This window comes from Saccoglossus kowalevskii, chromosome 8 (assembly GCF_978046115.1).
Source record: "Saccoglossus kowalevskii chromosome 8, keSacKowa6.1, whole genome shotgun sequence".
In the NCBI taxonomy this organism is placed as follows: domain Eukaryota; kingdom Metazoa; phylum Hemichordata; class Enteropneusta; family Harrimaniidae; genus Saccoglossus; species Saccoglossus kowalevskii.
The window spans coordinates 33,924,087-34,042,720 of NC_140648.1; the positions used below are offsets into that span (position 1 = coordinate 33,924,087).

The 118,634-nt window shown below is 33.6% G+C and overlaps 4 protein-coding genes across 7 annotated transcripts; 2 read left to right on the forward strand and 2 right to left on the reverse strand.

Moving 5' to 3' along the window:
* Positions 1 to 424: 424 nt before the first annotated feature.
* LOC100313586 (cytohesin-like protein) lies at positions 425 to 17,437 on the reverse strand. 2 transcript variants are annotated; one of them, NM_001168053.1, is given in 14 exon segments: positions 425 to 3,168; positions 3,679 to 3,748; positions 3,899 to 3,980; positions 4,842 to 4,919; positions 5,027 to 5,103; positions 9,340 to 9,451; positions 9,613 to 9,761; positions 11,398 to 11,510; positions 11,918 to 11,998; positions 12,080 to 12,198; positions 12,359 to 12,425; positions 14,295 to 14,359; positions 14,972 to 15,045; positions 17,275 to 17,420. In NM_001168053.1, coding segments are annotated over 14 exon segments (1,215 nt in total). In that variant the 5' UTR covers positions 17,330 to 17,420; the 3' UTR covers positions 425 to 3,095.
* Positions 17,438 to 17,665: 228 nt separating this feature from the next.
* On the forward strand, positions 17,666 to 40,738 carry LOC100376341 (WD repeat-containing protein 13-like). 2 transcript variants are annotated; one of them, XM_085502519.1, is made up of 12 exons: positions 17,666 to 17,781; positions 21,323 to 21,378; positions 24,408 to 24,496; positions 29,903 to 29,954; positions 31,446 to 31,582; positions 36,190 to 36,272; positions 36,516 to 36,656; positions 36,952 to 37,118; positions 38,108 to 38,430; positions 39,089 to 39,207; positions 39,507 to 39,655; positions 40,193 to 40,738. In XM_085502519.1, exons 1-12 carry the CDS (start codon positions 17,703 to 17,705, stop codon positions 40,232 to 40,234), a joined length of 1,437 nt encoding a protein of 478 aa, XP_085358645.1. In that variant the 5' UTR covers positions 17,666 to 17,702; the 3' UTR covers positions 40,235 to 40,738. The 2 variants fall into 2 exon arrangements, with proteins under 2 accessions (XP_085358645.1, XP_085358647.1); XM_085502521.1 differs by having other exon boundaries at positions 29,906 to 29,954.
* A 1,401-nt stretch (positions 40,739 to 42,139) lies between these two features.
* LOC100376948 (gamma-glutamyl hydrolase-like) lies at positions 42,140 to 50,461 on the reverse strand. Its single transcript, XM_085502522.1, has 8 exons — positions 50,039 to 50,461; positions 47,997 to 48,159; positions 47,554 to 47,638; positions 46,871 to 47,009; positions 45,571 to 45,677; positions 43,451 to 43,544; positions 43,159 to 43,296; positions 42,140 to 42,779 (listed from the first exon to the last, which is right to left on the reverse strand). The coding sequence occupies exons 1-8, from the start codon at positions 50,160 to 50,162 to the stop codon at positions 42,655 to 42,657; spliced, it is 975 nt and encodes a 324-aa protein (XP_085358648.1). The 5' UTR covers positions 50,163 to 50,461; the 3' UTR covers positions 42,140 to 42,654.
* On the forward strand, positions 50,402 to 118,406 carry LOC100377098 (FAD-dependent oxidoreductase domain-containing protein 2-like). Of its 2 annotated transcripts, none has more exons than XM_085502518.1 (11): positions 50,402 to 50,458; positions 95,430 to 95,790; positions 96,698 to 96,889; positions 102,388 to 102,639; positions 109,139 to 109,390; positions 109,994 to 110,163; positions 110,683 to 110,848; positions 112,343 to 112,470; positions 113,114 to 113,224; positions 114,674 to 114,779; positions 115,110 to 118,406. In XM_085502518.1, exons 2-11 carry the CDS (start codon positions 95,468 to 95,470, stop codon positions 115,321 to 115,323), a joined length of 1,914 nt encoding a protein of 637 aa, XP_085358644.1. In that variant the 5' UTR covers positions 50,402 to 50,458; positions 95,430 to 95,467; the 3' UTR covers positions 115,324 to 118,406. The 2 variants fall into 2 exon arrangements, with proteins under 2 accessions (XP_085358644.1, XP_085358643.1); XM_085502517.1 differs by lacking the exon at positions 50,402 to 50,458 and adding an exon at positions 68,388 to 68,577.
* Positions 118,407 to 118,634: the final 228 nt, after the last annotated feature.

Here is a 118,634-nt window from a genome sequence, read left to right on the forward strand (position 1 = left end):
AAACAACATAAACAATAGTGTCACATGATTCTTTGGTGCAATCCATGGGAAAGAGCAGTTCCCCTTTAACAAATTATGCAACTTAATACGGAAGGGGTTCTAAGCGAATTTTCAAACACCCAAATTCAGTGTGTAGCCGAGAGTGAGGGAAAAATCAGATTTGGACGATGCAAATATCAGTTAGAAGTGGCAGTCAAAAACTTACAAAAAACTCACAGGATTACTGAATGTGACTTTATAAATATCATAAGCATATATTGTTGCTGAAAATACATGAACCCAATATAAATTGTGAAAATCAAATGATTTAGGTCTACATTCAATATGGCTGTCCTGATAAATGGCCACTGCGGCATGATCAAATTTTACACTCGTTCAACAACTTGAAACTAGTTGGATAAGTTACAAACAAGACATGCGTGAGCTGATTTAATAAAGATTTATTCATATTTACTACAAATATGAAAATTTACATATTCATTTCAAGCACATCACCTCAAACGCATCAAGGGTCTGAACATTTATCTGGTGGCTGCAAATTTGTTGTATAAACCTAACCAGCAATATCGCCAGCTAATTGGCTGATAATACAGGAACAAAGTATATTTGCAGACAATGTTACTTGCAACACAGCTGCAGTGTCAGCTACCGGTAATTAGCTGCCAACATTCCTGGTTAGGTGGACGAAACAAATTCGTAACCACAGTAAAATGTATTGTCAGCAAAATTTAGTTGAAAGCCCTTTCAATTTTGAATAATTTGACCAAAAATCAAATCAGAAAGTTAGAATGTTTAGGAGTTAGTGATTCTGGTGCGTGTATTGGACTAATTTTAATGAAAATTACTATTCATTGAATATTAATTTTGTAATATAGTCCATCTTTGATTGTTGAACCGAGAATCTCACAAGCAACTCAGTGACTTGACGACACCCAAAGATGCTAAAAACTATCACAACCAGGGCTATGGTACTGCTTGATGTTGTTTGGTTTATAGCACACAGTAAATAGGATAGTTAGGGCATTTATTTACACATATTACTCAAAATGTCAAAGGCTTTAAAAAAAAAGTTTACTAACAATACAAATTTAAGTGAAATGCAGTATAGGATTTCCTGATTGTTTTTTAATTATGAAACTCAATTGTATGCATGTTGCAATCCAAAATGACCACCAAAGTTAAGTCGAGAGGGATTCCCATAGGAATTGTTTCCATGGACAAAGAATTTGTAGTGCTTTACCACCATCTTGCTGACATATTTTTCCCATTTTAGCTAACCAAATTCTACACTAGTTAGACGCATCCTCAACACGAAAAAGCACAACTAGTGTGTTCTGGCAAAATATACATTGTTTAAGTGCAATTTGAGAAAATCAAATTAAAATATTTTGTATTTGTAAGTTAATACTGGCAATGTTTTATCTGCACATATTGTGGACATCATACACTGTATATACAAATGTTCTATGGCTTTATCGTGTAGAGATACACTGAATATTTGACTTCCTGAAAGCACTACATTCATTAGGCAGCGCAAGTAAATTTTATGTACTGTAAAAGGGTTAATTATTCACTGGGTTGTAATTTTGCTTATTTCGCTGTCTGGAAAATGCGCTAAAGTAAAACCCAGTGAATATGTAAAATTTAGCATAGAACACATTATCTAAATAATAAAACCATGAATTTAAAACCCACTGAATATGCATGAAATGGTAAATCAGTGAAATTTAAACCCAGTGAAAATTAGTCATTTTACAGTATATAAATACATTTACCATGCACTGTATACGTTGTACAACCCTATATCAAAAACAATACACAATGATAAGTTTCATGAACTACCAAAAACTACTATTGTTTCAGGAAATAAACAGTCTGTTTTCATCCTGTAGCGTCACTATAAATAGACCTCAATTCAGTACTGCGATTTGATGATATGCCATTTTCGAAGACACTTTCCTGTTTGGCACCACCTATGAATACACCTATAAATAGATACTATTGTAGTTGATAATTAATTAATATAATAATAAAACATAAAAGTTTATTTTAAAGAGTGAAAAAAATATATAAGGCTCCAGGAACCAGCCCAGAATTTTATTGTATGTTCAATATCAAAAGAAATTGACTTGACAATGATAAGAACATAGATATGAAAACAATATATAACTATGGATATGAAAGCAGTATAGTAGCCTGATTGCAAACAAACTTGTCTCTTGGTATAACAATGACTAGATACAAGCGGTTAACAATTTAGTTAAGTTACACATTAGTATGTAACACATTAATATGTTGTCTGACATGGTTCGTGACACATTAGCATTGAACCTTTGCTGACAGATTAACTTTGATGCAAAGAAGTCTGTTGGGGACACCATAATATCAATCACCAACAATGTCATGCTAATTTGTATTAACAGGTTTTAAAAAATATCTTAATTTAAAAATAAAGGAAAGATTGAATAAGTCACCAGTTTAACAAAAAGACTTTCCAGCATAGACGTTTCAAAATGTTAAGATTTGAAACGCTGATTAAATACTTGCAGCATGTATAAGAGCAGATTGTGAGAGTCGTATTTTATCTGTACTAGTGAAGTAACAAGTTGATTTTTAATCATTTTATTTACCTTTCAATATTGGGTTACATGGTAAAATTCCTAAGATAATTTTATTTATATCCAGTAAAACGCATAGTATGAATTTTAATGATAAATCTAATGTCATGATTTGTATATGTTGTCATGCTCCACGAACCATGTACTGAAAATATTTTTGTGACCACACATATATATTACACATCAAGGGGATCTGAGGAAAATGTCATTCTCAATGTCATACTGTCTACATGTTATCAGTTATATTGAGCAGAATCTAATAAAATTGTTAACCTCTTTTGCAACAAAATGCACACATAGTTGTGTTGAGATTTCAAATGCTTTCAATGACGACTGAATGTATGTTTCAGTTTGTTTTCATTCCAGTTCAGAAGAATTATAGTCTTTGTTTAATATAATAATATGGTTGTTTTGACTGAATATAGACTTTATAATAAAACCTTACATAATTGTTATGATCTAAATGTTGAAAACATGTTACACTTTATGAGTTGCTTTTTTCTTTCTTGCTACCAACATGTTGTAGAATGGATCTTGACTGATACTGGCTCTGAAAATAAAAACGTGTATTATATTAAAACAACTTGTGTTGAATTGGTGTAGACCCTAAATATTTATAGTTAGATAGGCACCAAATAAGTCACTTGGCTTGTGCAAATTTCAGCATTCAAAAAAGTAATGTGGGTAAATTTGGTGATCAACTTGTTCAGTTGTTTCTATAGCAACCAAGAGGTGGCCCATTAGAAATTCAAGGTGGCAGAATTAAAATTACAAATCTATTTCTTATAATATAACATAACACACACATATGGAATAACAAAAATTACAGCGAGGTCATCATTGAAGAGGAAAAAAATATTTTGCAGAGTTTATCTACCATCATCCCCCAAAATTTCTAATAGTCCATCTCTAACTATGAACAAATTCAGTACTATTAGTATCCAAGCAATCTTGTACAACTAATCTCAATGAATCACTACATCCAACTGTTTCTTATGCAACTCAAAACTTGTAAAATTAAACCGACAAAAAGGCACAACTACAAATACAGTTCATTTACCTGATACTCTTGGTCCAATCATCCCTCTCATCCGCGGAGGCCGCAGACATTCTATAAATTTGATGGCGTCCTACAAACAAAATGGATAATTAAAATGGGTTCAGCTGAATTGACAAACATCATCAGATGTGACAGCTGCATTGCATTCCATAGTATGTAGTAAGAATGATAATTAGGAAGACACATGCCTTATTTCAATATTTCATTCTATGTGACTCACCTTCTACAACTTTTCCTTCAGCATCTGTTTTACAAGCTTTGATAACACTGTTTCCATCTGATGAGAACAGCTCAAAACAAAACTGAAAGAACAAATACATGTAGGCTTGTTTCTTTGACTTTAATAAGGACGTAAAAGACTTAATATGTCAAAGATTTCCTGATTCTCTAGCATTCGTTTGGAAAATTGTTTGCAAGTGACATTTCGTGTCGCTAAACCCCAGAGAAATTTTCACTGCTAAAAAATCTCATGATTTTCACGGATTCATGTCAATTTGTCTCTCACGAAATTAAAGCAATATACAGAACTGTAAATTTAATGCAGTTGTATTTTTTATATCAGAAAGGTCACTACAATGAGATTACAGTGAAATTTCCTGGAAACCAATTAAACTTCCAGTTTCATTAATCCTAAAATACTATTCCGGAAAAGCAAACAAGGTTTATTTTATTTTAAATTCAGGCCAACAAAATTTCTGGTGGTCTTAAAGTTGCTTGTGATGTACCGATAAGATTGTATTGTAAAAGCATTAATTTTCACTGCAATGTAGTTTCCTTATATATTTTTAAATTCACATGTTTTCCAGCGAAACAATGACTTCCATTCTAATTTTGCATGGATTTAATTTAGCGAATTTAAGTTATAGAGAAATTAAAACCAAATGAAAAATTAATGTTTATAATAATGAAACTTTATTTGGCCATCTTTGATTTTGCCAAAAATAAAATAAGTACTCTGTACCACATGAAAATTCAATAAAATACCCATGAATAACTGGGCTACAGGTAACCTACAATAATTTGACTTATCAAGAGTTCCGATTTAGTGAAATCAGACAAAACGTTTACAACAACCCCTAGAGGTATTGTAATGGTGGTTCTTGTGCCAATACTACAAAGTGTACAGATCACCATTAGGACTGATAGTTAGAAAGTTCACTTACTGGTTTTTTACTTTCTTTGATATCATTATCTTTGACATTGAGATTTTCTAATGGAATGATGCCTCTGGGTTCCTTATCCTATTAACAAATCACATCTTATTTGTAAGTGGCTAAAATTGAAAATATATCTTAAAAAAATATCTTAGAAATGAGAATAAGAGTTAAATTGTGTAATAAATACTTACTGTTGTATATTCAAAATAATAAAGACAGTTATCTGTCAGAATAAACCACCTTCTTTTCCAGTTTTTATATCTACCTCCTGTGAAATAAAGTGAAGGGCTGTTTAGAAATACATTCAGTTTATTTAAGTTCTTGTCTAAATATTGTTTGAGGTTAAAACAATGATAATTCTAGTGTTTTATACTGTAAATCGCTGTAATTTCTCAAGAAAAATCATGGTGAATTTCGTGAGACAATGAAAATCACAAAATTTTAGAGCAGTGAAAATTTCTACAGATATACTTATCACGTAGTATAGATTACTCGCGCAAAAATGTTTCCATAAAATTATCAAATCAAATCTAAATACAAAGTTTTAGACATTACTGGCATCAATTGTTGTGTCTAATAGCATCTATAGATGCATAAAATCAGGGCATGGAAATAATTTAAATTTTGTCATCAGTAAGAATTACATGTTTTCAAGCTCGGGAAAGTTTTTTTTTTATATAGTAGAGGGCCACACTTTATCAATTAATATTGCTCCTTGGCATATAGTGTTGCTAAGAATAGGAACAGAGTATAGTAGAGCCGTATTAGATGGCAACTGCAATCAATCTGTGAGCATCTGAATCTATATGCAATAGTATATTAAAAAAGTTATGAATTAGCATAGAGTTCTAATTTGGCATATTTGTATAAAACTAGTAGTGCTTACACATTAACAGACCAATGCTAATTTGGCGTGTGTTGTACATAATTATTGATTTGATGGAATATATCAAAACGTCTCGGTTGTCATGCAGCACATTCAAATTTGTATGTAACTAATGCATTCTATATATTTTGACTCGTATCAGACAAGCACGAAAACTTCGGCATTTTAACATAGAATAGAATTTTATTTATTGCAGCATATGATATTTATGCAGATATCATTGGATAGAACCGATGGCAGCATTTCATCGTCAAGTAAACAATCCACAACAGCAGAATACTACTCTGAAGCAAGTAGACATGTAATACAGTCAGAGATTAAAAGATTAATGCACTGTAGAAAACTCAATCACACGTTATTTTTTATACACCACATTAGAAGAACAATAAACACCTTAGTAGAGAGTAAAAAAGTAACACAAGATAATTAGTATACATGTAGAATAACTATAACAAACTGTGGTAGCCGATTGTTAGGTTTGTAAGCCGATCGCTACAAAGCAAGGTTCTTCAACATAAACCCGAACAAATTTTGTTGAGGAGATAACCCTTATTGAAAAGTTTAAATATACTTTTTGATTTTCATTTTGATAATAATGAGCTACAATCAGCTGATAAATTGTTTTATATCATATTCTCCTCAATCTTCCAAAAGTTGTTGACACTGAACTTGTTTCTCATTATACAGTTTTGTCATCAGCTAAAAAGGCAGCATATCACTATGTGTATAAGCTACTGATTCAAATTTGACTACACTTTCCTTTATAAATTATAATTAAAGAAAAATACATGCACAACCACATGCAGCATTGCTACACAGATGCCATATCTAGGTGGGTAGGTAACTTACGTCCTGATAAATGCATTAAAGTTGCCAGAGTGCCAGTGTAAAGTTTAGAAAAAAAGAAGCAGAACATAAGAAGAATAATAAATATTTAGTCAGCATTGTAATTATTGTTATATTGTGCACAGCAATTATAACTAGCTTGTACAGTTTAGTTTGTGCCATGAGTTCAAATAACAAAACAATCAATGATATGTAGACATTAATAATTATGTTGAGCTAAAACCTAAGGATGATAAGACACCGCTACAAGCATAGTATACAAAATACTCAATAAAAGATATTGTTCAAAGTCTGAAATTATATTTTGATGTACTGTAGTTGCTGTCAGTAGTGACAGCTGTGTGTTAATGGTTGACCCAATTCTGATTTACTGTTTCACCGCCAAATTATGGACATCAAAACAGAAAACATTGCCAGCTATTAACATCTCTCCCCAGTACCGTAAAATCTGTATTAGAAGCCACATTCCTAATAGAAGTCACACTCATACTCTTTGAACAAATGAGGATAAAAAAATTCATCATTCGTCATTATGTGTAGAAGCCATACCCCCTCTATTGCTTTGTACCATTTTTTTTTATAAACTGCAGCTTCGAACACAGATTTTGCAGTAGTAGTTGGGATATGATAAAGTTATAAATCATTATCAACAGGAGATGTCAAACTAATACTGAAGGACATTATGAAAAATGCAATTTTTTTTCAGTTTATTTCAACCAGTCTGAAAAAACATATCCAACATATGTACTAACATAATGCTAGTATTGGTAAAAAGAATTTGCAATTGGTAATGATGATTTGATCAAACCAGTTCTTATCATCTTGAGACATGTGAAGCAAACCAGTAAGATAGATGCCTAAAATGAATTGTATGAATGATATCCAGTGTCTTATCATCAAAATAAACTGCATATAAGCTGTGTGAAAACAAACAGTCATTTTCTATGATACATGAGCAAATAACTGTTCTATTCTATCTGTAGCACATGCACTTTAATATGTAAATGATTATGTATAGACACAAATAAATCACATTTCAATAATCCAGCATACAATAAATTTGGTTTTTATTTATTCGTCTCTATAGAACAAATATGGTAGTTAAAATTGAATACAAATGCATAATAGAATTCTAGTCAATCATACTATCTCAGATTAATGTGAGATACATGTATTTAATTGAAGTATGCATGTAAATGAGTTACTACAAGAACTTTAACAGTATATGTAACATGTACATGTATGTGCATTACATATGTGAACACTGGTACTGTGACAACTTTAACATCATATAGTGAATGGGTTAGAAAATTAAATGCACAAGAGGGTGCTGAGTTGAGAACACATAAATTAACACATGTACATATAAAGTGGAGCTATGTTTGTTAGTGTGTAACAATGAAAAGTTATTTCACACATAGCCATTTCAAGAGCAAATTGTTCAATCCACTGCAACAAACATTACAAAGAGTATAGTTTTTGAAGACATTCTTCTCTCATTATGCTGCCAGCACAATTATTGCATATTAAAAGTGGTTTTCCAAACAGTGTCTGGATTGCAGGAACTTTATCACTAAGGCAATTTGGTTTTACACATGATAATAATAGTTTGTTAATAATAATTTCGTTTTTTTGGTTAAGAGGAAAATACAACTTTATATTCTTTTCGTACTTCATAGTGTTAAAACCTTTAAATAGAACAAGTTTAACCCAAAATTTAGTGCAAATAATTTCATATTTTGTAAAAATTTCCTTACCATTTTGGATTATGAAGATATTGCTTTTTAGTTTTGGATCAATAGGTTTGTTGTAAATTTATATCAATATTTCATGTGGAAATGAGCAGACTATACAAAATCAGTTTGCAGATGGCGTTCAAAAGCTGACAATGGCGCTGACAAAGCTGACAAATATTATAATTGTTATTCAACTACAATGTAGATTAGCCTACTTGTACATGATTCTATTATTATACATACAATGCAGACACTGTTTTGATATTTACTACAATGTATAACCAGAATAATTTGATTCAAGTCCATGGCTGACCTCTTACACAGAATACAACATTGAATTAATTAAAAACATGAAATCACATACATGTATGCAAATGATGAATGCTGAAAATAAAACCCAGGGACGATGCATAAACACAGAGCTTGTTGAAAACAGTGATGTAATCCTATACATACATATGTACATGTATGATCAACATCATTTTTCAATTGAGAATGCAAATCCTTCAAAATACTGGTCAGAAATATTTTTCTAGTCAAGATAACATATCTATGATAAAGTGACAAATTTTTGGCATTACCGATAAAACCTTGTTATACAAAACTTTTCTCTGATTTCAGGTTTAATTTTGAATCAAACAGAATATGATATGATTTTTTTTATCAGGAATTTCAAATATTTGGTCAGCAATAGCAAAATTTTTTAACCAGTAAAGAAAGCAGACAATAGGGATGAAAGTTGATGGAATGAGAGATTTATGAAGTTGGCATACCTGCATTAATATCAAATGCATTAAGATACGTGTATGAAGTGTGTGGTGCCGGAAAAATGTTTGAGATCTACATGTACATGTATGACGGCACAGAATGATGTATCGTAATTTCTCTATTAATAGCATATGCTCTTGAGTATTTGACAGAAATTGTTAATTGATCCAGTATACAATCAAATTTTTTTGTGTGCGCTTCTAATACAGGAAATAGAGTACATCATTAAAGCCACTGTATGATGTGTATGAAGATCGCATACAATTACCTTGTTTTAGGAGCCATCCTTCTTTATCTGGATTAAAGAATGTATGTGTCAAATCATTCCCATCGTCATCAGGTATTTTGAACGGCTCCTTCTTTATACTATCATACAAGCTCTGCAAAGCCAATAAATAACAAGCAATATTATACAACTAGCATAACAGGATTGCATTCACCTGAGTAATACGAGTATATATCTTCACTGTATTGTCTCCATGCATACATTGTAGCATTCTGATGATCACTACACGATGAACCTAGTTGTCAGTTGACTTACCTCAAGTAATTCTCTCGGTAGATCACCACCGTCATTAATACCTCTATTCATTGATATAAACCTCTCCACAGATGGTTTATCTCTCACACTAGGGTTATGTAGACTAGTGTTTAACATTATTATAGCAAATGATAACACATAGCATGTATCTAAAAATAAAAACAAAAAACATTACAGTTCCACATGGCGAATCAAAACAAACAAAACAGACAGTGTTTGTATTCTTGCATGCATAGAAACTTGCAGATTCTAGACATACGACTCGACTCTAAATCCTTTCAAACTCTGAACACATTGACCAACAGGCCATGCATGGCACAGTCCCCGATAGTTATCAAATTTAAGATATATAGTTTTGTTTATAATAATATAGCTGGAATATAACCATGTCAGGAATATGATTTTTTTAACATTAAAATGATTGACATTTGTATCTGATCGTCAAACAAGTACTTGTCCCTGGAACAGCATTCAAAATCAGCCATTTTGAATACATGTATATATATAACATGATGTATAAAGAATATATAAAATTTGAATATAATCAGTCAAAGCATTTAAGACATATGGCTCTAGAAGCCCAATCATTAAAACAAAATGGCTGCCAGTCAGCCATTTTGAATCCAATCTGAAAAATAAAATGACGTGCATCAAGGTCCTATAATGCCTAATGTATATACCAAGTTTGAACAAAATCCATCTGTAAACGGCCGCGAAATGCTTGATTTTGATGATTTTTAGCACTGCGTCCAAACAGGGACTACTGTAAAATCTGTATTAAAAGCTGCGGCTTCTATTAAAATGGTACAATGCAACAGAGGAGATACAGCTTCTATTAGAGCATCTACACATATGCGACCTGGTAAATTTTTGGGTCTCAATTGTTCAAAAAGAATGGGTGCGGCTTCTATTGGGGATGCGGCTTCTAATACAGATTTTACGGTAATAATGGTCATCATAATCTAACTTGACCATCTTGCGACCCTAGGCCCCAAGACATTCAATTACTTGAACAGGATTTTTGCAACAAACATTTTTGTGCTAGTTTTTGTACATTTTGTTTATTTTTCTATTACTGTAAAATACTTTATTTTCACTTGGAATTAATTTTCGCTATTTTCACTAAAGGAATGATTCAAGGAAAATTAAATCCAGCGAATATACCTTTTTTCCTATATTTTACATTCAACTCGTCAAAAATCAGTGAAAATAAATTCCATAAAAAACACCCAAAAAGTTTTTTAAGCTGAAATTAATTCCAGCTAAAATAAAGTATTTTTAAATACTGTATTATATTGTTAATTTTAGACCAAAGCGACATAATTGCCCATTTGCTACTGGTCTTTATAATCATTTTTTTTTTTTTTGTAAAGACAAAATTAATGGATTCAATTTGGCTTTCAAAGGGTTCTTCAAGCGTGATGTGATGTGGCTACAGATCCTTAAATCATATAGATGAATCACTGGAAAGATTTTCCTAACCCCCCACATAAACCCTAACCCCTAGCCCTCAATGTAACTGTATATACACCTCTGGAAATAAATATACATGTCTTGGAGAGGGACATGTATGTATAATTAAATTGGGGAAGGGTACAGGAGGGGCAAGGTTAGTATTAAAGTTATGGTTGAGGAGACCCTAAGAAACTCTTACCACATCACCATAGAAAATTTCAACTACAGGTCATACACCATGTCTATAGACAAGGATTTAGATGGCCAATAAAACATGGTTTAAAATGGTTTTAAGACCAGTTGTAGTGACCATAGCATACAAGTTATTACCTTCATTAGTGAACACCCCTGGATTACTCTCACAATATCTCTTGGCAAACGCTTCCATCATTCGGTCTATTTTCTGTGCTTCCCCTGGTAATCGGAAACTCCATAAAAATTGTCTACAAAGATAACATACAAACTGTTGACAGTGGAAAGGAAACAAGTAGAGAATTGTGCAAGTTTATACAGAATATGTATATGTACTCTAAACTGTTTTTGTGATAACTTGTTGGTATTCATGAGGATAACAATTTGCAATTGTCACTGTGACCTGATGTTTTAATGATACTAGTTTTTTGTAAATATGCTGTACATTAATAAGCTGCTTGTCCCTTTGACACAATCGTTATTGCACAGTACTGTGACACACATACTTGTCTGTTGAACAACTCGATAGTAACATTTGCATTGAATCATGAATTAACATAAGTATGTGTGGCCTACACATACCCTGCATGTCAATATTACTAACAGAAATTTTTCTGTACCTAGATGACAATTTTGTTGAACAGAAAATTTCACATACCTGAGTGCCTGCACCAATATCATATCAGCAAACTCATGAAGATATACAAAGGATTGTAGTACTTTTATGTTGAAATCATTACTGTAAAATAGTAGGGTCATTAGTGCTGTGCATATAAAATTATATAAACAATCAATTATAAATATTAATGTGTGTACTTACAACTCTCCAAGATAGTTACCGATGGCAGTTTTATTGAGTCCTTCACCTTTGTACAGAAACTGCGCAACTTCTTCAGGTGTGTTTTTCAATAATCCATTGTCTATCATATACTCTATGCCCTGTAGACAAAAATCAAAATGTGACACCATGACAATAGATGCATACGCCTATCCCTTCAGAAAACTTAAATGTAATATTGAGCCAAAATACCCTTTGTGGCAACAAATGTGTTGTATACAAATTAACGACTATTGTCTACGATGTGATTTTGACACATACCTTTTTCGGGTCCATGCCGAATTTTCGAGTGGCAGCGATTATCTTTTTAGTTCTACTATCAGTTTTGCTGTAGAAAAAAAAAAAGAATTGTCACAACTATATTGAACATTGCATGCACATATCAAGTAATGTTGTACCTAGAACTTTTTAAGAGGTTATTGATGTTAATTATTTCTATAACAAAGTAAATATGCAAATGAAATACTATTAAGATGCAAAACAGCCACCATGCTTGGATAATAAAGTGGAAAGAACACTTGTATCAAGTAAATAGATTTGCACATCTTATATTCTCTTCTCTAACAATTTTAATTAGTGCTGTGAAAATACTGTAAATGGAAAACATTTTTTTGGGATTTTTGTATTTAAATTTATATTATTTAAATTTGAAAACTAACAAAACATAAGTAGGCAGCAACAACATCAAATTAAACCTGATAATTTAAATTCCAGAGATTGGCTCACACACATCATATCCATGTGTTTAAAATAGACTATGTAAATTATAGACTCCTCAAGAGTATTTCTACACTGCAATGACTGACATAGGTTGTGAATACCAATTATGTTGGTGAATTTATCATATTCCAAACTTCTCAAGATCCTACATAATGTGTAAAATTGAATGTAAAACAAGACAACAGCCAAGTGTTCCAGTGTTTCAATTACTGCTCACTTGTACGCCTGGCACGGGTAACTATTCAGCCGGGCTAGAGAAAATTTCAAGTCACTAGCCCTGTGGTTGGGAAGATTTTTTGAGAAAATAAATAAAATAGTACTTTTTACGCAACATGTCTATGATTGTTGTCAAATTAATGTACCTAGAGGTCTGATGCGATCATTTGACACGTGCAACATGTAAAACAAGTATAAACAACAACAATACATGAATGATGCATGATTTGAAATTTCACACTATACGCGATTTCAGTGAACTCTCACAATATGCAAGAAACAATTGAAAGTACGTAAATCAAATATTGAAAACATAAGCAGGACCGATAGACTTTTAGCAGGGCAGGCAAGTTTTTAAAGTTACTGTCTTGTTGTTTGGTAAATGAATGGTCAAAACATTGCACAGGAACTTAAAAAGCAGAAGTTTTCGGGTACTATTTTCACATTGGAGAATATGTGATACACATTTGATAGTCAATTTTGATGAAGTAAGGGTATCTGAATGCCATGTTCCATCTAGAAGATTGGTATTTTGACATTGAAAACAAAAAAATTTAAACTCAAAATCAAATGATGTTGAGTTTTTGTAGCAACGCTTGGAATGTGCCTATCACACATTATGCAAGACCTTGTGGAAGTACGAAAAATTATCTATTATTTTTGTATTTCCTATACAATGTATGTACGTCTCTCTTATGTGGCAGCTGAGGTTGTTGACAACAAACAAACTAACAATCACCTTGTTCACATGTGCTAACAAACATGGCTAGATTGCTTTGTAAATACTCCTCCTAAGCTAAACCTAAAATCTGCATACATTACATCGCAGTGGTTACACCTCTTTATGCCCTATTCACTTACCATTGTGTCACTGTTAGAAAATGTTGTTTAAACATTTATTCATACATCTCGATACAGAGAGTAGCCCAGGCCAATAGAAGAAGAATAATTATTCAAAAGTAGGTTAAAATCAACTCTGGGTTATTTCACCTTAACCATTTACCATGCATTATATCAACATTCCTTTAAATTCACCCTAAATTCCATCAGGACTTTTTTTTTTTCAACTTACCAACTGATTGGTCCATTTATGGTGATATTACTAGTACTACTACAAACAGACCTTGCAACAAAAAGTATTACTAACACTCAAAGCTGGGCATTTACACAATATATATGATAAAATGATAATGTAAAAGTTGATTTTCATTAACGCAATGCCACACAGCCACAACACAATGTGATTTGTTACACTACTTACCTATCATCTATTTCATCCATCTTCACCAATTCACAATCAACATCTGCTATCTCACATTTTAATTGCTGACAGTAAAACAAGACATACAATAACTGATTAATAAACATAGGTTAACAAGTCAGGTCATCTATGTACACATACATCTACAATGTGTATGTAAATTTACAGAGTCTTTTTTAATCCTTTGAGCACCAGATTGGTACAACATTTTGCTTGTTTTTTTTCTATATTTCTTTTTTTTTTTAATTTCAATCAAATGAACAAAATTTTCTATTGGCCACAAGTCTCAGTAAAAATTTTGGAGATAAAAGTCAACTGTGATACTCAAAGGGTCAATTTGAATGCCATCATTATGGTATATGTATTTTTCTATTTGTTTATTCCAGAGAAAAAAAACATTGCCCAATGGCAGCATGACATGTTGAAGACTACGAAAAAATTACAACTACTGGTATGCAGGTTTATTTTGTGGAAAGTGACATAAGTTGACTCTAGCATTCAAAGGGTTACCGGTAATACGAGTAAAAAATCTCTACATGTTTGGGATGTTATTTTTCACAGTCAAAACTATTCTGATGTCTGAGATTGCAATCAAATTATCATTTGAATATTATTGGCAGAAAAATCTAAATTCTGAAGATGCAAAACCAGTGAGACTAGCTGAGTGAAACACTAACCTGAATTTCTGACAATAACTTTTCTTTCCTGATTCGTATGTCAGCCAGCAAAGCCTCTTCTTCAGGAGTTAAATCTGAGAAGAGTACATTTCATTTTTTGACTTGGCTACACCAGATACAAACATGTATGTAAATGAAAGTGATCCTCTGTGTCAGTTGTAATCCTCACAATACACAGACAATCTTGAACCAGTTGTTATAGGGATTCAATTTAACAAATACATGTAAACACAGGGATTGCGTTAACCCCATATTTTGCTTCCCGGACTCCAATTATTGAAGAGGGTCCCAGTTTTTCAGGCAAGCTCGGGTCCAATCTCTAATAAAGTTATAAAGGGTCAAATTTGAATTTCTTAAAATTTTGTAAGTGGGACTCGTCTTGCCGAGACACAAGCGCAAACCCTGGTAAACATATCTAAAATGTTATTGTATACATGTATCTAGTACCGGTACAAGCTGAATAGTTTTCAAGAAAACAAATAATTAATTGTAAATTAACAATTCTAATTAAATATAGCCATAAGTTCAAAATATGCACTATATTTACACTGGGGAAATCAGAAATGAAGTATCTTATTTACTTTAATGCATCTTCAATAATAGTTGTGTTCACGTTACACGAAGTACGGGCTAAGATTTAAGCTGATTTAGGCTTATCTAGCATATTTGCATTTCGGCTAGACCCAATTGCGTCCACGCACAGGGAGAGCCAGTCGTTAGTACGGGCTAAGGGGCGCGACCAGTTGGTGACCTTTGGCAAGCCGCTATTTACGAACAAAAAATGGATGACACGCGCGAGGTTCTATTTCTGCTGCCGGCATGTTTCGTTCTAATTTTGAAATGACGTGCACAGGAACGCGAGAGAAGACGGACCCAACTTATTTGGATGCACAGAAACAGTATACAACGGGCGTAACAGAATACAGAGTTTTATTAATGCATGTCGTAGACAGCGAACCAAATTTATTTTGTCTACAATTGGAGCTGCTGATTTTGTTACAGTTTGCTTTGATAGATTACGTATCCAATAAATTCAGTATGTCATGGCTATGGAATTACAAACAGATAGGTATACCATTATGCATATGGACTATTCATGCTTTAATCTCCCCAGGACTCAAGAATCATATTCTGTTATGGCTAAAAATCCATGTTTTGATGATTCTGATTTAAAAGGTCAAATAGCATTCATGAACAAATCTGTCATTTTCAATCAAATTGCAAATAATAATAAAAAAACAGCATGCATTTTAGATCGTCTGCTGTAAGCAAATTTTGCACTGAAAAATGTTATTATTTCATTTATGAAAAAAATACATTAATACAAAATGGGAAAGAGTTCCTTTTGTACCACTACCCATACACATACTCTACAGCACTTTCCCAATTTAATTGTATATGCCCCTCCTAAGGACACATATAATTATCTAGTGGGGTGGGGCATATTGAATTGGAGGGAGCTTGGGATTAGGGGGTGGGGGTACAAAAGGAACTCTTCCCAAAAGACAGATCCAGAGCACACAGCAACATAGACAAAATGTTATTATTCTGCATTTGGGTAACAAAACATTGGCCTTCAAGTATACAAGGTAAATTCATCACATGAATTTAACTAGTTACCTACAATTCAACATACATGCATATAAAAAAATGTATTGGTAAAAATTTAGGGTAAATTGAATACTAAGGTGGGGTTGGCATAATTCTGCAAATAAGTATAAAATAAACAAAACCCAATTCAGTGAGCATGCCAGTATGTAATCTTAACACCATATCAGATTATAGATGTATCTGGTTTTCATCAAATAACTGTTTATATAAGATCAAATTACTCAACAAAACTCACTTTCTCCTTGACTGCAACATATTTGATTACCCATGGAGTCCAAAGCATCCATAAACAACAATGCCTGACTATAAAACCATACAATTCAGTGACAGTGCACGAAATGTGTAGTCGGTCTGTCATAAATGCGCAGATGTCTAATTATAAAAAAAACTTTTCACATTCAGTGGCCCTATTATTATGCAAATTAATTATTTCACTAATTGACAGCGAAAATGGTAATAATGCTGGGGGTCAAACTTTAGCAGACAAATCAAAACCATACTGAGGGCAACAAAGACGAGGTTCAGAAAGGTACGCTTTCCTGTAGCCATTCCTACACAGGAAGTCAAAATTACATAGAACGTACAACAGTCTAGTACGGAGAAAAAAACACAAGACTTCCTCCTAAAAAGGAGGTAAATTTTTTGTAATTTTAACATGTGTGTAGCCTTTTTCAAAAAAAAAAAATGTTTACCTGTATTACTTTCACCCCCAGTGGGTATGGTGACATTGAGTGTTCCCATCGTCATCTGGTCAAGTCAGTAAATAGTATCCTTCAAAGCAATCGAAAAAAAAATCACTATTTCCGCAATTTCAGAGTTAGTTAGATTTTCTCTCTCCTCAGCTTCTTCGCTTTGAGACTGAAGTAATCCTATAATTACAAGTACACATACTATCTTTAAATAATCGGAAGTGGTAATCGTTACAACTTAAAATGCCTGATATTTTAATCTGCTATTTCTGAAATTATATATAATATATGTGGCATAAATATAAAAGATACCAATTTAACAATTGACTGCTTGAATATATTTTATTCTTATATCGAAAATAAGTACTACGAATGAACAATCATGAAATGCGCCCTCACGCGTTCACTGTTTACACAACACAAGAAAAACGATGGCTGCGGTTTGGCAGCAAGTTCTGGCTGTTGATGCCAGATACAATGCATACAGGTCTCCCAATAATCCACAATTTCGTAAGTACAATATGAGTATAACACCGTTATAGTTATATGCTTGATTGTGTTGAGTTATATTTGTGACCACCCACCAGGTGCTAGCTGTCTTCGTAAAGGGTCTTGGTTGGTTAATGCATGGAGGTCATACAGTCAGTCTGGGCACAGGGACCTGACGATCTATATGACTGCTGAGATCCACATAGAAAAATAAAACAATGTCTATTGAGATGCAGAAAGCTACTTTAATTTCGACAAAATTTGGCCTAAAAATTATGAAATGATTATTGCGACGTCCCCCTGTAATAACTTTATTACACAACTGCACCATCGGTGGGTGCTGTATGGTAAGGATACAGATCAGAAAACACAAATATACAAAAAACAACAAAAGTTTCAAAATTACAAACAAAACAAAGGGTATATATAAAATCAAAGACATTATTGTCTTTGATAAAATACGTATTACAATTAGGTTTTATAAATTGTGTTTTTTAAGTATTTTGCAAGTGCAGTGGCTGTGCTACTTTTTATAATGCATGTGAATATTAAATTTCGGTTTAGCTGTACTACACATTTCCAATTCACAGTCTTCTGAGTGGGTATTTCTTTCTTGAGTGAAGAAGCAACAGTCAACAGTGTTGCATTTTTTACACAATCTGCAATTTATTGCCTCAATTCTTGGAAATTTTCTCCTGTCCAATTCTATTTCCAAATTATGGTCACTAAGTCTAAACTTGGTATCCATTCTTCTCAAATTGAAGTCCTGAATTTCTGTTAAATATCCTTCAAATTCATATTCCATTTGAAACAAATTATACGTTCTTAGTTTGTTTCCTGAATTTCTGTTTTTTGGGACATGACTAAGTTGCTGATACCATGTTTGCATATATTTATTTTTTAATTTTTCTTCCAACAATTTTGTTAATTCAGCGATGTTTCCCACATTATATATTTTATTTACTTCAGATAAGTCAGCATGTCCAAGAATTGTTTTAACATGTTTTATCCAGCTTGAGTTTGAAGACACTGTTTCTTTAAGTGCACTTTTTAGAATATGATTTTCAGGTAGCAAAGACAATCTGTGCCAATATTTAATTAGCGATAAAGTTGCCTTAATCCTTATAGGAATTCTACCAATTTCGCCTCTTATACCAATCAATGGTGTTACTTTACTAACACCTAAAATAAACCTGTAAAAGTGGTTGCATGCTTGCTCCAAGTAATTGTTTTCATTTGTAATTTCATTGGCCCAAATCTCTGACCCATATAACAAAATTGGAGAGATGAGTTGATCAAAAAGTTTAAGGGTTAGTTTTGTAGAGATCATTTTATGATTTAGTATAGTGTGACGTATACTAAATAAAGCTTTCCTAGCTTTATTTTTTTGGTTTGACTGATTTATTTTAAATTTACCATTTGGTGTGAAAATGGTTCCTAAATAACAAAACTCCTTAACAGATGTTATCTCTTGATTATTTATTTTGAAATTCATATTTTTTATTAAACAATTACTGTTGTTAAATATCATCACTTTAGTTTTTCTAACATTAACATTTAGGTACATGTACCATTTTGTACAATAATCATTTAGTTTGTTCAGACAGTTTTGTAGATCGTCCGTGGACTCTGAAATATTTGCCAGCTCATCCGCATACTGAATGCAATTTAGGGGAAAAGTGTCAATCATGATTGGTTTATCTACATTCCCACCGAATATACGAGGGAGGTCATTCATGAAAATGTTAAAAAGCGTTGGTGAGATGTTGCACCCTTGTTTGATTCCACTTGTTGGATGAAATCCCTTCGTGATACCACTATTTAGCTTTACTTTATATTCTTGATCAGTGTCAAGTGTTGCCATTTATGCCAGTTTTTTGTAGTTTTAGAGAAAAAGCATCTCTTGAGTCACTGTCAAATGCTTTTCTTAAGTCTACGAAACAGCTGTATACTCTTTTACACTTAGCACAAGTTTCTTTTTTTCCATACAGTGTTTTTTCCACTGCTGTCTTTAAAGGAAAGATTGCATCACTTGTGTGTCTGTTTTTTCAAAATCCGATTTGTACCTCATTCATTAATTTGTTTTACTCCAAGTGGTTTGTCAATCTGAGATTCATAATGCCTATGAATAAATTTGATAAACAGCTGGATATAGCAATTGTTCTGTAATTGGCTGGGTTCGATCTGTCACCTGATTTGTGTAGTGGTACTAAGATGGTTTTAACATTTCATTTGAAATAGTCTTCAGCTGATTTTTTATAAGGAAAATAATAAACTACACATTTACAATAAATACAAATCAGATTATGAATTTAAACCAAACCTGAAAAAAAAATAATAAGTGTAACCAAATTTAGAATTTCAGCACATAAATTACCAATTGAAAAATTAAGATACCAAAAAATACCCTCAGAGCAAAGATTTTGCACACTGTGTTCTGATCAGTCTGTTGGTGATGAAATGCATGCTCTTTTTGACTGTAAACTGGATGAAATTGTAAAGGCATGTAGCAACTTTTGCAATACTCTATCATTATTCAATGATAATATTTTAAAATTGCCAAAAGAAGATATGTTTGTGCATATTGTGCCATTCCAGTTTATATCTGCACCCCCCTGTTGATGAGCTTGTGTGTTTACTTCATACAGGGTATAATTTCCATGGGTGTATAAGTCATACAAAGTTTTATTTCCAAATTACCATTCACCATACAGTAATGGAAATCCAAAACTATAGTTCCTACTTATGGTGTTGATGAGTTCCATTGTGCCACCATACAGAGTAGGATTTCCATATATAACTCTCATCATATGCTAATTTACCAAGTTCAAAATTTTATATTTGATGATGGAAATCCAAACTATCGGTAGTCCTGATTCACTCATATGTGCCACCATCCTTATCTTATTTCAGTAATAACTATTTCGTACTGGCCCAATTTTTTTACCATATACAGTCAGAATTCCAAGTTTTTTTAGTCATACTGTTGAAAATCCAACCTCATCAACCAGTATGTGGCAAGATAAACTAGGCCATATTTTATTTAGTAGCCATAACTGCCTGGATTTCCAGGATTTTTGTCCGATCTGTTCCATGCAACTATAACGGACGCTTGGCCTGATGCATAGAATCTTTGCACAGGGACACGCATACTTACCTGTTTCAAAAGTGAACTCTTTTGTTTCATAACGTCACTGCATATCATGAATAAGTATAGCAATGGATATGCCGCAGTATTGACCAGTCGTGGTAATTTCGCATCAGACCCCTACATGTATTTGAGAAAGAAAATTATAAAAATTGCCACTGCTGGGCCAGTTTAGCTGAAGCCCTGAATAGAGAGTTACAAGAAGGGAGAAATGTTGATAATAAACAGGTCTGGTGTAACTGAGATAATTTAGCATATTCAAATACCCCGGTAAGTGCTTTGCATCTTGGAAACCATTGATTACTGGCCATTCAGGGAAAATCAGTGTTTATTCCATGATGTTTCAGTGGTCCCACATTTAACACAGTTATGTAGGCATGTATACTATTATTAAAATGAAAATACATTATATAGGTACACTCTACATCAGAAGACGAAGTCAGCTGCTCAGAGAAAATGCTAAAGTAGAGGTGAGTGCCCTTTCATATGCTTACATTTTTATTATGTTCAATTAAACCACCTGGTATTTAGTTTTAAATAGTACCGGTAGCAACTTATTAGTCCCTGTTCGGACGCAGTCCAAAAACAGTGACTTATGGATTGACCCTTGTGCGTCCTTGTGTATTTGCATCCGGACTTGTATCTTAGACATGCCTGGACCAATCACATTCAAACTTCACACATACATAATATTATACATATGCACATCATTTTGTTTCACGATCTGATTCATGATGGCCAATTGTTGGCCATTTTTGTACTAAAAAATCATCAAAATCAAGCATTTATAGATTTTGTTCAAACTTGGTATACATACTTTAGACATTATTTTTCAGATCAGATTTAAAATGGCCGACTGGTGGCCATTTTGTTTTAATGAATGTATTTCCATGACCATATCTCTGCCATGCTTTGAATGATTATGTTAAAATTTTATATATTCATTATACATCGTGGCATAGATATATTGGTTTTACTATCTGATTCAAAATGGCCAAATGGCAGCCATTTTTATGCTAAAAATCATCAAAAATCAAGCATTTCTGGCATTCCAGAATGGGATCTTGGCATTATGAATGTATTTTGTTCAAACTTGGTGCATTTATTAGACATTATGGGTTCCTGATGCACCTCATTTTATTTTTCAGATCGGATTCAAAATGGCTGACTAGCAAGCATTTTGTTTTAGTAAATGTGCTTCTCAGCCCATATCTGACATGCTTTGACTGATTATGTTCAAATTTTATATATTCATAATCATTATACATCATATTATAGTTATATAGATGCATTCAAAATGGCTGACTGGTGGTCATTTTGTTTTAATTATAATGCTGTTTCAGAGCAATATTTCTCAGTATGAACAAGTTCTCGTTTGATGATCAGATGCAAGATGTCATTCATTTTAATGTTAAAAAATCACCATAATCAAGCATCAACTTCTGGATCCATATCTCTGACATGTTCATGTTTGAACTACATGTATATTATTATAAACAAAACTATATATCTTAAATTTGATAACTAACAGGGACTGTGCCATGCATGGCCTGTTTTTAATATACTTGTGGACGTTGAAGGTTATTTTCAAACTTGGTACATACATTGAACATAATAGTACCTTGGTGCATGTCATATCGTTCTTGAGATATAATTCAAATGCTGTTCCAGAGACATACACAAATACATTTGTTGCATGATCCAATTGAAGATGAACGAATAATGCCCAGGAAGGAAACTTGAATTGGAACTCAGTAGGCATGCTGCAACACAAAATTGCATATTATGGATGGTTTTCAAACAGATAGTCATCTCTATTCACGTATATCATATTGGATTGTCCATCATCGTCTGTCTGCCCATTGTCATCCGTTCGTCCATCGTCTTTCAACAATTGCATTTTCAATGTCTTTTTGAAAACCACCAGCTGAATTCTTGATTCACAAATAATTGTCAGATGCGATGGGATTCTATTTGCGCATACACGACCTACCTAGCAGCAAGCATGGGTAGGACAAAATTAAAAATGACATGTAGTCAGTGGCATATTTGAAATAGTTTTTTAAAGATAGTGAAGTGAGTGTGGGTGGGTACAAACGAGAACAGCTAGAAGAATTATTTAAGACAGCTGCAAAACATGAATTTCCAGTTGAAAGGATGATTTTTTCAAATAGAACATGGTACATGTACATGTGTGTTTAGCATGCATGTTAGACCTCAAGTCAAGCAATATGCACAAACACTTGAACAATAAACACGCAAACGCTGTAATTTCAGGAATTGGGAATTGCTTTGATACTTGGTATGTAGGTTCCTTCAGTACACGACATGTGTGATGACATCTTCAATTCTCTATTTTTGGCAAATATTTCTGTCATTTTTGGTAAAAAATGCTATTTTTGAAAAATACCAGCTCAGCTGCTTTGATACCTGGTATCAAATTGTGCTGGCAGTTTTCAAGAAGGAGTCTTTCGGGTGTGCCTCACTTGACTTGGCTACCACAATGCTCAAACTTGTAGGACAGGGAAGCTATTTAGAACGTCATGTTGCTTGTTGTACTTGGAATTGGTTATTTTTAGCTGGCAAAATTAAGTATTAATTTATGCCAGGTATAGTTGATTCGCTGCTACAGTAATTCTCTGTCCCACTTTGAAGAAAAAATCCCTTCATATAAATTGAGTTAAATAAAATCTTGTGAGAGATTTACAACTTCTACACGTATATAATATAATTTCATGACTATATTATTCAATTGAAAATATTTAAAAAGGTCAAATGAATTTGAAGACATCGACCATTTTTAAACGCTGTTCTGAAAGCGAGCGTAGCTCTTTTGATCTTGTGTGGATTCGTATAACGCAATGTATATTGCCATCACTTTTGACCTGCTATAAATCGATATTTAGTATAGTAAGTAAGAAAGCTAGCAACCGAATAAAGAAGTAAAAATAATTTAATAACACTGTCTTTTCTGATTATTGAACAATTCCAACGGTTTCAAAACTCTATGTAGTTTCTAAATACACAATTTTTCAGCATACACAATTGCGACAGTGTTGTAAATGCCACTTTTTAACATATTCCGTGAATGAAAAAGGTTTTGTTATTACATGTAGTCCAATTCACCAACATTGGTTATTACAAATTAACATGTTATTAGTACTGTTATTCAAAATATATAATGTAAAATGAGTCCCGCCTTTGTATCTATTGAAAAAAAAAGTAGTTTTCAATAGCAGAGAAATGATTGTTATATGGGGAGCATCAAAATGTAATTTTTAACAGAATCTTATACAAATTAAGAGTGGTATCAACCTATGTTCATTGCAGCCAACAATTTTGCCAGCGTGGAGATGGCTAAGCCAACTTTTGTTTGCAAATATTATTATTATTAATATTTCATTCATTGCATAATGGAGACTAGTATCATGGCAAATACTTGTTTACTGTAAATCAGAAACAAATAATGAAATGTTGAAAAATCATTATTTCTATATAGCATGATCCTCTTGTTCGGAGACAATATTTGAAAGTACGAAGTCAGTTATTATCACAGAGATATGGTACACCTTCTGTGTCTGATCAAAAGTAAGTTTTTAATGAAAGAGTCACATAACTAGAATACAATGTACATATTTGCAATATTTCGAAATGGAACTACTTTAATGTCAGAACTCAGAGGAGGAATTTGTGAACAGTACGAAGTAGAATTTGTGAACAGTACGTAGTAGAATTTGTGAACAGTACGAAGTAGAATTTGTGAACAGTACGAAGTAGAATTTGTGAACAGTACGAAGTAGAATTTGTGAACAGTACGAGGTGGAATTTGTGAACAGTACAAGGTGGAATTTGTGAACAGTATGATGTGGAATTTGTGAACAGTATGAAGTAGAATTTGTGAACAGTACGAGGTGGAATTTGTGAACAGTATGATGTGGAATTTGTGAACAGTATGAAGTAGAATTTGTGAACAGTACGAGGTGGAATTTGTGAACAGTACAAGGTGGAATTTGTGAACAGTACGAGGTGGAATTTGTGAACAGTACGAGGTGGAATTTGTGAACAGTACGAGATGGAATTTGTGAACAGTACGAGGTGGAATTTGTGAACAGTACGAGGTGGAATTTGTGAACAGTACAAGGTGGAATTTGTGAACAGTACGAGATGGAATTTGTGAACAGTACGAGATGGAATTTGTGAACAGTACGAGATGGAATTTGTGAACAGTACAAGGTGGAATTTGTGAACAGTACGAGGTAGAATTTGTGAACAGTACAAGGTGGAATTTGTGAACAGTACGAGGTGGAATTTGTGAACAGTATGAGGTGGAATTTGTGAACAGTACGAGGTAGAATTTGTGAACAGTATGAGGTGGAATTTGTGAACAGTATGAGGTGGAATTTGTGAACAGTACGAGATGGAATTTGTGAACAGTACCGGTACGAAGTAGAATTTGTGAACAGTATGAGATGGAATTTGTGAACAGTACAAGGTGGAATTTGTGAACAGTATGAGGTGGAATTTGTGAACAGTATGAGGTGGAATTTGTGAACAGTACAAGGTGGAATTTGTGAACAGTATGAGGTGGAATTTGTGAACAGTACAAGGTGGAATTTGTGAACAGTACGAGGTGGAATTTGTGAACAGTACGAGATGGAATTTGTGAACAGTACGAGATGGAATTTGTGAACAGTACGAGATGGAATTTGTGAACAGTACAAGGTGGAATTTGTGAACAGTAGGAGGTAGAATTTGTGAACAGTAGGAGGTAGAATTTGTGAACAGTATGAGGTGGAATTTGTGAACAGTGTGATGTGGAATTTGTGAACAGTATGAAGTAGAATTTGTGAACAGTACGAGGTGGAATTTGTGAACAGTACGAGGTGGAATTTGTGAATAGTACGAGGTGGAATTTGTGAACAGTACGAGGTGGAATTTGTGAACAGTACGAGGTGGAATTTGTGAACAGTACGAGGTGGAATTTGTGAACAGTACGAGATGGAATTTGTGAACAGTACAAGGTGGAATTTGTGAACAGTACGAGGTGGAATTTGTGAAAAGTACGAGATGGAATTTGTGAACAGTACGAGATGGAATTTGTGAACAGTACGAGATGGAATTTGTGAACAGTACAAGGTGGAATTTGTGAACAGTAGGAGGTAGAATTTGTGAACAGTATGAGGTGGAATTTGTGAACAGTGTGATGTGGAATTTGTGAACAGTATGAAGTAGAATTTGTGAACAGTACGAGGTGGAATTTGTGAACAGTACGAGGTGGAATTTGTGAACAGTACGAGGTGGAATTTGTGAACAGTATGAGGTGGAATTTGTGAACAGTACGAGGTGGAATTTGTGAACAGTACGAGGTGGAATTTGTGAACAGTACGAGGTGGAATTTGTGAATAGTACGAGGTGGAATTTGTGAACAGTATGAGGTGGAATTTGTGAACAGTACGAGGTGGAATTTGTGAACAGTACGAGGTGGAATTTGTGAACAGTACGAGGTGGAATTTGTGAACAGTACAAGATGGAATTTGTGAACAGTACGAGATGGAATTTGTGAACAGTACGAGATGGAATTTGTGAACAGTACAAGGTGGAATTTGTGAACAGTAGGAGGTAGAATTTGTGAACAGTATGAGGTGGAATTTGTGAACAGTGTGATGTGGAATTTGTGAACAGTATGAAGTAGAATTTGTGAACAGTACGAGGTGGAATTTGTGAACAGTACGAGGTGGAATTTGTGAATAGTACGAGGTGGAATTTGTGAACAGTATGAGGTGGAATTTGTGAACAGTACGAGATGGAATTTGTGAACAGTACGAGATGGAATTTGTGAACAGTACGAGATGGAATTTGTGAACAGTACAAGGTGGAATTTGTGAACAGTAGGAGGTAGAATTTGTGAACAGTATGAGGTGGAATTTGTGAACAGTGTGATGTGGAATTTGTGAACAGTATGAAGTAGAATTTGTGAACAGTACGAGGTGGAATTTGTGAACAGTACGAGGTGGAATTTGTGAACAGTACGAGGTGGAATTTGTGAACAGTATGAGGTGGAATTTGTGAACAGTACGAGGTGGAATTTGTGAACAGTACGAGGTGGAATTTGTGAATAGTACGAGGTGGAATTTGTGAACAGTATGAGGTGGAATTTGTGAACAGTACGAGGTGGAATTTGTGAACAGTACGAGGTGGAATTTGTGAACAGTACGAGGTGGAATTTGTGAACAGTACGAGGTGGAATTTGTGAACAGTCCGAGATGGAATTTGTGAACAGTACAAGGTGGAATTTGTGAACAGTACGAGGTGGAATTTGTGAAAAGTACGAGATGGAATTTGTGAACAGTACGAGATGGAATTTGTGAACAGTACGAGATGGAATTTGTGAACAGTACGAGATGGAATTTGTGAACAGTACAAGGTGGAATTTGTGAACAGTAGGAGGTAGAATTTGTGAACAGTATGAGGTGGAATTTGTGAACAGTGTGATGTGGAATTTGTGAACAGTATGAAGTAGAATTTGTGAACAGTACGAGGTGGAATTTGTGAACAGTACGAGGTGGAATTTGTGAACAGTACGAGGTGGAATTTGTGAACAGTACGAGGTGGAATTTGTGAACAGTACGAGGTGGAATTTGTGAACAGTACGAGGTGGAATTTGTGAACAGTACGAGGTGGAATTTGTGAACAGTACGAGGTGGAATTTGTGAACAGTACGAGGTGGAATTTGTGAACAGTACGAGGTGGAATTTGTGAACAGTACGAGGTGGAATTTGTGAACAGTGTGATGTGGAATTTGTGAACAGTATGAAGTAGAATTTGTGAACAGTACGAGGTGGAATTTGTGAACAGTACGAGGTGGAATTTGTGAACAGTACGAGGTGGAATTTGTGAACAGTACGAGGTGGAATTTGTGAACAGTACGAGGTGGAATTTGTGAACAGTACGAGGTGGAATTTGTGAACAGTACGAGGTGGAATTTGTGAACAGTACGAGGTGGAATTTGTGAACAGTACGAGATGGAATTTGTGAACAGTACGAGATGGAATTTGTGAACAGTACGAGGTGGAATTTGTGAACAGTACGAGGTAGAATTTGTGAACAGTACAAGGTGGAATTTGTGAACAGTACGAGGTGGAATTTGTGAACAGTACGAGGTAGAATTTGTGAACAGTATGAGGTGGAATTTGTGAACAGTATGAGGTGGAATTTGTGAACAGTATGAGGTGGAATTTGTGAACAGTATGAGGTGGAATTTGTGAACAGTACGAGGTGGAATTTGTGAACAGTATGAGGTGGAATTTGTGAACAGTACGAGGTAGAATTTGTGAACAGTATGAGGTGGAATTTGTGAACAGTACGAGGTGGAATTTGTGAACAGTACGAGATGGAATTTGTGAACAGTACGAGATGGAATTTGTGAACAGTACGAGATGGAATTTGTGAACAGTACAAGGTGGAATTTGTGAATAGTACGAGGTAGAATTTGTGAACAGTACAAGGTGGAATTTGTGAACAGTACGAGGTAGAATTTGTGAACAGTATGAGGTGGAATTTGTGAACAGTACGAGGTAGAATTTGTGAACAGTATGAGGTGGAATTTGTGAACAGTATGAGGTGGAATTTGTGAACAGTATGAGATGGAATTTGTGAACAGTACAAGATGGAATTTGTGAACAGTACGAGGGAGAATTTGTGAACAGTACAAGATGGAATTTGAACAGTACAAGATGGAATTTGTGAACAGTACGAAGTAGAATTTGTGAACAGTACGAGGTGGAATTTGTGAACAGTACAAGGTGGAATTTGTGAACAGTACGAAGTAGAATTTGTGAACAGTACGAGGTGGAATTTGTGAACAGTACAAGATGGAATTTGTGAACAGTACGAAGTAGAATTTGTGAACAGTACAAGATGGAATTTGTGAACAGTACGAGGGAGAATTTGTGAACAGTACAAGATGGAATTTGAACAGTACAAGATGGAATTTGTGAACAGTACGAAGTAGAATTTGTGAACAGTACAAGATGGAATTTGTGAACAGTACAAGATGGAATTTGAACAGTACAAGATGGAATTTGTGAACAGTACGAAGTAGAATTTGTGAACAGTATGAGGTAGAATTTGAGAACAGTACGAGGTGGAATTTGTGAACAGTACGAGGTAGAATTTGTGAACAGTATAAGGTGGAATTGTAAATAGTACAAGGTGGAGTTCGTGAACAGTACGAGGTAGGATTAGTGAATGGTCAGACATGGGATTCATGAAGAGTATGTCTGTGAACAATTCAGTTTATGGTATAATCAGTGAAAATTAGTGAGCAATGCATGAAGAGATTCATGTAGAGTACAAGTAAAGATTTTATGATATAATTTGTCAACCACTGTTGATGATCTAAGATCATATTCATGTACATACTACTTGTATGAGGGTATTGCAAGGATGCTAATAAGTATGACACAGTATTGACCAATGTGCAGCAGAGGACAATGTGACTACAAACTGCCTAAAGTGCATACATTGCAGCACCATTGTAATAACCTTATTATTATACACCTTCCCAATCCAACTGTTTGGCACACAGAGCCCAAAACTGAGCAAATTGATAACAATTATTGGAACTTTTTTCTTTTTTGCTGTTTTAAAAAAATGTCAGCCATCTTGGAAATACCGCAATACCTAATATGGTAGCATGCAGATAATTTGTGCAATATCACAAAATTATTGCATGCTGTAACTTGTAGTGATAACAGATGACAGATGTATAAGAAATATAGATGATATGCATACATTTTTCTAACCATATTTCTGTAGATATTCAATGATACATTATATTAATGCATGTACATATAGTGACTAAATATAGATGGGAATATGTATATTAACCAGCACAAATATTGTGTCTATTAATATGAATAAAATGACCTACATTTGAATAAATTATCACTATGATTCATTTATGTCATTCTATTTTAACTTCATTTTCCATAGCAGTTTCCGAAGTCGCAATGCAAGTGTACGAGGGAGTAGACAGACATTAGAGGTAAGTTTTTACTGAAGGTATTTGTGGGAGAAACTCAGGAATATAAGAGCTCTGATTGGTGTGGAGTGCTAGTAAGGTTCATTGACATGTGAGCAATGTCAGACAAACTGCTGGATTATTGCCTATACGTAAGCATACAATAAATGTAATTCCCCCTTGTCTTTTGGGTTCTATCCATTCCTTGATGGGTTTGTTGGTGCTAAGACAAAACTATTCTGTAAAAAGCTGTGTTTGCACTCATTTCTGAACATCCTATATTTGGGGTTAACCACGTCAGTGACATTTAACACAAATTATTGAAGACACTTAAATGCTTTCCTTTGTTCACATTGGATGTGGTAACAACATAGAGAGTGACAGAGTTAGAGTCATGTCACTGGATGCAAGTGTCCACGCAAAATGTGGCAATGTGTTATTTTGAGCAGATAATACTGTAATAAAATGCATTCACTAATTTTAATTTTCGCTCAATAAAATCCTCTAAATAGAATCTACATGACTTATTGTTTTCTTAACAAATTCATAAAACTAATAAAAACACAGTGAATTTGCTCAAAACATCAAAATAGTAAAATTAATTGTCAGTGAAAATAAATGGTGTTACAGTATGAGTTTATTATGAGACTACGAAAAGTAAAGCAATACAGGATCATCTCAACCTTAACATTGGTAAATGTGATAACCTGCTTTGGCATACTTTAGTATAATAATCTCATATATGTTACATAACCACATAATGGCTGGCATAAATCAGACATTTGAATATCTCCATTTTGGATTTATTTTAATTACATTTTTTACAACGCATCAAAAGTAATTATAAATTTTACTATTTTGACCAAAAACAACAAATTCTCTGCAATCATGAGTTCAGATATAACATTTCTTAAAAAAAAAAGCAAAGTACATAGAAAAATGTTTATGTTTCAGACAGCAACCTACATATCGAACACAGTCCAGTCTATAATAAATTAAAATAGAAATTAAGATTAATGTGAATATTTTTTCTTGTGATGTTCAAAGTGTTGTGTCAATTAAACATTACTAACAGTAACTTTAATACTGTTACAAGAAAAAGGTGATTTTGCCAGATTTTTTAGTTGAGTTTACTTTGCTTTGTTTGCCTGTGTACTTGGCATAATTCACTGTGTACAGTATCAGCGAATCAGAAATCTCGCCACATTTTATTAAACCATTGTGTATCTACATTTGTTTGTGTTTTACTGATAAATTTATATAAAAAATTAGATCTGTAGGTTGCTTAAACTCAGTATATCATTCTTTGTTGACATGCATATGTAATTATAGTGCATCATATGCATTTCACAGGCACACTTTGCCTGGTTTTGTCAATATACTTGTATACTTGTATAATGATATGTATGTGACTTGTGTACATTTAGTTTAGTGCTATTTATGCTGGAATTATTTAAGAACTAATACAATACAGTATGTTTATAATACTAGGTACAAATTTTTATGTTTTTTTAGAGTTTTGATGACCTGCAGACTGGTGACTTCAGAACGCACAGAAGATATCATAGTGGTAGTTCCTATAAGTACCATCCATCAGTGGAAGAAATCCCAGTTGATGGTGTTGTACCAACAAAGATGGCAGAGGCTAGCAGGTACACTTGTGCACTTGATATACTATAAATAAGTATTCACTAATTCATTTAATTTTGCTATTTTCGCTGACAAGTACGTGAAATTAAGTGTCAGTGAAAATAAATGGTTTTTCAGTAGTTACATATATAGGGAGAATATGAACACAGCCTCCTGAATGAAAACTTGATCTGACTTAGATGTCCTACATTACTGAAACTTTTACTTCTTTTTGCAAGGTATTTTGCCTTAGGGAACTGATCATTACCACCCAGCCGGTTTCCTGTGAGTTTGACTCGGTTTACCGTACCGGTCGTTGCTTTACCGTACCGGTCGTTGCTTTACCGTACCGGTCGTTGCTTTACCGTACCGGTCGTTGCTTTACCGTACCGACCGTTGCGTTACCGTACCGGCCGGACAATTACCGTACTGATAGGACCAATACCGACTATTTATCACCTTCGATTAATGATTGCATGGTAAACAAAGCCCCGGTAACTGATCGGCGCCCTGCCGGTAACCGTGAGTCATGCATGAATTAATTGGGCATTTTGCAAACAATAAGAATTTTTTTTTACCCACCCATTGAAAGTGAATAATTTGAAAAGGACATGACTTGTACAACAGAGTGTTACGTCCCAGTCGACTAGAGGACTCGATGGGTTAATTATTTGTTTATATTTGTCAGTAGCTCACACAGTGGAAAGAAAGTCGGACAACCGTCGAAATACAAATAAATAAATTAAATAAAAAAGTCTTTCTGAAATTTCATGTTTTTTTTTTCAATATATGTGTGTTATTCACATATTCATGATCGCCTGTAACGCTATAAAACGACAGTCCTACATCGTAGCTTACCCACGACGTTGAATAAAACGTCTCAACCTGTCGCATGAATTCGATGATACTTGCATAATGTGTCAGCGTGACTCGCTTGGCCGAGCTCACATGTATTTAAATTCGGGCTTGGGCGTTCGAAAATCTGTTTTGATACTTTGTTGACAATAACACGCGCAACGTGTGCACGTAGTCCAGATAAAATTCAAGTGCGTAAAACGGAATTTGACCTTGCTCTAGGTCAACATTTTTCTATTGCTTTTCGACCTCATTTTGTGAGTTTGCTTATGGAATTGTCCAAACATATTTACCCGATATTTACACACCCCCTCCAACAATCCCCAATGTAACTTTATTCATGGAACTATAAGGGGTTTATTATAACAAAACAGAGTGTGCAAGTGTGCCGGTATATCTCTTTTTGGAACATGTGATTGGCCCTGAAAAGGGCTGTTTGGTTTGGGGCAGAATACGATTTAGACTGGAAAGGTCGGGACTTTTTTTTGTTTTACAAAAAAAATATAATTACAGCCAATACAAAGTCAGCTTGGACATTCAGTTGTGAGACATAACAAAATAAACGGTGCCAGCGATAGATTTTGCGAATGAAAGAACAAACTAAACGCAATCAAAGGCGCCGACCACTCGCGTTGGAAATAAACTAATAAAACGCGTTGCGTTTTGAAAAATGAAAACAAAATTACGTCTGCACTGTGCATTTTTAACAATAACCAAAACCATTAGGTTACATGCCAAAACTACCGACTCAGGATTCATCATACACAAATATAGCCACTTTCATGGAACTGTTATTTTTGTAACCCACTTTGTCGGCTCAGTTGATTTGGGAGCACTGATCCCAATTTAAAAAAAATAAAAATATCGTATAAAATAAAGACGCAGTTCCGTCTGTAGTCATATCCAACAGTTCACATGGACGTACTGGGAGCTCCATGGTCTCAAAAAAATCATGTGTAGCATTATCACGCGCAACTTGAATGTAAATATTATGCAATAATAATGGTAAAGTTTAATCTCTGACAAATAAAAAGACGCAACAAATTGACCTGGTGGTGTATTTGACCTCGAAAGCTACTGCATAGGAAACATGAACAAAATGATTTATAAACTGACTATAACTACAAACTAAACAAATTCTACTCAAATTAATTCTACAGTTTTGCTTTCTCAGGCGATCCTGTGCATAAAACTGAAATTTAAACAGGTCGGCATTTTACCGGTAAACCGGAAAATCAATGCATAAATTAACTTGTCAGAAGTGTGAATTGCCTCCTGCCAGTACGGTAACGGCCTTGCCGGTACGGCTAATGACCTTCGGGTACGGTAAAGCAGCGGCCGGTACGGTAAAGCAGCGGCCGGTACGGTAAAGCAGCGGCCGGTACGGTAAAGCAGCGGCCGGTACGGTAAAGAAACGCATGCCGCAGGAGACTTACAGGAAACCGGCTTGGTGGTAATGATCAGTTCCCTTAAATAAATAAAATTTAGAACCATATTCTCATTCCCCTCCACTTTCTGAAAATGTGTACAACCATATTCTCATACACCTCAGCTTCCTGAAAATATGTACAACAATATTCTCATACACCTCGGCTTCCTGAAAATATGTACAGTCGTATTCTCATACACCACAACTTCCTGAAAATATGAACAACAATATTCTCATACACCTTAGCTTCCTGAAAATATGTACAGCCATATTCTCATACACCTTAGCTTCCTGAAAATATGTACAGCCATATTCTCATACACCTCGACTTCCTGAAAATATGTACAACCATATTCTTATACACCTTGGCTTCCTGAAAATATGTACAGCCATATTCTTATACACCTCAGCTTCCTGAAAATATGTACAGCCATATTCTCATACACCTCAGCTTCCTGAAAATATGTACAACCATATTCTTATAAACCTCGGCTTCCTGAAAATATGTACAGCCATATTCTCATACACCTCGGCTTCCTGAAAATATGTACAACCATATTCTTATACACCTCAGCTTCCTGAAAATATGTACAGGCATATTCTCATATACCTCAACTTCATGAAAATATGTACAGCCATATTCTCATACACCTCGGCTTCCAGAAAATATGTACAGCCATATTCTCATACACCTCGACTTCCTGAAAATATGTACAACCATATTCTCATACACCTCGACTTCCTGAAAATATGTACAGCCATATTCTCATACACCTCGACTTCCTGAAAATATGTACAGCCATATTCTCATACACCTTGACTTTCTGAAAATATGTACAGCCATGTTCTTATACACCTCGGCTTCCTGAAAATATGTACAGCCATATTCTTATACACCTCGGCTTCCTGAAAATATGTACAGCCATATTCTCATACACCTCTGCTTCCTGAAAATATGTACAGCCATATTCTCATACACCTCGGCTTCCTGAAAATATGTACAGTCATATTCTCATACACCTCAGCTTCCTGAAAATATGTACAGCCATATTCTCATACACCTCAGCTTCCTGAAAATATGTACAGTCATATTCTTATACACCTCAGCTTCCTGAAAATATGTACAGCTATATTCTCATACACCTCAGCTTCCTGAAAATATGTACATCCATATTCTCATACACCTCGGCTTCCTGAAAATATGTACAGCCATATTCTTATAAACCTCGGCTTCCTGAAAATATGTACAGCTATATTCTCATACACCTCAGCTTCCTGAAAATATGTACATCCATATTCTCATACACCTCGGCTTCCTGAAAATATGTACAGCCATATTCTTATAAACCTCGGCTTCCTGAAAATATGTACAGCCATATTCTCATACACCTCAGCTTCCTGAAAATATGTACAGTCATATTCTTATACACCTCAGCTTCCTGAAAATATGTACAGCTATATTCTCATACACCTCAGCTTCCTGAAAATATGTACATCCATATTCTCATACACCTCGGCTTCCTGAAAATATGTACAGCCATATTCTTATACACCTCTGTTTCCTGAAAATATGTACAGTCATATTCTCATACACCTCTGCTTCCTGAAAATATGTACAGTCATATTCTTATACACCTCAGCTTCCTGAACATATGTACAGCTATATTCTCATACACCTCGGCTTCCTGAAAATATGTACAGCTATATTCTCATACACCTCAGCTTCCTGAAAATATGTACATCCATATTCTCATACACCTCGGCTTCCTGAAAATATGTACAGCCATATTCTCATACACCTCGGCTTCCTGAAAATATGTACAACCATATTCTCATACACCTCAGCTTCCTGAAAATATGTACAGCCATATTCTCATACACCTCATCTTCCTGAAAATATGTACAGTCATATTCTTATACACCTCAGCTTCCTGAAAATATGTACAGCTATATTCTCATACACCTCAGCTTCCTGAAAATATGTACATCCATATTCTCATACATCTCAGCTTCTTGAAAATATGTACAACTATATTGCTTCTTGTCAAATCTTGACTTTTTAGTCAAATATTAAAAAAGAGTGCTTATCCTAGTGCATGCAAGAATGACCAGGCACTACATAAACACATAATCGGCACATAATTGATTGACCATCTTTGTGACTTCACTACTTTACTCGCATATGCAGACTGACCCATACATAATTCTCGCCAACAGCCCTCCAGACTCATTCATTTGTCACTAATTATTCGTATATTTTCAAAGTCTCACGATAATAGATGGCATCTAGTTTAAGTAAAAGAATCAATTGACTTGTTTTCTAATTTGCTGTTGATGTTTTCCTAGGGCTATGGCAGGAGGTACAAGTATTGACGAGAATTATGCCTTTGCTGGAGTACATCATATTTTTGATCAACACACAGATGCAGGTATGGTATAATATTGATGAAATCAATATCAATGTTACACCGAACGAGACCATACTGACATGTGTAGTGCAACTGATATCAATTTTGCACAAAAACAGTGCCATAGTCTCACTATGCCAAGTTATTTCCAATATGAGTCCTTGGCAACTTTAATATTTAATACTGTTTTTTTTCATGAAATTTGAATGTGATGACTAAAATATTACAGACTTAGCAATATCATGTGTTTTGATTTTATTTCAGTGACCTGTGTAAAGTTTGCAAATAATGACAAATCACGAATTGCATGTAGTTCTCTGGATTGTACAGTGTCAGTGTGCCAAGTATTGCCATCTCCTGCTACTATAGTATGTGTACTCAGAGGACATGAAAGAGGGGTTACAGGTAATTATAACAATAATACAGAAATAGTCCATTCTCATTGGTCAATTGATACCACATGATTCCCAGATAATAACTGGGTAGTGCCTAAGGTCAAAGCATGAACAGGCAAAGGAAGTTGTGTGTGATTCAACAATATCCATTGTTCGAGTTGAGTTTACAGTTGTCGCTATTTATAATTGTATCTCGAATAGAGCTGTATGAATCTAGAGTATTTAAATCTTGGGGCTGTGTTTTACAAGACTTGTATGGTTCCATCCATGCAACCAGCTGAAAAATTTAACATTTTGTCTTTCAGATTTTTGTTGGTCTTTATCCAATGATTTGATTTTGTCATCATCATTAGACGGTACCACTAGATTGTGGCAAGTTAGCAGTGGTAAATGTGTACGTGTATTGGAAGATACTGATAGAGCGGAAATACTATCATGTCAATTTCAACCTGTCAATAATAACATGGTTGTTGTATCCTTCTGCATATTACAACCCTTTCATAGTCAATAGTAACAAGTAGCATATTAGTTGATCTTGATCAGCAGGTTCTGAAGTTGAATTGTAGCTAGGTTTGATCACCATAAATGGGTTTGATCCCTACCCTAGATGGGCAAATGTGCACAGACTCAACGGTAGAGAATGAGAAGGCCAAATCCACTGTACCCTTGGTGTAGGTGTTATAAACTCAATGAAAAGGCCAAATCCACTGTACCCTGGGTAGGTGCCATAAACTCAATGAGAAGGCCAAATCCACTGTACCCTGGGTAGGTGCCATAAACTCAATGAGAAGGCCAAATCCACTGTACCCTGGGTAGGTGCCATAAACTCAATGAGAAGGCCAAATCCACTGTACCCTGGGTAGGTGTTATAAACTCAATGAGAAGGCCAAATCCACTGTACCCTGGGTACATGTAGGTGCCATAAACTCAATGAGAAGGCCAAATCCACTGTACCCTGGGTAGGTGTCATAAACTTGATGAAAAGGCCAAATCCACTGTACCCTGGGTAGGTGCCATAAACTCAATGAGAAGGCCAAATCCACTGTACCCTGGGTAGGTGCCATAAAACTCAATGAGAAGGCCAAATCCACTTTACCCTGGGTAGGTGTTATAAACTTGATGAAAAAGCCAAATCCACTGTACCCTGGGTAGGTGCCATAAACTTGACGAGAAGGCCAAATCCACTGGCTAAGATTCATTCACTAATGTATGCAATTTATTGTCAACAGCTGCAGGCCTGGTTGATGCCAGGATATCGCATCAACCTGAAGTAATGTCATGTTGCTAATCACCCAGTTATCGAGCCAAACCACATGAATCTGGACATGGAATGGCAAGATGAACTATGTTTACTGAAAACACATGTATTTGCAATTTGCATATTGAAAAAAGTCAGGATGATTGCCTGGCACAAAAATATTTAAAAAAATAGTTCCTTAAGTTCTTTAACATAATGTATAGACAGGTAATGTTAGAGGTCACATACAAGTACTGAATGTCTCTACTGGTAAATGTACCAAAGGTGGATTAGGCAAGGCATCAGGCAAGGTCTTATCAATGGCCTTTGATCCAACGGGGAAGATTTTATGGGCTGGTGATGATAGAGGATTGATATTTTCATTCCTCTGTGATGTGATGAGTGGGAAACTGACAAGATGTAAACGTATGGTGATATGTGAAGGAAGTCCTATTACTAGTCTTTCATGTGGTACATGGTTGAGTAGGGAAGCCAGAGACCCATCGCTGCTGGCAAATTGTGCCATCAATTCACTCTGTCTATTTAGGTAAGTGGTTGCACTGCTGGCAAATTGTGTCATCAATTCACTCTGTCTATTTAGGTAAGTGGTTGCACTGCTGGCAAATTGTGCCATCAATTCACTCTGTCTATTTAGGTAAGTGGTTGCACTGCTGGCAAATTGTGCCATCAATTCACTCTGTCAGTTTAGGTAAGTGGTTGCACTGCTGGCAAATTGTGCCATCAATTCACTCTGTCAGTTTAGGTAAGTGGTTGCACTGCTGGCAAATTGTGCCATCCATTCACTCTGTCAGTTTAGGTGAGTGGTTGCACTGCTGGCAAATTGTGTCATCCATTCACTTTGTTAGATTAGTATACGAGGCTAGACATATCAGAAACACAAGCAACTTCAAAATTTCATTTGACATTTTACTACCGGTAGCCTAAATACATCACATAAAAATCAAAATAATTTAATCTGACTGGAATTCCATTGGTCTCAAAAATGTGTCGGTTAAAGTTGGAAAGTTTTTCATACCCACACATTGACACTTACATTTTAGATGCAGGCAATACAATGCTTTAGAAGTTGGTCCTGAAGTCTTTCAAATCCTCCATAGATGTTGGATGGCTTTGTAATACTCATTATAGGCATATACTTTTACATACACAGTGCCAAGTTGCTCTCATTTTTAATTTTCTTACAGAATTACAGATACTGATGGTGGGTTACAGCTTAAAAGGAAATTTGGTATAAAGCATCGCAGTTTACAAATAAAAAGTATATTCTGTCCTTTGATATCATTTCGCCAAGGTGCTTGTATAGGTGAGTACGGTCATAGTGCAGCCTCATCAGAAGTGAATGGAATGTACCTAGCTTGTATTTAAGTCCCACTAGTTGTGAATCAAATACACGATATATGTAAATGAGGTCTTATATGGGAACAGACCTAGGCTTTTTTATATACAAGGTCACATCGCAAATTAGAAAACCCTGGAAAGCACCCTCTAGTGGCAGACTGGATTTTACAATCCACTTTTGTTTTTAACAAGCAAAAGTTTGAGGTAATTCCCCCACTTTGTTTACTGTATTGCTTGCAGTGATGTCATCTTTTTATGTTACAGTGTCTGGTAGTGAAGACATGTGCGTGCATTTCTTTGATGTGGAACGTGCTAAGAAGCCACTCATCAATAAACTACAAGGTCATTCTGCATCGGTACTTAGCGTTAGTTTTAATTATGATGAAAGTCTGTTAGCGTCATCTGACTCTGATGTAAGTATAATTGATATTGTGTTGTTACAAACTTGAATTTACTTTGGATGAAGTTTATGCATAATCTGAATTATCGTGCAACAGATCTGTTGTCAATTCAATTTGGTGATGATTAATTTTGGTGCAATCTGATTAGATTTTTGCATATCAATTTAGCTGATTTTCATCTATATAATTTATTTCATTATTCTGAATTTTGATAAAACTCTTGAGTGCATCTCCAATTGAATTTCTTTATTGCATCTCCTTATGGAAAATGATAACATTTGCATTTTGTGTTTGTCAGATTTTTAGCTGAATCCTTGGATTACATATTATGACTGTTTCTTCCATGTTATTCACTATTTTGGCATTCTGAGTTCATTTCTAGAGCTTCATTAGGGCCTTGAAATTATGGGATGTGTAATTGATGATTCACAATTACATTAAGTTGTTGTAAACTTTGAGTCGTTAATTCATTGAATGATCACAGAAAACAACTTTTGATAGTCTTACCAAATGTAGGTATTTAACTGTAATTGGTATTTTTTATTTCAGGGTCTTGTTATTATCTGGAAAAGGGAGCAGAAATCAAGATAATAAGAACTCAAATATTGTGATTTTTCAGTATTTCAAATGTATGTAACAGGAACTTTTCTACTCATTGTTCATCACATCATGCAAAAAGACACCAAACAACAAACTTTGTAAATGTGATTCGTGCTATACATCATATATATGGTTGATTATTATTCTTTCAAGTGTCAATCTCAGAAGTTTGAAAATGTGGGGATCCAAGGACCAATTGAAAGAAGAATCATTGAATTCAGGAAGACTCGTATTCCCCCACATTGCACCTACTATATACTGACAAAAAATACAGCATTGTTATTTCGTTAGAGAGGGATGTATATAGACAATAGAGACAATATACTATCATTTTCTATATTTATGTACATTATATATTCAGCATCTTGAGTAAATTTAATCATTGATAGTCACAGTCTTGTAAATATTTCTGTTGTAAATTATGTGACATTGCACCTTTTTCTCACCATTTTGTTTTTATCAATGTAAGGTGCAATAAATGCAAATTTTAAATCATGTCTCAGTCAGGTTATTTCTTACACATGCCTGGTTTTGTTTTGTTCAAAGGGTAAGTGTCACACGCAACGTAATATTACCGTAATTAGTATAGTACAGGTGTGATGGTTCAAATACCAAAATGGCAACAGTAACATAAAGACTTCCCTGGCGGCGATGATAACATACGAACACGGAGCCAACAGATGAGGTTTCAACTGGTACTGGTATTATTATACTCTGCAAACATCAAGTACAATAACTCGGTAAAACTCCAAACCTCCAATAACTAGATACTTAAACTCCAACACAATTCAACGAGATCTCCAATCTGAACTCAGTACTGAACAACTCCCCTGTATATACCCACACTGTCTATAAATAGACCATTACATCAGCATGCATAATGAGTCAGGAACTTACTGCCAATTTCTAGAATGTTCCATTACCTTCTATTGCCTCCTACAGTGTCCTATTACCTATTCAACCAGTTTCTAAACATTCTCAGTCACACGGAAGTGGTAAACAAGTCGTATGCGACAGTAAGATATATGGTAATGAAAGACATGCATGTAAATTTGTTTTTGGATTCAATGACATGCCCACAAAATGAAAATCATTTTCTTCCAACTAAAAGTATGCCCTCTTGTGTTTAACATGTGAAATGTTTATTAAAAGGTAACATTTCTACTTTATCCAAACAACCAAAATGTGACAAAAGATACTCCCCCAAATGTACAACCCTTCTCAGATGAAGATTCTTTTTTGAAACCAGTGAATTACATGATCCATTTCTGCCAGGATTAATGAGTTTTATGTGTTGAAAAAAGCTATTAAAATGAAATTAAACCCATTCACTCAAAAAAGGGGACCCAATCTCCCACGCAGATTTCTGTTTCTAAGAATATATCTCTGCAACCATGTGATCTTATACTTCTCGTTGATTGGTCAACACATCACAGTGGTACTACTTTTGAAGATAACATTGCCATGCAGGTGTTTGATTTTCAAACCTGGCAAAAGCATATGCGATGTTTGTAGATTCTGGCTGCTATTATAGCGAGAAGCTCACTTTCAAAGTAACAGCATTATTTTGTGATGAAATTATTTTTGTTTGTAAATTGTAACTATTTCACGCTTGCGAAACAAATCAGTATCAACTATCGATAACATGTATTAAAGCCTGTTTACCAGTGAGAAGAAATCTACCGTACTCGATAGGCCTCTAATAACAAAACACGCCAAGAATACGCGTAGTAGTGTGTCTTGGTGGTGTAAGGTGGCAGAGATAATTACAGTGTTCTAACCACAAGGCACTCTGGGAAGGAGAATGGAGGGGACATACTGGTCGATTATAGCTTTTCTATGCAAGCTCCTCACCACCTAAACCACTTTACACATCTATATGCACATGGCTTCATATTCATGTCTATACACAGATTTATTTCTTTCACCAAAATTATTATCTTCATAGACAACATTCCATATTTACAGACTCCAATAATACCGGTATGTATCTTATCAATTGAAAAAATACATTGTCATCCAATTTGAAAATGTAAAAGTCTATAAGATGACATATTACGTTGTATCCATTTAAGAGCGAAACATGGACTTAATTATTCTAAGATTAATTCTGAGAGTACCGGTATAGTGCATTCAGGTTATGTCAATAATACATTTTTTGTTACCGCCTTGGTAATTTGTTCTCAAAATGATAAACTTAAGTTTTATTAAACTGAGTATATGCTTTTATATGTTTCATCAAAGTTTAATGTTAAAAAACAATTGTTAGCAAATGAACCACTTAAAATGGGCCAAACAAACATTGTGCAATTCAGAAAGTTATTTCATATAGGTACTTCAATGAGAATTTCAAATCAGAAACCAATTCATGCTCGGCACAATAGGAATTAAGATGCATATGAGGGCGCTATTCAATCTGAGAGAAAATAGCACTGTTGGAAGTTAGTATTTTTTCCTGTATAAATTGGGGTGTAGCTATAACTCAATGCTGCCAATTCTTCTGCTGTACTGGAAAACTTGTGAGAACTTTTACGAGCTGAAAGTAATGATACAGAAAACGTTAATGACAGTGGCTTCATAATTACCTTTGGAATGTTACTGTTATTTTGTGTTCAAAATGGTTCCCATACGACATAAACAACATAACATTTTACTTCAAAATAGCAACTGGTGTCATAAGACATTCCTAATTATTAGCCATAATTTGGGGTTAAACAGTAAATTAAACAGAAACATTTAGGCCCTTTGTCTGAAATGGCTGAACGAAATAGGACAATCTGAATTTAAAATACCAGCCAATTGCTGATAACCTGGGTATATCTAAATCACTGAACATGTATAAAATAGGTTAGATAGTGATTGTTTTGTTTTTTTATATCCCCATGCTTCACTTTTCATAAAGTAAGAATTCTAACCTTCTTCCACAAAAAAATTTGCAAGATATTCAGAAATTAACACGGCATCTTCAGAATGATTTACGTTCTGTGTTCTCATCCACTCAAAGTTGTTCTTTTCTGGATGCCACTGAACACCATAAAATGGGTATTTATATGCTGATAAAAAAAAAACAATGTGTTACATAAATCTTATTACATAGATATCATTACAAACATTGGACATTGCTATCATCACACATGTACTGTGTTTTCTAGAAGGAATATCTGAATAAAGAAGCATTTTTGTGATTTATAGATTATGAAAACACACCTTCCATAATGGATATAAACTCCAAACCATCTTCATCTTTGCTTGTTGATATAATTTGATAGAAATTTCTCAATTTCTCATTCTTCGTGTAATTCTATGTAGGGATATTAGAACCAGAATTAATCTGTTGTGAATTAAGCCACCAATGCCCTAATATAAAAATGTGCCAAATCTCTGCAGTGGTAGCTTTTACAAATACCAGGAATTCACCGGTAACCATTATATATTTCAGTTCATTTCAAATATTAAACTGTATTTTCCATATAATAATATTTATAGTGCACTTATCCTTGAATGAGCTGTAAGAGCTACCATCACAAAAGTATGATACATACATAGGACTATATTGAGGTTACAATTATATTGGTAAATACCGATAATACTGTTATTCATTAAATATGTTTGAGCTCAGTTTTGAACTAATATTGATCTAAAATGACTTTGTGGTACAAAATGAACAGATATTGTGTAAAATGTTCGTGCCATATATGCATATGCAAACTGCTTCTTGACAACTGGTAAATAAATTGTTGGTCAACCACAAATTTATTTTTCAGCTATTTGTATGTTATAATTACTGGTATCAATTACCATATGTCATATGTTCTATGACATATCATCATGTGTTTACTTATATGGTAGCACGAGGGAATTTCAGCTCAGTATTGAAAGGAATAAAAATTATGAATGAAATTGTTAGCTCCGCTGTCATTGAAGATGACCGAGCGAGTGACTTCTTCTCCCAAATCGCAAGTTACCGGTAGATCACCTGCTATGTAATGAACAGCTACCTGTCAGATATTTTTATTTCATGACATCACATATAAATCTCCAGTTTTAGGGAATATTTTTGTCATTTTTGGTCAAAAAAGATTTTTTCAACAACTCTCCAATTCCATTGAAATTTGGCATGCATGTTCTTGATATAGACTCTGACTTAGTAATTTCATGAACCCATGTAAAAAAGCCCATTTTTAGTAAATATTTTTGTTTTTTTCATTTGCTCATTTTTGCATATTTTTTACTTCTTCTCTAAAATCGCCTGCCAGATCACTTTGAGATTCATAATGTAGATACATGGACGGGTCTATTTTTGTGAAAGTTATGAATTTTTTTGTGAATATTTCTTTTATTTTTCTCACACATAGATATGGGCTTTGTAGCATACATTGACTGTAATAGACAAGTGCATTCAAGGGTTCTGAACTACCAGGGCCAATGTTTTTCAAAAATGTGGAATTTCATATCAAGGTCATTTCAATTTTTATTTGTTTTGCTGCTATTAGGCAACTGTAACAGTTGAAAGGTACCAGTAGTCTTTTCAGTACACATTGTGTTGGGTACTGAACTACCTGGGCCAATGTTTTTAAAAAATGTAGAATTTCAGGTCTAGGTCATTTCAATGTTTATATGTTTTGCTTCTTTAGACAAATATGTTGAAATTGATGTCAAGCCCCCCCCCCCCATATCTTTAGGGTTGGGTCAAGGTCACATGTTCATTGTGTGTGTGTAGAGAGGCTATGTGATATTGCATGTCAGGAAGGACCCCTCCCCCAATTATTTATGTTACACCAAGAGTATTTCAATGTCATTTGCTCATTGCTTGTGAAAACTTGGTATGTGATAGGGGATGGGATCAAAATGTTTTCGGTAACGTCCCAGGTTATTTCAAGGTCACTCAATCATTGCTGTTAGAGATCGCCAGCTATTCATACCACAGATACCTGGGATGGTTGCACCATTTTTTTCCTAATATAACATGTACATCCTCTCGTCCGTCAGCATTTTGTTCATAGCTTGTGTGTGCGTCTTGTGCGAGATTTGATGAATCAAAGTGTTTCTTCTATTCTTCATGGTCACAGCTGGGTCATTTCAGGTCTACTCGTTTGTAAATCTACAATATTACGCAATTATTTGATGTGATCAACATCACTCCACCTTACGTTTCTAACTTACAGTGGAGCTCTTTCGACCGAAAGATCGCTTGTTTGAATATTTCTTGATTACTGGGAGCAATCAAACTGGGACCATAAACAAATTATTTCAAAACTTCTCTAGAATTCAAACTCTCATATAAATCTGATTAGTCAAAAAAAATGGAGATATATATTTTAACTAACCTGAGGAGTTAGTCCAAATCTGTGGTGATTATAAGTGATGTTTTGATTTGCCAGAATATTCACCATCTTGTCAGGCATCAACCGAAACAGACGACTTGATCTGAAATCTGACCAACACAAGCAATTTGAGTGCATGTGTATAATCTTCCTTCATCAATCTTTGATAGACTGCATGGTTTGAAATTTTAGCCAAATGCAGTAGGATATTGACAGCCTGTTGGAAGTTATAAGATGACAGAACAACTCACCCTAGAGGCCAAACTTGATCTTATACACTCAAATTCCTTTCTTTTATGAAAAAAGCGAATGTACATGACCCCCAAAATGAATGATTTGTTTATAGTCAGAGTGCTCATGCCTTTTATTTGGTTCAAGTATTGTAAAAATGAGAGAAAAAAGGATGAAAGATCCATGGACAAGAACCAACACTTTTTTTTTTCTAGCTTTAAATATATTGCATTTTACAGAAACCATATTCCATGTTTTAGAGAGGAATGACTCAATCTTCCTAACAATCAACATATCAATCAAATGCAAGCACCTGCACACCTATAACCAAGGTTCTTCTGAAGTTGCATTGCATCCATTAGCGAATGAATCAAATTCAAACTGAACCCTTTATTCTCTATTTGATTTGATCACCTTCCATACAGTTTTAATGAAAAACGGATAAAATATATTTAAAGCCAATGTAATCTACATATTTTAGAAATGATTATCCCCTCCAGAATATACTAAAATTGACTGACATGTATGTATCACACTGCTAATCTAAAAATGCCAATATTTTAATCAATGGATGACTTATATATTTTCCCAATATGCTATGTACATGTACATTAACTAATTGTTGCCATGGCAATGAAAGTGCGACCACCCCTTTATTGATGACATTGCAAAAGAACCACTCAAAGTATATATTAAATCAGAGGATGTGATTCTGAAAACTAACAATGAATAAAAATTAATAGTTTAAGCTCCACTCAAGATGCTTTTTGAAATGCAAAAAAAAACTTGAAGATCAAGCTCCACTAATATCAGGGAAATTGATGCTAGTGTTTTTTTTGAATAAGAAAAAGCATTTCATGAAAATGAGAAAGATATTGTCTTGAAATAAACAAATCAGATAAAGCAAATCCCGAAGTACACATGTACCCACAAATATCAAATATCAATGCAATCTAGTTAATGTTGATGGTTGTACTGTACATATAGCTCGCTTCAGATAACTTTGACTATAAGAGCTAAAATGGTGATTAGCGGTATAGTTGTTATCTTGCCGGATACAAAGTCTACTAACCTTTTGTGAAATGGACTGGATATAATACATCGTGTGCATCGGTGTTTGCCAGTAAATTTTTGCCTGCAGTCACATAAGTCAGTAGTTCATGACCCAAACATGTTCCCCATAGCGGGAAGAAATCTCCACCATCATTGGCCTGCGAAGATAGCCATAGTGGATGTATAGTATTTGTTCTACTGTAAAATGACTAATTTTCACTGGGTTTAAATTTCACTGATTTACCATTTCAGGCATATTCAGTAGGTTTTAAATTCATGGTTTCGTCATTTAGATAATGTGTTCTATGCTAAATTTTACATATTCACTGTGTTTTAATTTAGCGCATTTTCCCAGTCAGCGAAATAAGCTAAATTAAAACCCAGTGAATAATTACCCCCTTTACAGTATTTAAAAAGCATCTCATTAACAAATTTGTTGTTACAGGATTATAAAAATGACTAACACAGTTCAGCAAAAAGATTAAAAAAAGTAATAAAGATTGAATAATTATTGAGAGCAAAGCCAGATTGGATTAAAAAATATTGAATAATTATTGAAAGCAAAGCCATGTTTCTCAATTTTTAAGTTCAGAGTTTAATACAATGGGCTGACAGAAATAGGAATAACAGTAGTGGCAATTCAATAGGTCACATGACTTAAAATGTTATTCTCAAATATAGCAGTAAGGAAGTGAAACATACCTTGATTGCTAGGTTATAGAGGATTTGACCAGCTGTACCATAGCTTGAATCATCTACATATTGAGTTCCTCCGGGGAATAAAATCCTGTGTTTTATAAAAATTAAATTAAACTATACGATGAATATATATAGTCACATCAGATGTTACATGATCAGAATAGCCTCATCCATCTGATGAGCCTGTGACCCTAGGATAAGGGTGAATTTTCAAAATCTCAGTTGTAACGTACACTATCAGTGAGTCTACCAACGTTTTTTTTTTTGGAGGGGTGAGGGTGGTACAACAAATTACAATTCTATAGTTAGTTCCATAATATAAAACTAACTCGATCACTGTCTCTCTTTCATATCTTTATGATATTAAAAACAAGAATTAATTTGTTTCCATAGTTTGATGAACAATATCAGGGGATATTATATGAATAGTTGAGGTGTCAACATACCCATTGATGGAATTGAACAAATTTGTATAATAATCATTTGTTTGATTGACAGGTATAAGTACAGCCCTAGCACCACCGGATTCCAAGAATTTCACATAGGATGCTGCTATGTATGACGGTCCATATTTAGCGAGCTGGTCATATGACTTTTGTGACAAAATACCTGTTGAGAGCAGACAAAACAATTGAATCTAATAGTTATGCTTAAGGTATGAATATATATAAATAAATATTCAGAAATCTGTATACTTTGGTATAAGCACATTCAAGTATTAAATTGAAACATATCTCACCTTTAAGAACATTTATATTTGTCAAGCTTCAAAAACCTATCCTAGAGTGAAATCTACAGCTTTTTCATTTATAAAATAATTGAGATCATGTTTACACCTCAATGGTTCGATGATTTTCATCCAGATTTTTAAAATATTAATAAATTAAATTATGCTTATTTGTTAAGTTTTTAAATGCATACTTTTAATGTTTTGGTCAAACAACAGTATGCACATTTGGATGTACATGTAATGTATTTTATTTATTGGCTCATTGTAACCTTTTTACCACCAGTTTTCTCTTTTCATCACAAGTTCACTAAATACGATGATAGTTTATAGTCTGCACTTTCCTTCAGAAAATTGGGACAAAAATAGCCAAATTTTTGAGTAAAAACTAAAAATTTACTCAAATTTTGTCTGTTGGCTCCAAAATTACGGTTCATTTTTCCAGTAATATTGAAGAATATCAGAAAGAAAAAGCAGACAAATTTGGGCGAGAAAGTCTGGTGGTGAAAAAGATAATAATGAGTCCACTAAGCTCAAAGCAGCTTAAGATACTTATAAGTTTATTATGTTTGTGTTTTAATTTTGATAATTTCTTTTGAAATTATAATAATACTCATTTAAGTTCATTTAACCCTCTTTTTTATATATATTAATATATATTTAAGGAAGAAATGCTAACAAAATCATAATATATTTGCAAAAAAAAAATGATAGTGTTCATGGTTCAATATATAACTACCTTTCCAAACTCTATAAATCTATTTGTATAGAAACATTACCAGTAAACTTAGTAGAGGTGTATATTAATTGGACAGTGTCTGTCTGTATGGTGAAGATATGTACATGGCAGTATAGGCAAACAGGCAATACGTTTGGGAATGATGATCACCTTCTTTTAACTAGATTCACTGAGTGATTAAGGGCAACAACTAAATTGTTATTAATTTAACGTAAACAAAAATAATCTATATAATCTATAATGACTATAAGCCAGTATACAAATGATTTAAAGTCATTTTGAATCACTTTTGAAAATGTGTGTATAGTATGTAAGAATCACAGTGAACATTTTTGTAGGAGTGCTTATTGCAAAATTGTGTTGCATGTTTTTTGTTATTTTGAATACAGAAATAATTTTGTTTATTCAAGTGAACATTCCCATGTGTTTATTGTGTTTAATCCCATGTTCATATGTTTTAATGATGAGCACAATTAGAACTCATGCAGAATGTAATCTACATTGTGTATAAGAGTTGGATATGCTTATCTTATAATAATAATAATAATAATAATAATAATAATAATAATAATAATAATAATAATAATAATAATAATAAGCCAAACTGATGAATATTTATACAGAATATTTGAAATCATAAATTACAATAACTGACATATTTTATTTCTGTCAACCAGCGGAAAATTTGTGTTTGTGTTTATATTTTTTACAAAATATTATTACATTTTTAATACCATTTTTAGATTTGTCTTGCTCAGTTTGCCATCATAATTGAACGTTTTACCAGTAAGAGCAATATATAATGCCATTTTCGATTGGACTGAAGTAAAAAGTAAGATAGGATATTTTATTTGAAACTCATACAACACAAGTTCATACCATGGACCTGTTAGTACGTCCAAGTTCATCCTAAAGTTCAATCCGATTAAAATCTGCAGTAGTAAGTAGTGGGTGGAGTATCTAATCGTCGTAGAAACGAGTAAAAATAATGAACGAAACGTTCAACCAACTCTATAAAATACCTATTATTGGTCTTGTGGTTTGCGCTTCTATTGATTCAGTGAACACGACACACACAACTGCAACACACACAAGACATTTATAGTTGGAAATCGGCGACATACGACATCCCCGTGTTGGAATCATGATTTCGCGTATCGTCGGTCGAATATTGCAACGTCATGTGATCAAGTGTCAGGTGATACTCAGAGGTCAGTAAAAGGTCATTGAAAACTAAAAGTTATTTTTTTTATGGTGACATTTGAATGTTGAAGTTTTAAAAAATTACTTTCAAGTCGAAAAATGGTATATTTTTTTTTAGTTATTGAAAAAAAGTTTTGTAATGCTGTATTATTTCGACCGATCGCACAAGTGTTCGCACCTTGACAGTCAGAAGGACCAGACGAACATAATGGCGTCCTTAGGCGGAAGTATGTGCAGTGGTAGGTAACAATTAGCTGTGTTGTTTTCATATATTATGACCGCTCAGTTAGGATATTTTTATTTGATGATTTATATATCGTAGCTGTTAAACGTGCATTGTGGTTAGCAGTGTAAATGTTGCGCTCACTTTCAACTGTTGTGTTGATCAGACGAGCGCAACTACTGTACGTCAAGGTTTGCCGAACAGGGACCGAGCGTTGCCAGGCCTAATCACAAATAAGAACAGACAATAGTTTTCGGATCTCTCCCCCACGCGCTAATCAACGTTCGACGACGATATGGAAACTTTTTCACTGACTTCCTGTTTCAGTCCTACTCCTTTTGGGTGATCGCCTGTCCGCATGCTACGTCCAATCCCGGCCCGCAAAAAACACAGTCCATGCACGGAGTTCCTCAAGGCTAACTTTCATCTCAGCTGTCTATACTATAAAAAAAAAAAATTGATTTGCTATGCTGGTGTACTATGTTCAGACATGACACCAGTTTTGTTCACCAAGTCAAACAAGCATTGTCAAAGCAAGGTCACATTGCTTGTAACCCTAAAAAGAGAATTCATTGGAAAATTAATTACCGGTAGTGTTTTTTTTAGGGCCAACTCTAGCTTCTTGATCATCACCCTGGTTCAACCCCTCACTCCAAAGAAATGATTGTTTACTGGATCATTAAAATTTGATATTTTTGACCATCTATGTAAGTGTATGGGCTTCTAATGGAGAAAATAGGGTATGCAGAATTGCTGTTTATTCAAAAGTTGCTTTCATTTAGTTTTGAGTTAATATAAAACAAACAATCAACACAGTTTGCACTGGGCTGGAACAATGTTTAGGGGTACATTTAAGGATTTAATTCACTATGACAAGGAAACATTTGCATGTTTGCATTAGGCTAAATTAACTCTGATTCAAAGTGATCGATATAGAAATTTTTACTACTAATAATAATTTGAAACTGAATGCTTTGTCAGCTGCTTTAGGGTTGGCGACATGAAGTCTGGGTGTGTCTTGAATGTATCAGAACAAACTTTATTGTAGCAATTAAAACAACTTCAATAACATTCAAAGCAATTGCTGTACATTAACTAGCAATGTTCCTAATAACTTACAGCAGTGCAGCAACATTCACATAAACAATATCGTTCAAAGAAAGACAGAAACGATAGTAAAAACACTTAGAAACATTATTTTCTTGACAAAGCTCTTTGAGCCTAAACATCAGTTTGATTGAAATAGAATCACATGAGTAGATGTTGTCCTTACTTAGTAGCATCAAATAGCATGACAAACTTTGTGCATTACTGGTGTCTTCTCTTACTACTTAATGATTGCAAGCAGTAAAAGATGTATAATGATAAGGTTATCATGAGAGTACCGCAAAGTATGCCCTCAGGTGGTACAGGATTGCATCAACCCTGGCTTTACATCAGTAGGAACAATCAATATATTCTTACGATATTCTCATAATAATTTTATTGCATATTTATCATTATAAAGCAGTAGACAAATTTACTTATGGCATTTAAAATTAAATCAATAAATAAAATTGTTCTCATAATCACTGTATCAGTTTTTAGACACCTCTAATATAATAATGTACCAGTAATGGTAATTTGTATGCAGAAAGCATTTAGGCAGCCTTCACATGATTATCACTTGAAGTGTTGCTCAGTTTCAGAAATCTTCAAGATGTATCGTGATTAGGTTGATTTACTAAAAATACTTTGCATGAACAGCAATTGACACAGATCAAATGCTGCCAAACGTGCACAGATGATAAAAGATCTTTTCAACCTCATTTGGATTGAGTTCTTAAAATTTGTCACTTTTGAGTGATTTTTTTTAACATTAAGGAAATTTACTTCTGTACAAACCCCTTACAAAACCTCAATCGTTATTATAAAATCTATTTTCTTTACTTGATTGATGAATCAAACAACTCATGAATAATAAATTAGATATGCATAGATTGAGATGCTGAATTGTTTAATCTCAATACACTGAGTTAGAAAAACATCAAGTTACAAAAATGACAACGCCCATATTAATTATAGAAACCATGTCCACTTTTGCAAAACCATGCAACATACTGTACTAGATTTTGTTAATGTTCACATTAAGCAAGTAAAACTTTAATTAACAGACAATCCATCATTGAGTTATAAAAGCGTAATATAGATTTTTTGTTATATAACTTCCACATTTAGTAACTCAAACATAGTTAGTTTGGTTGGTGTTGTAACTCATATTTTCTGTCCAAAAAAAACATTGTGTTATAATTTTGGGGAGGGTTTGCCAAAGTGAGCATGGTTTCTAAAATATGTACAGTAATTCAATGTTTTTGTTACTTCAACAATTCAGCATCTCACAGTTGATGCATATAGTTGTTCAGTATGATTCCACACACACAGATACACTGTATGGTATAGCTTTTGATAACTATTATCTATGAATTCAAAACTTATAAATTTATGAATGACATATTCCAGAAATTCATGGAATGGAGGGTACTACCAGTAACTAAGTCAATCCAATTGTCTTGCTTGAATTTCAATGACACTAATTTCAAATACAAACAGTTTCTTCAAATATATGCAAATATAAACATGCCTTTGTTGACTTATTATCTAATGTCCTTTGTTTAATTACTGCCTTCAAATTTATTGCATTACTGAGAGTTTTATCCCCCCCCCCCCCATTGAACTCAAATGCACTGCCTCTGCTCAATTCATACCAGTGGTGAGATTGCTTGACTTACTAACTCCAGGAACTGACACATATCGTGTTTCACAGTAATAAATGCTACTTGTTGTAATTGCCATGATACAAGTTGATTGATATCTGCCTGTTTGTGTTTTGTGTTTCAGCTGTTTGTTTTTGTTTCATGCAAATGTGTTCTTTTCATCTTTTCCCATGATGCTATGTACAAAACAGTACAAACATACTGCAAGGGTTCATTATTTGAATGATGAGATTAGAATTCCATCATGTTCAATGTTTGTTGAATAGTGTACCATAAACTAATCTTGCTAAATTTACGAGTCCGAAAATCATGCAATTGTCGGTCATGTTTTGGTAGTTTCTGATAATGTAAATGTTCCAACAGTTACTAATAATATCAGTGTTGTGACAATTGCTGATTATCATATGTCAGTGTTCTGACAGTTCCTGGTAATATCAGTGTCCTGACAGTTCCTGGTAATATCAGTGTCCTGACAGTTCCTGGTAATATCAGTGTTCTGACAGTTCCTGGTAATATCAGTGTCCTGACAGTTCCTGATAATATAAATATTCTGACTGTTTCTGATAATATCAGTGTTCTGACAATCCTGGTAATATCAGTGCTTTGACAATTCCTGGTAATGTCAGTGTTCTGATAGTTCCTGGAAATATCAGTGTTCTGACTGTTCATGATAATATTAGTGTTCTGACTGTTTCTGATAATATCAGTGTTCTGACTGTTCATGATAATATCAGTGTTCTGACAGTTTCTGGAAATATCAGTGTTCTTACAGTTCCTGATAATATCAGTATTCTGATAGTTCCTGGTAATATCAGTGTTCTGACAGTTCCTGGTAAGATCAGTATTCTGACAGTTTCTGGTAATATCGGTGTTCTGACAGTTCCTGAAAATATCAGTGTTCTAACAGTTCCTGGTAATATCAGTATTCTGACAGTTCCTGGTAATATCGGTGTTCTGACAGATCCTGATAATATTAGTGTCCTGAGAGTTCCTGGTAATGTCAGCATTCTGATAGTTCCTGGAAATATCAGTGTTCTGACAGTTCCTGGAAATATCAGTGTTTTTACAGTTCCTGATAATATCAGTATTCTGGTAGTTCCTGGTAATATCAGTGTTTTTACAGTTCCTGGTAATATCAGTATTCTGGTAGTTCCTGGTAATATCAGTGTTCTTACAGTTCCTGGTAATATCAGTGTTCTGACAGTTCCTGGTAATATCAGTATTCTGACAGTTTCTAGTAATATCTGTGTTCTGACAGTTCCTGAAAATATCAGTGTTCTAACAGTTCCTGGTAATATCAGTATTCTGACAGTTCCTGGTAATATCTGTGTTCTGACAGTTCCTGATAATATCAGTGTCCTGAGAGTTCCTGGTAATATCAGTGCTCTGACAATTCCTGGTAATGTCAGCATTCTGATAGTTCCTAGAAATATCAGTGTTCTGACTGTTCATGATAATATCATTGTTCTGACTGTTTTTGATAATATCAGTGTTCTGACAGTTCCTGATAATATCAGTGTCATGACAGTTCTTGGTAATATCAATGCTCTGACAATTCCTGGTAATGTCAGCATTCTGATAGTTCTGGAAATATCAGTGTTCTTATAGGTTCCTGATAATATCAGTAATCTGATAGTTCCTGGTAATATCAGTGTTCTGACTGTTTTTGATAATATCAGTGTTCTGACAGGTTCCTGATAATGTTAGTGTCCTGATAGTTCCTGGTAATATCAGTGTACTGACTGTTTTTGATAATATCAGTGTTCTGACAGTTTCGATGATATCAGTATTCTGACAGTTCCTGGTAATATCAGTGTTCTGACAGTTCATGGTAATATCAGTGTTCTGAGTGTTCCTGGTAATATCAGTATTCTGACAGTTCCTGGTAATATCAGTGTCCTGACAGTTCCTGGTAATATTAGTGTACTGACTGTTTTTCATAATATCAGTGTTCTGACAGTTCCTGATAATATCAGTGTCATGACAGTTCTTGGTAATATCAGTGTTCTGACAGTTCCTGATAATATCAGTATCCTGAGAGTTCCTGGTTATATTAGTGTTCTGACTGTTTTTGATAATATCACTGTTCTGACTGTTTTTGATAATATCAGTGTTCTGTTCCTGATAATATTAAGATTCTGACAGTAATTAATGTCAGTATTCTGACATCAGTGTTCTGACAATTCCTGCGTTCTGCTACAACCTACATGTTGAACATTATGCAGAGTATGTGTGTATAGCTAGAGTGATGTTTGTTCATGCAAGTTGATTATTTCCTGAGCCTTCAGTGCAATTTATTACAATCTACCTTGCCAAGAAGGAGACTACCGGTACAATTATTTTGAAAACACTCCTGGGTGTTTGAAACCTTACTGCCTCAAAAGCCATAGTTGATACAGTATAATTAGTATGCAGTACATGTAAAACAATGACAAATATACTGTAATAGTGACACAGTGCTTCCATTAACTACAGGGCTAACCAAGTAAATTGAATTTTTAACATCTGTGTGTGAGTCTGTTTTTTGCGACTTGATTTTAGCTTTGTTAGTAGTTTAATACAGAGCCAGTGAATCTTTGTCAACTCTATCAACCTGCAAGGTGTTGAATGTTTGATAAGATTAATCTGTGCCAATTTACCTTGAGCTGTATTGCTTCAACTGATGAAAGCAATGATGTAATGATGTAAAGGTAATGATGAAATTGTGGAGAATTGCTATGGCTTAATTTTTGCGAGCATTACTGGAATTACTTGGAATTAGTTATTACTATTTTCACTGAAGGAATGATTCAGTGAAAATAAAATCCAGCAAATATATCTTATATTTTACATTCAACTCATCAAAAATCAGTGACATACATTCCATACAAAACATCCAAAAAGTTTTTCACTGAAATTTATTTCCAGCTAAAATAAAGTATTTTACAGTAACTGATTTCTGAGAAAATATATTACCCGTAGATGTATTCCTAGTTGCATGGTTTTCAAAAATCTGAAAAATCAAAAAATGTCACACTAATCTTTACACCAGAATTTGCAAGATCTCTGCACCAGAATTTGCATGATCTCTACACCAGAATTTGCAAGATCTCTATTTGCAAGTTAAAGGATGGTGGTCACCGTGCATGTGCATGTTAAATTTCATGAAAACAAACAATGTATTGTTCACATTACAGTAAGTCCCATATTGAACAGGCCATGGAAGGCTGACCACTGTGCTTTAATCAAGGCAAACATATTTTCAAATATTTGTTCACAAATTAATATGTAAACTGAAATATTATTAAAACAAAAACTTAAATGTCTATTTTTTAAGAACCAAGGAAACTAGCTATACATTAATTTGAATGTACTATATTTGTTTGTTCAACAAAACAATACATAGAAAAATATTTCAAAATAATTGTGCATCAGAAAGTTTTCAAAAGGCAAGCATGGAGTCTAGTTTTACAAGTCCACATTATAGCATTGTCTAGTAGAGTGAGAATCAGATAAAGTGTGACTAGAAATGATAGATTGTTTCCTATCTACTAAGTCAAGATGTAATCTATCCAAAGTCATTAATGTGTGATAATGTGTCACATGTAGTAGACCAGGTAATGTAAAAGTACCCTGCAGTGTGGTTCTGATCTGTACTCATGCAGATAAACAGCATCTTGACTTTTACATCAAAACCTCAATCCAGATATTGATACATTGATTTGGTTTTCTTTCATTTTTAATAATAATAATAATAACTTACAATAAACAAATAAATCATTTTTAATACCGGTAACATCATGGTAAATAGAACAGAACACAATAAAAAAAATACACATGAAAAACAATTTGGTTTTCCTACATATTTCACAGTGCTATAAATTATTATAATTATACATATGGTGTCAGTAATTTTGTTCATTTGTATCTTTATATCTTCTTGCAAAACAAGTCTTAGATGATTTTATTTTATATCTATGTGCATTTAACAAAAATGCATTGTGATTTCAGTAAAATATGGTTTTTCCTGCGATTCAATAGAGAAAAAAACATGACAATGTCACTGATACAAGTGAGCTGGCATGACTGCAAAAAAAAAAAATTGAAAATAACCCTAACAGAAATTACGAGATTAGTAATTAGTGTCCGAATGTAAACAGTATGAAGCGAATATGGGCTACAATGGAATTGAATAGAATAAAAGAATAGAATAGAACAGAATATGATAGAATAGAATAGAATAGATAATTTTTAATTTGTGTTTATGCTGTTCTATGCTAGAATAGAGGAGAATATTTGACACATACATAAACAAAGGCATTGAGTAAAATTACAGTAAACATAATCACAATAAAAAAAATAAAAACTCAGACTAAAACAGTATGTCACATGGTACATGAGTGATTCGAGAGCTAAAAGTAATTTTAACTAAAGTGATTTCCATTATATTTTATATAGCTCATTAAATTTATTTCCCGTAACCCCCAAACTATAATTTAAATCCCTCATTTCTCATCAAATGTAATGTATTTTATCATTCTGTCTCATTTTTAACATCCGCCCACATCTTACTCATCTCCAGGGGATTTTGAAAGTAGATAGATTTGCAAATTACTGTATTCTTGTCTGGGAATTCTTTTTTCAAAATGTTATGGAAGATCGCATCAAAATTGATGAATTTGCATCCAAATGTAGTGAACATGTGAATCTGATTAAATCTACATCTATCAATTAACTAGATATAGGTCAGCAGCCTATCACAAGTTGTGTTACATACAGCTTTCTAGTAAAACATTCCCTAATTGGTTTGTAAATCCCATCAGATCTGTATCTGTATATAAAAGGACAGGGTGTTAATAATTTGTTTTGAATTTGTTAACTCAAGTATTTGTACATGTTATTATTAAATATTAGTATATATCTGTCGTAATTTTACCATATAGGAAACGTGAATTCCAAATATGAGGTTTGACCAGACTCCACACAAAGGGGTTCGCTAAATCCGTTCTAAATGTTTTGGATTTCGGCATTCCCATGTTGTATACCTTGGAGAAAAGATGTATAATAATAAGGTTATTACGAGGATACTGCAAAGTATACACTCAGACAGTAGGTGATAGAAATGTTCTTTATTGAGCTATCTAGAAGAATTAGCATATCATAGCTAGTGGCTTTTGTACTACGTACATGATGTTTCAGGTTAGACCATCAATAATCATAATATTAGTATGCAGTGCTTTAGTATAATGTTCACAAACTACATTTAAATAAGAACATTTTATGAGAATGTTTACAAATTCTGAAGGGTCAATGCACGTGTACTGCATTGATACATGTTGTAATAAATGTTCAAAGATATTTATAGCTTACTGGTATATTCCATTTTTAAATCAAAACTTGGTTTCATTCTTTTGTTGACAGAACTTAATTGCTAAAAATTTTAAGTATGAGAAATTTCATATCTATAGACACTTTGTGGCAGTGGGTTTTAAATCCGAAAAAAGTTGAGTTTATTACAACCAGATTGATGTCATGGCCTCGTAGTCATACTAGGAGTTCTTGAAAAAGGTGTAAATATGGTGGCCACTGGATTCATAGATATAGGCAATGTTTCGATTGACCATATATTTTGTACTTTTTCAATCAAGCAATAATAGTTTACCATATCAAGACCATATCAAATGTCATCAGAATATACATAAAACCTTATCAGACTTTATCTTTTGTATGCTTTACCAACCTGCATATTTCTAACAATGTATACAGGTAAATATAATCATATAAGATAGGTATATGTAGACCATATTCTAACACTACACACCATGGTGAAAAAATACCAATCAAAGAATAAAAACCTGTATTGTTGCTTCATCGACCTGAACAAATGCTTTGATACAGTGTGGAGAACTGGTCTGCTATACAAATTACAAAGGAACAACATTAATGGCCACATATACAAGATAATCAAAAGCATGTACAGCAACATTATTTTCCATGTAAAACTGAAAGACAAAATTACATCAACCTTTAAGACTGATAATGGAGTAAAGCAAGGATGTCCACTCAGTCCAACATTTTTTAGCATTTTTATCAATGACTTGGTCGAATTGTTAAATGTCAAGCCTACTATTTGCGGACGATATTGTACTCACCTCAACATCGAAGACTGGTCTGCAGTCATCACTTGACAACCTTTATAACTACACCAATCAAAAATCCTAAGCTTGAACTGAAGTTCGAGCTCCTGTGGCCAAATTCACAATCACGTTCTTATTTCCGTTCATCTGTCCTACTTCCTATGTGGGCCCTCATAGACAACACATGTTTTGTATAAACGACACATTAGATTTGAGTTCCGGTAAATTTTATTTTTTCGTCAAATCTTTGCCTGCGAATACCGAAATTTAGTTAAATAGTAAGCTGACCTCTTCTACGTCATGCCAGGGTAGGTGCCAATAACGGCATATCACGGCCAAACCGGCGATCGCTGATTGAATTTGGCATGCGTTGCGTTGTTTTCATTTGTGTTGTTAGGGGATAGTTAAATTGTGGCAGGTTGAAAGTTAACGACATTTTGTCCCCTGCTACAGTGTTTCCTTCACAAATACTTGTGTAATACTCAACACCAATTTAGTCGTTACTGAGTAATTTTGACCCATGTTTTTTTCCCACTTGAGTTGTTTTTAAAAAAAAATTTCGTCCCGCACCTTGCTTTGTAATAACAGTCAAACTCATTCGAGAACGTCCAATCATATCTAATTAAATATTCATGTGTAGTAATCTCTCGTTAAACCCGTCAAGTGTTATTTGTTGACCAAATAGTCGGCAGAAGTCATGGTAACAATAGCATCAAAGGGAGTTCACTCTCCTTCTTTTTTTAGCTCCATGAGTGAACTAACATTCTGTAACAGCACTGTAACGTTTTTTGGGAAAGTCCAGGATTATTGAAGGAACCCGTTTTTGACTGAGCTGCTTTCGTGTTTTGACGCCTGATTGACACCTCCAACACATATTCATTCTATTTTTTTTTTTTTTGAATTTCATATTTTGAATTTTGTTCCATTTTGAAGTTAGTCATTTGTGAACTAAACAGTTTGCTATTAGCATTCAACAATTTACAAAATAACTTTTCATCAGTGTTGTGGAGTAGAGCTTTGAGTGCCGATCACAATGTCAAAAATAACAATGAATAAACTAGTTCAGTTTAGACATGGCCATACATGGACACAGTTTTTTATTAACGGGACAAGCTGGAACTGGCTAGACTAAAACACTGATTGAACTAATCAGGAATTTGAGGAAGACCAAAAGAGTTCAAGTTACTGCTAGCACAGGCATGGCTGCAAGTCAGTCGAGCTCCTGCGGTTTGGATCGCGCGATTTCTTTTGTTTTCAATTCGTTGTACGCCTAGAAACATGGCAACGTTGTTTTTGGTGAATATATAACTTGTTCTGTTCCAATAAAGGATTTTGATATGCATAACAATTCCTTAATGAACCATTTCATGTACTCTATAAAATTTAACAATGCCTGTATGCCACTAGCCCAAGATGGACTCCCTGTTCAACCTGTTGTTGAATGGTCGCGTCACTGTACGTAAAAACACACTCTTGAACTTGACAATTTTAAAGTTCAGATCATTAAGCAAATAGATGGAAATACCAGTTGCATAAATCATGAAGATTGATGACTCGATTGGTGACCGGGATAGCTGCATTTAGTGTTCTTTTCTAGCTATGCAATATAAAATCATATCGATGCTGTGGGCGGCGAAGGGTGACAGATTGTTTTGGTTCAACGGCTCTCAAGGCATGGGCTACTAACATTTCCTGACTTTTTTTTTTACTATTCTGACGTGTTCTGGGCTGTATATAACAGTCAGACACTGACAAGTAAGTAAGTACTAGTAAACAGTCCGGGACATAGTCAATACAAGCCGGTAGCAACAAGCAACATGTTTTTGGCCGTTTCCACGGTAGGACATGAACGTGAAGCTAACGTCAGTTTATAACTAAATAGGCCCTGTATACGATGTTCACAAAAAGCATTCAGTCTTTAGAAATCACTTTATTTTATTACTAGGACGTATTCTGCTGTTACATTTCCAACCCTTTTGCGATAGTATTTTCTAGAATGAAGGCAGTATTTACAGTTCATTCAAAGTTCAAAGTTGCGTTGGGATTACGTTGATACAGTTGTAACAATGTCGGCGTAGCCAAAGTAGCCAAAATAAAAAGCATGATCATCTGAGCCAAAATAAAAAGTATGATCATCTGAACACTGCTATTACAAAACTGGTAGGAGGTAATACATTTGGGGCGAAAGTATTCAAAAATCAGTTTTTACCTTGCCCGTACCATCAAAGATGGAAGGGAAAGGTATATTAAGGTAAAAATTTTGTCCGGCGTTGTCGTCGTCGTCGTCGTCGTCGTTAATAATTGTTATTGTGTGCATAATAACTTTACTAATTCTATTTCAAACTTTATCAAACTTGGTCACCTTATTCATCAGTATAAAGTCTTCCCTGAGTTTGAACAACAGATGTCCTGTATGAAAATATCATGCAAAAATTGAGAAAATCTATAAAATATTTTGACTGTTTCTACTTGACTGATCACTGGTGATACACATCAAAGGTCACTGATCTCAGTGGAAATATGCATTGTTGTATGTGTTCAATGAAGCAAATGATTTATCTTGTAATAATATCCTTGGTAATGTATCTCAGAATTCCATACTGGGTTTCAAAACCAACTCATGGAGAGATTGCACAGTCTGATACACATTTGCAAACCTACCAATAAAATCTTTACAGAAAACAAGATGTCAGAAAATCAATATAAGCACTGCTATGAACTGGGTGCCAAACTTTGATCAAGATCTGAAGCTAATAGAAAATCTGTTTAGTCAAAAGTTATCAAATCAAAAACAATACATAAAAAATACATTAAAAGCAAAACATTTCATCCACATTTTAAAAAGAAAATTATTCTAAAATATATGTATTCTGTATTTGACAAACAGTTCATTTGACAAATGAAAACTCACAGGAATATGTTTCAGCTATTAGAACAGAATGATAGAGTTTTTATAATACTAGTTTAAAAACGCACTTCAGAGATTGCAGTGTTTGAAGATGTAGTTTCTCAGGAGGCAACAGTACTGTTGACTTCTCCCTCCACTGGACACCAACTATTTAAGTTTATTTGCATACAAAGCAGAGCTTGCAACATTATAGCTATTCATAAAGAGTGTTTTTTTTACTTTTCATATAATACAGTAGTCACACAATGAGGCAGTTCATATTTGTCTCAGTGAATCATTAATTTTTGACAGACACCTGTACAAAATACTTGGATAAAAGCCAGCTAAGATTTTATGTTATCTTGCATGTTTTATGAATCTATTCACGTCTAAATGCAAAACTTTTTTTTTTGCGATGAGGCATTTATTTTTATACTAAAATATCTGAATTACTTTGAATAAAACTGGAAATTATGTCCCTTAAAATAATTAAACAAATAAGGCACCAATGTTTTTGTAAGATATTTACATCTTTAAAGGACATTTGGTAGACTGATTCCCCACTGTTGGTTCAACCCCAAAACTTGTTTGTATTCAAAATTAATTATGACAATGCATATTTATATTGAAACAAAATATGTTAAAGGGAATTATATTATATAACAAAGGGCAAGGTCACCAGAGTTCAACTATGTTTGGCTGTTGCAATGGCAGTGGTGGGCCAGGATTTTTTTTCAATTAGTGACGGCACGACCTACCTGTGAAGTATGAACAAAATCAGCCAAGCCAAAAAAATCACAGAGGAGTTAAAAGCCGTTGCTGGTGAAAAGTTACCCCAACTTTGGGGTCAAATTTCTCGGTAATGAAAAAAGTTATCAAAAATTCAAATAGTAACTTTGTGCCCACACTCAAGCTGAGTAGAATGAGCTATGTCTGAGGTGTTTTATCCCAAATTTGTAGGAGGAGATACATTTGGCATGAAGCTATCCAAAATATACCATTTTTAGCTCCGCTGTCGACTTTGTCGAGCGGAGCTTATCATATGAGTGATTGTTCGTCGTCGTCGTCGTCGTCGTCGTCGTCCGTCGTCTGTCGTCCGTGTCAATGTTTTACTTTTTCGACTTCTTCTTGAAAACTACAAGCCTGAATGCTTTGATACTTGGTGTATATGTACCTTGGGTAGACCTCTCTTAGGTTTGTTCATTTCATGTTGATATCTTCAATTCTCTAATTTTGGTGAATATTTTTGTCATTTTTGGTAAAAAGTGATATTTTCGACTTGTTGTTAAAAACCGCAAGTGCAATTACTTTGATATTACATATATAGGTACTACATGTGGACCTCTCTCAGATTTGTTCATTTTGTAATGATATCTTTAATTCTCTAATTTTGGTGAATATTTTTGTCATTTTTGGTAAAAAGTGATATTTTCCACTGCTTGTTGAAAACCACAAGTCTGATTGTATTGATACTATACATATTTTTCATTTTCTAATGATATCTTCTGTTCTTTAATTGAAATGTGCATTGGTAACAGCGGAGCTATCTCAGCCGACAGGCTGCTTGTTTATTCTCAGAATGAAAAAGCTTTACATTGTCTACTTATAATGACATCCACAGATAACTGAAATGATTGAATATATAATGGCATTAGGAGAACATGTTCAAAAGATATTGTTTTACTGTAAAATACTTTATCTTTCGCTTGGAATTTATTTTCGCTGAAAGAATGATTCAGTGAAAATAAAATCAGTGAATATAACTTTTCAGTGAAAATAAATTCCATAGAAAATACCAATAAAGTTCTTTCAGCGAAAATTAATTCCAGCTATTTAATTTATTTTTAATTCCTATTTCTTGAAATTTCTTAAAATGTTGTATGTGCTCAACTGAATCTGTACGACATTTTTTAAAGAATCGCTCTTCCACAGACATTTTTGATCGTTGTCTGCCTTTTTCAATATCTAAATTGTGATCACTAAGCTGAAATTTACTCACAATTCTCCAAAGGCTGAAGTTTTTTATTTCAGTTAAGTATGTTTCTATTTTCAATTGTGATTTAAACAATTTATATGTTCACATTATATTGCCATTTTTATCATTTTTACAGTGAGGAGAATTTAAGCCTTCTTTCCATAAATTTTTATATTCTTGAGTTTGATCAATGTTATTCACATTATGATTTAATTTTATTGTTTTATTGTGGCCCATTATATTTTCTATATGTTTTACCCAGCTAGAATTACTTTTAACTGCTTCATCAAGAGCACATTTAAGTATATGGCTATCATTAACATATAGCTTTGTAATGCATTGTGTATTTACTCAGTATTGTGTAGTTATATAACACAAATTTTATGGGAGTGATGAGTTGCTTCAAGGTCAAGGTATAATATGGTTGATCAATTCAAATCTTCGTATACCCTGCAGCATAACAGGTTCCTAGCAAACAAGGTTCTAAATTACAAAGAAAACGACTCATTACAAAATATGATTTTTAATGAATGTGTGTTGAGAAGATATGAAAATTAGTTATTACAAGATTACTATTTAATATGTAGTAATTGTTCATGTTTAAAAAAAAAATGCTTCATTTACTTTTGAAAATTAGCGGAAAATCATGGCCTACAAAATAAACAGAAACCAGAAATTGATCATTATTACTCATGATTGAGCAATTGGCCATGGATAAGTCAGTTCAACCTTAAATAACTTGTTAAATACATCTATACTCAGGTATGAGCATGACTGCACGTACAAACAGTGTTGAAATCATAATTTTTTTTATAAAATCACAGCCATAAATCAATACCAAGCTAATATCTCAATTGAAAAAATTACCGGTACTGCAAAATTGGTAAGCAAAACTGGAGACAAAATGTTAGGTGTTGCACGACACATCGGAAGATTCTGTATTCACATTCATTGACCGTGGCAAACACTTAATATACATAATTATTCCTCACAACAACAACAATAACAGAAACCAGAGTTTTGGCAGAAAAGAAGAATAGTTTTATTCAAGGTATCAGATTAGGTAGACAAAAAAATCTAGATAGAAGTACTGTAAAATAAACACTCGAAAGCAAGAACACGAATAAAACCAAAAGCACAAACACTAACCTCATGAATAAAACTTAGTTGCCAGGTATGATATCTGTAAAATGTTTACAATGAACAGACTCAAGTGATAAATTTAACAAAAATAGCAAAGTGATTTCACACAAATAATACACAAAATGACAAAATAAACAAAATTATGAGGAAGGGTAGGGACAATTCAAAACTAAATTAAACGACTGACTTGCTGGAAACAAAGGATGTAACTACAAAACTGACGTATGCGCAAACACACAAGTAAATGGCGTGAATAATTAAACTTTTTGAAATGAATACAAAATTACAAAATATTTTATTATTTACAAACATGTCATTGATCACCTACTACATGTTTAAAAGTCTTCAGCAGTACTATACAGCATATAGCATCTCCTGAGATGTATCTGTGAAAACTGACGCTTACACAGTGTTAACAGTGGTAGAGGGTTCAGACCTATGTAGCTCAACCTCACCAATTGAATGTTGATATAAATATTCCAAATTTATGCCACTGTCTTTGTTTATATATTCAAGACCTCTACTCTTTAAATACACACAAAAGGTTTGTTGCAAATTTAACATATACCATTGATGACGCAGCATAATAGTTAATTATCCCCAGAAATCCTTGAGATGTCAGACCAGCATATAAAATATACCCAGGTATATCACAAATTGGATGCAATCAAGTTCCATTAAGAAATCTATGATAGTCATCAATTTATCAATTGGTGGTGGTCTGTTATAATCAATGGTTTGAGCAGTTATCAGTTGTCTGGCGGTCAGTTAATTGTGTTGTGTAGTGGTTATAGGTAATCAGTGGTCAGACTGGTGGTCAGTTGTCTTGTGGTCAGTTATAATCAATGGTTTGAGCAGTTATCAGTTGTCTGGTGGTCAGTTCACTGTGTTGTGTAGTGGTTATAGGTAATCAGTTGTCAGACTGGTGGTCAGTTGTCTGGTGGTCAGTTGTCTAGTGGTTAGTTCACTGTGTTATGTAGTGGTTATAGGTAATTAATGGTCAGACTGGTGGTCATACTCGTAGTCAGTTGTTAGGTGGTCAGTTAATTGTGTTGTGTAGTTGTTATAGTTAATCAGTGGTCAAACTGGTGGCTACATTTTGTATGCAGTTGTTCAGTACTTTAATAGTTATTCAGTGGTCATTCTGGTAGTCAGTTAATTAATGGTCAGAATGGTGCATGGTTATCGTTAAACCGTGCCTTTGACTATATGAAAGTAAAGATGGTGAACAGATTTCAGTATGCAAATTGCACATACTCCATGATGATAATCCTGCAAAACTACTGTTTTTTGGTGATCACAACTGTACATTGAATACATGTATTTTATTTTTCTGCCCTACACAATCATACTCAGTATGTAGGATATGACACTAGTACATACATGTAGTTGGGTAAATTTAAGCACAATTCTTGTCCTAATAGTCGGCTACAATTAAAGCATATTCAACTCTTACTTCATACAAAGGCAAACAATATGGTGCATGTAATGATAATAATTTTCTGTATTTCTATATAGCAATAAAAAAAACAGAAAAAAAAACAATGAAATGGAATTATTAAACTATTAAAGAAGGCAATGTACATAAATTCACCTACAGATTTAATGTAATGTTAGCACACAGAAATAACACTCAGTAACTAACGTTTCTATATACAAAGTAAGCAATGAGTGGGCCATTCAATTAAATTGTATTCCTTATTATTAGTGCATTAATTAGTGGTCAGACTAATGGTCAAATAAACAATAGTCAGAATGGTTTAAAGAGCTGTATTCTATCATAATGCTACAGATATGTGGTTCATTCATTTTAGTGTAATCTTCACTTTGGGAGGGCTGTGTAATTCTCAAATAATAATTTTTGATGATGAGGGTGCAGGACTCATTGTGCTCTAGGTCACTGTACATCTTTTCAGTTTTTTTTTTTCTTTTGCTAATTGCAAGTGCATGTGTTTCTCAAACCTATGCCTGTAATACCCTGTATTTGCAAGACTGGAAAAATTTCTGATTTATGCTGCTAAGTGAACAGCTGGCCTTGTGCAAACAGACAGACTTCATGCTAGATTCAAATTGAATGTCAATAAGATATGAGTGTTCTATGCTGTGGTTTGTATGACTCTTAATTAATTAATTAATTTATAAATAAATAATTATAATTACACATACATGTACATGACCAAATATTTAAAAATAACTTACTGTAATTTTCTTAACTAAATGAAAGTAATTATCTAAATAAAATCATGAATGTAAAAAAAATATAATTACAAAGAAATGCTTTGATCATATAGTTAAAAGATGATATCAGAATTCAGACATGTCCCTCTTTCAACAGTAAAGCCCTCCTCCTTGCAAAATGGTTTGTTCCACCTTGTTTTGAGGCTGTAATTATGTGTATTTAACAGCCACACATATCTTATTTCCCCCCTCTAATGTGATCATATGATTACATGCAAGTCTCTCTATACCCATATATCACATTTACCTAATCTGATATCCGTTTTTGCCTGTGTGTGTATATATAAATGATTCTGCTTTTATACTATCTGTGATACTGTTTATTTGCCTGCATTGTTCAACTTACCTGTCCTCCCCCACCGATCATGGTGGTATAATCTAATCTTTCTGGTGTTTAGTTCAGTCAGAATCTCTACCCTAATTTTGCTGTTTATATTTAAATCACATCTATATTTACTACAGCATCAATATAGTTGAAAATATGATGATTCCTTTTTTTAGTAGTGGTAAATATAAAAGTACAAATAAAAGTAAATATATTAAGTTTGTTTAATTAACTATCACTGCATTTCTCGTCTATTGTAATACAATTTTTTTTTCCGCACATGCTCATATTCAAATTTCATTGGTTGTTACTTTGCATGTAATTAGTTTAATTACTATATAAGGAAATAGGATGTAACTGTTGTGTTACCTGATTGGTCAATTTTTCGAATTAGCATAATGAAGACACTATAATTAGATTTCCTTCTATGTGATTGGTAGATTGATTGAAAGCCCATGTCTCATTCAGTCATGAGTGAATTGTGAAACCAACCTTCACTATGTACTAGAGAGCAGGTAGGCAAAACTGTCAGCTATATGACTGATAACAAAGATCACGTCACTTGGTACGTTTATAAGTGTGCATGGTACTGCTTTCCAAAGTCAGACAACCTATCCAGATCAACCCAGGTTTCACTACTACATCTATAGATGCAATAGAATTACATTACAGCTGGGTATTTCAAAGTACATTACCAGGTAATTTTTTTTCATTATCCATTATGGCGTTTTCCATATGAGAGATTTTTTTTTTCTATTATCATTATTATTAATCTCAAAATCAATTTTCTGCAATTTCCTAGTATTCTGACATTCAGCCGCAGCTTCCATTCTCTGCAATCAATCGTTTATTTTGAACTTTGCAGATGTGTAATTTAAGATAGATGACATATTTCATTTTATTTGTCAATTTTTTTGTCAAAAAGTGTATTTGAAGAATATTTGTTGTCATTTTTATCATTACTATCCTAAAAAAACAGTAAAATATACTATTTATATACTATGCTTTGATGTAAATTTATCGTAGTATTTTTGTAAGCTGCTTTAATTTCATTTGACAAATTGCCCATATAAGGGGAAGGTCACTAAATACCAAGCTGTATAGATGTCAGGGTTCCCAACAACAGGCAGTCACAGCAACTTTCACAAAAATTTGTTCTCGCGAATCTTCTGAAGTTGTGAAAACACAAACATGTGTATGTTTCATATTTTACTGAGCATTGAATATGTGCTTCATGCCAATTTGATTAACTGTGTATGCCAAATTTATTATTAAATGTTTCATCCATGTGATGTGTGGGATGAAAAATTGGTTCATTGAATCAAGTAGGGTATTGTTACCTTCTGACAGATTTATCATATTACGATGTACAGTATTTTTGTTTTTCAACTGGATCAGGTTTTAGCTACCGGTATATTTAATACTTCATATCTATATTTACAGATACCTACGTATTGCCCAACCTCGTAACACTTTGGGAAGTGCGCCCTCACATCAGGGCAATAATTTCCTGTATCACGTCTGGCCCAGCGCGTTGACTCTCATCATTCAAAACAAATTGTGCCATTTAAAATTACGTTGTGTGTTTGAGGTCAGTAAAATTGAAATTACACGGGATTTGGCTTTTGCTGCCCTAAGCCCTACGGCTTATGCCTCCTCACAAGATTGGGCGCTTCTGCGCACGAGCTCAGGTCTAAAATACGTTGTTTGTTTCCATGAAATTCAAACATACGCTTTTAAAAAAGAAAAGCTAATTTACATAATAATATAATATGCATAATAATAGGCAATTCTGTGTAACATTAATTGGCAGTACTAGTGCTACCAATTAAATTGAATGCACTAATTAAACTCTTTGAATGCCATCATTTTACCAATATTTTGGTGTATTACATTTTGTACATGTGTTTTTTTTTAAATTGGTCAAATATTTTGGACTACACTGACATAATTTCTCATCACTTGCTAGTCTTGATCAAAATTTTTGCATAAATATGAAAAATAGTTTTGTAAAAGGTCGTAATCAAAAGCGATTGTACTGATGTTTTGAATAATTGACAAAAAAAAAATAAAAACTAGTCTGGTGATCATTTTGAATTGAAAATTTGCAAAATGTGTGCAAATAACTAGTCACTGGGAGGAAATCGCCATAAATAGAAGAAATTTGTGCATTAAAAGTATGACCTACCTTGTCATAGTTAGTGTGCTTCCATAAAAACATTAACAAAATTTAATGTAATTCATTCAAAAATTGTTGTGTAATGATTTACATACATACAACTCATTCATATTTAAACTTTTTACTGAGAAAGAAGAATGTATTTTCAAGAAAACATATGCAAAATATTCCAAAATTTTTACAAAATTATTCATAAGAATCTATGTAAACACAATATTCTGAAGATAATTTTCGAATTTTTTGTAACAATCATATGTAGCCCTTTTAGTCATATTGCTTTTAGTTTTTGATCAAAAGGTTTGTAAATTGTTATCAACATTTCTATTGGGAAGAGCAGACAAAATCATTTTGTAGATATATGGTACCAAAGTTGGCAATGGTGCTCAAAAGGTTAAATTTTCTGAATGCACATGTCAAAGGTTAACGTTACATAATTACACACAAATTGAATTGACTGTTAAAACCCATCAAAATCTTATCATCTACTTTCAGTATCAAGATATATAGCTTTAGTTATACATTCGTACTTCACTGTAAACACTGCTGTGAATACTAAAGTCAATTCGGATATAAAAAATGAGGGAATAAATACACCAAGGCCCTTAGGCACTGAGTCTTTGACATCTTGTTATTGGCAAAATTGAGGTTCATGAAAGATGTCACTGTGTACATGTATATGCTACATACTGTACATATGATAGGGGTTGTGGAACTATATGGCTTAATCTTGATTACCAAATTGCTATTAGCAAAATTAGTTCTAATAATTTATCCATGATCATTTGGTTTAATTAGACCATTTCAGATAATCATAATTTTGTTTTAAATTATTTATTAGGTTGTATCATACCCATGTCTTTTGAGATACACTTGTCTTGGTGTCTGTAATCTATATTTTTCATCAGTTATTACTGACGTACTGGTGTGAATCAACAGATTTTTCATATATTTATGCACAGTCTTTCAGTGCATGCAGTCATTGATTTCACAAGAGATAAATCAATTTCTCTCTCTGTTCTTAAAAGTTTAATTATTTACACGTATTGAACAAAAAATCACATGTACCAGGAAGAACAGTTTATATTTCTGAAGTTTATTTAATGACTTTTCACACATTGTGATTTCGGTGAGAATTTGTTTCATTTGTAATTGCCTATTGCCATAAAAAGCCATTATGGATATTGTATAGTTTTTAATGTATCTTTAATTCACTTTATATGATATTTTCCATCTTGATAAAAATAATACAGTAACTGTAAACCACAAATTTTTCGCAAGGCTGTGAAAAATGTGAAACTTTTTGATAGTGAAAATTTGTATGTTCTAAGAGTGTTTTTTAAGTGATTTTTGCAAAATTTTACTATTTTTTCAAATGCCATTAAATCTGAAATCTCAAAAATTTCTAGCATTGAAAATTTTAATTGTTTTCACAGTAAGATATAATTATCGTAAAACAAAAAAAATATTGTTTCAGCGTCAATCATATTAGTCTTTATTTGTTAAAAAAATGAAGACACTAATGTGAATTACCTGTATACATGTAGGTAAATTTAGTGTGCATCAGTGTTTTCATTTTGTCATTGACTTAACACTGCTATGTTTGCTGCTAAAAACATTTTGTAATTTCATAATTTCTGGTCAATTTTTTACAAAATTAATGCGAGCATAAAAATTGCGCTTTTTTAAAATTTTATCTGGAAATTGAATGTTTCTTCCATTTTTCTTCTGAAATCGAAAAAGATATTTCTTAGTAGAAAAGCTGTGAAGTGAACTAATTTTGAAACATTTACTCTTTTTCCTGTATATTTTTTTTATCAGGATGCAATCAAGCAAATGTATTTTACAGTCCTCAACTTATTCTATACTGCCACTTTAACCTTTCTCTAATTTGAGGTTGTTTTCAAAATTGCATCATTTAGGTAGATCTATATCTTCATTCTATCAGTGTATCACATACTCAGTCTAGTATATTAAACTTATTGATTGCAATATCTCTCAATACCGACAAGTACTCATTTGATGACCAGATGACTGAATGTCAATCATTTTAATTTAAAAAAATCATTATAATCAAGTATCAGCTTTTAGATCTTTTATTTTTCAACTATATTACCCATTATAAACTATCTTAAACAAAACTACATGTATCTATCTTAAATTTGATATCTAACAGGGACTGTGCCATGTTTTACTCTAATCCACAGTGTAGCATGCATCAATGTATTTTATTATCATGAGACCTTGATATGCATCATATGGGTCTGACTTGATATTGTCAGTCAACTGGTGGCTTTAGTTTTCAGCAAAGCTATTCAAAGCCATGTTTCTTGGTGACAGTCAGGTGTGTCTGTTTTTTTTTTCTACTAAGTCATATTTTTTTGGCTCAATGAGTAGCATATGCTTTTTTATGTAAAGTACATGTTTTCTCTGATCAAAATTAGTTGTATTATAATGATGTAGCGTGTTTTATGTGTCTTTTTATCAGAGATGTGCTAGATCTGTTATAGCAAATAGCTATGGTATACACGTGTCAAGTATTCATTTTGAAATTATACTAATACATGTCTAATACATTCTCCTGCTGGTATTTTATAAACCAGTTCAATACTGTGTAGCATGAAACAAATGGGGAATGAAACAAAGGTTTGAAATTATTTTTTGATATGTCATGAAATCACCTACATGGGGTTTGTATAGATGTCAAGTAAATAAATAAATCTTCATATGTATGCTGTCACTTAAAGCAAATATACAGAAATCATGTTGACATACCAGGTAACTAACTTACCTGTATTTCACCCAGTCGAGTAATCAAGGAAGTAAAAGATCTTATTCAATCAATTATTTAAAGCGGAAAGATCGTCACCTGCGAATGTGTGGGAATTGAGTCCCAAGTGACGATAACAACACGCGCTTGTTTGTAAACAATGACACGCTATGACCATCTGACGCATGTGCAGTGACAACTCCCCCACTTCAAAAGTCCGAATGCAATCAATTTTAAAGTACCATAAGTATATTTATATATAAGTATTTGTTGGATGAGCGGTTTTAAAATAATGTTTCTAGTGATGTTGAAAATAAAAATTGGGTAGATAAAAGTTTAACTTTTTGTTTTGTCACATTTTTTTTATTTTAATTAATAAATAATACAATTGTTGTTCAATGTATTGTGTATACATGAGTGATTGTCCAGTGGAATGTTCAAAATACATTATGTTGATAACCCATTTTGGCAATACATATTTCTAAGACTTATAATACACCTACGTGTCTGCATCATCAATGTGTTTTTTTATTACCACAAAAGTCGTAAAAATGCAGTCATGCTCCTTTAATGCTAAGACGGCTGAAACAAGGTGATAGCATTTGTTGAGTTTCAAAACCAGAATTTGTCTGAAAAGCTTTTAGGAGTTACCTTGTTGATGCTGTAAAACACTGAGAACGAGATAATGCAGTATAGAAAGTGTTGAGAGATTTGAAGTAGAATAAAAATAACATACATAAAAGCATGTGATGTAGATGTAAAGAGAAGAACACAGTGTTGGTGTATGATGAAGAAAGGATTCATTTAATGGAGCGCCACAAGCCAAGATTACGAAATGACACTTAGACAGTACATTCTGTGAATGTCAAACTACTTTGCATTGCAAGGCAACACCAGTTGCTACACTTGATAATATTTTAACGAGGTGAACGACAGAAGCTAGGGTTTTGTTTTTCAAGCACTTGTTAATGGGTCTCCTCATTATGGGCTTAAACGTCTTCAGTTTGATCACCTTGTTGCCATGGTAACATCATTCAAACACGGAAACTAATTGTAGACATTTTTTGACAATTCATTCAATTTTGACCACACTGACATGAATGTGTAAAAAAAAAATAATGTGTACATCAAATGACAAACTCAACACACTTAAAGACTATTAAAATGTATGCTGTGTACAGTGTTTTTGTACTCCAAACATTTCCTTTTCAAATATGTATTTTCACACATCAGTCTCATTATTTCAACATACTTTTTAGCTCCGCTGTTGACTTGTCATGATATTTTTGACTTCTTGTTGAAAACCGGAAGTATGATTGCTTTAATATTGAACAAATAGGTTCTACAAGTGGACCTCTCTTTGATTTGTTCATTTCATTATGATATCTTTAATTCTCTGATTTTTATGCATATTTTTGTCAAGTTTGGTAAAAAGTGATATTTTGGACTTATCTTGAAAACAGCTCATCCAATTTTTTTTTTGTGTGTGTAGGTTCCTTGTGATGATTCGTCTAAGATTTGTTCAGATTACTTGTGAAATGTGCATTGCTGACAATGAAGCTATATCGACTGAGAAGCTGCTTGCTTATTTTTAAACACTATAATTTTGTGTCTGCAACTCTCGAAAATCCAATAATGGTATTATCCATGCATTGAGTGTAGCAAGTTGTTTTTCAAGTTATAATTCTTAGTTTTGTCCTAATTAATTACATGTCAGACTCAGATCAGTACGTGTATCAGATCTTTATTAGAGAATTCAATTTTATGACAGTTTTGTTTAATATTTGTTAGAAAGCCACATCCACTTTATTAGCTCTGCTGTTCTTGATTGTCTAAAATGGGTACTAACGATTGTCTGGGATGGATACTATCAATTGTCTGGGATGGATAGTATTGGTTGTCTGGAATGGGTACCATTGGTTGTCTGGGATGGGTACTATTGTTTGTCTAAGATGGGTATTATTGGTTGTCTGGGATGAGTACTATCAATTGTCTGGGATGGATAGTATTGGTTGTCTGGAATGGGTACCATTGGTTGTCTGGGATGGGTACTATTTGTCTAAGATGGGTATTATTGGTTGTCTGGGATGAGTACTATCAATTGTCTGGGATGGATAGTATTGGTTGTCTGGAATGGGTACCATTGGTTGTCTGGGATGGGTACTATTGTTTGTCTAAGATGGGTATTATTGGTTGTCTGGGATGGGTACTATTGGTTGTTTTGGATGGGTACTATCAGTTGTCTGGGATGGGTACTATCAGTTGTCTGCGATGAGTACTATCAGTTGTCTGTGATGGGTACTATCAGTTGTCTGTGATGGGTACTATCAGATGTCTGGGATGGGTACTATCAGTTGTCTGTGATGGGTACTATCAGTTGTCTGTGATGGGTACTATCAGTTGTCTGTGATGGGTACTATCAGTTGTCTGGGATGGGTACTATCAGTTGTCTGTGATGGGTACTATCAGTTGTCTGTGATGGGTACTATCAGTTGTCTGGGATGGGTACTATCAGTTGTCTGTGATGGGTACTATCAGTTGTCTGTGATGGGTACTATCAGTTGTCTGTGATGGGTACTATCAGTTGTCTGTGATGGGTACTGTCAGTTGTCTGTGATGGGTACTATCAGTTGTCTGGGATGGGTACTATCAGTTGTCTGATGGGTACTATCAGTTGTCTGTGATGGGTACTATCAGTTGTCTGTGATGGGTACTATCAGTTGTCTGGGATGGGTACTATCTGTTGTCTGTGATGGGTATTATCAGTTGTCTGTGATGGGTACTATCAGTTGTCTGTGATGGGTACTATCAGTTGTCTGTGATGGGTACTATCGGTTGTCTGTGATGGGTACTATCAGTTGTCTGTGATGGGTACTATCAGTTGTCTGTGATGGGTACTATCAGTTGTCTGTGATGGGTACTATCAGTTGTCTGTGATGGGTACTATCAGTTGTCTGTGATGGGTACTATCAGTTGTCTGTGATGGGTACTATCAGTTGTCTGTGATATAGCTGTCATCTATTGTCTGACATGGGTGCGAATCTTATACTGTACATATTTGGGAATCAGTGAATTTTGATAGAATCCTGCAATGAGACAGTGATTGCCAAGTCATCTAGTATTCAAACAATCATTTTACCTAAAAAATATAATGAGTGAATATTTTGTGATGAAAAAACAAACATGAATTCTAACTGCATAACATCTATAAAAGCGAATCAATAAGAATTAGACCAAGATACAGAAAATGTACATGTACAGCATTGTTGTGTTCTGTTTTTACAATGAACAGGTTTTACTATAACTTTAACTCCTAGTGCAGATAATGTATAAATATGAACATGTGCAATTTATACATGTATTTTGGAACAAATCCTGATTTATTTATTTATTTATTTATTTATTTATTTATTGATTGATTGATTGATTGATTGATTGATTGATTGATTGATTGATTGATTGATTGATTGATTGATTGATTGATTGATTGATTGATTGATTGATTGTTTGTTTGTTTGTTTGTATATTCATTTATTTAATATTTATTCATTTAATTCATTTATTTATTTGTTTGTTTGTGATCGATTGCACAAATGATGGAAGGAATGTAATATGATTGATTATGAGTAAAAGAATGAATGAATGATTGGAAACAGTCAATCATTTTTACATCTCCTGGTGCCCTTTCCTCAGTATGATGATGTCATTAACTTTGCCATTTACACATCAAGTATTTAATATGATTTATCAAGCTGGCAGCTGCTGAGAATTTGAAACCTGTGTGAGCAGGTGAAATGTTCTTAACTTTCAGTATACAGACAGCTGTATTGATGAATAGCCTTAAATGCAGTGTCTTGACGTGCTACTCTCAATTTATAGTCTGTTGAGTGGGAAATAAAGCGAGCAGGTAGAGCCTCATCTTGTTTCTATTTATTTGGTTTAAAAACTCAGGAATATACATACTTAACTCCCAGGAGTCCATTCAATCTCACATCTCTCCACCTTTTGCTTAACCATTCACCTTGCAATGACACGTATGTATATCAAATTTTCATTTGTTTACAGCAAATTATATGTTACAATTATTCTAGATGAATTTTTCGAAATGTTCATTTAAAGAAAATATGTTGTCACCCACAGAATATATATTTTCACACTGTGAAGTCATTTGATTATAGTTTTGACTAACCAGCATGCAAATGTCTGTTAACAAATGTCTGGTAACAAATGTCGCTCACATATTGTCTGTAAGTTGTTTTTTAGCAGGGATATATGTATTTAATAACAATAACATTGAATAACGACTGATTCCCAACTTCGCATGCAAAGTTCAACAGCCTATATACAAAATTAATAAAAAGTGTATTTACAGTGGCATACAATCTTTCAATTTCATTCATAATTTGATGAAAATGATTTTTCATAATGTTAGCTTCTTCTTGTTTGAGAAATGGCTGAATATGTTGGGTAATCAACTAAAAAAAAATTAATATTAGAGCTACCATGGCTACTTGTTGAGATATACTGTAAATGTATTAATTATTCACTAGGTTTTAATTTCTCTATTTTTGCTGATAAGTCAAATTCGCTGAAAATTATATTCATGTGAATATGTAAAATAACATAGAACTCATTGTTTTTCTGACAAATTTTTGAACTTATAACCGAGTGAAAAGGCTTGAAAATCAAAATAGTGAAATTAAATGCCAGTGAAAATAAATGATTTTACAATAGTATAAGAGTAATTGAAGCATACCTAAGCAGAGCTTCTTATCACATACCATAATGACTGACTTGTGAAGCCCTTCAGATGTTTTGGATGATAAATTTCTGATTAAACACAGCCGTGAGGTATAATTTTTGCATTCCACAGTATCATTGATTCATAGAAATTCAGCATTCATATAGCAATATATATTGTACATGTATATGTCTAATCTTAGCTGACATTCCAAATAACATACATGGCTGGTAATTATATCTATATAATAATTAGGATTGTATTAACGTCAATGTCATGTGTGCTCTGTACCAGGTCAGGTAGAGGTAATGGGGTAATAATATTCAGTCGTTAGGATTTTACGATATTGCAATGCTCATATGTCTACGTCCCATAATTACCTTTACAGATACATTGTATCACCGAAAATTATCAAATTTGCAGTTTATAAACATTTTCATTAATTCGACCAATATTATCTCCACTATCTGTCATCATTTAAGGAAAATAAGCTTTCATTTATGATTAGTATGATAATAAGGTTTGCCATTTGAGTTGCTATGGTTACCAATATTAAAATTACAATCTTGTAATGGTTCCAGGTTGAATAGAAAATGTAATATTTGCAAGGTTATTAAACTATTAAAGAAGCATTAGCTTGGAGGTTTCAGCAGTTTCTCTAATGCTGATTCTGACTGTCAACTTATGATTAACAATTCCTAATATAGGTTGATTTCTGTTGAAAATGTCTAATCACAATGGTTTGCTCCTTCTCTGTAGTGATCAGTTTCATATCAAGTGTAAATTAATTTTTCTCAATACTTGTTTCCAAACTGCTATAATTAGCAGATATTAGGGATATAATGTCAATAATTTTGGCTTTTTTGTAAAACTGTGATGAAAATATTAAAGTAAGTAAATACTAGTATGTAAATTATTTCTAATTTCAGGTTTCAATTGTTGATTCCATAATTGTTGATAACATAATTGATACAACCAGAATAGCATAAGATTATTTCCTGTATATGGCATGTTGATCGAGGAATTTGTCATGTGACACATAATTCTTTGCAAATAATATCGGATATTAGGGATATAATGTCAATAATTTTGGCTTTTTGTAAAATTGTGATGAAAATATTAAAGTAAGTAAATACTAGTATGTAAATTATTTCTAATTTCAGGTTTCAATTGTTGATTCCATAATCTGTTGATACAACCAGAATAGCATAAGATTATTTCCTGTATATGGCATGCTGATCGAGGAATTTGTCATGTGACACATAATTCTTTGCAAATAATATCATATATTGTTTTATACCAGTATTTCAATTGCCTGAATCAGTCATTTAGATTGGTAGAGAGCATGTTTTTAATTTTATTATTGTCGTGAACAAATCTTACGATATACTCACATCTGGGAGGTGGTTATAATTCCTTGATACATGTACAGTTCTGTGTGAATTGGTGGTGAAATGGTCAAGGAAAATCATGCTCAATTCAAACTTTGGCATCTACATATATACTGTACATATAGATTGTATGTGGCTTACATGGAATCATTCCATTGCATAGAATTTAACACATCTCATGTCAAAATCCTGTAAAATACTTTTTTTACTTGTAATTTATTTTCGCTGAAGTAATGATTCAGTGAAAATAAAATCCAGCGAATATACTTTTTTTCCTATTTTTTACGTTCAACTCATCAAAATTCAGTGAAAATAAATTCCATACAAAATCGCCCAAAAGTCTCATCAGCGAAAATTAATCCCAGCTAAAATCAAGTATTTCACAGTACTTGATTTTAGTGTTTGTTTTAATACAACTAAAATGGCCAGTAGGCGACTATCTTTGGATGACAGATTGTGCGTATGCCATGATATGATATCTATCTACATGTATGTGTGAATTATTCATAGGCATGTACAAGATATATGTTGGAATAGATTTGTCAAAACGAAAATGCCCACCAGTCGGCCGTCTTGAGTTGAATTTACAAATCAAAGTGAGGTGCATCAACTACCGGTACTCGCATTCTTTCCACCATGTTTGAAAACAAATTATTGGTGTATTTTTACAACCAAAATGGCAACCGGGTGGCCATCTTTCCCCTAATCCCGAAATCATCACATATGTATTAAGTAAGTAAGGTTTGAAGAGATTTGGTCATGGTATGTCTGAGATTCACAAACACACACACAAAAGTACCTACAGAGACATCCCAAGTCAAAAAAACACCAACAATTTTGCTGTTTTATTGTCTAAAATTAATAAAACAAATAGTCAAAATTATTGTATAAAAGTTTAGTGGGAAAAATTAAAAGGAAACAGATCTTTATAATTTAACCTCTGTGTTTTCACACTTAATGTATCTCAGACATGTCTGAGCCAAGTGCATAAAATGAATTATTTCTCGAGTTCACGTGAGTGCCATGAAGTCTTGTCCACACGTGAGGAGATCACATTGCTAATGTGCCTATAAGGCCTATTGAGTTCACATGAGAACTGTGAAGTCTTGTCTACACTGGAGGAGATCACATTGCCGATGGTTAAAAGACCTATTGAGTTCACATGAGAGAGCCAACCCTTTTAGCATATAGCTTTTGATTACTTCATGAATTGGACTAGCTATATATCGATACTTTTAAATAATGTGAATTATCAAACCAAATTCATACTATTCACATTTAGTCTAGCTGCTCCTTTCAACTAGAATGTTGATATTAAATTGACAAACCTTTTAATCAAACACTAAACACCATATCTGAAACTGTTCACATAGATTTGAAGTGATGATGAAATTTAGTAAAAGTTTAAGAAAATGTGAAAATTGAATTTTTGACAGAAAAAATATCTGGCACTCAAGGGTTAAGTTGCACTACCTGATATGTATATGCCATGTATCGCTACTACAAATGTACAGAATAAGAAATATTCACTGTGTTGAATTCTAAAATGCTGCAGGGATATTCACTAGGTTTTGAATTTACTGCTTTGTGAAGAAAACAATAAATTATATTTTTAACTTTGCATATTCACTGTGTTTCAATTAAGCCATAATCTTTTAGCCAACTTAATAGCATTTTCTTGCATACTGGTCATTGCATGGCTACAATGTGCTGAGCACAAAAAGAGGCTAATGTCTGTCTGTATGTGTGGATGGATGAATGTATCACAATATCTTGTGAACCACTGGGTAGATTTGGTACATAAATATACTTCATGATGAACTCCAGGCCTGATTAGATATTGGTACAAATTTATACATATTAATCAGGTAATTTGCATACAAATTAACTATTTGTTGATAACCTAATACTTTAATTCTCTGAAGGTGATCGCTGTGGCTTAATTTTATATAGATTCAGATTCAGCTGATAAGAGATAATGCTTAAAATAAGTTAAAAATCACACCATTCTAAGTAGTATTACTTTTGATAATCTGTATCTGTAATATATCATGCCGATTGAAAAAGTGGTGTGAATTGCGAGATGATCCTAAAATTAAATCTACATTTCTAGAAATTCTAGTGCAAATTAGTGAGTCTGTGAAAGAACTGGTCTCTGTTCGTCTCAGACTGATTTCGCTAATTTTTATTTTTTGCTTATTAGGGAAGCTTGTCTAATTCTGTGCAAAATTTCACTCATTTCAGTTTACGCATCAAACATCATCGCATATCATCGTATATTGTTATGAATGTTGCATGCTCTTATGTTCTAAATACTTGATTCACTCAAAATAAGTTCCATATTTCACTCCATTCTCATTAGTTATAGATTTAATTTTGATAATCTGAATTGTACTGTGCTGTGCAGGTAATATAAACATGTTTTTTGTATTCATGAGTGTACTTGTGTACACATTGCATTGTAGATTGATATCCTGTACCACAGCTGTAACGTTCAATCTTACTTTCTGATTTGCAGTTGATAAAATTAGTCACACCTCAGTGGTTTTCAATGACATGTTGAACATGTTGATGTTTGGTGTGAAATGCCACTTGGTGATTACCTGATTGCCTACTGGCACTGTGATTGATGATTGTCAAACTGAGCTATAGTGAAATCAACCAATGTACATGCTACGAATAAGATTTGTTGGCACCACACACACACTTGTTCTCCGGTACATGTCTTAATACTTTCCATATGTGTTGCTGTTTTAGTTGTATTTTCTCTGTTACAAGCTAAATATGGTAATACAGTATATTTGCAGTCATTTTCAATGTTTATAATTCATCATCATCATCATCATTGTCATCGTCATCATCATTATCATTATCATCATCATGGTGCATTTAAAAAACTGTCTTTTAATTTAATTCGTGTGATTCAAGGTCAAAAAATAGTAATTATAAACGTTGGTCCCGTCTGAATATTTCATCCTTCATTTGCATATTCATGCTTACCTTATATCGCTGGTGCACTTCTTGACAACTAATAAATTAATAGGTTTATAATAATTTTATTATGATGGATTTTGTAAGACTGTCAGGCTACCATCAACAGTTTAACAGGTTTTACTAATCTTTATCAGGTGATTTCAGTTATTAAATTTTTAACACATCCTACGAGAAATAAACAAAATTTTCAACACTGTCGCAAATGCAGGGCCAGCGAGAAAGTTTTTAAATTATGTAATCATAAGGCATATGAAAAAAAAAAACCATCATGCAGCATTCAAGGCTAGAAAATTTTACTCTGATAGGTGAGATGCAGAAAATCAGAAGATTTTTTTGTTATTCTTGAGCTATATAGATTTGTCTTCAGGATAATGTTTGTAATCAGATTGTTGCCTTTCCTGTATCAATTGTATGTGAAGTTTTGTATAGAAATGTATTTTACAGAAATGAGATACAAGACTGACTCATAATCCATTGAATATATTGATAAAGCTATACTTCCCAGTGGAGGAATGTGATACTGCGGTCTGCCAACACTGAATAAAATTACTTTCCAGCACACACTGTGGCCCGCCAAAACTCTTTTTCAGACAATTTCTACACTATGGTCTGCCAAAACAGAATAAAATTACTTTCCAACACACACTGTGGTCTGCCAAAACAGAATAAAATTACTTTCCAGCACACACTGTGGCCCGCCAACACTCCTTTTCAGACATTTCAACTCTGTGGTCAGCCAACACTGAATAAAATTACTTTCCAGCACATACTGTGGTCTGCCAACACTTCTTTTCAGACATTTCAACACTGTGATCTGCCAAAACAGAATAAAATTTCATTCCAACACACACTGTGGTCTGCCAAAACAGAATAAAATTTCGTTCCAGCACACACTGTGGTCTGCTAACACAGAATAATTATTAATTATGTATATCATACATCATTTAATATCATTTGTACATAGAATGTATATGCTGTAAATTTATTTTGAGAAATAACAGTTTTCAGCTGAATTAATTCTTTGGTTCAATGTCAAAATGTTATGATACTTGAGTTCTGACAACTGATACTGCATATAATTTTCAGAATATGGAAAAATAACCAAATATTGTCATTATGGTATATTATTGTTAAACAGACAACATTACAGATTTTAGTCATTTTAAATGTGTGTTTTTGTCTGTGGTACAATACAGTACAATAAAATACATTCATTTTTGTTTAGTTATTTATGATATACAAAGAAATATTTTTCTTTTTTAAAGACAGGAACATTCAGATTTTTTGGGTAATTTTACTTGCAAAATCGTCAATAATGGTCATCACCCCTTAAAACCAAAAATTGTTTTTTTTTAGCTGTATGGGACATGATTATAAAAAAGCCCTAATTTCTATGTACGGACATTTAAACTGTACAATTATATGCATTGGGCGATAAGCTATTTACAAAGACATTGCCAGATTCACAAACTGTGAAGCACATACACATATGTATAGTGGACATGCTTTCTGTTAGCACATCTGGAAAACTGCTTTCACAATCATTCTTAGATATATATGTGCCTTTGGGAATGAACCACTTATGAAAGGAAATTGAATTCCAAATTCATATGTTCTTCCAAAGGCTAAATAATTATTTTCAAATTTCCTGTCATTTTAAAATTGCTCATGTCATTAGGGAAGTATAGCATATGTGAAAAAACAAGGAAAATCAACTATGTCTGTATAGGTTGGAGTTCCCTTGGGACACTGTAATGACAGCGTATACTTCAATCAATGACTATAACTGTGATCTTGGTTGGAATTAATATGTTTGTTACAGTGATTTCCTGTTTTAGCTTTTTGCACATCTGAGTGTCGGCTCCACTTCATTTCTTCATTATCAATATATATAATAGTGAGATGGATTGATATAATTTGAACCTTACCTTTGATGTCGTTGCCTAGATACAATGGCCGTGTTGGAGGTTTGTGCTCATTGTAACAGTATATTCCAGGAATATACCCAAGGGTTATGATTATTCTGTTACTTAGAGAATATTTGTTGTCTGCCTTGTGTGAAGGGAGTCTTTTGGGATTTTCCTCTGTCTGTTTTCCCAAGTTTGTTATTCATACCAATCAATCAGATGTAACTAGGTCCAAAGTTATTTCAAATCCATGGACATTAAGTGTGTTATAATTCACTACTATTTGTTATGACTGCTTCATCATGTAATTAATTGCTGTCTAATGCATTGGCCAATATTGATAACAATGTTTAGGTTTATGTGTCTTAGCAACCATGTACAAGTAGAAAATATCATTTTTGCAGAAGCTGATCAAACTAAGACAATATGTGTAGAATCAAACTCAGTCAGTTAAGTTGAATTCACTCCATACTCAAAGTACTGAATGCTGGTGACGTATGAGAGTATGGTAAATTATTCCTGGGGAGAATTAATGGATTTTTTTTCACTTTGATCTGACACAATTTTCGTTCATATTCACAGCACACTATCATTTTGGTATACATATCATTCCAAGTAACCCGCAAACATGTCCATAGCAACCACAGCTACATGTGCATGTGAAAGGATGTAGCAACTTTGTCATCAAGGATCTATGTACACAATACTAATTGTCTTTCCTTTGTTCGTATTCCAGTGTTAGATTCTACTAATTAAAAAACTGTCAATCGTATTTCTTTAATACATGTACTAATTAACTTGGTCGATTTTTATCTCAGATTTGTGCAATTTTTGATACTGTAAAATACTTTATTTTTGCTTGGAATTAATTTTCGCTGTTTTTGCTGAAGGAAGTGATTCAGTGAAAATAAAATCCAGCGAATTTAATTTTTTTCCTATATTTTGCATTCAACTCATCAAAAATCAGTGAAAATAAATTGCAAACCAAATACCAAAAACATCTTTTCAATGAAAATTAATTCCAGCTAAAATAAATTATTTTACAGTATTTTCTTTTTGAATTATTTTTTTCTACTATTTCCTAAAAAAACACCATTCTATTTTTGGATAATAGATATATATATGATATCGATAGATGCTGTAATACTTGTTCATTAGGTTTCACTGAAAAAAATTATTTGTTACTATTTCTAGAAAAACACCATTCATATTATTTTGATAGTGGTTATATATATCTGCTGTGGGTATATCACATGTCTGTTTAGCACCACCAATAAGTGATTTTCAGTTCAACTGCCACACAAATTTAATGATTTGATTTTGAACTTGAATTTCTTTGACAAAGAAATATTGCGTTTGAATAACCTTACTTCATCAAAATTGACCATCATCATATGTGTACAGCACATTATTAAGCATGGAAATATTCCTCAAAATATTTTCCAAATGGTCTATTCTCAATAGTCCCTAATATTTTGGGTTATTAATAGGGTGATCTAATTCAAATTTATTAACTTTGTAGTTTCTATATTTTATGCTTTTCTTCATAACTGGTATTTTTAACTTCTCAAATCTTCATGTCAGATTACTTTCATAATACATTGTACTTTAATTATGTTCAAAGTAATGTTGGAGATTCAGATTTTAATAATTTTTATGAATATTATATTCATTGGATTTTCATCACTAAACTTTAGTACCGTAGTAACCAATTCCTCTATAATCAAGGGTTGTATATATTTTGCTAAATTACATCCATGGTACTACATGTAGCTTATAATAAGTCAACCATATTCATTTTAATAAGTAAAATTACAATGTATTTTTACAATTAAAATATTTCATCCCATTAGCATTAAATACCATTAAATTGACTTTACTCGACTGACACAATTTGGTTTCAGGTTTCATATTAAGATTTTGAACACATTGAAATAAAAAAAAAGAAAAGAAAACTGCCAGTCCTGCAAGATATGTGTGTGTGCCTTCTAGACAGTTCAATTCATTTTTACCAAGCCAAGTGAAAAATCTCATTTCAAGATTAAAATTTTGCTGATGAAATTTGTGATTTGTTGGAACTATACAAGCATGCAGTCACAGATTGCAGAGTAATTGAACAAAGCATAACATAGAGTTTAATCAGTGCTGAATCGTGTATTCTATTATCGTAGATTATTACATGCTGCGTGGCGTGCTGTGACTCGGTCTTAATATGATTCTTACAATAAATGTATTGCAGCATCATCTATTGATCTTATCTGTCTGTTTTGTGCAAACAATGTTTTGCAGCTGACCTTGTCCCTCAGTATTTATTGTATTATCATTTGCCTGTTTTTCTTCTTTGAATATCTTGAAGGAAACAAATTACTAAAATTTGTTTTCTCAAAATTTACATTGCCTTAAATATTTGTGTAATGCTTAAATTTTAGCAGGATTTTTTTTTATATAATTTTAATATTAATAATTTTCTGCTGCAGAAGAATTAAAAGCAAAAGAGGGGCATATCCTCGCCACTCAAATTTGCATATTTAATTTTGTTGCACAGCTTAATTCACTCTTGTCAAGAGTTTGAGATCTTCTATCAATTTGTGTGACTTCTCCAATTCACATCTTCATTGCATATTAAACATTCAGTTGAATACCAGCTCACCTTATAAATCCTTGATGTAAACTCATTGTAGCTGCTAATATAAAAATTGAGTCAAGTAAATATACACTGAATGCACAACAAGGTAAATACTATGTCAAATCAAAGTATAAACATGTACTGCATGCATGATTTGAACTAATGCTTGCGTCACAGCACCTAATCACGAGGCAATACTATACAGCACGTACGTCTTCCCTTCTTGATGATGTTAAACCACAATACCACATACTGTTTTCAGAGAATCCAAAACGTAATGTGAATCCAGATTCCATGAGATGTCAGTTGTAGATATAAAGTTACTCTTCGTCTTAAGTATCAGTTTAATTGCTATACAGGATACGAATAATACCGGTAACTATGTAGGAAATTGTCACTATATAACCTGAACAGTGTGCCCTCTGGGTTTTCTTCTAAACTACCATACAGTTAAGGTTACAAACTCACATGCTTTCTCTGTTCATTTAAACAAGATATGCTATAAAACCAGTGTCAATCATTAGTGTGTTTCATCATAATAGATATTATATATAGAATATAAACACTTATTGTCTCTGATTTTCTTCTTCTTTTCATTGCAAGTGCAAACCATATATAGCACATTTAGATATAGTCTATCAGATGACAGTTTAAGCCAAGTTAGACATGCACTTCTAATATTTCACTCAGAGCCGCATACATTAGAGAATGGCCTCATTATTGAGTTTATATGTTTTATGCTATCACCACCAACCACTAATTCACCACCTGTGATCTTAAATCAAGGTCACTTTTGTTAGTAAATCAAATATTCACTGCAAACTTTCATTTTGATGACAGTTTCTTGTTGGCGTGTCCCAAGTAACCCACTGATATATGTACATGTGAAAGGATGTAGCAACTTTGTCTTCAAGGATCTATGTACACAATACTAAATGTCTTTCCTTTGTTCATCCAATATTTCATTTTAAGATTCTTCCATACATGTACAGTAGTGTGTTTTTAATTGGTTATGTATAGGTAGAAGTGATAGTAGGTAGCAGAGTAGAAGTGATAGTAGGTAGCTGAGTAGAAGTGATAGTGGGTAGTTGAGTAAAAGTGATAGTGGATCGCCGAGTAGAAGTGATAGTGGGTAGTCGAGTAAAAGTGATAGTAGTTAGAAGTGATAGTAGGTACCTGAGTAGAAGTGATAGTGGGTAGCAGAGTAGAAGTGATAGTAGGTAGCAAAGTAGAAGTAATAGTAGGTAGCTGAGTAGAAGTGATAGTGGGTAGTTGAGTAAAAGTGATAGTGGGTAGCCGAGTAGAAGTGATAGTGGGTAGCTGAGTAGAAGTGATAGTAGGTAGCCAAGTAGAAGCGATAGTAGGTAGCTGAGTAGAGATGATAGTGGGTAGCCAAGTAGAAGTGATAGTAGGTAGCAAAATAGAAGTGATAGTAGGTAGCTGAGTAGAAGTGATAGTGGGTAGTTGAGTAGAAGTGATAGTGGGTAGCCGAGTAGAAGTGATAGTGGGTAGCAAAATAGAAGTGATAGTAGGTAGCTGAGTAGAAGCGATAGTGGGTAGCAGAGTAGAAGTGATAGTAGGTATCCGAGTAGAAGTGATAGTGGGTAGCAAAATAGAAGTGATAGTAGGTAGCCGAGTAGAAGCGATAGTGGGTAGCAGAGTAGAAGTGATAGTAGGTATCCGAGTAGAAGTGATAGTAGGTAGCTGAGTAGAAGCAATAGTGGGTAGCCGAGTAGAAGCGATAGTGGGTAGCAGAGTAGAAGTGATGGTAGGTATCCGAGTAGAAGTGATAGTAGGTAGCTGAGTAGAAGCAATAGTGGGTAGCCGAGTAGAAGCGATAGTGGGTAGCAGAGTAGAAGTGATAGTAGGTATCCGAGTAGAAGTGATAGTGGGTAGCAAAATAGAAGTGATAGTAGGTAGCCGAGTAGAAGCGATAGTGGGTAGCAGAGTAGAAGTGATAGGTATCCGAGTAGAAGTGATAGTAGGTAGCTGAGTAGAAGCAATAGTGGGTAGCTGAGTAGAAGTGATAGTGGGTAGCCGAGTAGAAGTGATAGTGGGTAGCAAAATAGAAGTGATAGTAGGTAGCTGAGTAGAAGTGATAGTGGGTAGCCGAGTAGAAGTGATAGTAGGTAGCCGAGTAGAAGTGATAGTGGGTAGCCGAGTAGAAGCGATAGTCGGTAGCTGATTAGAAGCGATAGTAGGTAGCAGAGTAGAAGCGATAGTAGGTAGCTGAGTAGAAGCGATAGTAGGTAGCTGAGTAGAAGCAATAGTAGGTAGCAGAGTAGAAGCGATAGTAGGTAGCAGAGTAGAAGCAATAGTAGGTAGCTGAGTAGAAGCGATAGTGGGTTGCAGAGTAGAAGCGATAGTGGGTAGCTGAGTAGAAACGATATTAGGTAGCTGAGTAGAAGCGATAGTAGGTAGCAGAGTAGAAGCAATAGTAGGTAGCTGAGTAGAAGCGATAGTGGGTAGCTGAGTAGAATTGATAGTAGGTAGCAAAGGAGAAGTGATAGTGGGTAGCCGAGTAGAAGTGATAGTAGGTAGCTGAGTAGAAGTGATAGTAGGTAGCTGAGTAGAAGTGATAGTAGGTAGCAAAGTAGAAGTGATGGTAGGTAGCAAAGTAAAAGTGAATGTGGGTAGCTGAGTAGAAGTGATAATGGGTAGCAGAGTAGAAGTGATAGTAGGTAGCAAAGTAGAAGTGATAGTGGGTAGCAGAGTAGAAGTGATAGTAGGTAGCATAGTAGAAGTGATTGTGGGTAGCTGAGTAGAAGTGATAGTGGGTAGCAGCGAAGAAGTGATAGTAGGTAGCAAAGTAGAAGTGACAGTAGGTAGCCGAGTAGAAGTGATAGTGGGTAGCCGAGTAGAAGTGATAGTAGGTAGCAGAGTAGAAGTGATAGTGGGTAGCTGAGTAGAAGTGATAGTGGGTAGTTGAGTAGAAGTGATAGTAGGTAGCTGAGTAGAAGTGATAGTGAGTAGTTGAGTAGAAGTGATAGTGGGTAGCTGAGTAGAAGTGATAGTAGGTAGCAGAGTAGAAGTGATAGTAGGTAGCTGAGTAGAAGTGATAGTGGGTAGTTGAGTAGAAGTGATAGTGGGTAGCTGAGTAGATGTGATGGTAGGTAGCCGAGTAGAAGTGATAGTAGGTAGCCGAGTAGAAGTGATAGTGGGTAGCTGAGTAGAAGTGATAGTAGGTAGCTGAGTAGAAGTGATAGTAGGTAGCAAAGTAGAAGTGATAGTAGGTAGCTGAGTAGAATTGATAGTGGGTAGCTGAGTAGAAGTGATAGTGGGTAGCTGAGTAGAAGTGATAGTAGGTAGCTGAGTAGAAGTGATAGTAGGTAGCAAAGTAGAAGCGATAGTGGTTAGCTGAGTAGAAGTGATAGTAGGTAGCAAAGTAGAAGTGATAGTGGGTAGCAAAGTAGAAGTGATAGTAGGTAGCAGAGTAGAAGTGATAGTAGGTAGCAAAGTAGAAGTGATAGTGGGTAGCTGAGTAGAATTGATAGTGGGTAGCTGAGTAGAAGTGATAGTGGGTAGCTGAGTAGAAGTGATAGTAGGTAGCTGAGTAGAAGTGATAGTAGGTAGCAAAGTAGAAGTGATAGTGGGTAGCTGAGTAGAAGTGATAATAGGTAGCAAAGTAGAAGTGATAGTGGGTAGCAAAGTAGAAGTGATAGTAGGTAGCAGAGTAGAAGTGATAGTGGGTAGCAGAGTAGAAGTGATAGTAGGTAGCAGAGTAGAAGCAATAGTGGGTAGCAGAGTAGAAGTGATAGTGGGTAGCAGAGTAGAAGTGATAGTGGGTAGCTGAGTAGAAGTCATAGTGGGTAGCTGAGTAGAAGTGATAGTAGGTAGCTGAGTAGAAGTGATAGTGGGTAGCTGAGTAGAAGTGATAGTGGGTAGCAGAGTACAAGTGATTGTGCGCATGGCATTGGTAATTAAGAGATAACAACAAATTTAACTATAGAGGATGTATGGTATATGCACTTAAAATAAAGTAATTTACAAATGGATACTGAAGAATACACTTATTTAAAATAACCCTTGGATGTTTTTGTATACATTCAAAATCTATTTGATTCGCTCCTTTTTGTTTTCCCGCTGTACTGTAAATAGTAACAAATGTTCATATTGAGTGAATTGATTTGATGGGTAGTTGATTGTGTTATGATTCTGTCACATTTTTTGTCAAAATAATGATGAATTTTCCTTTTAAGAAATAGATTTTCCATTGAATTCTATAGAACTGTATAAATTTTTATCAAACTTTAATGGAATGAAATTTCATAAAAGATTTTCTACAGAATTTTTTCTGTACAATTTCCACAGAAACTATATTTCTTATACATAGGGGATAAAACTCTGTTATAATCTATAGAAGTTCTGTAGAAGATTTTATTAAGGGTCTTAAAGTTAAATATAAATTTACTAAATGAAAAAATTAATTATTTCAATATTAATGGGTGAATTAAGGGGACATTTATCAATTCTTAGATCCCTTTAGCATTTTACAGGAGAACAAGAAGATAAATATAATCATTTCCATTACCCTATACCTCTAGATTGTATGTGTAGATTGGTTAATACATAAGACTAAGTCTTAGGACTAAATCTTGTGGGGATTATATGGAATTTGGTTATCACTCTCAAATCTCTAATATGATGTCACATGGGATTATTTCATCAGACTGTTTCCAAAGTGACACTGTTGTTATGTATGCCGTCATTGGTTGACACTCAGTCACATGTCATTGAATAAAAATGGATATTACATGGTATATTGCCCGCCAATTATATATCGGGTGGATGACGTCATTAAAACTACTGCACAATTATATATGCGCATAACAAATTTGCATTAATTTATATCTGGCGAGTGGTGAAATAACTTGCGTTAGAGAATTCTCAATTCATTCCAATGGCCTGTTAGCAACAAATCATGATATTGCCCTCACAAACATGTGTTTTTATTTAAATATAACATGTTATGATTTTCTCTGTTGTGAAAGAAAGAATGTCTACGTGTCTCTTATTCTAGGATTCAAAAATGTACATTTGTCTGCTTTTGTATAAACATGTTGAATATATAATGCAGTTGGTACATCCAAGGTCTTGGAGTACTCACCTTGAGTCATCCGCTACATTATACATTCTAACCAACCGTGGATAAATTTCAAAGGCTTGTTCAAGCAACAAATGGTGATATTCTACGAAATATTTGTGTGTTTGTGTTCAAAGCATTTGAAGTTAGGAATCAATTGTTAACAAATTAATTATTATTTAATTCCGTGTGATCTAAAACCGAGAATAGTATTATATTTTACTTGTACCTGTTACATTTTTAGCATTGTTTTGATATGTTTGAATATGGGCCGGTGGCCTAGGAAAGCAATAAATACTTATACTCACAATAATCTACAACAACAATTGCTATATACTCACAATAATCTACAACAATAATTGCTGTATACTCACAATAATCTACAATAATTGCTATACACTCACAATAATCTACAACAATAATTGTTGTATACTCACAATAATCTACAACAATAATTGCTGTATACTCACAATAATCTACAACAATAATTGCTATATACTTACAATAGTCTACAACAATAATTGCTATATACTCACAATAATCTACAACAATAATTGCTATATACTCACAATAATCTACAACAATAATTGCTATATACTCACAATAATCTACAACAATAATTGCTGTATACTCACAATAATCTACAACAATAATTGCTATATACTCACAATAGTCTACAACAATAATTGCTATATACTCACAATAGTCTACAACAATAATTGCTATATACCCACAATAGTCTACAACAATAATTGCTATATACCCACAATAGTCTACAACAATAATTGCTATATACCCACAATAGTCTACAACAATAATTGCTGTATACTCACAATAATCTACATCAATAATTGCTATATAGTCACAATAATCTACAACAATAATTGCTGTATACTCACAATAGTCTACAACAATAATTGCTGTATACTCACAATAGTCTACAACAATAATTGCTGTATACGCACAATAGTCTACAGCAATAATTGATGTATACTCACAATAGTCTACAACAATAATTGCTGTATACTCACAATAGTCTACAACAATAATTGCGATATACTCACAATAGTCTACAACAATAATTGCTATATACTCACAATAGTCTACAACAATAATTGCTGTATACTCACAATAGTCTACAGCAATAATTGATGTATACTCACAATAGTCTACAACAATAATTGCTGTATACTCACAATAGTCTACAACAATAATTGCTATATACTCACAATAGTCTACAACAATAATTGCTATATACTCACAATAGTCTACAACAATAATTGCTGTATACTCACAATAGTCTACAACAATAATTGCTGTATACTCACAATAATCTACAATAATTGCTGTATACCCACAATATTCTACAACAATAATTGCTGTATACGCACAATAGTCTACAGCAATAATTGATGTATACTCACAATAGTCTACAACAATAATTGCTGTATACTCACAATAGTCTACAACAATAATTGCGATATACTCACAATAGTCTACAACAATAATTGCTATATACTCACAATAGTCTACAACAATAATTGCTGTATACGCACAATAGTCTACAGCAATAATTGATGTATACTCACAATAGTCTACAACAATAATTGCTGTATACTCACAATAGTCTACAACAATAATTGCTATATACTCACAATAGTCTACAACAATAATTGCTATATACTCACAATAGTCTACAACAATAATTGCTGTATACTCACAATAGTCTACAACAATAATTGCTGTATACTCACAATAATCTACAATAATTGCTGTATACCCACAATATTCTACAACAATAATTGCTGTATACCCACAATAGTCTACAACAATAATTGCTGTATACTCACAATAGTCTACAACAATAATTGCTGTATACTCACAATAGTCTACAACAATAATTGCTGTATACTCACAATAATTGCTGTATACCCACAATAGTCTATAACAATAATTGCTGTATACTCACAATAATCTACAACAATAATTGCTATATACTCACAATAGTCTACAACAATAATTGCTGTATACCCACAATAGTCTACAACAATAATTGCTGTATACTCACAATAGTCTACAACAATAATTGCTATATACTCACAATAGTCTACAACAATAATTGCTGTATACTCACAATAGTCTACAACAATAATTGCTGTATACTCACAATAATCTACAACAATAATTGCTGTATACTCACAATAATCTACAACAATAATTGCTGTATACTCACAATAATCTACAACAATAATTGCTGTATACCCACAATAGTCTACAACAATAATTGCTGTATACTCACAATAGTCTACAACAATAATTGCTATATACTCACAATAGTCTACAACAATAATTGCTGTATACCCACAATAGTCTACAACAATAATTGCTGTATACTCACAATAATCTACAACAATAATTGCTGTATACTCACAATAATCTACAACAATAATTGCTGTATACTCACAATAATCTACAACAATAATTGCTGTATACCCACAATAGTCTACAACAATAATTGCTGTATACTCACAATAGTCTACAACAATAATTGCTATATACTCACAATAGTCTACAACAATAATTGCTGTATACTCACAATAGTCTACAACAATAATTGCTGTATACTCACAATAATCTACAACAATAATTGCTGTATACTCACAATAATCTACAACAATAATTGCTGTATACTCACAATAATCTACAACAATAATTGCTGTATACCCACAATAGTCTACAACAATAATTGCTGTATACTCACAATAGTCTACAACAATAATTGCTATATACTCACAATAGTCTACAACAATAATTGCTGTATACCCACAATAGTCTACAACAATAATTGCTGTATACTCACAATAATCTACAACAATAATTGCTGTATACTCACAATAATCTACAACAATAATTGCTGTATACTCACAATAATCTACAACAATAATTGCTGTATACCCACAATAGTCTACAACAATAATTGCTGTATACTCACAATAGTCTACAACAATAATTGCTATATACTCACAATAGTCTACAACAATAATTGCTGTATACCCACAATAGTCTACAACAATAATTGCTGTATACTCACAATAGTCAACAACAATAATTGCTATATACTCACAATAGTCTACAACAATAATTGCTGTATACTCACAATAGTCTACAACAATAATTGCTGTATACTCACAATAGTCTACAACAATAATTGCTGTATACTCACAATAATCTACAACAATAATTGCTGTATACTCACAATAATCTACAACAATAATTGCTGTATACCCACAATAGTCTACAACAATAATTGCTGTATACTCACAATAGTCTACAACAATAATTGCTATATACTCACAATAGTCTACAACAATAATTGCTGTATACCCACAATAGTCTACAACAATAATTGCTGTATACTCACAATAGTCAACAACAATAATTGCTATATACTCACAATAGTCTACAACAATAATTGCTGTATACTCACAATAGTCTACAACAATAATTGCTGTATACTCACAATAGTCTACAACAATAATTGCTGTATACTCACAATAGTCTACAACAATAATTGCTGTATACTCACAATAGTCTACAACAATAATTGCTGTATACTCACAATAATCTACAACAATAATTGCTGTATACTCACAATAATCTACAACAATAATTGCTGTATACTCACAATAATCTACAACAATAATTGCTGTATACTCACAATAATCTACAACAATAATTGCTGTATACTCACAATAATCTACAACAATAATTGCTGTATACTCACAATAATCTACAACATGTGTTCTCATTATGTGTTCTCAATTAATGTGTTAAATTGCTTGTCTTAATTTATCTTTAACAGAAATCGTCTAAAGCATTGAAGCTTTCTACTTTGCAACCATGTTGGCTCAAATTGCCATGGTGCTATTCCTATCTATGCAGATTACATTGTCTGAGGATTCCCCACCACCATTACAAAGAGATTACTGCATCATTGGTGCTGGACCATCTGGACTGCAGTTAGGCTATTTTCTACAGAAAGCTGGCAGAGACTATGTAATCTTTGAGCGTGCAAATACATCAGGATCATTTTTTGTAGAATATCCAAGACATAGAACATTAATTAGCATCAATAAAAGGAATACCGGGAAAACCAACAAAGAATTCAATATGCGGCATGATTGGAATTCACTGCTGAGTGATGATGAAAGTCTACAGATAAGGTACAACAAAGAAAACAAAATCGTGTGGGTCTATAACCCAACCTACCCTATTTTTTACTGCCTGACCCTAATTTTTTTGGTCATATTTGAGAAAACATCACAAAATTGTGGCAGAGTAATGTGACAGAATGTGATTTTATAGAAATTCAAAACTGGGTATTAATGTACCGGTAAACAACTTTAAACATGACTTGACACTAAATCTGCAAAAACAGTATATGCAAGAAAAAACACAGTTGTAACAAAGAAAAAATATATAGAGAAAATCTCTACCTACTTACCGGGTGTGTTATAGGGTCCCACATGTTCTGTATTTGACTTAAGATTAATTTAAGTAATTCGATCTTTGTAATACTGAAAAATGTGATTTTATTTTCAACACTAACTCTAATGCTGATGTAGATTGATGTACGTACAGTACGTGACACCTGTTAAAATTATACATTAAATGAACTATTGGATTTCACAAAGAACCTTTCATGTCTTTTGGAAGCAAGTCTGTACTGAAGGAACTAAAAAGCATGTTTGGTTTACGTTTCAAAGAATACTTAATGTGCACGTTTCATGCTAATAGTTTGACTTGTTATTGCCTCTCTCAATGCAGACCTTATGTATACCTTCAAATCATTAGTAACCAACTCATTAGTAACTCATTCAATTTTCACTGTGCTGAATTTCTGTCCGCGATAGGTGCTAAAGTATTTACGGAACAATGTTGTTTTGTGACCCTTTGTGGTTAAATCCTGCTAAATTGTGATCTGAAATGAAGGGACATTTCATTCAAGCACATATTATTTCTATTGTGCATGTTTGTTTTTTTAGTTAATGCAAGAGCACAGTCCGGGTACAGAAAATATAAATAACACCTTGCCATGCTGAGTATACAATAATTGATTTATTTTCACAGACACTATTCAAGGGAGTTTTTCCCGCATGCTGATGTGATGTTGAAATATCTTAACGACTACACAGAAAAACTTAATATCAAAGTCCAGTACAATACCAACATTGTCAATATCAAAAAGCCACCAAATAAATCTGCAGAACACAAATCAGGTTTTCACCTCACTGATCAAGTTGACAACAGATATGAATGCAAGTAAGTCATATGGCCAGTGTGCTTACATGTCTAATATATATGTACCATATTTGTGTTGTGCAATTATTACAAGAATGACAAAGGTGTGTCTATTGTCAAAAAAGTCATATGGCCAGTGTGCTTACATGTCTAATATATATGTACCATATTTGTGTTGTGCAATTATTACAAGAATGACAAAGGTGTGTCTATTGTCAAAAAAGTCATATGGCCAGTGTGCTTACATGTCTAATATATATGTACCATATTTGTGTTGTGCAATTATTACAAGAATGACAAAGGTGTGTCTATTGTCAAAAAAGTCATATGGCCAGTGTGCTTACATGTCTAATATATATGTACCATATTTGTGTAGTGCAATTATTACAAGAATGACAAAGGTGTGTCTATTGTCAAAAAAGTCATATGGCCAGTGTGCTTACATGTCTAATATATATGTACCATATTTGTGTTGTGCAATTATTACAAGAATGACAAAGGTGTGTCTATTGTCAAAAAAGTCATATGGCCAGTGTGCTTACATGTCTAATATATATGTACCATATTTGTGTTGTGCAATTATTACAAGAATGACAAAGGTGTGTCTATTGTCAAAAAAGTCATATGGCCAGTGTGCTTACATGTCTAATATATATGTACCATATTTGTGTTGTGCAATTATTACAAGAATGACAAAGGTGTGTCTATTGTCAAAAAAGTCATATGGCCAGTGTGCTTACATGTCTAATATATATGTACCATATTTGTGTTGTGCAATTATTACAAGAATGACAAAGGTGTGTCTATTGTCAAAAAAGTCATATGGCCAGTGTGCTTACATGTCTAATATATATGTACCATATTTGTGTTGTGCAATTATTACAAGAATGACAAAGGTGTGTCTCTTGTCAAAAAAGTCATATGGCCAGTGTGCTTACATGTCTAATATATATGTACCATATTTGTGTTGTGCAATTATTACAAGAATGACAAAGGTGTGTCTATGGTCAAAAAAGTCATATGGCCAGTGTGCTTACATGTCTAATATATATGTACCATATTTGTGTTGTGCAATTATTACAAGAATGACAAAGGTGTGTCTATTGTCAAAAAAGTCATATTATAATGATCCAGTATACGATAAATAATTTTTTTGTTTATGCATGTTTTTCTTACAGCTGAATGTTCTAAATAAGTGTCATGAATGAGCCATTGCAGTATCACTGATTTTGAAATATATATATATATTTCTTTCTATTTTAAGCTTCCTTTAATTCTTAAATTATCACAAATTTATGGATTTGTTACATTTTTCAAAATTCCAGATATCTTACAGCTTCTACCGGTAATGCAGATTATTATTTGTGACTATGATTTTTCCTAATTTTTACCATGATTGACAAGAAATAAAGGATCATCACATCTATTTTGATGTGGAAAAAGTGTTATGTACTTCAGTCTCATGTACTGTATGACATAACCAATCCATGGTATAAACAACAACAATTTATGAATTCTCATTGGCTGATTCAAGACACCTGACAACAATTTATGAATTCTCATTGGCTGATTCAAGACACCTGTGATGTGTACAAAGAAGTATTTGTGACAAAACATTTTGTTTACAAATCAAGGAAAAAAGAAATTATTTGATTCAGTGGTATAATTTTCATAGACTGGAATCCAACCATTCAGTGGTCTGGTGGATTGCTACGTAAATACATAGACAGCACAGAATTCACTGATTGGCAGTCTCAATGATATCAGTACATCACTCACATGCGCAGAGTTATCCATACTTAAGACCCGACAACAGCCTTCCAGACCATTCACTAGACTCAGTCTACTATTCATATATACTATTCACGATAGAAGACACATACTAATAATTTCAGGGAAAAATGCACAATTCAAAAATCAAAAACAGCAAGTCACAGAGCCTTAATACACAAAATGTCACTCTCAAAAATGGCCCCAATATAAAAAATCAAGAAAATTGATTTTAAGCAAAATTAAAACTCTTGACACTACATTAATATACCATTGATAGTATGCTTACATTAAACTGCTTCCATGTTAGATCCATATATACTTAGATTGCTTTAGATTGACAATGATGAACTTTTAACATTCAAAGAATATTCCAATACTGTGAAATGCGTGCATTGAAATCTGACTACATGCATGTACAGAATAGAATACTGTTTATTGACACCATAAAAAAAACCTGTTATTTCCTCTCAGACAGGAAATATAAATTAATGGAAGCTTCTATTATTTTGTATTTAATACACCTAGAATTTATAGATGGAGAAATTACCAAGTTTTGTCACAGTTCTTTGGCTGATCTTGAGCATGTCAGTGCACATACACATGTACATGCAATGTATTATGGGAGAGAACTTCCCATTGTATTTAAATAGAAAACTGTTATTATGATAATCATTCTTGAAAAAAGACTAGGTTAACAATATTACAATTATTAGTCCCCGTCCAGACGAAGTCCGAAAACGGGGACTTATAATAGTCCGTGCGTCCGTCCAGAGTCATATCTCAGAATCCCTTGGACCGATTTCGTTCATTCTTTGCATGTGCCTAGTACTTTATGTGGGACATATGCACATGCAGTGGCTTAGCGATTCGATTCAAAATGGCCGATTGGCAGCCATCTTGTTTTTTAAAAATGTTGTATTTTGGACATGCTTTGTCAGTTTTCATTCAAACTTGGTACATAGATTATACATGTTAGGATACATGTCCATGACGATTTATTTCACAATTGGATCAAAGATGGTCGACTGGCAGGCATCTTGTTTTCTGAAAATGTTGTATTTTAGACATGCTTTGTCAGTTTTCATTAAAATTTAGTACATAGATCATACATGTTAGGATACATGTCCCTGGCCGTCCGTGAGTTCCTGAGTCTGTCCGTCCATTCATCCGTGTGTCCGTCCGTCTGTTCGTCCGTGTGTCCCTCTGTCCAGAGTCATATTTCAGAATCCTGTGGACTGATCCCGTTCATTATTTGCATGTGCCTAGTACCTTATGTGGGGCATATGTACATGCCGTGGTTTCGTGATTCGATTCAAAATGGCCGACTGGCAGCCATCTTGTTTTCTGAAAATGATGTATTTTGGACATGCTTTGTCAGTTGTCATTCAAACTTGGTAAATAGATTATACATATTAGGATACATGTCCATGACGATTTATTTCGCAATTGGATCAAAGATTGTCGACTGGCAGGCATCTTGTTTTTTTTATGCGGTATCTTGGACATGCTCTGTCAGTTTTCATTCAAATTTTGCACATACATGTACTTTATACATGTTAGAATGTATGTCCATGACAATTTGTTTCAAAATCTGGTAAAGGATGGCCGATTGACAGCCATCTGACTTTTTGGCCTTACTACTATATTTCCACAATTTATGTACCATTTTCATTCGTATTTGGCACATACATCATACATATCAGTGTGTTTCATAATCAGATCAAAGATGGCTGAATAACGGCTGTTTTCATTTTTGGCCATATTACTACTACATGGAACACGTGTTTTGATGTAAATAAACAATCTGTTGTATACGCCACTTGGAACTCAAGCTTCAAGGACACGCTCGCGACAACCCCTCCGCTTTAATATGACGAGCACAAAGAGAACTTTGAAAAATTTAACGGGGACTGTGTCATTTTCAATGACTTGTATTTAATTTAATATTATTTTTGTTGATAATACAACTTTTCCATCCCTTTTAAGATATGAATCAATGATCTTACCATAGAAACCAGTACTGATTTTGACATATTCTCATGACATTTTGGACTCTTGTATCTTGAAAAGTTGTCCAATGACCCCAATTGTATATTCTGGGCTTGTAATTTTGGAAGTAACTTGAACATTTTTTTAACTTATATATATATTATACGTATTTATATTTTATAAAGGAAATATATATTTTATAGAGGTTGACAATTTGAACTCATAGGGGCTGGCTAGAAGATTTGTTTAAAAAATAATTTGCAAGCTTGACACTGAGAGAAAAAATAGTACATGTAAAGTGCTGTAGGGGAAAATTTGAGAAAAATAAAAATGGCATGGATATGGCAAAGTATCACTATACTCATCTTTAATTTCCTCAGCTGAACAAAGACGAATAGCTAGGGCAGTAACATTAGGTTCCTACAAGGAAATTACAATTGTCATATGGTCAGTATAGTGATACTTTTCTGCACTCTTTATTTTATGTTTTACAACATGACAACTGTAAAACATTTAAATTTTCACTGCAAGGATTTTTTTGATGATTTAAAAATAATCAAGAGGATAACATTTTGTAAAAGTCACTCTAATTTGCTATCTTAATGAACAGGAATGAAATATTGATACACAATGTCACAATCTTGCCCAAAGCATTTTCTTAATGAATGAATGTAGAATATTTGGATGAATATGTATTTAGAATTTATAATGACTTATTTTTCTTGTGACAATAACAAAAATCAATTCATGAGTGAATGATGAATATCAAGTTGTTTTTAATTAAACTGAGATACCCAGCTTTCTGACTATTTATATTAAGGTAGATTGCTAAACAGAAATAAAAATATTGTCATTTTCTTTACATGATATTTACATGATATTTCATGTCAGGAGAATGAAGAAAATGGAATAAAACTACATGTAATTTTCACGATTTCAAGATTTGATGACATTTGTGAAAATATAATTGCACAAGTCACTGACACAAACTAGAAGGACCCCAAGAAATTTTCATTTCAGCAAAATTTTGTAATTTTCACTGACTCACAAAATTTGCGAAAATTTCACTCTTGCGAAACCGGTTTGCAGTGGACAACTCATGAAAAATTAAGTTGTGTACACAAAAATCAGACATGCAATGTACGAAGGCTGCAAGTGTTTCTTTAATCACATTTTTATTGTGCATACTTAATTTTCATGCAAGACTATAACTTCCTAATTCTGTCACAGTACGGTAGTTGAGATTGCCTGTCATAGAGTATGTGATCCCAATAATTGAATTCAAGCTCTCTCAAGTTATCTCAAGTTATCAAACCTGCTTAGCTTGAGTTATTATACCCCAAAACTGAATCTTACACTCAACCAACACAGTCTAAAATACTCTGCAACAAAACACTGGAACTCATTGCTTGATGCATTTAAAACCATCACTAAGAAACACATATTTAAAGCAAAGTTAAAAAACTATTTCTTCAATATTTGATTTGTAATATTTTCTTTCATTAAACTATGAAATTATATACATATATACAAAGGTTACGGACCTGACTATAGTTCTAATGAACAATATCTGTAATCCCCACCAAAAAAAAGGAAAGTACTCTAAGTAGAATTCATTATTTTTTTATATATATATTTACTACCTGTACAATTTCTACGTTTAGTGTTCTTTTCAAAACTTTGTTTTTGGTGAAATAAATTTCATTCAAATTTCAATCATTCATTCATTCATTCAAGTTGTCTTTCTTTTCTCCTAGAACCTTAATTGTTAGTACCGGATTATCCACTCCAAATGAGCCTCCATTTAATGGATCTGAGTTTACAGTAGGATATAAAGACATGTCATTGAATAAAGAAGACTATGAAGGCAAGACAGTATTGATTCTTGGTAAAGGAAATTCAGCATTTGAAACTGCTGATCATATCATGGGAAATACCAATCTTATTCACATGGTAGCACGCACACGAGTCAGATTATCATGGGAGACACATTATGTGGGAGATTTGAGGTAAACTTTAATTTATACGTATAAATATTTGTCTGTCTGTCTGAGCAAATTGAGTGTGGGTACCTGAAATTGTTTCTATAGAGAAAGTGAGCCATAATGTATCTATCTGGGTCCCATTTATTTTGAATTGGAAATTGGAAAGTCAAAATACCTACAATAGAGGTTAAAAACCCAAAACCTAGTTCGTTTGATTTTACTTATAATATTCATTGAATAATGAAAACAAAATGACTGGAACTCCAGTTTCAAAAATATTTTAGCCACATCCATTCCATCTTTAGCGATATACAATGATTTCCACATCAGTGTACATTATGTACAGTAGGAATCCGTGAACAAAAAGGATTATCAATATTCGTATCACTTGGACTTGCAGATCACAGGATGATGACATGTTATGCTAAAGGCATGAAAGAATCAATACCGTAGCAATCTCACATTGGATAAGATCTAGCAAACATGATTAGTTCTAAATCAACACAATCAGCAGATACATGGGGAAATTGCTTCCAGCAATTATGCTACTCATCTTGGACAAGTGAACAGTTATTTTTTTCTCTTCTACAGTTAACAATATAGCTCTATTTCTGTATTCCCAAGAGCTAGATGAGAATGAGATTCATATATTCACAGCTAAATCTATTTTCTACATATTTAATTTTAAAATGTGATGTTCGTCACAAATTGTTATGTTTGATATTGGGGTTCCATGCAACACATTCATTTATATACATGATCATGGTGACCATTACTCTTTAAGGATGCAGTTGACATTATTAGCTAAAGTGACCTACAGGGTACTCAAAATTCTTAACGGCAAGTTGTTCAAAGGAAATGAATGTTTAGCAACTTAATTTACTAATCCATTATGTTGAAATCTTATGAATATTTTTCTATTTCTAAATCTCTCTTCTGTTACTAATTAATTTACCATAATCTCTAATTCTAGATTACCCCTTCTTGCTGGCCTTATTAGACTGATAATTCAAAAGAATGCAAAAATAAACATTAAAAGCTTCATTGTACTCTTGACAAAACCAGTTTTTTCATACATCTTCATGCAGTGCTTCTATAAGGTCATTTGAAAATGTTCCAATTTTATTCCATCAGCAAATAGAAATCTCTTGTTTTAGTGTGTGGAATTTATAAATATAATAAAATGGCTTTGTAGTGCTGAGAGTTATAATCCCAATTAATGTATGAATAATTGGGCTTCCTTGGTCCTTGTTTTTCAAACATAACTGTTGCTACTGAGAAGTCAGTCAGGTAAACACTGTAGCTGTTGTCCAGATGACTGTTGCTACTAGGCATTCAATCTGGTAAATGGTCTGGCTGCTGTCCAGATGACTGTTGCTACTAGGCATTCAGTCTGGTAAATGGTCTGGCTGCTGTCCAGATGACTGTTGCTACAAGGCATTCAGTCTGGTAAATGGTCTGGCTGCTGTCCAGATAACTTGTTCCACTAGGCATTCAACAAGGTAGATGGTCCTGCAGCTGTCCAGATGACTGTTGCTATTAGGCATTCAGTGAGATAAATTGTCTGGCTGCTGTCCAGATGACTGTTGCTACTAGGCATTCAGTCTGGTAAATTGTCTGGCTGCTGTCCAGATGACTGTTGCTATTAGGCATTCAGTGAGATAAATTGTCTGGCTGCTGTCCAGATGACTGTTGCTATTAGGCATTCAGTGAGATAAATTGTCTGGCTGCTGTCCAGATGACTGTTGCTATTAGGCATTCAGTGAGATAAATTGTCTGGCTGCTGTCCAGATGACTGTTGCTATTAGGCATTCAGTGAGAAAAATTGTTAGGCTGCTGTCCAGATGACTGTTGCTGCTATGCATTAAGTTTTGTGAATGGTCTGGCTGCTGTCCAGATGACTGTTGCTATTAGGCATTCAGTGAGACAAATTGTTAAGCTGCTGTCCAGATGACTGTTGCTATTAGGCATTCAGTGAGATAAATTGTCTGGCTGCTGTCCAGATGACTGTTGCTATTATATAGGCATTCAGTGAGATAAAGTGTCTGGCTGCTGTCCAGATGACTGTTGCTATTAGGCATTCAGTGACAAAAATTGTTAGGCTGCTGTCCAGATGACTGTTGCTATTAGGCATTCAGTGAGAAAAATTGTTAGGCTGCTGTCCAGATGACTGTTGCTGCTATGCATTAAGTTTTGTGAATGGTCTGGCTGCTGTCCAGATGACTGTTGCTATTAGGCATTCAGTGAGACAAATTGTTAAGCTGCTGTCCAGATGACTGTTGCTATTAGGCATTCAGTGAGATAAATTGTCTGGCTGCTGTCCAGATGACTGTTGCTATTATATAGGCATTCAGTGAGATAAAGTGTCTGGCTGCTGTCCAGATGACTGTTGCTATTAGGCATTCAGTGAGATAAATTGTCTGGCTGCTGTCCAGATGACTGTTGCTATTAGGCATTCAGTGAGATAAAGTGTCTGGCTGCTGTCCAGATGACTGTTGCTATTAGGCATTCAGTGAGAAAAATTGTTAGGCTGCTGTCCAGATGACTGTTGCTATTAGGCATTCAGTGAGACAAATTGTTAGGCTGCTGTCCAGATGACTGTTGCTGCTATGCATTAAGTTTTGTGAATGGTCTGGCTGCTGTCCAGATGACTGTTGCTATTAGGCATTCAGTGAGACAAATTGTTAGGCTGCTGTCCAGATGACTGTTGCTATTAGGCATTCAGTGAGACAAATTGTTAGGCTGCTGTCCAGATGACTGTTGCTGCTATGCATTAAGTTTTGTGAATGGTCAGGCTGCTGTCCAGATGAATGTCACTACAGTTAGTGAGGGAAATAACATTGCTGCTGTATATAATGTTACACTGAATTTACCTGTAATGAATATTGATTGTCTGTCTTGTTAGTAGACATGTAAGGTGCCAAAACCTTGTCTAACCAATTAACTTCTGTAAATTGTATTAATCTAAATTGATACTGATCTATTTGAAGGACAGTGTTTGGTGTGACACATTCTGTTCAGTGTTTGTCCCATGGGATGCATGTAACACCTTTAAAATTTGAATGTGTGCAGCACAATGACCACTTGATTTGACATAACAAATAATAGTCAAGTAATAGTCTTATTTCCTTTGAATGTAATGGTGCCAAGCTGGAGTAAAATATAATATATTAAAATTTGCCTAAATTGCATACATTCAGACTTTATATAAAATCACAGGTGTACATTGCTTTGTGGACAGAAAAAATACTTGGTTATTTTGACCAGCGTGTCTGTAATCAAAACCCAATTTAGGTTGCATAAAATGGTAAGAAAAACCTGTTAACTGGGATTATTTTATGATAAGAGTGGAGTAATTTTTATCTTTTTAGCTCCGCTGTCGACTTTGTTGAGCGGAGCTTATCATATGAGTGATTGTATGTCGACCGGCGTCCGTCGTCCGTGTCAATGTTTTACTTTTTCGACTTCTTCTTGAAAACTACAAGCCTACATATATAGGTACTACATGTGGATCTCTCTCAGATTTGTTCATTTTATAATGATATCTTTAGTTCTCTAATTTTTGGTGAATATTTTTGTAATTTTTGGTAAAAAGTGATATTTTTGACTTCTTGTTAAAAACTGCAAGTCCAATTGCTTTGATATTACATATATAGGTACTACATGTGGACCACTCTCAGATTTGTTCATTTTGTAATGATATCTTAATTATCTACAGTAATTTTGGTGAATATTTTTGTCATTTTTGGTAAAAAGTGATATTTTCTTCTTGTTAAAAACCACAATCATTTATGGTGAAAAATGATATTTTTGAATTTTTGTTGAAAACAGCAAGTCCCATTGCATTGGTACTATGTATATTGTTCATTTTCTAATGATATCTTCTGTTCTATAATTGAAATGTGCATTGCAAACAGCGGAGCTATCTCAGCCGAGAGGCTGCTTGTTATCTTGTTCAATCAGTGTGGAATAAGCCATTACCATGTAGCCACAGGGGGAGAAAGGAATTTATGTGTGAGGTTTTCTGATTGGAGATGTGATACCACAACTGACTTTAATGAAGATTGAGAGATACCTAGGGAAAATGACAGAAACAAGCCATGCATGGCACAGTCCCCGTTAGTTATCAAATTTGAGATATATAGTAATGTTATGTTTATAGTAATATAGCTGGAATATAAGCATGTCAGGAATATGATTTTTTTAACATTAAAATGATTGACATTTGTATCTGATCGTCAAACAAGTACTTGTCCATATTGAGAGATATTGCTCTGGAACAGCATTCAAAATCAGCCATTTTGAATACATGTATATATATATATATAACATGATGTATAACGAATATATAAAATTTGAATATAATCAGTCAAAGTATTTAAGAGATATGGCTCTAGAAGCCCAATCATTAAAACAAAATGGCCGCCAGTCAGCTATTTTGAATCCAATCTGAAAATAAAATGACATGCATCAGGAACCTGTGATGTCTAACGTGTGTTATAAGTTTGAACAAAATCCATCCATAAATGCAAGAAATGCTTGATATTCGAGGATTTTTTTAGCACAAAAATAGCACACTTTGAAAAAGATCATCAAACCAATATATCCGTAGATCTGTGACATGATGTATAATGAATATTAAAAATTTGAACATAATCAGACAAAACAAGTCAGACATATGGGTCTGGAAACCCATTCATTAAAACAAAATGGCCGCCAGACAGCCATTTTGAATATGATCTGAAAAATAAAATGACGTGCATCAGGAACCCGTAATGTCTAATGTATGTACCAAGTTTGAACAAAATCCATCCATAAATGCCAGAAATGCTTGATATTTGATGATTTTTTAGTACAAAAATGACAACCATTCGGCCATTTTGAATAGGATCGTCAAACTAATATATCTATGACATGATGTATAATGAATATTTAAAATTTGAACATAATCAGTCAAAACAATATATTGGAAATATGGCACGAGAACCACATTGATTAATACAAAATGGCCGCCAGTCGGCCATTTTGAATGTTATCTGAAAAACAAAATTATTTGCATCAAGGTCCCATAATGTCTAATGTATATACCAAGCTTGAACAAAATCCATCTGTAAACAGCCGAGAAATGGTTGCTTTTTATGATTTTTTAGCACAAAAATGGCCACCATTCGGCCATCTTGAATCAGATCATAAAACAAAATGATGTGCATCAAGGTCCTATAATGTCCAACGTATATACAAGGTTTGAACAAAATCCATCTGTAAACAACCGGGAAATGCTCGATTTTGATGATTTTTAGCACAAAAATGGCCGCCATTCGGCCATCTTGAATCAGATCATGAAACAAATTGACGTGCATATGTATGATATCATGTATGATGTATATGTGAAGTTTGATTGTGATTGGTCCAGGTATTTCTAAGATACAGGTATGGACGCACGTACAGACGCACGCACGCACGGACGCACGCACGGACGCACGGAGGTCAAAACATAAGTCCCCGTTTTTGGACTGCGTCCGAACGGGGACTAAAAACTATGCAGGCATTCTATGATTAATATGTCGTTTGAGTTTTGTCATTCATGATAACACATACATGTAGGAACTCCCAGATTAATATTTCACTACAATTATGTGATTCATGATAACACTTAGAAATAGGAACTCATAGATTAATATGTAACTGGAAATATGATATCAATCACGCTGACACTATCAGCCATGCTGATATTAACAGTCATGCTAATACTAGAAACAACAATGATACTAGCAGTAGCAACCACTAGCAACCACATAGATACTAGCAATCATGCTGATACTAGCAACCACACTGATTTTAGCAACCATGCTTATACTAGCAATCATGCTAATACTAGCAACTATGCTGATACTAGCATCCACATATTAGCAATCATGCTGATACTAGCAACCACACTGCTATTAGCAGCAATGCTGATACTAGTAACCATGCTGATACTAGCAACCATGCTGATATTAGATAGCAACCACACTGATATTAGCAACCATGCTTATACTAGCAATCATGCCAATACTAGCAACCATGCTGATACTAGCATCCACATATTGGCAAATATGCTGATACGAGCATCCACATATTAGCAACCATGCTGATACTAGCAACTATGCTGATACTAGCATCCACATATTAGCAACCATGCTGATACTAGCAACCACACTGCTATTACCGGTAGCAGCAATGCTGATACTAGTAACCATGCTGATACTAGCAACCATGCTGATATTAGATAGCAACCACACTGATATTAGCAACCGTGCTTATACTAGCAATCATGCTGATACTAGCAACCATGCTGATATTAGATAGCAACCACACTGATATTAGCATCCATGCTGACGCTAACAGCTATACTGATACTAGCAACCACACTAATACTCAATGCTGATATGCTCTCAAAAATGTTTATTATCAATTATTCACTATGTTGCAATAGGATTAATTAATTAATGATTTTTTAATTAATTAATGTTTTTATTTTTAGAGCTATAAACAATGGTTTGTTAGATACCTACCAGTTGAAATCACTTGATGGTATTCTAGAAGCTCCTCTGGAAGAAGTAAAATTGGTAAAAAAAGATGGCAAGATATATGTTGATCTAATTGATGCTGATCTGCTTGAAACCAACTCCACATACCTTGAAACAGAAGCAATTGATAATTTTGCTGCTAGAGAACCGTATGATGTAATCATTAGGTGTCTTGGGTTTATGTTTGACTTCAGCATATTTGATGAGTAAGTTAATTATTCCTACATTAATTTATATCTTAATGAGGATAAAATATAATAAATCATATATATGCTAAAGTTTTGGGTGAGAAATGTTTAGATTTTCTTTCCCTTCCTTTCACTGTAGTAATTTGGGCGTAGCTAGAAAACAAAGGCAAATAAAAAGAATGCAATCGTTTCTCCTGCAGCATTACAAATGTGCAGTGCAAAGCAATGGTCATTCACATGACTGAAAAAGTTGAAAACCAATGTTTGCAATATAGTCCAAAAAGCACAATTGTTATAGAAATAATTTTTTAGACAAGCATTCGTATGGCATATGCACAATCCATATTTGCCTATATCTAAGCTTTCTGATGATGTATAGGTTGCTATAGTAACATGAAGCAATAAACCACTGTCCAAGGCTTGTACTCCTCAAGGTTTTGCACAATTATACACATGAGTGTCAGCGAGTGTTTATATGAAGCGGATTGTGTAAAATTATTACACTGTTCATAATATCTAGCCAAAAGTATGGTTTCCTGAGTGTTTTCAGTTTTTGTTTCAACCAGAATGATTCAATATGTACATGTTGTATTGTTAAAAAAATACATCTCCCTTTCATAGGAGTGTTCCAGTTATACCAGGTACTGTCAGACGGCAGAAAAAATATCCCCTAATCAATGATAATTACGAAGCTGTGAATATACCAGGGCTATTTTTTGCTGGCACAAACACACACTCCTTGGACTTCAGGAAATCAGCTGGGGGATTTATACATGGTTTCAGATATACAGGTCAGAGTTCAATCTTTTTTGTTCACAAAACAAACGATACAGATTTAATGAAGCATCATCATTAGGCAACTGCCTACTCAGCAGTAGAAAAATGCTAGTACTTTGATTCTTTTCAGTTCCAAGGATCATAAATTGTGACTTGTTAAGACACCTCAGCCAAATTCAATACATTACTGACCGTGTTACTGCACATATATGCAATGCATTATGGGAGATAACCTCCCAACGTATATAATGGAAAACTATTATTATGACCCTGTAACCTCACTAAATTAAATTTAAATAATTTTTCTACAATATGAGATTCATATGAATAATATTATTATATTATGACTTTTTATCTGATATCAGCAAGCACAATTTTAAAATGTTCCAATTCGAAATGTGAAATTCATAAATATTTGTAAGGATGAAGAGAATGCCTTTGTTACACCGAGAGTATATTTCATGCATACATCTACATGCATGAATTCAATGTTCATTTCTCATGTACCTAACAAACTAAATATTTTCTTATAGCTCGAGCACTTAGCAAAATATTAGAATTTCGCAACCATCAAGTTCCTTGGCCTTCCGTTGCCCAGCCGACAACTGAATTACTGAATCACATCATCAAACGTGTCAACGAGGCTTCAGGGATATACCAGATGTTTGGTGTTCTAAGCGATGTTGTCTTATTATCCAAGTAAGTGATTAATTACTGGCAAAAATATTAGGGTTGGGGTGTGCATTTTCACTATTTGTTTTAAGTCAATGTTTGAGTCAATAGTCAGAATTTATTTTCACTGATTTTCATTTATTTACGGGTAGCTCAAAAGCGTATCTGTGGGTGAGTTGTGTGGGCACAAAGAAGCTATAACACTGATGTCTGCAGATGCCGTTTTAATCAAGTCTGCGTGTTCTACCAATTCTTTTGTTTCAATACATAAATGCAATCATGGCCGCACAACGTACATGCAGATCAAAACGCAGACATCAGTGTTATGGCTTCTGCGTGCCCGCACAACTCACCCGCAGATACGCATTTGGGGATATCCATACATACCTCTGATTGAATTTGAAATATAGGAAAAATGGTATATTTGCTGGATTTTATTTTCACTGAATCATTCCTTCAGCAAAAATAGCGAAAATTAATTCCAAGCGAAAATATAATATTTTACAGTAACATTTACCTAGCTTAAAGCTATCATAGCTTTCATTTATAACCACTACAGGTAGCTATTTAAATTGCCTAAATCTCATATTAGTTAAATAGGTAAATACCACAAAGTATAAGTTAAAATTATTGAGGACAAAGATTCACTCACATTTTTATGAAAACGCAAATAAATACTTCGTCGTCTGAACATTTTTAAATTAACATTTTACTCCAATGTATGTGGGTTTTTTTTGGTCATCTAAAAGTCATTTTAGCTCAATAATGCATACTAGATTTTAAAATACTTAAAAAAACCATTGCCCCATTTCATTTTCATTTAATTTTATGTGTACAAGTGAATTTTACTGTACTGAAAATATGTGATCAATTTTTATATGTGTATTGGTAGGTACACAGGTGTGGTACTTGTAATCAGGAAAATGTGAGTTAAGCTGCATGACTGCAGATGACTCAACAAAATTATCTTTCCATTTCACCAAACATCTCGGATTAGGTTTGCAAAACTGCATTCTATCATACAGTAGTAACCATTTAAAACAAGGATTCCTTGGTGAACAAAATTTCGTTGATGTGCAAAAGTGTACTCACTGTTTAACCTACCTTTAACCTTTAACCAAAAATATCAAAAAACAATTCAGAAATACTTCATGATGATCTGAAGACCTGATTACCTTCTAGCACAATTCCATGCATATTAATTATGTAATTTACATAATAATAAAACTTATTTGAACAGATACACCAAATCTAATTAATCTGCATATGTTAATTAGTTAATTAGCATTCTTATTACCTAATAGTGTGATCATAAGAATTGAAATATTGATTTCACATTGAATCCCTTTCAAGCATTTTTAGTTAAATGAATGTTAGGTAATAAACACACATGCAGACATCCTGTTTGATAAGGGATGAGTTCCATGCAATGTATTTGACACTGCGCAATGAAAATTTCACTTTTTTAATGCAGAGACATTTTATGCAAATTAATACTTTGTATTTTTTTCATGACACTAGAAATGGTCGTATGTATACATATCTAGAGGAGTTTCCAGTCAAGCTTCTCCATGATTTACCTGCAGTGACAGGACATGAAGTTGACAAAGTCATGGTCATTACTTTGGAATATGGAAAGAACTTTTCTGGTTAGAATTAACACCACTCTGCCACTAAATTTTGAGTTCTTCAAAATAAAAATAAAAAAGTCTCCTAGATTAATTAAGCCAATAAAATTAGTATTGGTTGAAAATGTAACTTTGACTCATTGTCATATATCTTTGCCGCATTCAATATTCAAAACTTGCTCAAACACCATTTAACGTCTTGTTTGGGGTCAACTACAAACATAATGATAGCTTCAAATAGATATGATTGCTATGGTCTTCTGCCATTCAACAATTATACAGTATCATACTGATTACTATGGGTATCAATTTTGAGAGAGTGCAGAGTATGAACCATTCAAAATAAAATGTTAGCATCCAAAGTTGTACTCTGATATCATTCATAACTGCTTTGAGACCTATTGTGTGAGGAATTGCCCTTGTACTGACTTACTGTGATTCACAATAATTTAAAACTGATGCAAATCTTTGCAAATACACGCAAATCAGTACATTATTCAAAAATGGAATCCAATGAAATTCAAACGTCCAATCAATTTGGAAGCCAAAGTGATCACAATTAATTGGGCATACTAAAAATCAGCAAATTCAGACCATCAGATACTTCACAAGACTACAATAAATGAACTCAGAGTGCATGTTAATTTTATGTTATTTGTTTTAGGTCCTGGCAGTGATCCTTTCAGAACTAACCGGGCAATCGGTGATCCAATAGCAGCTTATCTTTCTAATTTTCTGCATCCCGTTGTGTATTATTATGACAAGTTACCATCAAGTAAGATTCTTACAGTTTCTACACATGCTGTAAACATTTCAGGATGTTTACATAAACATTTCAGGATGTTTACAGTTTGTTTGCAGCTGACTAGAAACTAGAGAGAATAACGTACCTCTTTATCATACACGCAACAGCTTATATAAAGCGTTAAAACTAAAATAAGGCTTGAATTCAGACGACTGACCTCATGACTCTGGACATGAAAGTTTTTACGTGCGGAAATGATTGATAACTTATAAGAAATTATACCACCAAACACAAACATGATCAGATGGAATTGCTGTTGACACTTGAAATTTTGAGAGATATATTACTGCTTGTATTTGAGAGAGAATACATAAGATTGGGACGTACCCATTAGCTCAATCCAAAAACTTTTTGTTGGCCATATCGTTCTGTTGCTTCTGTTTCGTTTTCAAGTGTAATTAAAATACAGTGACTTTCGTTGACCTCCATTGTCTGCACCAAGAGCCATGAGGGAGAGCTTTCAAGAAGTAGCCAACATCGTCACACATAAATTATATGGAAGTATATAGGTTTTATTGAAAACATCTGAAATACTTGCATATAATTGGGGAACAATATTTAATATGTTTTGTCCAGAATGAATTACATTTATTTACACTGCTCAGCTGTCCTTTTTAGCTCCGCTGTCGACTTTGTCGAGCGGAGCTTATCATATGAGTGATTGTTCATAGTTGTCCGTTTCAATGTTCTTCTTTTTCGACTTCTTCTTGAAAACTACAAGCGTGAAAGCTTTGATACTTGGTGTATATGTATTTTGGGTAGACCTCTCTCAGATTTGTTCATTTCATGATGATATCTGCAATTCTCTAATTTTGGTGAATATTTTTGTCATTTTTGGTAAAAAGTGATATTTTCGACTTCTTGTTAAAAACCTCAAGTCCAATTGCTTTGATATTACATATATAGGTACTACATATGAACCTCTCTCAGATTTGTTCATTTCATGATGATATCTTTAATTCTCTAATTTTGATGAATATTTTTGTAATTTTTGGTAAAAAGTGATATTTTCGACTTCTTGTTGAAAACCGCCAGTCCAATTGCTTTGATATACTATACATATAGGTACTACATGTGGACCTCTCTCAGATTTGTTCATTTTCTAATGATATCTTCTGTTCTTTAATTGCCATGTGCATTGCTAACAGCGGAGCTATCTCAGCCGACAGGCTGCTTGTTTTCATGAGAAACGTAGTTTCGGTGAAGATACAAAATAACACCAATCACATGACTGATATTTTCATTTGGACACTGCAGTAACACATGATATTTTCACTCCTGTAACAATAGAAATCAGGGGATAACATACACTTTTACTGGTAAAATTTCAGAATGTGACTGGTTTATATGGTTTGATAAAATTTCCATAGAAATACATAATAATAGCATCATGTATATTGTTTGTTTTTTTATCTGCAGAAGAAGATTTCATGACTTTGTCAGCGAAATTTGACATTTTGCCGAGACCATTAAAAATTCATCACATAGTAGAAGACTTTTTAACTTTATTCACAGCCCCAAATAGGTAAGTCTATTACCTGTAGTATTACCATGAAAAATGTACCAAGATGTTTACCACCAACAATTGCCACATGTACAACCTTTTTTCTGTGTCATCACTTATTACTAATGCCTGCCCCAACCACGATATATCTCAACTCATATAACTTCTAATCAGCCAGAGCCCTGAGCTAATTAGTATAAATATTATATTTGGAGCACTACTGCAGTTGAAAACTAGATCTGATCAACTTATTTTCAACTTCATTATATTCTAATCCAAGCCACTATTGATCATTTTATACATCTCGTACTACATTGTAGTGTTAAACTTTCATATATTGTCTATTTTCAGCCATATCTTGCCATTACGCCGATTTATTGAGTCATGTCTTGACACCGATCTGCGTAATTTCTATGATATTCAGTGTTTTAGCGTAGCAATGACTAGTCAAGATTTACCGTGGATGTGTCAGCAACATGATTATCAACTCCAGATGGGCTTGTCAGGAGAACGAACTGGAACAATGAATAATGACCAAAGAGGGGAATTAACATTTGGGACATAGTTAGTTCTAGCTCAGTCATTATACTTTATAGATGAAACCCTCTAGCTCAGTCATTTTAATTTACAGATGAAACCCTCTAGCTCAGTCATTATAATTTACAAATAAAAACCTCTAGCTCAGTCATTATAATTTACAGATTAAACCCTCTAGCTCAGTCATTATAATTTACAGATTAAACCCTCTAGCTCAATCATTATAAATCTTCTGGACTGCATTGCGATATAAAGACACCTCTAAATGTTTTCCTCTAGGGGGCATTGTGCGACAACAGGGAAAATTGACTACAAAATGTAGTCTCATATTGGGGATAGCAGCATTTACATGTCCATTTACAGGCAAATTTGACATAAGTGATTTCTACAGTACCATCAGGTTATGCCCCGACCCTTAGGTTATTTACATGTTATCATGTCCCTTGAGTTGAGAATGCCAAGAAAAAAAAAATGTAGAATTTCCCTCCTCGCGAGTGGAAAACAAATACTGCAATGGGTATTTCAAGTTTATATTTGAAACAATCATTTATATTGCATGTTGTTTTTATATTAGGCAGGTTTCATAGTGTATATTCAGCAAACATAATCCAGCCAGCACCCACAAGCTGTATAGTAGTCGTATATTCTTTATTCAAACTGCTAACATAATTAAAGCCAATGATCAACAAAAATAACACAGGTAGACAACATATTCTGGAGTTTGAATGCAACAAAACGTTGCTTCTTAATTGAGTAGTTGCTTTATCTTTACAATAGCCCTGTGATTGAGAATTCTTACTGTTTGACACTGAAAATAGAATTTAGTATTCTAACAATTTTCATATTGCGTGATAGGCATGAACCAAATGTTTGATTTTGAAGTTGCATATCTCTTTTTAGAACTCAATGTCGAAATGCCGATCTCTCAGAGGGGAATATGGCATTGAGAAACTCTTATGTCATCAAAATTGACCATCCTCAAATGTGTATATATTATTAGCTATGGAAGTAACTCCAAATACTTTCATGTTAGTTGGATCCCATGTGATACCACTACAACACTATAACTTTAGTTTGTCATGTTTTTTATGTTTAATTTGTCTATTAAATTTATGTTTTTATGTAGAACTATATAGCACAGTATTTTGTTTTCTAGGACATCTCTTAACTTATTTTTATATTCTGTATATATATTCATAATGTTTGTAGATACTACATGTATTCAGTTTTTTTATTTTGTACACTGCTGATGATCTTAAAAGAGGTAATATGGATAACTTTGAGTTCTGTTTCAGTGAACAGAACACAGCGTGATAACCACCGCCCTTTAATTCCAGCTTAATATTTTGCAATATTTTTAATTATTTATAGTAAAATTATAATAATATTATAAAAAAAAAAATTTTTTGCAGTAAATACATCATGAAAACTAAGTGCATATGCATTTACATATCTGTAAATTAAGTGTACGTGTTTGTCATTTAGTGAGTACAGCTATGTTTACTGCCAATACAATGTGTTTTTTTTTAGATGATAAAATATTTTATCATGATGCAGCATCAAACATAATTAAATACTGTATTTGCTCTATTAGTAGCATACACACTTAACTAAATCAAATCCTCTCATACTAGTATTTTAATTATCCATAAATCATTGCCGTATGTGCGTATCTATTTGTGATGCATATCTAATAGAGAAAATACAGAATACAGGGCAGAATGGTGGCGCGACTTGGGGGGTGCACAATGCTTATTTTGGAAAATGCGCCGGCGCATTCCGGTGACGCAGAGTACTGATTTTGACCCCTTCACATACCTCAAAATACAGTATGTCTGAAAATACTTAAGGATGTCCATATTTCTTGTTTAAATTTAATATTAATACTGGTGACTGACATCAGTGGAATCGGAGTAGTGTCTATCATTAAAAATGATAAAAAACAGATGTCTGCCTGTGGGTAACCATCTAAAGTGCTCTATTGTCTTATTAGGATAGTTCTTTCCCAATTACTGATTGATAAATGAATCGAAATTCTAGATATTTACAAATGTTGAAGGTTTTATAATGTATATGTATGTTAATATTATTTTAAATCGTCCTGAATTGATCCATAGTAAAATACATGTATTTCTATTTCTGTATTTTTGAAATTGCGCCCTCTAGTGATATATATCAAGCTCCCTTTTTTTTATCGGCTTAGAATATGAAATATTTATTTATGTAATAATTGAATTACATTGAACAAGAGGAACAAAAAAAAATCTTACTATTTTTTGCTCAACTATTCATAACCTATGTAAAACATCCAGATTTGTCATAAAAAAACATGTAATACAAAGCTAACTTGAAGTGTTACAGTTGTCATGTTTGATGTGGGACCCACAGCAATGTATGCAGTGTATGTAAAATACTTTGTTTGTTAACATGAAATTTAAACACGCTGCATGACGACTGTAGCACTTAAACAGTTGGGAATACACTTTATATCTAGTTTATTAGATCAAAAATTATTTTAATCAAAATGTGTTTTTGTTAATCGTTAGGTATGAAATTCCAACAGTGCCTTTGTTATTATGACTTGATATTAGGTTTGCATTACATTGGTATGTGTCTGTAAGCAACTATATATTTTAGAAGAATTTAATCCAGCTGGAATTTCTTTTCTCTTGGTTTAAAAAAATATTAGAAAAGAATATACAGACACAAAAAGTTTTAAGGTCAGGGGATCATGTTAGTATTAAATTGGCTGTACTTGTGTTACCCCATGGCTGTTAAACGTATAGTTGTTATTATCTTGTTAGGTTATTTATTTACTATTGATAATTACTTTACTATTTAAGATTATATAGAGTTTTGTAGCATAATGTTTCTTCACTTAAAGCTGGGGAGTCGTCACCTGCACATGCGTCAGATGGCCATAGCGTATCATTGTTTACATTGTTATCGTCGCTTAGGACTCGATTGTCGCGCGTGCTCAGGTGATGACTCTCTTGCTTTAATATAATTTTCAATGTAAGACAGATATTCTAAATTGTTACTACCAGTGGTAAAATATTTCTTGATTTCTTGTATATATTAATTGCAATAAATAAATTAGTTTAGACTGCCTTTATAGTGTTGTATCTTTATCAGTTCCCGTTCGGACGAAGTCCGAAAACGGGGACTTATAATTTGGTCTCCGTCCGTGCGTCTGTGCGTCCGTTCGGAGTCATATCTCAGAATCCCTCGGACCAATTCCGTTCATTCTTTGCATGTGCCTAGTACTTTATCTGGGACATATGCATGCAGTGGTTTAGCGATTCGATTCAAAATGGCCGACTGGCAGCCATCTTGTTT

Coding starts and splice junctions, on each gene's coding strand:
- LOC100313586 (XM_085501989.1), bottom strand. CDS start 17,310: ATGTCACCATACCCACTGGGGGTGAAAGTAATACAG. Junction 11,999..12,079: donor GGTAACTATCTTGGAGAGTT/GTAAGTACACAC, acceptor ACTATTTTACAG/TAATGATTTCAACATAAAAG. Junction 4,920..5,026: donor ATTATTTTGAATATACAACA/GTAAGTATTTAT, acceptor ATTTGTTAATAG/GATAAGGAACCCAGAGGCAT.
- LOC100376341 (XM_085502519.1), top strand. CDS start 17,703: ATGGCTGCGGTTTGGCAGCAAGTTCTGGCTGTTGATGCCAGATACAAT. Junction 36,657..36,951: donor ACATGAAAGAGGGGTTACAG/GTAATTATAACA, acceptor TTTGTCTTTCAG/ATTTTTGTTGGTCTTTATCC. Junction 37,119..38,107: donor TCAATAATAACATGGTTGTT/GTATCCTTCTGC, acceptor CATAATGTATAG/ACAGGTAATGTTAGAGGTCA.
- LOC100376948 (XM_085502522.1), bottom strand. CDS start 50,162: ATGATTCCAACACGGGGATGTCGTATGTCGCCGATTTCCAACTATAAA. Junction 48,160..50,038: donor AACCACAAGACCAATAATAG/GTATTTTATAGA, acceptor TGCTCTCAACAG/GTATTTTGTCACAAAAGTCA. Junction 45,678..46,870: donor TCCAGTCCATTTCACAAAAG/GTTAGTAGACTT, acceptor TGTGTTGGTCAG/ATTTCAGATCAAGTCGTCTG.
- LOC100377098 (XM_085502518.1), top strand. CDS start 95,468: ATGTTGGCTCAAATTGCCATGGTGCTATTCCTATCTATGCAGATTACA. Junction 95,791..96,697: donor GATGAAAGTCTACAGATAAG/GTACAACAAAGA, acceptor TTATTTTCACAG/ACACTATTCAAGGGAGTTTT. Junction 113,225..114,673: donor TTATGACAAGTTACCATCAA/GTAAGATTCTTA, acceptor TTTTATCTGCAG/AAGAAGATTTCATGACTTTG.